Raw genomic sequence first — 144,179 nt, 5'->3', positions numbered from 1 at the left:
GTGCTATTGCAGATAACAGTCTTGGGCAGGCTTCATAGTGAATTGAATCCGAATTCTTAATGTGTCTTGCCCCCGAGTTAATTCATGGTTGTGATAAAATTCCATTCAATGTGTCTCCATGGTATCTAGAAAAAGTCCCTGAGGCAGCTGGCAGTTATTGTCTGATTGATGAACACTGATTAAAGATTTGGAAAGGGAACAAAACATGTTTGTGGCAAGTCTGTGTATGGGGTGGAAAAACATTTGTCTATTGTGTCTTTGGGTCTGTGTGTGTGTATGGTTGTGCCTACCCACAATTCAACTGTAACAAAATTTCCCATGCACATACACAAGCAAACAGACATACAGACACAGACAGACAAACACACACACACACACAGAGAGAGAGAGAGAGAGAGAGACAAAACACCACCAACAAAAACAACCCTGGTGAATAGATCCAGAGACGTCTGGTTAATTAAACTGACATGTGGCAGCCCTGCAACATCCTAGGCAAAATATGTCTCCAATTAGCACAGCTGACCTGCCAGCTGCAAGAAGCAGCAGCTTGAGAGGAGACCCCCAGCAGCTCCCTCAGCCACCGCACCTCGGAAGCACCCCTCTCACATCCCCTCTCTCACGCTGAGCGGGCCACGCCCTAAGTGCGCCCATCCATATAGTTTCAAGGTCATCAGGGGAGGGTGCAAGACTGAGGTTCAGGCTTGTTTTTTTTTTTAGTCCTTTGTCAGGGTTGTGAGGGTTAGTCATCCTTCGATATTTTGGTTCATCACAGTTCCGAACCTAGTTTCGGTCATCACAGTCAGAGGAAAACGCTCTAACGTCTGCTGCTAGATCCCAAAGCCTAGACAGCCTGGACAGCCAGTGATGGACTATGGAGCCAGGACTCATTCCGGTGCATTAGGTAGAGAAGCTGGACGCTCCTAACTTTACCAGTCTGGAGCCATTAACCACTTTTTGCTTAATCTTTGCTTCAACAAAATTCTTTTGTGACAGAGTTTCTAAATCTCTGCTATTTCATTACAGAATTAGAGGGTTTATGACTGGACAGGTTGTTCTTTGTAATGGTCAGAGATTATTTTGTCCCTTGCTATTCAGTCTGTGCACCATAACAGAATGAGCCATATGACAGGAAAGAAACCTTGTCCAACAGGTGTATCCTAATAACTGGGTCCTGCTCATTTGCAACAGTTTTTTCAGCAGTTTGTGAACACAGTACAGTTTAATCATGTAAATAAGTTAAATCATGTGTTGTGAAATGTATTAAGGTATTATGGTAAATCCAGGTTCAAACAGCCCCCCTGTAGGCAAGGCCACTGAAAGCATGGCAATGGAATCTAACAGGAGCTCACCCAACAGCCAATTCTCCTGATTTATGAGTCTGTTAATAATCTATTAAAGCACAATTAAAAGACCATTTGCAAAGGAAAGAGGCTACAGGCAAAAATTAGGCCCTCGAGCACTGGGGCAGTGACTGAAGGCATGACATCCATGGGTGGAGAGGGACTCATTTATCTCCTATGAGACAAAGTGTACTGGCAATCGCATCAAAGGGGTGTGCGCTCTCGCTACCTCTTCTTGCTATTCGAGAGTGATTCATTCCTCTGACTCCAGTCTCATTAACAGCTGTTAGTCGTACTAACTAAGAAGAACCATTGCAATGGACATTTGACCACAAAGTTTCCTTTGAAAAGATGGCACCCCTTTTTTTTCCCCGCACACGCTCTATCACACTAGATGAAAAAGGCTCCTTTTATGTCTCAGAGTCGTCTGATCTTGACAGAACAATGGCACCGTTTGGCATGTGCCGGGCTGGTCATGTAAATCAGTCATCACAGAGATATTTCACACAGGAAATATTTCTCTTTGTTGAATATGCAGGCAGGTACCAAAGCACAGCAAGCCGCTGAATTTATTTACCAGCACAGGGGAGACAGGGCCAGTTATGCCAGCCCTGATCATGAGGCCTGCGGAGGCTTACACATGATATCATTTCATATTTATGTTGCTGTCTTCTTCTAAGGGGCCTTAAGGGGTCCCAGGAGCCTATGTGCACAAGCGTCCAATCATCCTAACTCCGCACTACAGGAATTTCTTGATTAGTGCACTCTCTGTCCGATAAATATTTAAAGACATATATGCCTAATGGCAGGAAAGGATATTTTATTTTGAAGAAGAAAAAAAGAGAACAGTCATAAAAATTAACTTTGGAATGGATTTTATTGATTACCTCCACCCAACTGTGCAGATTAACGTCAGCAATTAACATAAATCTCGGAGGGCCTAACTAGCTCGGTGGCTTGTAGAGTGTTGAGAGGCTGCCCTGCTGCCCGCTCTGGTAGATGCCTCTGCTGCCTGCTTCCTCTCATCTCTAAAGTCTTGGTAAGCAGCTTTGTAAAATGACTAAGGTTGTACAGTCAATTAAGGACTTCTGCTAAGCTCTCAGTACTTTTCCCAGTTTCCCTGTAATATGGTAGAATCATCTTGCTGTTTTTTTTGTTTTGTTGTTGCCCTAAATTCTTTATTTCTTTTGGTTTCCCATGGATGCAGTGATATGGTGAAATTATGATAAAAATATGCCGAAAGCTGTATGTCTTCTCAGCTACATCATTTTTTTTCACCGGGTGCACAGGCACATTATCTGCGGCGACAGCTCATCCACATAGTGAGCCTACTGCGGCAAATGTCACACGCTGACAGGGGTGACAGAACATTCTGGATCCAGCAGAGCCTGATTATGCTGATATTTTCCCTTTCCAATCGCCAACCAAATATCCAATCTCTGACTGCACCGAAAAAACCTAATGATAGACAAACCATCATCCAGCTGTGTGTGCCTGCAATAAGTTTGCCTGAAAAGTGTTCCACCATCCAAGCCTGGCACAGCGCACCTTCAGAATCACTTGCCAAAGCCCAGGGGGGCTGCCATCCCTGCCGGTTGAGGTGCCACTCTTTGCACTTGCCAGGAGCCTGAGAGAGACTGAGGGGGACAGAGACAGACACAGCTGTGGGATGTTCAGGCACCTTTGAAGGACTGTCAGAATAAGAATGCAGGTGTACATGCTGCCACAGGCCAAAATGGCCATCAGTAACGCCGCAGGTATAGATATTACATACTGTATGCATTTGGACACAAACATGGGTGAACTGAAGCATAAGAGTAGGATGGAACAATGTGTTAATGTATGTTAAATGGTTAGGAAATGTCCTGACTTATACAGCATTATGTGGAAACAGAACTCAAAGTGACATGAATTCAGGACAGATTCTGTAGGACACAGCTCTCTTAATGATCCATTTGTGCCTCGCTCAAGGGTTGGGTGGCTGCTTAATACCCATGTGTCCCTTTGTTTCAAAGTGATGACACCTTGTGAAACAAAGCCACCAATTTCCCAAACTAATATCATGTCATCTCATTTATTCTGTTGGTACAGTTGGAAATAACCTTCTATTAGTTTGTGTAGAGGGATACTGGATAACAAAACAATATTTGTGTGCTATATGTGACATTGATTTTCCTCTAAATATATGTTGTCATTTTTCATACGTAATAACCTATTAAATACGTAAACCTATTACATCATGGGACACTTGATGTTCTATGGTCATTTATCAAATGCTTCACAGAGCAATATTGAAACTGAAAATATCTTGAGATATAAGGTAAAAAAATACAGGCAAAATGTCCCATAATGACCTAACTATGGGGAATGGCATGCTGTATTTTTTTGTAGATTACCGGTAAACATTGCACTCAGGGTTGGTTGCAGCCTCAACCACTTAGGGGTGAAATGGATTGCTTTCAGCAGTCAGAGCTAATATCCCCGTATATCCTAAAAGAGAAGTCTTGCACCGTATCTAAGGGTTCATATAAATATCAAAGGTGCTCTCTAGGATCATTGGGTTGGACATGGGGTCAAACTGAAAAACCCCAGGGCTTTAAATACTACCTTGCAAGGGTGACAGGAGGATGAGCCCAAAAGCCTACAATGGGCCATGTTTTTCTTTAAAGGAGAATTCCGGTGTGATATTGACCTAAAGTGTGTTGAAACATGATACCGAGTGTGAACGTATGTCTCATAGCTCACCTCGGCTTGTCCCCTGCACTCAGAAATCTGGCGCTAGTTAGCCAATGCTACCAACACAGTGTTTCGTTGTGGTGCCTCGGGCATCGGCCTAGCCTATGTCTCGTTTTAAATGTCAAGGCCTCCGGAAGTCTACCAATGAAGTATGGAGCTACTTTGAGCCTCGTAAATGGTGTAAAACAGTGATTTATTTGCATGGCTAGGCCGATGCCCGAGGCACCACAACGAAACACTGTGTTGGTAGCAGTGTTGTGCGTGAACGAGTTTAAAAGAACGCGTTCATTGAACACGCTCATTTTTACGTGAACATTGAACTGAACGCAACACATTTTTTAATAAAGAACTTGAACGTGAATTAGTTCACATTATGTGTCATGAACGGCAGACATCACTGTGAATGAACGTTGGAATTGGTTTTCCATTTAAAACTGAGTGACATCAGTTTTCTCTTTTGAAACGCAACGAGAGAAAGTTCCTCCCTCCTGTATTCTCGCTGGTACCGCTTAAATCATGTATCACCAGACAGAAATGGTTTTGACATTGTGTGCGCAATGCATTGCGGGCAACGTAGTGTCCGGCTGAGAATAGTTGAATACTGGCTTCCGCACAACGTTACCCGTGATGAATTGCAGCAGAGCGGGGTAGGCATAGCAACGCCGCGTAGCAGGCAACGACAAGAGCGCGGAGGGCTGGATTTCATTGCACTAAGTATAGAACTGGTCTACCTTGTCTGTACTGCTGCAAGTTTCATCACCTGGTAAGAAACCCACAATTGCAGTGTCTTGAGCAAATGTCTACAATGAGCAGCTTCAAAGAACGTATAGTGATTTCTAGCTCGTAGTGTGAAAAAATATTTGAATATCTCACGAAAAAAGTAAAATGAACTGAACTTTGAACTAGTTCAGAATTAAAATTGTGAACTTTGAACGTGAACTGTTAACTTTGAGCATGTATGAACTGAACTTGAACTAGTTCAGAAAAGCTGTGAACTGGCACAACACTGGTTGGTAGCATTGGCTAACTAGCGCCAGATTTCTGAGTGCAGGGGACAAGCCGAGGTGAGCTATGAGACATATGTTCACACTTTGGTTTCATGTTTCAACACACTTTAGGTCAAAATCACACCAGAATGATCCTTTAAGAATGGTGATTAAATATTTGAGACATACAGGGATATATAAGTAATGTGTAATTATGCCACCAAATCAGTTTAATAGGTGGATAGATAGATTTCAGAGGAATTTGTACTGTAGAACATCAAGTGCTGGGGAATATTGGCACTGTGAGTGGACCACACCTCATTCCTGGTAACAGAATGTTCTCATGCTGGCATTTCGCAAAGCAAAGCTCAGAAGTTTTGGGAAGTATTTTTCCAGAATGTTAAGACAACCGTTGTTTTGAAAAAGGTTATCTGTATTTCACAGTGGTGGGAGGACATGTTTAATGGCTGTCTTAATGGTTGTTGAAAGGCTGACTTACACATACCTGTGACTTTGATTACCTGACCTCTTAGATCATCCTTCCTTTTTCTCCATTTGTTTCAACCTGAAGTTGCCTGGTAGCAGCAACCTCTCCCAGGAAAAGATTAATCATTTTGTCACAAAGTAATGTAAAAGGGGATTTATTTATTCATTGCCTAATTTCTATGTTTTTTTTTTTCAGAACTCTGTTGAAATACAAATACAAAAAGGCAACTAGGACAAACGGAGAAACAAACTATGTTTGCAAATTCTGGAGCATTTTTGAATGACCCCACTGACAGAACAGAGATGCTGAAATATGTGTAGGATACTGTTTTGGTCATTATGAATGTTACCTTCTCTGCAGTGGGCATGAGTTTGTTGTGGCCGTGGAGTCCTGAGGTGCACAGTTTGACTGAAAATGTTATGCGGGATATCTGCTGAGTATGAACAATGCCATCATTCCCTCTGATAGACTGCAAAATGAAGAGTCTAACCCCATAATGCCCCCAAAGTCATCTTTCACTTTTAATTCAAAGTAAAAAAATGAAATGCCAGAGCTGTTATTTTCCCTGTGCCATCATTTGCCAGGCTGTAGAAGTGAGGCAACCTTGTGGAAATCAGTTCTTTTTTTTTTTTTTTCCGAATATCTATTTTTCTGAGGACTGAATTTGCTGTGGAACCTATCCTTCTTCCCTCTCACTGGATTCCTTTTAATGATGACATTTTGTACCAATGTGCTGCCTGTGACAAAAAGAACCTGACATAAAAATGTGTAAAAGGATATACTCAAGCAAATAGTGTTAAGATGAATGGATGGGAATGTAAGCAAGCACAAGAAGGTTTTTTCCGAGAAAATGGTTATGATGAATGACTGCAATTATGGTGTACTGAAGATGCACCCATTTTGGAGAAAAACGCAGTTTCTTCTTTGTCTTAATGCTCTCCATCCTCTCTGAGTGTAATGTCGAAGGCCTTCGAACGTAAAGTGCAGCAGTTACACTATCATCTGACTTCAGTTTAGTGTTAATGCTTTCACTCATGTTTGTGTATTGTTAGTTAAAATGAAATGACAATACTTTATTCTATTGCTTAGGTTGTGCTGAAAAAAAGGATATAAGATATAAGATAGTCAGTCTTGCACTTTCCCAAGACCTCTATAAAGTCATTAAAACATAGTAATGCAAAAACCTGCAAAAAATGACAGTTGTTCTAAAAGTTTATCAGTCATGAGTGTGTTTTGGGTGTAATATGAATATAAAATTGCAAATAAGTGCAAGTGCCTTGATTGTAGCCAGCCACTGCCGGGATTTGGTGATTTTTCAGAAAACATGTTTTTTTCCTCCTTCATGTGTGAATCTCAGACTTTGAAATTGCTACTAAAAATGGGCGAATCTGAACAAAAACAGACTGTGACGCAAATACAGACTGTGATGCAAGTCATTCTTCTGAACACCCACGTCACACGTTACATTGTTGGAGATTTAGGAAGAACTTGCTGGAACCTATTGTGAACCATGGAAATTAGAAAGCTAGATACGCTCCAGAACGTACGTAAATAGCGCCGCCATCACGGTGGGGGCAACAATCACTGGAGGCCAGTGGAGAAACAGGTGTCTCTGATTGCCGTCAAGTGTTGCCCATAGACAGTAAGGTGTTTTCCCCCAGCAATATGGTGGCCACGTTCATGTGTATGCCACCATAATAGAACTCGACGGACGATGCGGTATCTAGCTATCTAATATTGTGAATGGTCTTTGGCTGCAAGGCAGCCAATCAGCATGAAGCTCACGTAATTATTAATGTGAGTGCTAGATAACCAAGATCCTGGGCCCTATGCATAGGCAGTCCTGATGGTCCCCCATAAGAAATATAATAAAATATATTCCAGACTGTTCAAGGGCCCTCCCTCCCCTTGGGGCCCTAGTAATCAGTACTGGATTTACCCCCAGTCTGACGCCCCTGGGGGGTGCTAGATAACCATGAGGGGGTGCTGCTAGATATCTGCTGAAATGGCCCGTTTTATTCTCCCGCCTAAAAATAGTGTGGTAGATGGACTTAGTAAAATAGTATCTGAGCATGTTTTTGACAGTTGCATCTATGATAACATCAGAGAACAAAGTAAAATACGTTCATCCATTCTATGTCAGAATAGTGTGTACAAACTTGTTTGCAAGGAATTAAAATACTGTTTTTTGCTTGTGCGTAACTTTCATCAAGGCAATGCCACAGAATATAGCTTAACTCAGAACATGATGCAAGTGACCTCATATCTGTTTGAATGACTGAATATATACATCTAATTTGATTCATCATTGTTATTGTAGACAATCTTTATTGTTGTTTTATTGTTGTTAATGGAGATATCTGTTGATTAGAACAAGTAACAACAACGGTTGAAGGTACTTCGGGTAGTTGATTGGTTTATTACATATATTTCAAAGTTTATTTCAAAATATTTGGTTCAATGGCACACTTGTCTGCAGGATAACAATGTGCATCAATTTTAAAACAAAAATAAGTATCCTTATACTAACCTTATCAGTGTCCTTGGACAAATGTGGAAGATTATTTTAGTTCTGTGACAAAGCACTTTTGTTAATTTTGTCCAAATAGCAGAATGCTTGCTAGTCATGGATGGAATGTCAGCAGGGAATGATATCTGACCCCAGCTAGGAATGTGAGCACATTCGACAATACTAAATCCTGTTTTGTTTGACAATCAGCCTTAGGGCTTACGAGGTCCATTAAATGGCCAAGTCTAGATCTCAATCAGATCTCTAGAAACACAGTGTGCCTCTTGTCACTACAGATAAAGACATCCACAGAGCCATGGCTTAAGCAGAACAACAAACTAACACACACAGAGACACACAGGCGCGCACACACACACACACACACACACACACACACACACACACACACACACACAAGCACACACACACAAGCACACACACACACACACACACACACACACACAAGCACACATATGTCATATACTACAAAGACAATTTTGTAGTGAGACTGTTATAATTCAATTGATTCAGAATGCTGCAGCACGCCTGGTCTTTTATCAGCCGAAGAGGACACATGTAACTCCTCTCGTTACTCTTCATTTACTTTCTATAGTGGCCAGAATTAAATTTAAATCTCTCACTTGGGCCTATAGGACAATTGCTGGAGCTGCTCCCTGCTATTTCAATTCTATGTTCTAGTTTTACATCCCAAATCGTCTTCTGATGAGCGTCTGCTGTGTCGACCAGCCATATACACTCTCTCTCTAGTTTCTTGCGATAATTAGGTGAATGACCGGTGTCTGATACCCTTTTCCATATGCAATCCAAATGAATGAATCCAAAGTAAGTTGCCCAACTAATTACTAGTTACAAAACACACCCAAGGAATGGTAAAAAAAACGATGTGTGTAACATTTCAATCTATACATTTATCTATACAATCTATCAAATCTATCTATTCAAACATCAATGTAAAGACAGAGTTGATGGCAATATTAAAGATGAGAACTACTGACTAAATGTATGAAATGTCTCAATGACATTTGTGGCCTTTGTTTTTGCATCTTAACCTTGAAAAAGAAAGCTCTGCTGAGGCTGAGGCTGAATACTATCCGCTATAACACTACACTATCCACTACGACACTACACTATCATATCCACTATAACACTACACTATCCACCACAATACTACACTGTCCACTACAACACTATACTATCCACCACAATACTACACTATCCACTATAACACTACACTATCCACTATAACACTACACTATCCACTACAACACTACACTATCCTATCCACTATAACACTACACTATCCACCACAATACTACACTATCCACTATAACACTATCTTATTCACTACAGCACTATCCACTACAACACTACACTATCCACTACAACACTACTATCCTATCCACTATAACACTACACTATAGTGCTGTAGTGCCTTTCACTTCTTCATTCAATAGATAATCACAACAGAGAATGAAATATGGTGAGGGCGATCTCCGAACAGCATTTAGCCTGACATGCTGACAGCAGTGATGATGTCAGTGAAATCCTCTCCAAAAAATCCTTTCAAATATCTCATACTTCAGTTTTGAAAAGAACGGGAGTGACTTTCATTTTTCAGCCCTCGGCACCTTTGTGGGTGGAGGAGTGTCCTCCCACCGCATACCAGCTCCTGATGCTCCATTATGTGGCGTTGCTCACTGTGAAATGCTGGGGAAATCATCACAGCAGGGGGTGGATTCACCGCAGGGGCAGCATGCATTGGCTTGAGTCAAGATGTAATGACCCTTAAAGATATGCACAGACCTTCATTTCTTATAGTGGGTCTCCGCAATGCTACTCAATGGAGTGAATGGGATGGCATAACAATCCCATGACCAGAGTGTCAGAACCTCAGAGGTTTTTCACATTCCTGACATTCTAATAGCTACGTCTCCCTGCAGCACACGGACCTTTTGGACTATGCCAGTGAGCCACAGGTGCAACCATGGATGTCTACAACAGTCCCAGCAAAATCTGTGAATTCATACAGTGATCACCCTTACCTTGCAATATACACATGATATACTGTATCTGTTCTAAAGAGCTTGCATATACATTTCAAACTAAAATGATATTCCTAAAACATAATTCATAAATGTGCACATTTAGATAAATAGCCTACATAAATGCAATAACCCTTGTGAAAAATATTGAGTTGTAATCCAATACACTTTTTGTCAAATTCAACAAATTTATCATCATGGTCCTCTGTCCAATCTGTGTACTCTAAACATAAAGGCTTGGACCAAAACATAAACATTTTGAGCCAATCAACATTAGACCTTGAAATAGTGGAGTATTTCATTGGCTGTTGAGCAGGAATATCAACCTTTTCCTAGAATCACTGGCTCTACCTTTCAAACGTGTCACATCCCTACAAAGCTGTTCAGAGAATAACTTTTGCCAAACAACAACTACTCCAAAGCCTACCTGAAATGGATTTCTCCATCATCATCTAACATGTCCATCTGACAGCTGGTCAGCCTACTCTCAGACAGTTTGGCTGGAAGTGGTTTGCATTGTGGGGCCCAGAATTATTGTCTGTCATAGGGCCCAAATTATCTAGCAGTGCCCCTGGTTCTGCTCATAGCAAAATGCTAATTTAATTCAATGGCTTACATTTCTACTTGAAAACTGAACCCAGGTTACCTCATTATCTTTTGGAGACGAACACCATTCAATCCATCAAAGGAAGCCTTGCAAAGGCTGGCTATCTGTAGTCTGATAGTTTGATAATAAGGTGATATTTGTGATCAGTGAAGGAGAGGAGGGAGAAGTGGCTGCATCATTAATCAACAGGAGAGGTGGAGACACACACACACACACACACACACACACACACTTTTCAGAGTTTGACCCTGACAGGTTTTTGTTTGTTACTTTGATGATGTTACTGAAGAATGATTTTTGAGGGCTTGAGTATTTCGAAAATGAATATGACTGTACATTTTGTAAATGTACTAGATTAAGTAGCAAGATTTAATTTCAGAAAAATAAATTGCCTCCTGAACCTTGGAGAATTCAATTATTTTAATTGCACTAAGGCAATCAGGCAGGTAAGAACCATGGTTCATCCAGGATATCCTTTCTAATAAAGGGAATCTTGGAGAGCAAATATGAGTTACAAATTATGCATCAAGCATTATGCACTATGCTTGAATATCAGCTTCACACCGACAATGTTTCCTTCAGGGAATATGAAACTAAGGTTAGGTCAACATGTGTTTTTACCAGGTAAGTAATGTGACAGTGTGTATTTATCTGAAACGATATTTGGTCAACAACTACTGGGATACTGGTGCACATGTGCATGTGGCATTCTTGTATCCCCACATGACTCATAAGGAATAGAAGGTTTTTGTCTCTTTGTGCTCGCCCCCCAGAAGTTGGGTAGGCCGGTTTTGTCAATAACTCGTTCATCGCTGTACCAAAAATGACCATTTTTATGATGGTAAGAGCCCTAGCTCATTACAACTCCTTAGATAGATAGATAGATAGATACTTTATTGATCTCCAAGGGGAAATTCAAGAGTAATCCTTTGCGAGCATCACCAGGTAAATCTCCTCCAAAACCCAATGGGTTCTCTGCTCATGCTACAAATAATACCCATGTTTCAAGAAAATTGGGCCAGTACTTTTTACATAATCCTGCTAACTAAAACCAGAACTAAAACTTCTAGAATTGACATTTGAAAACTGGAGTGAAGTAGGCATATGTTGCCTTCACACACCCCAGTGCTGAAAACAGAAAGTACAATATTAAATAAAACAAAACAATGTGCTTGGGAACCTCAGTGGATAGTCACAAGCCCATGCTTTAAGGATTGCAGGTTTGGTTTACCCGTCCCATGGACATGCCTGTAGGTATTCAACAATGTGAAGTTGAAACAATAGCTAATCTTTATGATGGTTATTGTGACAGCCGGACCAGCCGCCACACAGAGCAACAAAGAGTTACCGTGACCGGTGGTGAGAGGCCGGCAGCGAATACGTCTGGCTGGACTTCCGGATTCTGCTTCTGCGCAAAGGGCTTCCTGTGGCAACCATGTCGCGTTAAGAGTCCTCCGGAAGGGACTATCTCAAGGAAACGTCATGGGGAAAGAGGAAGATTAATTTGGTCTTCTAAATTAAGTTTATCTGTTAACTTTATTGTTTAAGATTATTTCCATTCAAGAAATATTATTTACTTACCTTTATGATTATGTTGAACTGGCCATAGTTGTTATGTTTGTTGTTTTCTAAATATCAATTAGTTGTAGTCATCCCTTCTGTGTCTTGTTAGTCTAGCCGGCCGGCATATATGTTCCCCTGTCATCCCATTTAGTTAGGTCAGTCTTTTGTGTTCAGTTTGCTCACATGCTCTGAGTTATGTTCTGTTTGTCTGACCTCATAGGCCTATTATGTTATGTTATGTTATGTTAAGTTATCATTTTGGTTATGATTTATCATATCTGTTTTGTTTTGAAAAAAAAGGACAAAAAAAAATAAATGTTTCATTTTTTGAAACTGAAAAACCTGCGTCTCCTTAAGCCAGCCTGCTCGATCCCTCACAGTTATCAAGAAACACTTTCTGTGCCATGGCTTCCTGTGGAGATGAGACCATGTCTGGACAGAAGAGGCCATCAACAGGACACAGCACACAGTAGTCTCCAACCCTCATAAACCGATTTCCGTCTGATGGAAATGTTCCATACCCAGGTAATAAAAATGCCAGAAAAAATGTTGCTCTATCTAAATACAATAGATTACGATACCCTGAGCAGTCAGAGTACAAGGACACCCAAATATGTTTTTGTAACAGTGACAAACAAGGAAACCCTTTATGACTAATTCAAAGCAAACTGCAAAGAACCATCACGAAACATGACATGCAATGATCTTGTGCATCCATCAGCAGACTTCTACTAAAGAGGGAGACTAAGGGAAAATAGTCTGCAGGCTGCAACAGCAAACAAACCCTGAAGAAGGCTGATGTATTGTACAATTTACTGACAAAATGCACCTACAGAATACCTGTGAAAATACCCATGACCTTGCTATGACCATGAAAACATAGTGGAGTCCTTTTGGCCATTCATAACTCTCAGAACACAGCTGTGCCTTTTTACTGCTATGTGGTATGGTACATCTAGTTTTATACTGTATAACACATATATAAGCTTCCATATCATACATTGCACTAAAATGAAATGGTCAAGAGAAAGCATGTATTCTTAAGCCACAGATTGGGACACATTTTACCTCATCGTAGTGTAATTGTGTCCCGATGTCTCCAACAAGGGGACTTCTTTTGGCAGGGATGTAAGCTGTTAACAGCTGTGTCTCAAGATGCATTTTAAAACCAAAGTTACCAAAGCCACAGACTACCCATTTCATTATCTTCTGTTGATTCAGGAGTACTTCTCTTTGATGTTATAGGGACATAGTCAGTGATTGTCCAGATGCTTTTTTGATGCTCACATTTGTACTTCTTCCCAATTTGAAATATTTTATGATATTTTAGCGTTTAAATGCACTGCAAACACTAGAGCAAAGTAAGACACTGCTGCTGTTAACATCTATGTGATGAGAAAAACAAATGTTTCAGCTGGAAGAGTGAGACAACTTGTCCTTGTCACCTCGGCTGTGAGCGATGAGACTCCCTCCATTTGCATAAGCGAAAACAGGAACAATACCTCTGCCAGCGCTAAGGCTGCATCAATCAGCACATGAGCTGTTGTCCCACCTATTGTCACCGCACTGTCAGAATGGCAAGGATAGAGCTCCATGTGCGAAGCCTCTTTGCATGCTGTATTAGCATACAGGTCATTATCATTCTGTCTCGGAAAGCAGATTATAAATAATTCTACCCAAGCTAAGGGCATCTGGATAGGAAGATGCTCCTTGGGAAAGTGTCTCAAAGCCTCACTCATTATGGAAATTAAAGGTTAAAGTTGATCTGAGAAAGGCTAATGAAGTAACCTAGACCCCCTTGCGACATGACTTTTAAAACAAGTCAGCTTTAGTGTTTAGGTTTTAAGTGGACAGACAATGAGGAATAGCATAATTCACCTTAATACAATTCAACTTTGAAGTAGACAAACATGTGTTGTGCCTGACAGGAAGGCTGAAAGATTGATTGCTGCGTGATTTTGCTTTTTTCTGAACAAATCCATACTTTACTCCCACAAGCTCAGACACGCAGAGGTAAGTCTGTCAGGGACTTTCTCTTCCCCTGTATGTTTGCGCTTCTATTTCCATGACAGGGGGAAGGAAGATCGGCACTGAAAAAATTCAATAGGCGCATAATTATTTCTCACAGCAGCTGTTAAAGGTTGGCAGGTAATAACTGTGGCAGGGAAGCAGTTCTCTTGCAGGTTTTTAAAGGAAGGAATTCTGTGCCAGTCACAGATTCAAGCGGGCTAGAGCTCCTCAGTTCTGCAGTAAAAGAAATTGGGCTTACTGCGATCATATCCAAAAATTCATGAAGGACCAAATGATAATAGACATGATTGCTATTATTATTATGACTTGAGTGGATGAGTCTAAGGTGGCAGAAGATAAGGAGTGGCAAAGCAGACTGTTCAGCTGGCTAAGACCTTTTTCTACTGTTTTGTCCTTATCATGACTAGTGCAGCGTGATCACATATAGGTGGTTTTTGGTGGACGATTCTTGAAACTTGGGAATAGAAGATATTGTCCCTGGAGGCCAAATAAGCCAGGGGAAACCGAATCCAGTTTTCGCAGAAGATTCAAAATTAATATCACCACATTCTTTTGAAATTTGTTCATACCATCCATATCACTGCAATTGGCATATTATATTCTCAAGACATGCATGTGCCATTATCTTGTGATGTAAAGGTTCAAAGTTTATGACATTTGACATGCTCTTTCACACACAGACACATACATCACTTACTCTCTCTCTCTCACACACACACACACACACACACACACACACACTTTGACCTTGTAGAGAATATGAGGATGAGTTTGGCTTTAGAACACATATTTTTGTATGTTTAAAGACTGTGAAATTAACATGCATGAGCAAAAATGTAAGTTTCAAGAATTATTGAACAACTTTGCAGGATGTAAGGGATGGAGAGAAGCTGAGAAGTGTGATTTACTTTCTTCAAGTCAAATCAACTTTATTTATATAGCACATTTACAGTAACACAATTTAGCTCTTCATAATGCTGCAGAATGCTCTCAGAATTCACTTGATAAGAATGCCGATAATGACCGGCGTTCTATACATTTTCCCTTACAGAATTGATCCAAAGAGCTTTTGGATATATGCATTGGCTCCACTCATGGTTCAGATATTTAACATTTGTATGCACCCCCCCCCCAAAAGCCATAAACAACTACTCCACGTTATTATAGCCTACTTATTTTCTGGGAATAACTGAAGAAGCTGTAAAGCTGCTGCTGCTGTACATATTTAGACTTTTCTGCAGTGCTGTCTGTCAAACATTTCGAGCTTGATACTCCCTCTTTTACTAACAGCATGGCATCATCCTGTCAGATGTCAGTCTCTGGCTGACGTCTTTGGCTGGGACGATGGCTTAAGGATATCTCACTCTGTTTCAAAGGTTAGGCAGAGATGTGTGCAGAGAGGGAGTGCACTAAGGAGTCAGGCTCATCAAATTTAGAGTTTTAGGTGAAATGCATACATTAGTGCATACAACATGGCACATTCTGTCTGCTGTTTTGACAGAAATCTTTTCATGTTATAAATATAATATTTGCATACCTGTTTAAGAGAAGGTCTAAAATATGTTATGAAATGGATATAGTTGTGAGTCTTTAATGAGAAGTCTGGTCCAACACAGACAAACCTGAATCCAAATTTAAGCTCTCAGACATTGCACAAAAAAAGTCATTATGAAACTTCCTCTCCCTCTGTGGCACAACCGACGTAATCAGACAAAAACAAAACAAAAAAACAAAACACATCAATAATGTTACAACTATTGAAAAACACCTACAAATATACACCAGTAAAAAAAATAGTTCACAACCCTAGCTTTTGCAGGCATGCTTCATCTCATTCTCTGAAGGATGAGCTTTAATGACTGTTGCATCTGTCTTTGGATTAATGGGAGCTCCCTGGGCATGAGCAGTGTCCAATCATCCCTAATTAACCAGCAGGTCGATGTATTCCTCCCAATAGCGGCTGTTGCTCGCAAACAATGGAGGAGCTGGAGGGGTGCAGAGGCCATCAAAAAAAGCTTGAGATTGACTGTGGTGGGCAGAGGAGAGGAGCGTCCACTTTGTCTGTCTGTCTGGCTCGTCCTCGGGGCTGCTGCAGAGAGGGAGAGGGCAGAGGGAGGGTCAGCTTTAAAACGAAGGCGTAAAAGACAAGAAGGTCACAGTGAGGGAATAAATGAGTTTATTATCTCTAGTTTCCGGCAAATCTCCACAGCTTATACAAGTGAAGTTGCTAAACTTACTTCAAGACCATTTTAGAAAGTGGCTGGAAGATGGTCATCATTTTTCTTGGTCAGTTTAATTATTTGTGTTACTCTCCATCCCACGACTACCATTGTTAGATCTGATAAAAGCTCAACAAAATACAAATGTCAATGTTTTGATTAAAACACAAGAAAAGTCTTCCAAATTACTCACATTTCCAATGGCACAGTCTAGGGCAAGGTATTAAAAGATTTGCTTCAAGACAAAAAAATCGGATGAGCATTCGGGTACTGTGTGAAATTAATTTTATACTATGAATATCTTTGAAATACACTGCTAAAGTTTCTTGAAAAGTTATCTCTAAAAGATCCTTATCCGTCTGATAACCCTCTGTAATTTAATCTTCTCAACTCTGATGACATTTTGGAGAGGTTTCTGTTCTCTATTTCTATCTTTGAGCTCCTCTGAACTATTTTCTGCTATTTATTTCCTTAAGCGTGAGTTCAACGTTTCTGCCCTTTGCATTTTTCATGACATGCTACAGGACCAATTTCACACCCAGTGCACTATTATCAACATAAAAAGCTCAATAAATATAGAGGTGGTACACTGATTACGCACTTGACAGATATTATTTTGTCTGGTGAAAGTGATTTAAGGTTTCGGTTTCTACCACAAATAGAAAATAATAGCACAGAATTGTCAATTCAACATCCAGAACTGCACTGCTTTCTCACTCAAACATATGTCTCATGTCTAATACAGATACTCTTGAGGAACTATCACATTGATCTAGGAATAAATCCATTATCTCAGTGATATTGAAATTAAATGTTTGCCTGTCTTTAGCTGTAAAGACTGATCCTGTGTTGAGCTATGGGACATATATAGTCACTTTCATTCAGATATCCTCACATCATTCATCATGTGATAATGTGAATCAGTTGCCAAGACACTGTTTACTTGTCCCTGTTCTCTCTCCCTCACCTAAGAAGCCACATCAGTTCAGTTAATGGAATTCTCTGTCTACAGAAATAAATTCCTTCAGTTCAGCAGATATTAATGCCTGGAAAGTGGAAAGATTAAAAAATATCAACTTTCTATCCAAATAAATAATGGAGAGTCCCTGGCACATTGCATTTGGGGTATCAGCCTTACATTGTATTCAGACACATACATTAGCAGGAAATGTGCTGGCCGAAGCAGATCTCCAGAGAGTCTGAGCAATGCTAAATCTGTTCACTCTAAATCCAGTGTGGTTCTTGGAACCCCTCTGTCCCACCCTCCATCTGCCCCTGCTCCAGACACACCTCAGAGAAATAAATGTGAAAAAAAAAATGTCTTTACTTTTAGTCAGATGTGTTCAGTGAATCAAGATCAACTAATGAGTTCAATCAGATGGAAAACCTGCAAAATTGTGGTGTCCCAGGAGCAGGATCAATAACCTTTGTGTGTGTGTGTGTGTACCAGGGTGGGGTTGGATCACCTTCTGTGTAGGATCTTGGCAGTACTCAACAAGTATAAGTATATATACTCTTTTGATCCCATGAGGGAAATTTGGTCTCTGCATTTATCCCAATCCGTGAATTAGTGGAACACACTCAGCACACAGTGAACACAGTAAGGTGAAGCACACACTAATCCCGGCGCAGTGAGCTGCCTGCAACAGCGGCGCTCAGGGAGCAGTGAGGGGTTAGGTGCCTTGCTCAAGGGCACCAGCCGTGGCCTACTGGTTGAGGTTCAAACCAGCAACCCTCCAGTTACAAGTCCGAAGCGCTAACCAGTAGGCCACAGCTGCCCCTGGATGGATACAAACAACATGGATAAAAAAAGAAAAGAAGAAAGAAAAAGCCTATAACAATTGCAGTTGGGAGAGGTCAAAACAATAGCCTACAATGATGCAAAATTTCAACCAAGAAGACTACGAAATACTGTACTACTACAGTAATAAAGTCTTATTGGAGTCTTTCAGAATCTGTTTTTTTGGTTCTACAGTTTAACAGAGAGGGTTTAGGAATATATCACAACCATAAAATCCAGATGATATACTTACAAGATAAACTGGAACTATCCTGTTCAGGGAGTGAAAATGTTATACACATATTAACAGTAATGAATATTACACATCCAACAGTAATGAATATTACAGAATATTATTTCTGATCATCACTTGTTGAGCTGGATTGGCCATGAAAAACATGGACATGACCGAATGGTCTAAGCCAGTTTTTTCATAATTCTAGACTTGAGAGGGTATCAAAATGGTGCTAAAAAAAGTCTGTCATGTGTAGTCACAAGAGTAATAACATTTCTGATTATCTCATTTGAAAAGCTTCAGTGACTGAATAGGTCATTATTTGATAACAAGTAAATTACAAAGTAACAATACAACCATTTCAGAGAGGATAGGGCTGTACTAAATTAGATTTTTATCTTTTATTCAAGTGAGTGAAACATTGGACTGCACCTGGATCGTGCTCCTGTCAGTCTCGCCGACTGCTCACCACCTTTGAGAGACTCAGCCGTCTTGGCGAGTCATAGGAGAAATTGCCACATACATGGCAGTAGAGAGCATGTGTGACAGCACTCGCTGCTTCCTGTTCGGTCTCATTTCACAGAAGCTGTTAGCGCGGCTTGGCTCTCCGGGGACTTCACGCCCCCCTGCCCAGTCACATATGATGGATAACAACAGCCTATTTCTAGTCTCAGCACGGCCAGGAAGTATTCTCTCATTGGGTTACTTTCATGGAGGAGAGAAACATTTGATTATTAGCATTCAGTGCGGTTAGCTTATTCCAGTCAAGAGAGTTTCCCAGATTAAATAAAAACTAAAATATCTCCTTTTCTTTGATGGCATCAGCACCAGTATCAGCTCCCCACTGGCTTCAATGGACTTGACTTAGAAACTAACAGGTTGACACAATTTATCTCATTTAATTTCTACTGACACTGAAAGTGACATCAGCAATCATTGTGTAACATCATATCCACCCTTCCTCCACAGCATTATTAAATTATGAACAAAGGGGGAGAAAGAAAGCCTTCAATGACTACTGATCATATCATCATATCATACCAATGTTGTCTCATGTCAAGAGATGATTACTCTGTCTGATTAAATCTATTTAAGTCTAACATCATTATTACCCCAAGAGGAAAGAATAAAGTTCACCTGGAAATCCATCAGTATACACCTCAATAATATTTCATTTAAAGCCTGTCACCAGCCTGGCTGGTTTGTGCACCAGTTGTCATGCATAACAGGATGGAAGAGTCATAAAGATGAACCTATTAGTTTCACACAACTTATCAATCATCATATAGGCTATTAATGATAAGCAATTGCTTCTCCAAACTCTGCTTTGTATATCAGGAATCAAAATCATTGCTTTTGTCACTATTTTGAGTAGGACATACATGCCATTTAATTAATGAAGACTCATGAGATTGATAAAGTACATTTGTAATTATTCCAACGTCTGGACAGAAATTGTTTTGTGAAATGCAGTTATCTTTCCGAAAATGGTTAATTAATTTCAGGAAATGTGTCAAATAAATTGAAAAACACCCTATCAAAAATCAAACCCTGACTGTCTCTTTTCACTCTTCTACAGATCACTGGATGGTTTTGTATAAAAAAAAGCCAGGAGGTTGACATTAGACACAGGCCTCCCTTTCCACACCCAGCACACTGATTAATGAGAGAATCCTCTGGACAAGTATTATTGGTATTCACCATGACATCTGACATTGCCTTGGGATGAAAATTCAGAGCAGGAGCTTTATGTAAAAGTGCCACTGACATGATCAGGAATAACATGCAATTAATTAAATCTACATTGTGTAATTTTTTGGGTTGATTCTTAGCAAAAACCCTTTTTTTCTTTCAAAAATATGTGCTTATTCATCTATAATTACTTCCACCCAACAAATCGAAGTATTCTCGTAAACGTAGAATCTGCCATTCAGAATGCATATGACCGAGTCGCCATGTTTCGGCCTCCATCTTTAGAATACATTAGCCAAGGAGGGACATACCTGAAATTTTAGTTCTGCCTTTTGCGACATTACCAGACATTAGTATTTACTCAGGTAATCCACACATATAAAAAATCCATACATTAAAAGTCCATAAGTAGAGTTATGTGCAAGTGGAAGATACATCACTTTATCATCACTCGCAAGATTTCTGATCAGGGAGTCAGAGAGTAGCCCAAGGTCCAAGGACCACTCAGAGAAAGCTCCAGAAAGACTTGGAGGCAGCAGGTAAAATAGGTAATGCACTCCACTGCCACGGCCTCTATGTATGCTCAACCCAGATGACTCCGTTACTGAAGAAAAACATATTGACGTTTGTATAAAGTTTGCTACACAACATTTGGACAAGCCTATGAAATATTGAGAGAATGTAGTCTGGTCAGGCGAGATCAAAATGTAACTTTTTAGATGTCATACTACACACCATGTTTGGAGGAGAAATGGAACTGTACATCACCCTAAAAATACCATACCAACAATGAGGTTTGGAGGTGGAGGCATCATGGTGTGGGGCTGTTTTCCATCTCATGTTACTGGCAGACTTCAGTTGAAGATAGATAGATAGATAGAGTGCCCAAGAGAGTGAGTGTCATGGTGAAGGTGCAAAAAGCAGTCCAACAGTTTTTCTGAGAGAATCTTGCCATCCACCATAATGATGAGGATGAGACATGGCCAGACCTTCCAGCAGGACAATGATCCAAAGCATATAGCAAAGGAAACTCTCAATGGGTTTCAGAGAAAGGAAATCAAGGACCTGACTTAAATCTAATTGAACAGTTCTGGAAGTTAACTAAAGATCAAGATTCACATCTATCTATCTATCTATCTATCTATCTAGGAAATGTCTTGAAGCTGTCATTACAAATAAAGGCTTTTCCACAAAGTATTTGAAAAATGTAAGTATGCGCGTTCAATACTTTTCCCCTGTGTAATTCCACTATTACACATACCACTTTAATGTTTGCACATTTTTAAATGGGTGGATGACCTGAGTTAATACTAATGTCTGATGAAAATGTCATGCAAATGACCTCACTGGAAGTATACTTCCTGGAAAAAATGTTGATGCGTTAAATACTTATTTCCCTACTGTATACCAAGTTAAACTATACTGGTAGTGGACAGGGCTCTCATTCAGCATTTACAGTGTAAGTGGGGGCAAAGTTGCTGCTGCATGTACTATAAGCTGTTTCTGATCAACATGCAGAAATATTATATTTATGTTCATATCTTTACATTTCTTCTTCAAATGAATTAATGATATTTACTTGCATTTCCTTGTGGTGCCATTATATCCTCCATAGAAAATAAAAGAGACGGGCTGTGTACTGTAATTTTAGAGTTTGTGCAGCTTGCTTTATATATTTCTGAATGCTGAATGCTTTTGAAGAGTGAGCCCAGCTGAAGAGCTGCCTGAGTGTGCTGGCATTGTAATGTTCTCAGACAGCCCTTGAGACTGGGCTCTGGTCTGGACATATCAGTATGATCGGAAGCTGGGCTCATGGGCATCTGGATTAGATGGAGGATGACTGGCATGAACAGACAAGTCAGGTGAACACACATCTGTGTACAAAACTGTTTAATGAATGATGGGGAAACTATTTGTAAACATTACAAAATCAAATCTGAGACTGAACATTATGAACAGATAGTTTCCTTCTCACATGTAAAACTTCAAAATCCAAAACTCATATTGACTGAAGCCTCCCTCTCATCCTTTATTTCACCCACAGTTTGTACTGATCCTAATAATAGACAGACAGATGGGTGGAAGGAGAAGGAAATCAATGATAATTCATTCCAGATCATCAAGAGATCCAGGCTTCGAACAAGATACAAAATTGATGTTGAGCTTTTCCTTCCTCTTGTGTTATGTAAACATTTGAATATTTGATACTGTCTCTTTGTGAAGAATGTGCTTCAGTATGAGCACTACTTCAGCAATCAACCGCTGAATTACCTGGAACCTGAGCGTTCTGCTTGGCTAAAAATACTTGAAATTTGTACATTCTCAATGTCTTCAGATTCCAGTTTGTTTCTTATAGTAGAACTCAGTCAACAAAACATATTGTATTGCCTCATTGACTGAATAGAAATGTCAAAATTAATGTAAAATGTGTCTAGGGAAATATCAGGTAAGGTTTGATAAGTTTTAAAGGTTAGTATCATTCCTGAGATAAAAGCATACTGTACAGTTTTAGAGAGATGTAGACAGTGTGAAAAAATAAGCAACCTTGGAAGGCCAGCTTATCCTAAAAGAATGTATCTAATGTAGTTTTGATACAAGCCTGCTTTGTTCACAGCAAGAGTACTTTATTTATTGTTATTATCATTTTAGACATTTTGACTTTAGTAGAACCTCTTTGGTATTCTGTTTGACTGCACACTATTCTGCCAGTTTTCAAATATGTCACTGTGCAAACTTTAGATATGAAGACCGGTTATAGTTAGAAGACAGGGTCAGCTCATGTCCAGAATGAGGCTGAAGTGTGTCTGCATAGTTGTTTTTCACATGCTGTTGCTATTCCTAGGTCATTTTTGAATGGTTTAAACTGAAAAACAAAACCCTCTGAATTGCTCCTTTGAAGTTGCAGGCTTCAGATAGGTGTGCAGATTCAGATACAGTTATAGATATGGATTCAGAGGTATGAGGGGTATTGCCTGATTGATGCCAGTTAGTGGTGAATACCAACCAAGGCCTCTGAGGACATGCTCTAGAGAGAAGCTCATTTAGCCATGCCTCAGGAAAGGCAATCTGGAGACCATGTCCTTTGGGTAAGCAGCAGTAAGACCTATAACAAAGATTAGCCATTTCGTGTTATGCCAAACAATGTCCCTTAGCTGTCCTAAAATCACTGGAACCTATGGCCCCTTGATTAAATAAGGAAAGTCTTTCAGGGGAATATCACAAAAGGTAGCCTACACACTGAGCTATAGAGGAGTATCTACAAAGATCCTTGATTACTAGCTGCACTTTAACCCTCTCTGGTATCTATATTTCATCCATACCCTTGACTTCTGCTCACTTGTGACAAGGAACATTCTGTGTGGATGAGAAAAAGGACATTTCCAATATAGGACAGTAAATACTGTAATCCATGGACTGGAGCTATAACTGGCAGAATGATGATGTTAATTTTTCCTGTACTCAAATTGGTTAGATTAAAATATCTGCTGAGAAAACATGAATGTGAATTCAATCAAAACTAGTCCGGAAAAATGCAGTTTGGCAATTCACATCATGGGTTCTTTCAGGCAGTTCTGGTCGACAGTAATCAAAACCATAACTGCAACCACCATGAGCCACAGATAATTCTCAGTGACATACAGAAAAATGTCTGAAGAAGTGGCCAAGTCAGCAAGCTCACTCACGAGAAGGCTTATCACCAACAGTGCTGTCAGAGACAGTGCCGCTGCACTTACCTGTCAGCATTTGTGACACTTCAGTAACAGATCTTGGAACTACAGTCTCTTTTCCTGGCCTCAGCCTAATTGTTTTTTATTACTAACCCGGAAACTAATGATCCTACAAAGAACACCCGCGCCTCTTTAAGTTGAGGTCACTGGATATTTATGTCTGTGAACAATCACATCAGTCTGCAATAACAATATATATATATATATCCCATTCGGTATTGCTCATCACACTATAATTTTTTTAAAGGCTAATTATTATTATATTGTAATTATACAGCAATAGCGAGAATGTTTTTAAAAGCCGCCAAGTTTAACAACATACACTATTCTATTCTTTATTTATTTTTCATGACACTTAAATCAAAGCAACTTAGAAACATCAGGTGGCTTCCCATTTTTATCAGTTATGTATGCACCCTACAGATCAAAGATATAACCTTGGCACCTTGATCTTCCTGCTGAGCTACTGAACTATTTTAGAGAGGGTGGTTATTGCCATTTCTTTTTTATTCCTTACAGTAAAAGCAAAAGTAACCATAGAAGGTACCATTTCACAATCAACAAAGTGCTTATTTTCCTGAGGTCCAGGGTTTTAAAGATGCTAATGTTCACCAGCACCACTGTGTACAGGACAAAGTTCTGTCAGTTTCTGATCTCAGTATCATGCTGGCTGCATCTTTATGGATGATGTATTTTTACCGGAGAGCGAAACCGAATTACCATCTAATATGTAGGTGTGAAGATATTCACACATGCATATGCAGACATGTATACAATACACAGCTGAACACTGCATTGCAAAGCACTTTAGTTCACAATCAATAATTAAATGATAGATGTGACCAGATAAAGCACTTATATTTTCTGTGGAATCCAATCCTGTATCCTGGCATTGACTAGATAAGCAGATTGCGAACATTTTGAGAACTATTTTCTGTTCCATAGAGTACTGGGGATTCATGACTGTATTTTGCATATACTTTGTCTTGAAACCCACACACTTATCCCCTGTTTCACAACAAGAGTTTCAACTCTTTTCACAGCACTGTGTATATTCTCCCACTCACTGAATCATGGATATTAAAATAGTTATCTTAATTAAGAATAAATAAAAAAGTATAATAGACCGGGGATATACAATTAAACTATACAGTATATTATACTATGTGGTATGGGAACTCTACTGCCGTCAACCAAAGGATTGTATGTGGACAGCCCAGAGCATCAGTGGATGTGAGCTTCCCTCCATCCTGGGCTTAAAAATGACGGTGTGCCAGTAAAGCCTATAGGATTAAAAAGCCTCAGCCACCCCAACTGTAGTTGAGCCTGGAGGCCTAGACCTGCAGGCTCCATGACATTTTTTTCCATCTTAGACACTTGGCTTAGACACACACACACACACACACACACACATCTGCGCATACACAAACAATGGAATTATTTAATTACTGCAATGTCAACCAACCAGAACACAATACATTTACTCTGTGGCCTGCATCATGAAGGTGTGACAATACAGGAATTTGGAATCATAATGTTTTGTGCAGCAAAATAGCAGTGTTGCAGTGCTGGTCTTATTCAAACTGGAGGGCCATTGTTGGTGCACTTGTAGATTTATGTAATAATAGCTTAATCAAGCATGATTACACTTGTCTTGGTGAAGTACTCTGTAAAGAATTAGACATTTTGCAGAGAGTGTGGTGACTTTCAAATGCAACGAAAGTTATAAAGTCTGGCATTAATTAACCAAATCTGAATGCTTACCGCATCAGCATGTAAAGTAGGGTAGGTCAAATGGCCATAGAACAGGCTCCCTCACACTGGAAAATCTAAATTAAAATGACATTGCAGACCTCATGAGGATATGTTTCTTTCTTAAGTGCTTACCCACTGCCATGGATTTGCAATACAAATTTACTCCATATTTGTCCTGTCATGGAATTGGAGTTGTGCATGAAAGAATGTAGACTGAGCCTGACACAGGCTGAGAGCCACATTAAGAATTCTGTCATGAGGCTCCAGGCTGCACCACTCTGTGATACACATGCTGAAAAAAACTCAGGGAGGACTGAGCTCATTTCAGTGAGGGACACTAGGTACGTAAATGTATTTGGATAAATCATTCATAAATCATTTGAATATTATTTCTAATAGTTGTAACCCCAGCAGACTGAGGAGAAAAAAAGAGAGTATTCCTGTTGAATATGTTTCCTGATTATGTTTACTGGAATGTACAACATTCTGCAGTGTGTCGATCCAACTGGATAATAACCTGTCGTATATATTAGAGATTAGGTCACAAAATATACAAATATAAAAATGACAAATATAAAAATGTTTCATTGCAATGTTTCGACAACAAAAGGAATTTAATTTGACATCCAACTTCTGAACCTCATTCCAAAGCCTCATTCCAAAGCTCTTCTGAGAACATGTCTACTGAGTCAGGTCATTTGTTGTGTGAGGATCCGTATGTTATATTGACCATGGAGCTGACCATTAAAGGAATTCACACTCCCCAGAGCTCCACTCAGCATCCCTTCCTCACAGTGTCTCATCCGGGCTTTCTAAGGCGTGCGGGTATTTAGATGGCGGTTGTGGTGGTGGGCAGTAATCCCTGTGCTACTTTCTCAAAGACGGAGCTGAAGCCATGACCACTCATCCATTCTCTGTGATCGGTAATTTAATGTCCTTTCAAGCTCAGCAGAAGGGAGTTTGCTCGGTGTCATGCAGGTTTCTTATCCGCATTGAGTTTCCAGGCAGGATTAGTGTAATAGGAAGGCTTACTCGTAGCACCCTCTGCCCTTCTGGGATGAAACTTGATTTAATTGCTTTCCCCCTTCTTTTTTCGGTAAGTTGAGACCCGCGGCTTGTGGGGTAGGGGCTTTTTAACACGCCTTGGAGAGTTCGTCAACAATCACGGATATTTGTTTCTGGTTTAGAAAGCATCAATTTACAAGCTTTTACAACTCATACATTTGAAAGACTTGCAGAGGCACATGATGCCTCGGGCCTATTTGTCCCATCAACAGTATTTTGACAAAGGCTTCAAAATATGGAAAAAATAAAGACTAATTGCAAAGGAACCATGTGGTCGAAAAAGTGCTAAATTAAAAATTAACGGAAAGAAATGTGGGGGTATTCCCTGAATTATGAAAATATGTTAATATCAAAAAACAGCTGCTTGTTCAATAATTCATCTCCTGCTTCTCCCAGAGATTAAGTCAATGACTAGCGGTATAATCAGGCCTCTGAGGACAAAATATGTGACACTATATACAATCCAAATCCTATGACTGTGTGTGTATGTGTGTGTATGTGTGTGTGTGTGTGTGTGTGTGTGTGTGTGTGCTCTTATGTTACCGGGCATCAGGTACTTTTGTGTTTGTGTTGTTCATGTTCTTTATCTCCGCAGACTGCGTACCAGTTATCGAATTACAGCAGAGGATATTATATGAGATTTGATCTCCGACATGGGTGGGTGTGATGGGTCAGAGAGCACACACTTGGCCTGTCCTTTGTGAGGTCAGTTTTTCTTGAAAAAGAATATTCCACACCACCATCCTGTGATGTCCATAGAGAGCAGCTCCCAGCATTTATAATGATATATATAGCGGTTGTATATGTGTATATAGTATTGTGTATTTTGTATAAAGTATTTGATTGTGCCAATCTTTATCAACATCCATACAACAATTAAATGTGTTATTTTGTTGTGACACAAACATAATCTGTTGTTTCAAAGCTAATGCTCTTGATATTTTTGTTTCTGCAATAGTTCTTTACAAGGTATAATATCTTCCATGTCACTGTAATGGTAATATTCCTCACTTTTTTAATTTGTTCCTTTGGTAGAACATATACACAGGCCTCCATAGTAATGACAACAGTGTCATGTTTTCTTTCTTAGCTCTATTATGCACAGTTCATTGCATTGGAGCAACCAAAACACAAAGTGTTGAGTCTAAGAATGCTATGACATTATCCACTGATGCACATTCACAGTAACCAAAGGCTGAGAATATTGACCAGTGGAGCCATGAAAAATCACGCCTCCAGATCCCTCTGGCCCTAGGTCACCTAGACTGACAAGCTGCTCCAACTTTTATGCTCATTGCCTTTACTTCAAACTGTTCTACCTTAATTAAGTATCGATTCACTAACTGTTAAGAGAGTTCCCAATAAAAGCTAAAAACAGCCATAATATATATATCCAGTGATAAAACTTTTATGTGTGTATAAAGTTTATAAAGGGGTAATGATGAATGTTATTGTAATGTCATTTAATTAGGATAAAGAATACAAATTCAGTGACACCTAAAATCTTAATCTTACTATTGTTAATCTTATAGTGTTTAACAAATACATAATACAATGAAATAAATTAACCCTTGGAATTGAAGATGATCTGTATTCGTACTATTGGCGTACAGCTGGCACACTCAGTTTACTGACTGAATTTGTGTGTCATCATCATAATGTACAATGGCCTGCTTTGAATCAAGTGCAGAGTCCCCAAATATTAATCTTTCCCAAACTTGTAAAGGTTCTGTACTCTATATCTGTTTAGAAAAATCTCATATTGGGAAACCCAATGATTTATAAAGAAGGGCACATAATGATACAAGCAAGATTGAACAGAGGAGAATAATAGAAGAAAACACAAAGGCAAATGTATTTGGAATTAATTTCAGATATGTGGTTGGAAGACAAACAGTGTATAAAATTAAAGAACAACACTTTACCCAGAAGAAATGGCTCACAGATATAGCCTTTCCTTCATTTCACTTATATGAATGGTCACTCGCTTGCTAAAAAAAGAATGGGAATGTGAAACTAGCATTTATTTGTGGCTGTGCTGAACAGCATTCTACCTCTGTGCTTACAATTTCCACACAAGTTACAATTTAATAGACAACATTGTTTAGTTTCAGAAACCAATAATTTAGTGGGATAACTACCTTTTCTACAATTCATAGCCTACATAGAGGTTCTTTTTCCAAGGTTATTCAACAAGCCATATTTTGCAGACTCAATGATAGGTCACAGGTTCTGTTCCATTCCTGTTATTAGCATGTTGAACCCTTACAGGCTCAAACTCAATTACTTATTATTAATGGATGCCAGGTATGTCTCTGATGGTTCAAGGCTTACGGTGCTGATCCACTAGCACTTCACGACATTCTGTCGTGTCGCACACCACTCTATTCCTATGGGTGACGTCAAGCGACTTTAACGCGCCCGCAAAGCATTCCAAGAAGGCAGCGCTGCATTTGAAAAAATGTCTCGTGTCAAAAAGCTGGGCGATGCCGATCTTTATGCAAATTAATCCTTTGAACGCGAGGCGACTATCCAATGAAAGGACGAAGTTATAAGTTCTTTGTTTTACCACAACGGTGCCTGTGAAACTTTGGTTCCGCTTACAAGACAAATTCATGTTTTAACGATCTCTTCCCGACCACCTAGTAGTCCATAAAACAAACAAAACTAGGATTTGGATGAATATATTGACTGTTGGTAGCCTGGGTGCCATTATAATAATAATAATAATACAATTTATTTATATAGCACTTTTCAAGCACAAAGCACAAAGTGCTCTACAGACAAACAAACAAACGAAACAAAGCAAAAAACAAAACAATAGTAATGATAACAACAATAATAATAATAATAGTAATAATAATAATAAAAATGATAAAATAGTAAACTACCAAACTACAAACACAAACTTAACTAAATATATATAAAAAAGAAAATAGAAAAGGTATACAGTATAGTACCCAAGACAAAATAAACAAACAGAAATGATAATAATGATAATAAATTAGCAGACATGAGTGGAATCATTCACTATTTAAGGAAAGCAATTTTATATAAGTGGGTCTTCAGACTAGATTTGAAAACAGCCACAGATGGTGCAGATTTGATGTTATAAGGGAGGCTGTTCCAAAGCTTGGGTGCTCTAACTGCAAATGATCGGTCACCCCTATTTGACAGTTTACTTTCTGGAACAACTAAAAGTCCCAGGCTGGAGGATCTGAGGGGCCGAGCTGGACAGTAGGGGGTTAATAAATCTGTTAAATAGTCAGGTGCCAAACCATGTAATGCTTTATAGGTAATAAGGAGGATTTTAAAATCAATCCTAAAACTCACTGGCAACCAGTGAAGATTGGTCAGAACTGGGGTGATGTGTTCCCTAAATTTAGACTTTGTCAAAAGTCTGGCTGCTGAATTCTGAACAGTTTGTAAACGAGAGATGGAATGACGATTTAAACAGGTGAATAAGACGTTGCAGTAATCAAGTCCAGATGAGACAAATGCATGTATAATTCTCTCTGTGTCCTTTAAAGAAAGCATTGATCTGATTTTGGAAATGTTTCTCAGTTGATAATAACAGGACTGCACAAGGAGTTTTACATGTTGGTCAAATTTTAAATCTGTATCAAATAAAACCCCTAAGTTTCTAGAAGTAGTCTTGTTATTTGAGGCTAAATTTCCAAGAAAAGTCTTAGCTTGATTATAGACTTTGTCAGGGCCAATGAAAAGGACTTCTGTTTTGTCAGAGTTAAGCTGTAGGAAATTCTGAGACATCCAGTCTTTCACATCAGCTATGCAATCCTGCAGTACAGTTAGCTTGTTAAGCATGTTTGGTTTGACTGAGAGGTACAGCTGTGTGTCATCAGCATAGCAGTGAAATTATATGTTATGGCGGCGAATTATGTGGCCTAGAGGTAACATATACAGGGAAAACAATATTGGTCCTAAAATTGAACCTTGGGGAACACCGCAAGTAATAGCTGAGGTAGAGGAAGTAAAATTACCTATTGAAACAAAAAATGTCCTGTTGGATAAATAGTAGGACCCGTTATGCCAACCCATTCTCTCTTCAATGGTATCAAAAGCAGCGGTGAGATCCAGCAACACCAAAACAGAGTGCTCACCAGAATCAGCTGCCATTAGTAGATCATTGGTTACCCTGATAAGAGCAGTTTCAGTGCTATGCATAGGACAAAAACCTGACTGAAATTTCTCCAGGATGCTATTGCCCTTTAACACTTCAGAAAGTTGCATCAAGACCACCTTTTCCAGAACTTTGGAGATAAAGAGCAATTTAGAGATTGGACAAAAGTTTTTTAGAATGGAAGGATCAAGGCCAGGTTTTTTTAGGAGGGGCTGGACACTGACTGTCTTGAAAAGGTCAGGGACACACCCTGAGGAAAGATAATTATTTAAGATTGATAGCAGACTAGGGCCTATAGCACTAAACACTTTTTTGAGAAGAGTGGCTGGTAAAATGTCTAAAGGACTAGATGAAGGATTCATTGCTGCAACAATGTCAGTGAGAGTCTGTATAGAGATAGGTCTAAAATAGCTCAGGTTATTAGGGCAAGAAGGGGGGCATGGAACATTAGCAAGAGACATCGGAGATGGGATATTTGACCTAATATTAGCAATCTTATCAATAAAAAATTATAAATTTCACACTCATCAGCAGAGGATGCCAATACAGTGGCGGGAGTAGGATTCAGGAGGCGATTAATAGTATTGAACAGGAATCTAGAATTGTTTCGATTGTTAGCATAGTCCCGCCCCACGGGAAGTTCGGTCTGGCATTGCTCCATTGTGGGGCAGGTACGCTCGCCCTAAATCGGGCGGACCAATCAAATTAGGCTTTACGATGATGGACAGGTGAGCAACAGCGCCTGGTCTATCACGTCATCTGAGCACGCTTAGATTAGGCTTATGTTTGAAACAAAAACGCTGTGGCTAGAAGGATACATGGCTTCTATGGAAAACATAGACCCCATATGGAAAATTCATATCATTTAATGAGTTTGTATCACTGAAAACGATTATTTCTGAAAACTTAGGCCAAAGTTGAGATGTGGGAAAACTGGTGGTTTCACTTTCATCAAGGGAAAACAGCGCTGTTGCATTGCGACATGTTCCCTCGTTCGTTTGAAATCTCTGATTGACCACCTGTTCGAGGGATTTGCGACAGCCTTTCCCAGCTGTTTAACATGTTTGTAGCATATCACTGTTCAACAGAATTATTTTTAAAAACAGAGGGGATATAGGAGCAGAAGGATGATTCGTGTGTTTTCTTCCTACACCTCACGGTAAGCTATTTTGTTGCTCTGATTGGTTAGGTCTATCCAATTGAGTGCAGAGGCATTCCCCCCCTGTTGAAACACGCGCCATAATTACGTCCCAATGGAGCAGTATCAGACTCATATTCTGACTAGAATTTGAGTATGACAATTAGTCTAGTCATTAGAGGGGGTCCACGCGCACCCCCCGTAATTGTTGTTGACACCCATTTTTTTAGACTCCTTAATATTAATATGTCTAGTTAACAATAAAAGATGTTAGCATTGCTGCAAATTGTCCCATGACTGTTTTTCAGAGCTGTTTTTAGAACCTGTGCAATAGCGAGTTTTACAATTAAGAAATTTCAATTCATATAACTTTTCAACCAGACATGATATAAAGACAAATGAGACCACTTTTTCATATAAATACAACATGGTTTAGACATTGATTAGAGGGGTTAATTTATTGATAGAAACACTTTTTGACTATGTTAAGGCCTAAATGATCTAAAAATTATCTAATATTCGGCAAATCCGAACAGGAAACTGTGCATAAATGTTGTAAAGTTGAATGCAAATGCATCTATTTGTAACTGAATTCATTCATTAACATCAGGTGATCACTAAACATATTGCCATTAAACCTAGTCTACCAATGAAATATCCCTAAGCCTTAATAATGCCATGATTCATGCTCACTGCAAATGCTTTAGTTGAATTGTGTTGGAGCCATACCATGGAACCATACAGCATACAGTCAGATCTTGAAATCATACACATTCAAAACATTTTGCCAGACAACTAACGCACACACACACACGCACGCACACACACACACACGCACACACACACACACACACACACACACACACACAACCTAGTTAACCTCTCCAGTAAGACAATGGACATTACTACACTTGAACTGGAGGGTAAAGTGAAAGCTTAAAAGCTTGAAATAATAGTGAAGATGTTCACAATAGATGTTTCCACAATGTCCCAGCAAACAATAATGCAAACACTCCACAAAATCTCCACAGTTCAGTGTGGAGTTTCAGCCTGTGGTTGTTGAGTTGTATTAATACTGTAGGAGCTACTATGTCTTTTTGGCAGTTACAGTCTAGAACATTCTATACATGGATTTCTATGCAACGTCACGAAAACATGCGTGCGCAACCAAGAGGCAGAAAGCACCATAGAACAGCATAGAGCAATGCAAAAGAGCAAAAGAATAAAATGAGTTTTTGTGCTGAAAACTGCACCAATTCGAAATCACGATGGTTAGAGAATGTTAAATCTGTTCAATATCCCTAACGGAATGTATGTCTTCGCCAAAAATGACAAAATACGATGTTATATTAATAATGCAAATGAACGTCAAACTTTGAAATATAGTCTGAAATGAGATGTTATTATCATTGAGACAACAGGGGTATACAATAAAATCCGATTGTAGCTTACAGCAGCTGACTATTTAGGTTAAGTTTATAACGTTGTGGACGGCCACCAAGCGTCTTGTGCCTCACGGCTGCGCACGCATCTAGTTTTGTTGGTAAATGGGAAACCCGTGTATTGGTAACTGTCATAACTGACAACTTAGAATGTTGGGGGTTATGTGTGGTGGATCACTGAAGTAACCAACTAACTGAAATAGAGATGCTTGATTTTCTCGTGCACACATTGAGCGTGGTGTGTAGCTGGATGGCACCAAAACTATGCCTACTGTAAGTCAAAGGCAAAAACTAGTTCTTCTCAACAAGGAGTTCAGATATGTATCTTACACATAGTTGGGATTGCCCATGGAAACTTCACATCATTCAAGACAATTAAAGGAGCTCCACATGAAAAGCTGTCACAGCTCCTCACAGTCCGAGACAAACGACTTGCTCACAGTGGCGGAGCTAGGGGGTGGCTTAGGGGGCTTAAGCCCCGAATCTTTTTTCAAAAGCCCCGAATCTTTTTTTAGTGTTTTAAATTCCCGGCAATTCTTATTTCCAATATAACTTCCCCTCGGTTTCTCTATAAATGTCACAAAATGCTCTATTACTGAGGAAATATATCCCTTATTTTCAAAGCCCAATATTGAAAAATAATTTGACTTGCTACACGATCTATGCCAGGTCTCTGGGCTATCCGCTATGGTGATTTCAATGGTTAGATTGATTTGTTTAGATCCAGTGAAAATGCTGCCTTGACAACGCATGGCTTCGGTGTTCCAAAAAGCCTCTGTCAGAAGTCAGTCACTTTTACAGTCTGTGATAAAACACTTTGTGTACATGTTGTTGAAACGTAATGGATATTAGAAAGTTTTTCAAAAGACCACCCAGCTCCGTTCAAGCAACAGCATCGCCCAGTGAACTAACGGATAGTGTTGTTTCAGGCAGGGGCGTAGATTTGCGTGGGGACCGAAGGACGTGTCCACACCAATGTCAAATTACGACTGAAATGTCCCCACCAATATTCAGGTTGATCTTGTAATGTGCAGTAGCCTATAAGGGTAAATCGCGCTGATTTGAAGTTACCTATAATAAATACCAGTGAGCCGCAGTCTCCTGCGCAGCATGCAGCGCTTCAGCTTTACTTCACTACAAGCATGAAGTGCGTCCAAATTCACCCATTCTTCTCTGTTGAACTCCTCGAGAAGTAAGCTACTCATCACACATGTATAACATGAAAGAGCCTTTTCTCAGCATTTAAACGGTGCTAGCTAGCCACTGTTTGCTGTGATAAACAGTTCGCGAGAAAAATAACTTCAAGAGATTTAATCATTATTCTCTGCGCCCATCTCCACATCCATTCGTCTCGGTTGAAATATATTAGGCCTACACACTCTTCACACAACACATGACAAACCATATATCAGAATAAACAGCAGACCTTACCGAACACAAAGGTGTAATGCATTCCCGTGTATAGTTAGCCGTTCCAGAGTAATCCGATTTTGAAATAAATTATAGCAAAATTCAACATGGTCTTTTGGCTGCATTTCTTAAAACTGAGCTGTGCTTACATCGCCTATATATCTGTAAATATTAGAATCACAGAATATACAGGCAGCTCACAGTGAAGAGTTTGTCAATGTAGCCTTAATGATTTCTTTTCACAAAATGCTAAGCATGCATGTATTTAAGTTTCTTAAAACTGAGCTGTGCTTAAATGGGCATGATTTCATAACAGACCAAATAGAAAATAAATGTTAAATATAGCCTACATATCTGTAGCCTACATATTAAAATCAGATTATGTAGGCTACACAGTGTAGTTAGATCAAGTTGGACAGTAGCACATTTCAATCATGGATAGTAGTTGGACAGTAGCACAATTTTATATATCTATAATGGCTGGTGAAAGAGTTGAGTGTTTTTTTGTTTTGTTTTTTCCGGGGGGGGGGGGGGGGGGGGAATTCCAGCTCCCAAAACAAAGTGATCCTCGTCTTGTAGCTAATAAATTAGGCTACACTGTTTTGAAATGTCAGAAAAACCCATTAACAGTTATCTGCCCATGTCAACTTTTCAGTGTCATATGTTGCACAAAAGAATGTTAACTGTTAGCCTACCTTAAAACCTTGTTGATATCCTATCCACCACCACAGATCTTATAATCCAAGAGTCCACAAAATATAAAAGTCATGTTATGTTGTTTTGGCTGCCTAACTAATTATTAACTAAAAAAAAAAAACATTACAATGATATATTGAGAGGAAAGGGCCCTTTCCATAAGTGTGTTAATCAAGCACCATGCAGTCTGTATTCATAATCTAGGTGCTTGATTTTATGCACCTGTGTAAAGGGACCTGATGAAACCTATGAATAATCTTGCTAAATTACATTTAGAAACGCCTATGTCAAGATGATAATGCATTCCTTCTAAAATACCCTTGTATCATGATGACTGGCCATACTGTAAAATATATCATAATATTATGTATATTATAGTATAATATATTCTATATATTTGTCACACAGATGAGATCAGGGAAGAGGAAGAAGGAGAATAGCAATAATAAACAATAATGTCATATCAAACAATAGCCTAATGAAAATAAACAAATACTATAATATACAAACCATAAGAAACGCTTAATTAACTAAGTACATGCTAAACAGATATGAACAGATATTGCCTCTTGAAAGACCTAAAACTATAATTTTACACAGTGTAGTGCCAGTCAGATACCTTGAATCTGTTGAATGTTAGTTTCACATTTTTTAAGTCTCAATGTGTTCACTAGAAGTCATTATTTAAGGGGTTATTTAAAAAAATGTTTTAAATGGGCTAAGCCCCGAATGTTTACAATGTCTGGCTCCGCCCCTGCTTGCTCAGCCAACAGGATCAGTTCATCGAATGGAAACGGTATGTAACCTTATTCCTACCACACTGGAAGGTTTGGATCTTGATACATACGGCTATCACCGACAATGTTACCAACGCTTTCACTTGAGTTTAAATCGTTTGAAAGACTCTTCAGCTCTTACATCAAATGAACCATCAACATCTGGGACCCGGCACCATTCTCCACGGAAAAAGATCAGGCCAACTGAAGGTGAATCACCATTATTTCCCCCTGAGTGTATATTCTGTGAAAAGCTTGAAATAAAGGTGCATGGAAAAACTGAAAGGCCGGTGAAGTTTGCCTCATGGAAGCATAAAGATTCGGCATGGCAGAAGATTGAATTGCAAGCACAAGGACTAGGACAAATGCGCCTATATCGACAGGTTCATGGAAAGGATCTACATGCTGCTGAGGCTCAGTGCCATCCTTCATGTCGTGACAGATTTTGTATCACTTACAGAAACCATTTGCAACAGAAACGAAGAAAGACTCAAGAAACAGAGCAAGCCCACCTGACCTGACTGCAGCACACAAGGATGCTTTTGATTTTGTATTGCATGATTTTTTAATGAGGGCACGTATATGGAGAGCCACTTTTGCATCCTTGTCAACAGAACCAAGCTTGTAGGAATATGCCTCAGCTACTGTAATGTCCTTCGAGTAAATAAGATTGGAAGACACACAGCCTTTATCACTTACTTTGGTGAAACCAATTTGATCACTGATTCAATGTTTTTGCAGGCGCCGCATTCGTTTTTCACTTCTGTAATTTGGATTTGGATAGTTGCTTCTCTCCAGTTGTTCAATGTAAAGAAGTCGTAGTGATGAAAGCTGCATGATGTTTTTTTGGTCAATTACATTCTCACAGAGGACCTGCTATACAAAATCAAAAGCATCCTTGTGTGCTGCAGTCAGGTCAGGTGGGCTTGCTCTGTTTCTTGAGTCTTTCTTCGTTTCTGTTGCAAATGGTTTCTGTAAGTGATACAAAATCTGTCACGACATGAAGGATGGCACTGAGCCTCAGCAGCATGTAGATCCTTTCCATGAACCTGTCGATATAGGCGCATGTCCTAGTTCTTGTGCTTGCAATTCAATCTTCTGCCATGCCGAATCTTTATGCTTCCATGAGGCAAACTTCACCGGCCTTTCAGTTTTTCCATGCACCTTTATTTCAAGCTTTTCACAGAATATACACTCAGGGGGAAATAATGGTGATTCACCTTCAGTTGGCCTGATCTTTTTCCGTGGAGAATGGTGCCGGGTCCCAGATGTTGATGGTTCATTTGATGTAAGCGCTGAAGAGTTTTTCAAACGATTTAAACTCAAGTGAAAGCGTTGGTAACATTGTCGGTGATAGCCGTATGTATCAAGATCCAAACCTTCCAGTGTGGTAGGAATAAGGTTACATACCGTTTCCATTCGATGAACTGATCCTGTTGGCTGAGCAAGTCGTTTGTCTCGGATTGTGAGGAGCTGTGACAGCTTTTCATGTGGAGCTCCTTTAATTGTCTTGAATGATGTGAAGTTTCCATGGGCAATCCCAACTATGTGTAAGATACATATCTGAACTCCTTGTTGAGAAGAACTAGTTTTTGCCTTTGACTTACAGTAGGCATAGTTTTGGTGCCATCCAGCTACACACCACGCTCAATGTGTGCACGAGAAAATCAAGCATCTCTATTTCAGTTAGTTGGTTACTTCAATGACCCACCACACATAACCCCCAACATTCTAAGTTGTCAGTTATGACAGTTACCAATACACGGGTTTCCCATTTACCAACAAAACTAGATGCGTGCGCAGCCGTGAGGCACAAGACGCTTGGTGGCTGTCCACAACGTTATAAACTTAACCTAAATAGTCAGCTGCTGTAAGCTACAATCGGATTTTATTGTATACCCCTGTTGTCTCAATGATAATAACATCTCATTTCAGACTATATTTCAAAGTTTGACGTTCATTTGCATTATTAATATAACATCATATTTTGTCATTTTTGGCGAAGACATACATTCCGTTAGGGATATTGAACAGATTTAACATTCTCTAACCATCGTGATTTCGAATTGGTGCAGTTTTCAGCACAAAAACTCATTTTATTCTTTTGCTCTTTTGCATTGCTCTATGCTGTTCTATGGTGCTTTCTGCCTCTTGGTTGCGCACGCATGTTTTCGTGACGTTGCATAGAAATCCATGTATAGAATGTTCTAGACTGTAAATGCCAAAAAGACATAGTAGCTCCTACAGTATTAATACAACTCAACAACCACAGGCTGAAACTCCACACTGAACTGTGGAGATTTTGTGGAGTGTTTGCATTATTGTTTGCTGGGACATTGTGGAAACATCTATTGTGAACATCTTCACTATTATTTCAAGCTTTTAAGCTTTCACTTTACCCTCCAGTTCAAGTGTAGTAATGTCCATTGTCTTACTGGAGAGGTTAACTAGGTTGTGTGTGTGTGTGTGTGTGTGTGTGTGTGTGTGTGTGTGTGTGCGTGTGTGTGTGTGTGCGTGCGTGTTTGTGTGTGCGTTAGTTGTCTGGCAAAATGTTTTGAATGTGTATGATTTCAAGATCTGACTGTATGCTGTATGGTTCCATGGTATGGCTCCAACACAATTGAACTAAAGCATTTGCAGTGAGCATGAATCATGGCATTATTAAGGCTTAGGGATATTTCATTGGTAGACTAGGTTTAATGGCAATATGTTTAGTGATCACCTGATGTTAATGAATGAATTCAGTTACAAATAGATGCATTTGCATTCAACTTTACAACATTTATGCACAGTTTCCTGTTCGGATTTGCCGAATATTAGATAATTTTTAGATCATTTAGGCCTTAACATAGTCAAAAAGTGTTTCTATCAATAAATTAACCCCTCTAATCAATGTCTAAACCATGTTGTATTTATATGAAAAAGTGGTCTCATTTGTCTTTATATCATGTCTGGTTGAAAAGTTATATGAATTGAAATTTCTTAATTGTAAAACTCGCTATTGCACAGGTTCTAAAAACAGCTCTGAAAAACAGTCATGGGACAATTTGCAGCAATGCTAACATCTTTTATTGTTAACTAGACATATTAATATTAAGGAGTCTAAAAAAATGGGTGTCAACAACAATTACAGGGGGTGCGCGTGGACCCCCTCTAATGACTAGACTAAATGTCAGGCTAAACTGTTGGTGTTTCTGGTGAGGATTTGAGATTGCATTGAGTAGTTTAAATAAAACAAAATTTCGAAATGGCTTGCATAGTTTGTATAGGCTATTAATGTGTTGTATACTGTTAAGTACCTGCCTAAAATTGTGGTCCATTTGTGGAAAAACAATTAAGATACGTTAAAACGTTAAAATATATGCTGCTAACTGACATTTTAAACGAAACGCCCACACACGACTGAACGAGGGGAGGCAGCGCGACCCCATGCGTATGTCGTGTCATGCTAGTGGATCAGTACCGTTAGACCTTTTAGCCACTGTCTAACTCAGTACTAGTCACAGGCAGGGGCGATTCTAGACCTAGAGCTTTGCTGGGGCACAGGCCCCCAACTCCCAATACAAAAAAAAAATGTGCGCGCAATATGAAATAAATGGCTAGCCTACAGGTACCCTGCCTGTGCTCTTTCTCCCCTCTCTTCTCCTTCTCTTCGACCTTCTTCTCCTCCTCCGCCTCCTCCTCCTCCTCCAGCACTCTCTCCCTCAATTGTTGTAGCAGCCACTATCCAGCAACATCCAAACACATAGGCATAAGTAGGCCTATACTCACTGCATGAATTTAATAGGCTTTCCTGACTTTTTTAGTCAAAATTGAGATAAACTTCCCTCCCAGGCAAGGGTCCTATAGTCATCCTGGCAATAGTTCTTTGTAGCTTAAATAGCCTACTAAAGCCTTCATACTGACTTTTGGTGATCATTTGCAAATATCTGTGTAGATTATTATAGGCTACATTTGCAAATGCAGCAAATTTATTTAAGTTTGCCATTAAACCATTGATCAAAATCACAGCACTGGCTATTACCAGCATAAATGTTAATGTTACCGTTAATGTGGGCAATTATCATACCTCCCTCGTCCTCCTCATCTCCTCACTGTTCCTCTACCTCTGCCTCTGTTCAGGAAGAATTTTATGATGTCCATCTCTGAATAGTTTATCAGAAGGCTATGTTTAGTTTTACAGTAGGACAGCTTCACAAACAGTATAGGCTACTTTTACAGGACTTTCTCTACAGTATACGTATCATTATTAATTGTCCGCATGTGTGCATGCAGTCTACGCATGGTGTGTGTGTGAGGGAGAGAGCACAAGCTGGTAAACTGTTGCTAAATTTAGGCTACAATGACGCTAAGCATTGAAAAACAGATGCTAATTATGTGGGAAACATTCTCTAACAGCGATCAACTTGTCATTTTTTCTGTCAAACAAGTTGTGAATTTGCAGCAGTTTCCACTGTGTATGTGTGTGTACAACGAAACACTCGAAAGAATCATGTGAACGATTTTCATTGGTTGTTGCTTTCAATCTTACCCAGCTACAGAGGTGCTATTTCCTGATTGGCTATTATGGCCCCTTTCTTTTTTCCTTTTTTTTTTTTATTGGCTGGTAAGTGACAGGCTCGAGTCATGACTAAAGCAGGCATGGAGATGCGCTCATGAATGCCGTTTCCAGCTAGAGCAGCGCTAGAATTTTACTGGGGCACTGGAGACTTTTACTAAGGCACGTGCCCCAGTGAATAAGGTCTAGTGACGCCCCTGGTCACAGGCAACACACTAGGTGGGTCAATATAGGGTTCAACGTCAAAACATTTTTATGGATTCTGGTACTGTTGGGCATGCTAAATAACATACAAAATCCATCCTAGTAAAATCTGACCTTGGGAAAAGGGTCATTTTAAAGATGGCCGCCAAAATGGCTGCCAAAAGGTGAGAATAAGCTATATCTCAATTACTATTCAGCCTACAGGGGTGAATTTGAGGTCAAATGATGGTTAAAATGTATCAGCTGTTCACTTGATTCACGTATAGAGGAGTATGTATTATGCATGGTGTGGAGGAAGATGGGACATAAGTTGATTGATGCTATATTTCATGTACAGGGTATATGCTTTTAGAATATTATTAATCTTATTAATTATTAATCTTAAACTACATTTATTAGTATAGCATGCACCTTTGAGCCAGATGTCACAACAATAGAGTCACCTCTTTGGAGGCTAGCTGCATTAATCCCATCTGAAACCTTTTGTCGAATTTGGACATAATCATTTCCATCTTCAACTTTGCCATGACAGATGGTACAGATATTGTCACTAAAGGACGCACTCATTATCAAATGAGCTCTTTCAATTGGGAAGGTGTGGAAATCATAGACTATTAGGGTGATAATTAGAAGAATAAAAATCTCTCTCTCTTTCCTTTGAGTAGAATAGGTGACTGAAAAGGCAGCATGGTTGGATATTTAAGAAAAATAATGGAGTGATAACAATTCAGCAGATAGTATATTTGATTTCATGATCTCTGAATAAGATCAATCACCCACCCATCTTTTTAGGATGAACATTTGTAGAATGTCTCTCCCTATGATTCAAGTACAGTATGCGACTGAACTGACAGCACAGTTAGAATGTTGTGGGGGAAAAATATAGGTTGAAAACTCTCTATGCTTTGAGTAGACTGAATTGGCAGCATGGTCGGGAAGTTGTGGAAAGAAGGATTGATTAAAATTCAACCCCTTTGTACACCAAAAACCATCTTTTTAGGGTGGCATTATTTAATGAAGGATGTACTTCTTGTATACTTGTACTGCTGTTGTACTATAATTGTAACAGCGGCGAACTAAGCTACAGTAGCATGCTAGTTGCCTGTGTAAATCCTCACACCCCTCTAACCTTAAGAGCGCTTCTAACCGCTGAGTTGGAAGCCTGGGCTTTTAGCTCAGTGGTTAGAGCGTTCGACTCCCATGGCAGTGTGTGTTCGAGGGCCGTGAGCAGCGGACGAATTGCGACCTCTGTTACACTATCAACTGGTGAAGGAGAGTAATTTGACTATTTCATGGAAAATATAAGCACATTTTGAATTTCATGCCAGCAACACGTCTCAAAAAAGTTGGGACGGGGGCAACAAAAGGAAATGAGGTTGATATGTTATACTCAAATAAATATAGGGTTGACATGGTTTGTAAATCATAGCATTCTTTTTGTTATTCTCATTTTACAAAGCATCCCAATGGATCCATTTAGATTGAAAAATACGTAGGCCTCTTGTTGAATATGAATTGGTGCACAATGGTTTGAGAAGATAGTTTATGATTACCAATCTGAAGAGTACTTTTAGGGATTGCTTCTGCATTCATTATATACCAAAATGTATGACAATTGTGATCACTTTTGGACAGTGGCTTGATGCTTATTTAATATAATTTATAATACTCTCTTTTCTCTTTCTAGCAGATGCCATTGCTAGGGAGTCAAGGCCCAGCACCCAGCTTGCACCAAGTCTAGGGAATGTATGTGTTGCTCAGAGTCCCTAACCTAGGTGTGTGCAATAATGTGGAAGTCAGAGTGTACACATTAATGGTGGATGAAATGCAAGAGGGCAGCTTACCTCCAAGTCCTGGGCCAGCCCACGCATTGTCTTCTCAGGATGATCAGCCCGTTTGCAACGCTTATATCTCCCAACTCCGGCAATGTTAACAGAATATTGTGAACAGGGAAAAGCCTGAAACAAAGACAAAAAAAGATAATAATGAAAACGGACCAAAACACACAGTAAATCCAAACAGAGACAGGTCAAATCCAACTAAAAGTCCAGACTAAAGCATAGAAGCACTAGGCCCACGAGCAGGCCAGTCCTACCATGCCAAACCAATTCCCCATTAAAGCCAGGGATATGATGCTCGAAACTGACATTTCGAATCAGTGTGGACGCATTTATTGCTATAGTTATAGTAGTTATAGTTATAGTAGTCTTTAGATTTATCATTCCTGATGAGAACAGCCCTTAACACCAGTGGAATGAGCTTGGGCCTTTTTCCATTAGACATGGCTTTTACATCTATGCCTATTTGCATATATGTTGCATGTTTCTTGTTGCTGTAGGGACAGCAATAATCTTCAGGGCAAACAGCACATATTACCTTAATACACCTACGAGCTTGATGAGAGGTTGGTACGTGCTACCCCTCACCAAAGGGCAGATGAAGGCATTAAATGACATGAACATAAGGATGGGAAATGACATGTTCAGGGAAAAAATTGTCAATCTGGAGCTGAGAAAATATGCATATCAGCACAAAAATAGCCTTGTTGTCTGAGGGATATCTGCCCATGCTGGCCTGTTGAAGGCATCAAAAACGTTGATACTTTCATATTTTTACTCATTATACTTCCTCTACACAGCCAAGTGCATGTTTGAAACATTTATTTCCATGGAGTATTAGCAGCAGGCTTGGGCTAATTCTATATGTTTCTTGCCCAAGGCTACATTAAATATGATAGCAGCAGCACTGAATTTAAATTCCCATGGCCTCCCTTAGCTCCTATATGGAATTTACATAACTGTATGATGACTTCTTGGTCCTCAATTTCTTCAAGAGAAGGTGCTGTACAAAGCACCCAGCAGTTGAACTTATTTTAAATGCAAACTTTATTTTATTAGAAAATATTTATTTTGTACACATGCATTTGTTAACCAGGTCAACTGAATGTATAAATAGACTAACATTATGGATTTCTATTGCATGAACACACAGTGTCATAAAATAAATAATTCTGTATTCCGGACAATTAGTGGCTTACAAATTGGTAGCAGAAAAAGAATTCTAGGAGTGCAGACTCTGGGGCAGACCTTGACTCAAGTTTTTCCTCAGGAATGTTTGAATCCTATAAGTCCTGAATGGTGTTTGCTTATTCTCTGAATCTTTGTGCCTGATGTGGTCTGTTCTTGCTGCTCTCCTCCTGATTGTTGAGCACCACCTGCGTATGAGTGTAGTCGTATACACTCTCAGGTCTTAAGGTCAGTTCCTGCAGTGGTGAGTTGTTGTTTCAGCTGTTTTTTGAAGCAGTTGAATGGGCCTGCTTCTGTTTTATATTCCACTATACAGGCTACTATAGTCACTCTAGGCATCTTTGTAAGGAAAATAATGGATGAAAACATGAGACAAAAGGATCAGCCTGAAAGGCATTTCGGTAACACTTTATTTTAATGTGTCGCTGTTACAGTGTACCTAATTAGGTACAGTGGTACAACCTGTGTAACAGGTACTATCATTGTACTTGCATTATGTATTTGTGGGTACCTACATATAGTTGTTACATTGTAATACTGAGTGCTTTTACAAAACTTTGCCAATTTGCCTACATTTTCATCAGAGGCAAAGAGCTGACCTGAGACCTGCTGGATGGGGTAAATCTGGTCATGATAGATTTGATATACAAACCATTCTTAGCTCCAGTCAAGGCCTCATTGTCTTCAGTGTACATGTATCAGCTGTGCTGCTACAACCTTGTTACTCTTTGATACAGTGGAATAAACCTATTAAGTATACCAGTTAATTACTTACATGTACATATGACATGTATGTTGTGTCTTCAATGTCTTGGAACAGGTCTACTAATTCACTACATAGTACACATATCAACTGTGTACACACTTATTGAACCTGTTGTTCAGGGCTGGGGTGTTCTGGAAAGACTCTGTCGTCTTTTGGTCTGAAACCACCGTTAGTAAAAGCATACCTGTCAACACTCCCGTTTTTCCCGGGTTTCTCCCGTATTTCAAGGTCATCTCCCAGCCCCCTCCCGTTTTGTTATTTCTCCCGGAAAACTCCCGTAATTTGCATGGCCATCAAACTTCATTTTAAAATCATTGATCCATTCAGGTTGCCAGATTGTGTATGAAATACACCCTACACATACACGATCACTTAGTTTCTAAATTTGGTTAGTAGCTAAAACCTGGCAACCCAAAACTCAAATAAGGAAGCGGGTGCCGACTGCGCAGCCTAAGTCTCGTCGTAAGCAAGCAGGCTAGTTGAATGGCCTACTCCAGAACTAGCTGTTGTGAAATTGTTGGGAATTTAATTGATTAACACATCACATAAACTGTTATTGAGTGTTGTTGATACACTGAACTTGTTCCCTCTGAACCAAATCTGACAGCAAGCAGCTTTGGAGTTTTGGAAGTAGGCTGCAGGCAGGCAGCTGGTGGATAACTGGCATGCGTAAGGTAATGGTAAGGTAAAAGCCAGTGTTGTAGAAAGTACTAGAAAGCAATACTTGAGTAAAAGTACAAGTATCGTACTAGAAAAAGACTTTGGTAGAAGTGAAAGTTACCTTTTAGAATATTACGTATTAAGTAAAAGTCTTAAAGTATCTGATATATACTGTACTTAAGTATCAAAAGTAATTTTCTGATATTTAATGTACTTAAGTATTTGAAGTAAAAGTAAAAAGTAAAAAGCAAGCGGTTTTATTTTTAACTTTTATTGTGAACTTTATTTTGGCTTTCTTATAGTAAAGCATAAAGCATCAGGGTTCCCATATCTTCTTAATCTCACTCATCAAATCAAAATCACATTCTTTTCAGGCACAATTCTCTTAAGTTCAAAGAACAAACAGCATTTTAGAGCTGACATCAAAGAAAAAAACAGAAACAGAAATGTCACTTTTGTATGAACTTCAGGTAAAAATGAAAAATAAATCACTTATTTCTTAAAAAAAAAAAAGACCTGCACAAATATTTCACTATTCCACAAGTTAACAAAAACAGAAAGAAAGAAAGAAAGCCTTTGAAATGTAGCCTATCCCACACTTCCACTAAGAGGCATATTGAACTAATGTTTAGGCTACATGTTTTTTTGCATGGGTAGGCTATATTGTTGTTTGGTGATTTAGCCTACTCCTTTACTACACCCTCTTCCGAGCAAACAAGGCATATATGTTTAGCCTATCATGTAGGGTAATTGATCTTTCTTACATTAAATAACTTTAATGTATCCTCTCTGCTTGTCCCTGTAGTCATGGCCTCCTCATCACTAATTTCGGGCTCATCATTTTCAGTGGTCGACTGGTTGATCTGCTGCTCAGTCTCTCCTGGCCTCTTTCTACCATCCATCCTTCCTGACGCTTGTGTCTACTGTAGGGCCGGCTCGGCTATCCGTATCTGAAAACTTTTGGAAAAAACGGGCTATATGGACCCTACCAACTCTTTTTGGGAGGGGAGAACTCCCTCACGTAGGCTACTTACTTTAAGAAAAGATAGACTAATGATAGACTAACGTGACAAATGTCAATATTTTTTTTCTCGACCGGCCCAAAAGTGAAGAGGCCCACCGTGAATTCTCCCGATTACCCACCCCGGGCCTGATTCAGTCTTACTCCTGCCATGCTAAATAGCCTTTCATAGGCCGGTGCTGAGGCAGGTAAAAGCTGCCAATGTACAGAAACATTTCTTGCAAATACGGCCACGGGTGTATGACGCTATTTTCACCACTACCCTGTTCACCGAGTTCACCACTATCGTCGGGGTGGTCGTCTATGATAACGGGAGGTCCTCCAGTAGGTGCTCGTGCAGTGCTTCCATGGCGGTTTCAGTTGTGCGTCCTCCTCCTTTAGCAACAAACAAGCGCTCGCGCAGCGTGCGGAGCGTGCGTAATGCAATCTAGGAGCGGAGATTCGCCAAACCTCCCTTATTGCAGTCGCACACATTTCTTCTAATTTTATGTTTTAGTAACGAGTAACTAAGATGCTTAGTGGAAATATAACGGAGTAAAAGTATACATTTTATCTAGGAAATGTAGTGGAGTAAAAGTGAAAGTTGACATAAATATAGCGAAGTAAAGTACAGATACGTGAAATTTCTACTTAAGTACAGTAACGAAGTATTTGTACTCCGTACACGTGTATGAAACGTATTAAATATGCAAACACAGATCCGGTATAAACACTGACATTCTTCTATCAACATTGACGCTGCAATATTAATTGAAACATGTACATGCCCACTCTCAGTATATGCTTCAATCTCTTGAACTATAGTGGGGTTTGCAGGCTGAACAGTTCTATGCTGCAGGCCACCATTACAAAAGCAACATAACAAATGGAAATGGCAATGGCCACTGACAGAACTGACCGAGAGGCCTTATATCACAGCAACAACTTGATATCTTTCTAAATTTAAATGATGAATCAACCCCACAGCCTCAAGTGAACCAATTAAATTTACTGAGCCATCCCAGTAATGTGGGGTCTCTCCTGCCAGAAACAGAACTAGGCACAGACTCAGGTATCAGCCTCATCCAATGTCTTGAGTTTCATCAAAACACTAGTCTCACAATGGATCTGTTTACACTTGGCTTTTAAATGCATCTTGGCAGTGGTTAAAGTGGGATTTGGCAGGTGGGGGAATGCTAAAATCCAGTGTCGGTGCAACAGGGGAAAATTACTCACCGTTGGACAACATATTAAGTATCGTATTGTAGCAATACTTTTTGGACAAGAATTGCTAGCTTCTTGGTCACCTCTGTACACACGAAAACTCCACTGTAACCCCTCCATCTTGGGTGATTTGATCTCAAGTGGACAACGGAGGACACATCAGGATTCTTTAGCATTTTACTAGAAAAAAAAATATGCAAGTAGTTTGAATATCAAAACAAATGTAATCAGTCAGTCAGAATGTACCTTATGCAGCACTCCCAACTGTATCTATCTACAGCACACCTGTTACAGCATCAGCAATATAAATGCCAACTGTAATGCATAGTGTGAATACACAGGCATATGTAGTAGCTCTTAACATAGATTCACTGGAGAATGATGAAATGATCCACTATTTGATGTACAAATGATCTGCATGCATATCACTGCTTACTTTGCTCATTTGTGTCAGAAGTTATGCTCCTTTATATAGGAATGACAGTATAGAGGGAAAAGAACCTCTGGTGAGGAATCTAGATCTGACAAAAAATTTCAAAGTAACCACTTTTCAGCATACTTCAAAGAGATGTTTGCGTTTGATCCTTTAACTGCTAATATAAATGAATAAGTTCTATATGTCTTGAATATAGCCATTCTTTTTTTCCATTCTGACGATTGGGGGGGGGGGGGGTCAGAACAGTGTCATTATGCCGAAAGCATATCACAGTCAATTTAGACATACAGTAAACAGAGTTAATGCCTGGGAAATACTTTAAAGGGACAGCTAACTACAACTGCACACACACCACTCATATCCACTTGAAATCAACTTGAATCAGACAAAACACACATGGGCAATTTTACAGACAGCATAATCTGAAATGGAAAGTTGATGTACTACTAAAGGGAATGTTGTGATCTGCATTGCACATTTTTAAGCATCCTGTAGATCTGCATTATGTATACAAAATACAACCAAATATATAACCAAAATATGTTTTTTTTTCTCTGTTTCAACCATCAAAGCTGAAACAGATATGCTATGAATTAAAGATGGTGGGTGGAAAACGATTTTTTTAGATGTAAATCAGCCAAAAACAAAAACAAATTAAAAAATATATATACTGCTATATACATTTCAGACAGTGTTCGACAATCTGTTATTAAACCTTGTAATTGCTGATAATGATATTGGCTTTCCAGTCTAGAAGAGAGAGTAAATCCTGTTATTCAATGGTATGCTTTTCCTTTATTTAATGGCTAATATAACACCTACCACACTGATGTGATGCAATGTTGCATTAGTGTTTGTTTAGTGCCACTATCTGAATACATTTGTTTTTTCCACTGAGGAAAAAAACTGGTAAATAACCAACTCATAGTACTACTTAATACCCATCTTCCTCCTTAATATGGGCTTCCGTAGGAACCCTATGTCACCAAGTTTTTTTTTTTATTCGGTTAAGAAGTTCAATGAAAAATTAAAGGGTTATTAAATTCAGAACATTTCTGTACTGGCACTGCAGAATATGGCTTTGGAATAAATGTCATACACTGAACAACATGGCTGCTCGTTGAGTTTCTGCTGTCTGAAACTGATACGCATCGTCATATTTAAAGAAGGAAACTTAGTGAGATGTTGGCTACTTCACCAATAGTCAGTGGGCCAATTCTGAAAAGGGCTTCCGTTAAGGCTTTTCCGGACATGTTTTGGTACAAGCTGTCACCCTATTTTTTTAAGTAGAAGACACCCATAGGTAAGATATTAGGGTGGTTGTCAAGCTGACATTTTTTGTGTGTGACTTGTACAAGCAATTTCAGGCCAATTTTTTGGTTTCCTGCTCAACACGACATGCCAGCAATAAATGTTGAATATCTCCACAACCACAAGGACCATATACATAAAAAAGGTATCAAATGAAAGCTAACACTCATGGGCTGTCTGCAGAAGTGTCATTTATTGTACAGTGTAAGAGACAACAGAACTAGAACATGAAAAAAACTATCTCCGCCTAAAGAGAACCAGTTTTCAAAGTGAATATCACCTTGGAAACATAACATAGCATCCCAAAACCTATCAATCAGTACCCCTATCTATGGGAATGAGTCAAGCCAAGTTTAAAGCTTGTAGGGAGAGACAGTGCAATGCTGCACAAGTTGTAATTCTTTAATGTCAAGGCAGCAATGTAGAACTGTAGATGGTGGTCTATGGTGCTATTTTACTTCATTAATGTACCAGGTTGTAACACAAATTATATTTAATTAACATATCACTATAGTTATTAATTCCATCCTAACATTAATGCTCTCTCACTTCTTTAGGGTTAGGGGTAAGTAACTAGTTAGTAGTAATAACTATATAATAGTCGTATGGCAAAGGTATGTTTTTCCCCATCCAAGCAGTGACTCTCAGGTAGGCAGCCAACAGAAGGCACCCAGGGACCATGTCCATGTGCTCAGTCTGAGTCCTGGTCAGGGACACAAAAGAAGAGTTTACTGTTTTGATAATGAATACCTTCCCAATACAAAACATGCATGCATGCATCCAAGGGCATAATATAAATGTAATCTACAAAACAGGAAAAACAATATCATGCCAAATAATCTGAAACAATATAGTTGCTAGCCTAAAAATCTAGACGCACCCTAGTGGCAACAAATTACATTTGCTGCCAGGGCTAGTCTAGCAACTCTCCGTTGGCTTGTGAGCTGGAAAAATTAAACTTCTATCAGGCCAATCCAATCGATAGGCGGGCTTAACATAATGATTGATGGCAGAGTTGCAGCGGTTTGGCTTGAATTCCCTGCTACTTGAAAACAAAGAAGATGGATCTTGCTGTTGGCGAACAGCTTGACACGAGTTAAGCTTTTTTTTAAGTTGGCAAAAGTTTAAACTAGCCAACTAGCTCCACTGGTGGGAAAATGCATGGGACTCGTTCTAGCGCTGCCCTATTGCGTGCAGAGAGAATTTGAAAGACAACCGATTATCCCGCCCCTCGGACTGATCACTGCGAACGGTGAGTGCCCAGACCCTACATTTTAATGTGGGTCTGGCTCGTCTGGCTATATAGTTGCATATAATGTGGCAAAACTCAATAATAATGATGTGAGTACCTGAGTATTCTTGCACCGAGCTGCACAGGCACATCCACATGCCCCACTAAAAAATTATTCCACTTTTTTGACATTGCCTGGTACTGCACTGACTTCCACTTTCCTTGCATCCACATATCGTCAGCTATAAGCACCTGGCCTGTACAGGTTCTTTGGTTAAAAGCTGGGAGACAAGCATTCCATGCTTCATGTGCCAACCACAACTGGTTGGTAAGGGCAACTGTGGATGGGTCACTTGTGACTGTTTCCAAACCTTGGTTTGATAGTGGGCCCTCATTAGGTGCAGAGACAAGGCATCCTGAGTTGGTGGTAAAAGTATCCAAATTGGCTTTCACTTTCAAAAACAGGGCACAGCAAACATTATGGATTGAAGTGCTGGTCGTTTTTGGATCATACAGTTTACAGTTCTGTTGAGGTTTGGGGCAGCCGTGGCCTACTGGTTAGCACTTCGGACTTGTGACCGGAGTGTTGCCAGTTCGAACCCCGACCAGTAGGCACGGCTGAAGTGCCCTTGAGCAAGGCACTTAAACCCCTCACTGCTCCCTGAGCGCCGCTGTTGTTGCAGGCAGCTCACTGCGCCAGGATTAGTGTGTGGTTCACTGTGTGCTGAGTGTGTTTCACTAATTCACGGATTGGGATAAATGCAGAGACCAAATTTCCCTCACGGGATCAAAAGAGTATATATACTTATACTTATAGAATAGCTGGACTTGGTACTTCATCCTCACCAAAGTTGTGGAGAAGATGAAGGCACAACCTCATGATGCCACAACCAAAGGTTATGAGAGGCTCATCATTCAGTGCAGTGACACAGATGTACTGTTGTTGCATCTTGTGTTTGCAACCTGCTGAGCCCAGAAATTTGGATGAAAGCAGGAACTGCCAAGAAACCACGCTACACTAAAGTGCATGATATTAAAATGTCAAATGAGATTCTGGATGGTCTGTTGGCATTTCATGCCATCACTGGATGTGACACTACCAGTCAGTTCACTGGAATAGGAAAAAGGATGGCGTGGAAAGTGTTCCAGCAGTGCCCTCATCTTCTCCACAACTTTGGTGAAGTCCAGCTATTATATCCTCAGCTGAACAGTTTGTCTGAAAACTGTATGATCCAAAAGCAAACAGTACTTCAATCCATGATTTTCGCTGTGCCCTGTTTTTGAAAGTGAAAGCCAATGTGGATACTTTACCACCAACTCAGTGGAAACAGTCACCAGTGACCCATCCCTTACCAACCAGTTGTGATTGGCACATGAAGGATGGAATGCTTGTCCCCCAGCTTTTAACCAAAGAACCTGTACAGGCCAGGTGCTTGGAGCTGACGATATGTGGATGCAAGGAAAGTGGAAGTCAGTGCAGTACCAGGCAATGTCAAAAAAGTGGAATATTTTGTGGTGGGGCATGTGGATGTGCCTGTGCAGCTCGGTGCAAGAATACTCAGGTACTCGCATCATTATTATTGAGTTTTGCCACATTATATGCAACTACATTGTTTCAGATTATTTGGCATGATATTGTTTTTCCTGTTTTGTAGATTATATTTATATTATGTCCTTGGATGCATGCATGCATGTTTTGTATTGGGAAGGTATTCATTTTCAAAACTGTAAACTCTTCTTTTGTGTCCCTGACCAGGACTCAGATTGAGCACATAGACATGGTCCCTGGGTGCCTTCTGTTGGCTGCCTTCCTGAGTGTCATTGCTTGAATGGGGAAAAACATACCTTTGCCATACAACTATTAGTTATTACATTACATTACATTTGGCTGACACATTTTTAACCAAAGCAACTAACAACATGGTTAACAGTTTAAGCTTTATAAAGCAATTCTCTCAACAACACTTATAGGACCATTTTAAAAAGCTCTAGTACAATAAGAATAAGTGCATCAGTGAGTGCTGTTTTTTAAACAACCGAGAGTCAGTTCTAGTCAGGTGGTAAGTGCTAGTAACTAATAACTAAAGACTAGTTATTACTACTAACTTGTTACTAACCCCTTACCCTAAAGAAGTGAGAGAGCAGTTATGTTAGGATAGAATTAATAACTATAGTGATATGTAAATTAAATATAATTTGTGTTACAACCTGGTACATTAATGAAGTCAAATAGCACCATAGACCACCATCTACAGTTCTACATTGCTGCCTTGACATTAAAGAATTACAACTTGTGCAGCATTGCACTGTCTCTCCCTACAAGCTTTAAACTTGGCTTGACTCATTCCCATAGATAGGGGTACTGATTGATAGAGGATTTGAGATGCTATGTTACGTTTCCAAGCTGATATTCACTTTGAAAACTGGTTCTCTTTAGGTGAAGATTGTTTTTTTCATGTTCTAGTTCTGTTCTCTTACACTGTAGAATACATGTTCATTCTGACACTTCTGCAGACAGCCCATGATTGTTGGCTTTCATTTGATACCATTTCTATGTATATGGTCCTTGTGGTTGTTGAGATATTCAACATTTAGTGTTGGTATGTCATGTTGAGCAGGAAACCAACAAATCGGCCTGAAATTGCTTAAAGTCATACACACACAAAAAAAAATCAGCTTGACAACCACCCTAATGATCATGCTTGCACATAAATTGGATTATATTGCACATTTGCCCAAAATTACAGTAGGTAATGAAAGCACTTTGGGGGAAAATATCCGCTTTTACCACTTATAAGAATGTAGTGTTAAAATGGACAAAAAAACATTTTCTAAGCTGACAACCTGGCTAGAACACATGTTGAGGGGTTAAATATTAATACTGGATAGGTTGTATGCTTGTACCAAAAAGTGTCCGACAGAGTTTTAATATCAGTTTTGGCCCCTTCTCCAAAAGGCATATAACTTTTTTGGACTTTCTCATGTGGTAATTTACCTGCAGCAAATTTGCTTTACCCGCCCAGATGAGGGCTGGACTATGGGCGGAGAATTTGTACAATACCCTCGAGGTTGGTTTTTATGTTCAGTCTGGTTTCACCTGCTCACGCTGTCACTTGTTCACAGTGCGTAGCCTACGTGGACACTGGACACACGTTAGTCGATACTCTATAAATAGCTTAATATTTCAGATCGAAATATCAAATATCACATCTAAACCGAAGAACACTTACGATAGCCTATCAGTTAGACTACTCTCTGCATAAAGAAGAACGTTAATTTCAGAAGGATGGGTTCATCTTCGTACCTCCTGCGTGTCTTCATCACTGCCGTAATGTTTCTGCAAGGTATGTTGGTAATCTGTTTTAATATGTTTTCCGCCTTTTGGATACTCTTCGGGAAGCTACGTGGGATATTTGGTTGGTTTCGCTGATTCCTTTAGCCAAGTTGTAGGCTATTGAAGACAACTCTAGTTTTGGTTTGGTTTCTACGCTATCCGGCTATATTTAAAATCAACAAGTGCCCAACAGATAAAATATACACTAGACTTCGGCTAAAAAAGGTGCTGTGGAGTTCTTCTCTCAATGTGTTGAATGACTTTACAATTGCGGTTCAACTTTTAATTTTCTGAAACAAAGTTTACAGTTTATGGATGTGATGGTCTATCGCTTACTTTAAAGGATTCTAATTGACATCGCCACTATATCTTGTTGACAAGTCAGCCTGAAAACATGATTATAATGGAGTAATAGGCTACAGTTAGCCACGGAACTAAAGGTAGGGAGTGGAAAGGGAGCTGACAACGCTGTCGCGGAGTTATTTCCCTGTTCGCCTATCCCAATGATATGCGTCTTTGGACTACTGAAGCCTATTGTCGGAGACAGGTTTTCGCCAGTTGAGGTTTTTCTGGGCAGTGTAATAGCCTAGGCTATCTAACAGTGTAATGCTGTAAAGTTCATCCAGATGATTCACGTGATCTGTTTTAGGCAGTAAAAGAAATTACTTAGCGAGGCTTAACAAGAAATGCTACCGACCTCGAGCTGAATACCCTTGTCTGTGTGTGAATATCTGTGGTAGCCTACATTTTGAGCCGACTTAACACCAACTGGGCTTAGAAATGATGAGGCCAGTTCATGTATGGATCCCAATTCGTCAATGTAGAAAATAGATGCATTTCCATGAAAAGGTATAGTGCATTGCTTAATTACCTCCATAGCGTCAGTTTGGGATAGATTCTGCTGGCGCGACCGCGATGTTTTGTATACTGGAACCGTGCGCATAGGGGATTAATGAAAACCGCCATAATTACTTTTTGCATGGGGGGGGGGGGGGGGGGGGGGTGAGTATCGGTCCAAAAACCGAAACAAACCGATCCTGCTGTGGACACTGCCATATTTCAGAACAGTCTTGATTACTTCCATGATTAGTATGAGAACAAGGACGTTGAAATAGAATTTCACAATATATTTTGTATTGTCGCTGGTTATAAAACAGAGTGTATCTGAGAGTATCTGTTTGTCAGATTTGTTTGCTTCTCATGGTTAGAAGGTATGTGCCCTAATCATTAGTCGCTAATAAGGAGTCAACTTGACAAGACAATCTGTGTGCGTGGTTACACAAAGAAATAACCCAAAATAATGTAGTGACCTCCTTTGAAATGACTTCAGAATGGAGCAGTGCATCATCTTGTAAACATATCTTGAAGAGAAGATAAGTGAGTTTAGTCTTAATCTTGAAGTCCCTACGGATGTGGGAACAGTCAGAGAAAGGTCAGTTAAACCTTTAAAGCACTACTGTAGGAGGATATGATTGATCTTCCCGGACAATAAGCTTTATTTTGGGGAAAGTTGGATTAGGTGCTCTTCTTGTTTTCCACATCAGAACCTGAATATAGCACAGAAAACCTCCCTTGCAGTATTCATCAATCCTATGTTGTACAACTGATGTTTGTCAGCCTGTGTTTGATAATATCTTGTCTACTCTTATCTGTCTGACTGACAGTGAGGTTTCTTTATTTATTGTTAGTCTTTAAAGAAGATACTGCCCTATGATTAAAAAAATAACAACAGCAGAGGAGTCTCAACCCAGCCTGGTCCATTTTATAGTCATGTTCTATTTTCACTTTAATAAATGATGCATATGTGTGAATCATGTGGTGCAATGAATGACATTCCTTATGACTGTTGAGTAATAAGTATCAAACAAGGAACTGAAACACCATGCTGGGGGGTTCCTTAGAAGCTTACTTTCCAGAGAAATATAAATATGCAGACTCATTATCTCTATACGGAATTTCCAACTCAAACACGTCATTCAAATGACATCAGCAGACCACAGCAAACTGTTCCCATAACTTGTTACAGTTTTGTCATACAACATAAAGTTACATATCTAGTGTATTAGATATGGCAATGCTTAGAATAAAATATTGGACTATCATGTTTTGGACTATTGCGTAACTTACACCATGCAAATTTGAATATATCCAGAAAATATCCCTCAAGGCATCAACTTAGATATAACTAAACCCAGACCTGTGATTAAACAACAAAATATACTGGTGAGGAGAGGCCTCACCCCTATCAGGTCAGTCTTGAGTCTATTATCTATGCAAACACCACCAGGGACCAGGCTGCACTGTGAAAAGGGGGGAAAGTCGTCACAAAAAGCTTTTATGGCAGATTGCTTTAGTCCTGTGACAGGCAAGGCATCTGCTTTTTACCGCTGGGTGCCCCACCCCCTTTCCAAACCCCTCATCAGGTCTCACCCCTGTTGTTGCTCATCTCGTGAGTAGAACCAGACACTCATCTGCTAATGGGCTAATCTTTGCTATGCTGAAGGGGGACCTTCCATCTGAATTACCAGAATGACTGTTCAGAGACCAAACCAATCATATCCATCATAAACATGGGGCTCTCCTTTGTCTGATTGAAAACAGTTTATAAAAGGAATTTATCCATTTTTTTATCAGGCTCATAGTCATACAATTGATTAATACATGGTTTAGGTTAGAATTGATAAAATCATTGCCTAGTGGGCTTCAAATTTCCATTTACAATATCAGTCATCTGTCATACTGATGTAATATAAATAGTCAAATGTACTAACAGTATAATAAGAATGAAATATTAAGTAATTGAAGGACTTATGTAAATGTAAGTTTGACTGCAGTACACAAATGAGATTATGTATGGTTTTGAATTAGAAACAGCAAAGATTTCCTGTCTACTCCCCAACAAAACCAAGTCAGGAAGTTTATAAAAATGCTCCCTAATTCCTGCTGTCACCAAACACTCTGTGAACAGTCTGCTTTCCATTGAGTTGTGGAAACCCCAAGGCGTGTTGTCAAGACGCACTTAAGGAAAATCAATAGCCATCAAAGAAATCTTAACTGACCATATAGACTCACAGACTCCCAGTCTGTCACCAGGAGAAAGTTCCCTTGGCTTTCTGAAGTGCCTATCAACAGAGGGCTGAGCCTTGCTGCTGTGAAAATGCCAGACATTAACTGGATAGCTCCCCATACTCCATCATAAATGCCCTATATGGCAGGCTCGGACATGATATGACTTTGATCAGTCCCACACATACAGCCCCTTCTCGTTTTCCCCATTGTGGACTTTGTTCTTAAATCATACCCAATTGTTTTGGTGTGTTTGCACTGTAAAAGCTAGTACCCTGATGGTTCTCATTATTGGCCTGGTACTGAATTTGTATCAATGTCCACATCAGTATCAAGGTCAGGAGATTAACAGCTATTGACAGCACAGCCAATTACTTTCTTCAATGAGGTCTGTAGGTATCAATTAGTGAACAATATACTCTTCACCTTCAAAGGGTGTGCTTTTCACTCTGTAGCCAATCTCAGTTAGAAGCTCAACAGCTACTGGTAACCTTTTGGTTCGTGAGTACACAAAAGCAGCCTATTAGACCAAGAATTACAGTTGGGTTACTGATCCTAATTAATTCAACGAGGCTAATGCTCATTAAAGACACCAATTCCATGGGGACAGTGAAGGTCACTTTTTACAGACATGTGTTGCCATTTTTGTCTATTAGAACAAATATTTTGAATTGCAGTGTGCATTTTTTCAAACTTTTACTGAGTGCCTTATTTTATTTAAACTTATGCTTTCGACATGACATTCCAAACCACACAACTTTTGTGCTCACCATGCAAACCATACGATAACTTGATTCACCAGTTTGAATCCTTTCCTTTGATGCTCTCTCTGATGTGCAGATTACATTTCCTCATGTCTGTGGGATCACCTCAGCCTGCCTCTCTCCTCTCCTTAAATGACGCTTTGAAGCCTAGAGGGCATGACAGAGGGAGGCTTTTTTTCTTTCATAAATCCTTAACGGATGTGTGTCTGTGGACAGGCAGAGAGGGGGGCCTCCCAGAGTTCTCTGTGCTTAGGCTGGCACAGCATTGCAGGATAAATTCATCACACGTGAGGTGGCACAAAGCTGTGGCTTTATAGGGATGGCCCTGTTGAGAGCGAGTGATTACAATTACAGGCTGAAGTGGGTCATGAAAGGGTTTGGGTGCTTTAATGACCCTCTCTCAGGATCCACACAATGCAGGCATTCATAGGAGCTGCTTTATGTTTCAAGGCTAACACAACAAATCTGGATGTGCATATGCTAAAGAAATCATCATAGACTGGTATACTATGTTTTTTGTGCAATGCTAGAGTGTAGAACAATTACAAAGTAGTTGGACATTATTGTTATTTAGAAGAACTTCTATACCCATACTGGGGGCACAGATGACAACAAATGACAGGGTGTAAAAAGGAGATGCAGCTTACTAGAGACAAATGTCCTTGAAGGATCCTTGAGGGGGAGATGGATCTTTGTCATTAATCTATCCGATGTGGCTGATCACGACGCATCACACAAATGAAAAGGGTCAAATGTGTGTCTGGACTCTATTCATGGTCTGCCTTCCTCGGGTATTTAGTGTTACTTCACCAGCGGTGTTTAAATCACAGTTTGAACAGCGGAATTGTTGTCTTAGCAAGACGCTGCTATAAATAAGCCATGTGGATTGATTTAAAGCTATGTTGGGTCAGTGGGGAGGATAGGCCATTTGGTTTGCTAATGGTATAACATGACACTGGAACCACATTCAATCAAAGAAGTACGACATTTGCATAGTATTGGGAATTACATTAACATGAAAAGAGGCCATGATAGATTAAGCAAAGCACTTGCTGATTGGTCTCAGTTTCCTTGGCAATATCATTTTAACTAGCTATATCAATTAACAATTAATAATTAATCTTAATTCTTCAAGTCACACTACCTTTGCAGTCATTAAATTAGTCAGTTCTTGAATTCTTGTCCTTGTTAACACCTTCTTGTGTGAGGACTGTGGAAATCTTTGCAATGGATGTATTTGTCTGCTATTTTACTTATTCATTTATTTGCAGCCATCTCTATCTGTAGTTGTTCAGTTCAGCGCCATTATAGTCAATGTAACACTGTCAGTATTATTTATAGACAGTTGCATAAGTATGTAGTTGATGGGGACTGAGCTAGTATACTTATCCAGATAGGGACTTAAGATTACTCTCATAGGGCAATAAACTTCACACCTTCAGTCTGAAAACAGATGAAAGCTAATGGTGTGAGTTCATGTGTATGTTGACAGCCGGTGGCTGATAAAGTGCTGCCTATACGCTAATTTGAGCTCAACCAGGTATACAGCTCTCTTGGCTTCAGGAAATGCCTGTGTTCTTGTCAGAGAGCAGAACTTGTCTGGAAGGTGTGGGGGCGAAATTGCCTAAGGGTGAGGTATAAAGAAAATGGGTGTGCATAAAAATATCTTTGATCTCAGGAGACCACAATTTTGAAATAAAGGTTATATTAAGTCAAAGATAGATAAGAGGTGTTAAATACAGTATCAACTCTTGATCAGTCAAATTATATATATATTTTTTTATTTCTCACCATATCTACTTCATGCTGCACCACTATGTATTTTCCTAATGGGCTTGATGCTTCATTTGTGTAAATTTATTTGGAGACTGTGTGGCTGCATTGGTCTCTCTGTAGTGCACAAAGTGATCCTTTGGCAGTACTTAAGCTTGTGAGATAATTCAGTTTACTGTGAAGACAAAGGCATCTTTGAGAGAGAACGTTCAAGTACATTTTGCACAATGTAAGCAAAGAATGCTCAGCCATTGTTTTCCCACTGTTGTTGAGGTCTCAGTGTAGATAGCTACCTTAGTGTTTGTTATTTAGTTTTTTTATTTAGCCACAGTTCAACTCATTGCAGTCAGCTGGTGATTATGCTATAATAGACATGTGGGGTTCATAATTTCCCTGAAATATAAGAAATCATCTGTTCATGAATTCTTCTGTTTGTATAATATTAATATATTAATATATTATGTTTCTTCACACATCATGTGAGGCTCAGACAGTTGCAGCTAATTGCAGAATATCCATATTTTTGCAATTATTGTGGCCAAGCCTGACATTCTCATACCGGCTTGTGGAAATAAATCATAATGTAGAAACCCCCATTCATCAAATTAATCCCAGAGCAGGCGACCCTGGCCCTTCACGTTGTCTTCGGAATACTGTGTAAAACCATTGGCTCATCATCCCAGGCTAAGCAGCTGTTGTTTTTGACAGTGAAATGGCTATTGTTCTCCTGGCTCATCTAACAGCTGAGGCAAGCTCCCTGACCCCATGCCTTTCATGTCCCAAGCACCTGTGAGGGGTCATTAAGTATGTATGGCCAATGGACTTGGTGCATTCCACCCCGTGGTTGGCTGATCTTTCTTTGTAGAGTAAGTAGAGATGTTGACAGCTGATGTCCAGACAAAATTGTGCAAAGTCCCTCAATCTGGGCTGTCATATACTCATCTGCAATTCTGAGGTGAAGCCAGAAGACAAAGAACATATGAACAATAAAAACCTTAGCCATTGTTGTTGAGATGCAGTATCTGAAATATTAAGCCACACGCTCTGAGATTGTACAGGGAATCACTGTGAGGATCATAGCATCTCCCCAAGAGGGTTAGGGGCATGCTTTACTTAATGCTTTGTTGTGCAGAAAACCTTTTGATTTCATGTTGGGGATTTAACCTTACCAGAAACATTCAAAAGGCCTTAAACATCTTTGAGGTAAAGCTGTATTGAAGTGTCCCCTGCATTGATGTGGTTCAGCTACAGGCTGTATTGCGTAGTTCAACTTGATTAAAACAACAAAGAAAAGCTGGGTTTATCTTTTCATTCAGTTCAGAAGATGTCTTGGCTTTATGTCTGCTCTTTAAAATGCAATTTCAAACAGACAAGAAAGAGGTCTAAAATGAGACCAAGCCTCAAGCAATGTTTAAAGTGAATTTTAGTTGTGTTTGCATGCTTTTCCTAGGTTCTGTGGTGCTATGAATCTAGTCATAAGAAAGATGAGTCACACATGGCTTGAAAACATGCAGTTTTACCATTTAGGTGTTTGTTTATTGCTCTAAAGATTAGAACGATGTTGTTGATGCACTTTTTTATTGAGATTGTTTCAACAAGGGATTGTTTGTTTTAGAGGTTTTGTTTCCCTGACAAAATTGCACGATTATTTTCAAGTAGTTCTGAGATGAGAACCAATGAAGACACTTCATTCAAGTGAACAACATAGAGCAGCCTATAACAGCAAGATAACCTTGGAGTAAATGGAATCTGCAGTGCAGGAGGACTTTAACTGGAATTATAATGTGCTTAATATACATTTCTGTTAGGGGGATAGAATATCTCAACTAATTTTCAACTTTTCTCATTTGTTATTAGATCTAGTTTAGGCTTGTGGAATATTTAAGGGGTATAACTTCAAAGTCATGAAAAGACAGCTCCTGGGCTAATTTATATCTCAGTTGTATCAACTGCTGTAGGAATGGGATTTTAATAAAAAGTTTTATCTGATGCTTCTACACTCAGCAATTTCTTAAAAAGCAGTTTTATTCAGGTGAATAAAATTTATGATCATAACTAATTGTGAACGAATTGTGAGTGACTTTGTAATGCATGCACAGTTATTATGCCTTTTCTTGTAAACCACATTAGGCGAATGTGTCTGCTGATATTGCTTATAAAGCATGCAGTATTCTAACTTATTTCACATGTTCATGCATGTTTCACATACACCTCCATGGTGATGCTTGATGACTAGGTATTTTGAAAAGAAACATCCAATGGAGAGTCAGTCGTCTTTGGTGTGGAATTTTATTTGAAACTCAAAGTTATTGGCATTGAACAGTTTTTTTTTTTTTTTCATTTTCAAATATATTGTGGAAAAACTGTCTTGTATGCTGTGCTAGTAGCTTATTAAAATATGGCTAATTAAGTGGAGTTAAGCATAGATAGTCTTTGTCTCTGTCTGTGGATGGATATTTTTTCTTATGCAGAACCCAACTCAGTACTGGGGGAGTGTTTAGCAGGCAGCACATCAATAAGAGGAATTTTTGTGTTGCAGCAGAATCAGATGTGCTCATGTTTTAATAATCAAGGCTGTCACGAAGGGTTGGGAAGGTTGACTGTCCATGAAATTCAGAAATTATGTCAAACCTCTACATGTTTACTGTGCCTGGACACTCATTTTTGAATTGGTATGCTCATTATTTTTTGTATAACCAACCAGTCACCCTATTAAAATACTGCAACATGATTGCATGTTGATGTTCTGAGGCTCCAGTGTAGTCCAAATTCATCTTTTAACTGTATGCCTTTGCTGAAATGAAACAATTCCCCCCCCAGTACATTGCAAAATAATCTTCTAATGCAATATAATCAAAGAAGTGTTTTGCTGCATGCAGTATGCTGGGAAGGCGATTTTTCATTGTCTTTCTGTTCAAATTATTCATGAGGTTTTTCTACATACAGTGGGGGTAACCCCCTCAGATGTATTGAGCGGGCACTAGAGGCTTTGATTAGTCAAATTTACACCATAATTAAAAGCACATGGAGTCCTTCTGAAACACCATGCCAATCACTCAGTGCTTTAGCAATTATACCACAATGATGTTCTTCACTGTACATATTCTGATTAATCACCCACTGAACAACCTGGTCACACTTTCCTCGGACATGGTTTGAATCCTGCATTTGTGAAATCAGTACAGTCACCCTTTTTGGATCCATTGTTTAGCTTGATGAGTTTTGCTCTATGTGAACATGTGACTAGTCCAGAAATACATGCTCTGTTGCATTCCTTTCCTGTTTGCCATCTCTCAGCTTCAGTGTCATGTCTCATGTTTTACTTGTTGAGCGAGCTGGTAATCAGGTTATAGCACATTTATACAGTTGTCTTACTCTGTGTGTGTCTGTGTTTGTCTGTATAAAGGTGTGTGGTATTTTTCCATGTATCTATTTGTGTGTTTTGGAACAGAGTCTGGAAGGATATGCTATATTCTATCTGAAAATATTCCAGATGTGCTCAACGGAGTTCAAATCAGACAAAGTTTGTGTTGACTGGATATGATCACTCAATTCTGCACCACTGTGGTCCCTGGAACTGTCTGTATTGGTTCATTCTGTGTGGGCTCTCTGGGTCTAAACACAGAGAACAGATATGCAGCATGGTAGCACATGTAGGGAGGCTAACGTGGTTGGTCTTTGTTTGCTCGCATCATCCAGTTTGAGCGCGCTGTGATAAATTGGCTGGAACATTCTCCAGCACTCTCTCTACTCTCCACTGAATCAATTTAGTAGTGTCTGAAATGGCAGGTCGATATGACAGATAGCACACTGCAAAATAAATGTTTGGGACATTTTATATGGATATGTCATGAGCCATTACAAACGCATTCCCTTTCCTGTCCTCCTGCTGTCAAAGGCAAAATAAGGGGCTTGGAAGCAAATATGCGATACAGTAGTGTATTTGCTTTTGATTCCAGGTCACTTGTACATGTACCTTATATACAGTCAATGTACAGTACATGTACAACAAGTATGACTAGCGCATACAAGTGAAGCAAGAGCAAGTGAAAAGAGCAGTCTATTTTCCTGTGTGTTCGACTGTGCCACTGGACCAAGCTGTGAATCATTTAACTCTCCCTTAAGACTTGTGTCACTCAAAAATTGTCTATTTCAAGGCTGTGTAGCCATTGACTGAATTTGTGGATTTTTAATCAAGATTTGCATTTTGTTTGCATTGTGTGGTTAACTGCAAGGGGAAATACAATTGCGCTGGTGTCAAGCAATTGTGTTAGGAATCCGTACCCTCAGGAGCTTCATTGGGCTTAGAAGCACATTTTTTACTTTTGTCTTTCTCTCACTTTTTAAATATACCCCTAAGAGAGAGATTTGTGTGTCAGTGAATGTCATTTAAATCATCTAATTTGAATGGCTCCCATTTTAAGTTAACATTGTGGTTTAACTCTAGCAAAAACATTCCTCCAGTTAAATTATTGTGGCTAGTAAATCACATTAGCATATTTTAATTATGTTGAGAAACTCCCTTTTGCATAGACCAGGGGTAATGGTGGAGTTTCCTGACGGCTTTCCTAACTGCTTTTACAAGGTAAGGTGGAACAATCTTGTGATTTTCTTTTTTGCTCTCACAAGTTGCTGTGGTTGGTGTTTTGAGGCTTGGCGTGCTGAGGTTTGCTGCTTGACTGGATGTTTTCCCAGGGCCGTGGCCTCCCACAGGCTTGGCCGGCTCACACAGGCATCAGGTGCCCAAGTCCCACAGGGCTTATCAGTGTCGTTGTGAGCAGATGGACGATTCCGGCACACCTCCTCGTGATAAGCCATCAGCAGGGCCCTGCAGGTTGAGGCTGCAGCGTAGTGGCCCTGGAGCGAGGCCTTTAATCAGTTACACAGTGAGAGGAGATGACCTTGGGCTCCGGCTCCAGCTCCAGCTCCGGTGCCCGACCCACAGCCGTACCAACCCGACCCCTGGCTGACAGAGTGCCCAACACTGGGGCCTCTGTGGCCAGCGTCACTCACACCTGCCCAACCTCTAGAGCTCGGACGTCAAAGCCCAGCAGAAGAATGTGCTGCTATCAGTGTGACCTAGCCTTGGTCATTTCATTTATTCATGCAAGGGCAGTGCTATTGACACTCCTCAGTGTCTTCTTGGCTACTGAGGGCCTCTCAGTAGTCCTTTATTGAGCCTCAAAGCACACATTGTGTCCCTGCACAGGTCGTTGTCTATGCTGCACAGATCAGAATTTCCTCCAAAATCAAAGCCCTGATCTCCGATGGTACAGGAAAAAGTAATATATAGTTTCATGACCTTTCCTCTGAGTGCTTGGATATGCTTTTATAGCTACATTAGTGATCAAGTAATAGTAAATAGACTGAGTAATGCCTCACATTCACCCATTCATTTATACAATGATGACAGAAGGTGAAATGTCAGGTGACAACCTGTACATACAGAGTAGTTTGGAGTTTTGAGCCAAGCTCGAACCAGCGACCTTCCAGTCTATAAACAACACCTCTACCTCCTGAGCAACTTCCACCTCAAGTGAAAACATATTGATGTACTGGACTTCTGCACACCATGGGACTGGACTTGACTACTGAACTAGAATTCTTGGGTAGTCCTGTAGGGTATGCAGTCCCCGGGTCCATAATGTCGATGCACAAACAAGTTTTTTTTTTAAACAACCAGCCACTTGTGTGGAAGAGTAACTTGTAATCCTCATTTTTATAGCCTGAGGTCATTACTGAAGGTGAGGTTCCTGTTCTGCAATCCATTTAGCATCATCTTGCCATCATGCACACAGGACTACTTTTTAAAGTAATATCCTTGTTAGTATCAGATATTGACTTGCCTTTTGGAACATGAAAAAAAATGTGTATTTTGAGTGTATTCTGCTTTCAGTCTGGAATGTAGCTCCATTGTACATGGAAGAGCCTTTCTAGAGTAAACAGGAGTTGTGGGGGAGAGACTTCTATCTGCAGAACTGCTCTTAAAGACAAATGCTAATTCTCTAAGTGCTGTGGTCTCTGTTTAGGCTCCATAACAGGGGCATGGCTCACATGCAAAGTCAAACATGGCTCATGGATGTGCTCTCCCCGAGGACAGCCGAGTGGAAGTGCCTGCTGACGAAGACCATTTTAGCAGGACAACTGAAGCCAGGCCAGGAAGTGCTTTCACCTCAGGCCAACCCTGGGCTGCTGGGTAGCATCACTTAGTGGTCAGCCTCCATTAACGTCCCTGATAAACACTGAGATTGGTGTGAGCGTTTGACAGACACCCTTTTCCTGGAGCTGATTTGGAGGCTCTGCTTATGTTGATTGCTCCATGGGGGTTAAGTGTCCAGCAGGGGCTCAGGGTTGGGGTGCGGCGGGGGGGTTGAGGGCCACCACTCTTAACAAAGAGAAAGGAATCTAGCTTGTTTCTTCGTTGCTGTTGGTGAGGAATTGTTTGCTACGTCTGGGGCAGTAAGGGGCCATGGCACCTTTTGGCGTCCCTTAATCTCAGACTGATAAGAGTTCCAGGCTCTGTGGAACGTCTGTGGATAATACATGTTTTTATGTCTTGGCTTAAGTAATGTGTCTCAGAGAGCGCCTGTAAATAACCAGGAGATATCCTGCTTTTTTGTCTGTCTCTCCCAAATATCTCGTTCTCAACATTGAAAAACACAGGAATAAAAAAACGTTCCTGAAGTATAATTAGAGATCATTTAAGTGGTTTATATTTATTGACTTACAGTGCATTGGCTGGCACAGTTCCTGCTGTGCATATCTGACGCCAGACATACTGGAGCCAAAACACTCAAAGGTTACCAACTTCACTATGTATGAATTACCACGCTTTAATTTGAGTAGTACTTCTGAAGAGTTCATGCCCGATGCCAGGCATAGGCGTGTGTGTCTGTGTGTGTGCGTGTGTGCGTGCATGTGTGTGTGTGCCTTTGTAAAGAGAAAAATCTTTTTCTGTATGGCTGCAAAAGATGTCTGTGTTAGGTTGGGACTGTGAGGAAATAGAGGCCATGGAGGAATGGGAGAGGGTGACCCTCTGCTGAGCGTGAAATGGGCCGTTACCCCAGGCTCAATCTGAATAATGGTGTCTGAACATGGGAATCGGGGAACAGAGCGTCTTGCTCCTTTTAAGGGCCTTTATCCACCAGCTGGGATTTCTTTGAAAGCCTGACCTGTCCAGGTTCAATGGGAAGAACACAATTTGTCTGATTGGGGAATGGGTGGCTTTGCCCCCATAGTAACTATCCTAAGCTGTAGTAGATTGAAGTGAAATCACCCAAGCAGCTTACTACAATAAGTGCAGATGGACGTCTGTTGGCATTTTCAGACCAGTCAGTCTAATTGCAACTGTATTGCTTGTGACTTTGAACCTTAAGGAAGGGTGTGTTGATTTCATTGTGAGGGCGTCATGTGTTTTGCATTTCATGTCACCTCGTGCTTTTACAAAGCTTTCATGTCAGAGTCCATTTCGGGGTTCTATGAAAATAGCATTTAATAGAATTCACATTTTTGTACCAACCAAAAGGCACCATGCCCTTGAAAGGCCAGCCAATCAAATGTCCCTATTAATACTTGTGTTCTTTCCCATCACGATGGAAAAAATAAGAATAGCTGACCTCTTCAAGTGGTCAAAGGAAACTACTGCATTCCAGGGCATGCAGGCAAAGCCTATGGTCAAACGCTGTTGTAAATCAGCTGAATGCGTTTCGGACCCAACACCAGCCTTCACCTTGATGACAAAAGCAGCTGCTGTGACGAGAACCTCTGACAGCCTCTGCTTTGGCTCTCACCAGCTGCCCGGTCCGTCGTGTGATAGCTGATACTATCACCCCCCGCGGTGGGCGATGTTTGTTTGGCCCTTTATGACCCCTAACCCCAGGGGGCTCACAAGGTGTCTCAGGCAGGCTGCAGGAGAATGTTCTTGTCACAGGTCAGGTTTTTTGCCTTGTCCACCTGTTCGGCATAAATCAGATTTCATACATTTGCTTGTACACAAGCTCTGGTCATTGTGCAAAGCATTGTAGTGAATCGCCTTTTTTAGGAGTTTAATGAGAAGACTCTGGAGAATGTTTTCTCCACCCCCTGAACAGGTGCTTAGAAAAAATAAATAGTACTGTGAGGAATGAAACAATACTGCCTGAGATAAAGTCCACCAACAAAATATGAAAGGCAGAGGAATGCACCCAACTGTTAGAGATGTGAGGGATCTATTTGTCTTCGAAGGTGCAGCACCAGCTGTTGAACGGTCTGTATTGTTCTGTTTTTGGAATTCAAGAAGTTTCAGTAGCAGCTGTTTTTTGGAATGAGACAACCTAATCTAAGATATGACAAAGAACATTTTTTAAATGCACCTCCTGAATGATTTTCCTCATACCATCCAGAGTTCATAAAGTAGTAAGCTATTGTTGGTGTGTCTCTCTCATGCTCTAACTTTAGCCAGTGAGGTCAAGGCCAGGAGTGCCCACTCCCCAGAGTTTTCTTTGTTGGCTTCAGGCCCAGCACCATGGCTAAAGTTTTAGAAAGCCACTTCTGGCATGGGCCACTACCAAAGCTAGATGAGTCATCTCCTCAGTTTCGCCTCTTATCTGTGGAGGAACATGCTGTGTTTCTGGGAGAGGTACGATGGAGCATGGTTGCCCTGTGATTCAGTACCAGTTGGCGACCCCTCCAACAGTGGAACCTCTTATCTCCTCGCTAGCCTACCTCTGGCATTAGCTCACAGCAAAGCCTGCCAGCCATGCAGGGTGGAGAGAGGCTGTGCCACAGGCACACTGATTAATGGTGCTGAAATCCATGCAGTGAGCCAGCCCAGGAGTGTTAAAATATGAGAGCGGGAAGGGGGGGTTATGTCCCTCTCCTGGAAAGGGAAAAATACAGGAAGAGCTGCTGCTTACTCGATAGTGCAGATATGCTTCCTCTGATTACTCTACATTAATGCTTTTAGCGGTAACTCCCCCAGGAGGAATGCTAATGACAGGGCTCTGAAGTCACATGCTGTTGCCATATCTGAGATCCTCAAATGAGAGTCTGTGGTTGTGTGAATCAGTCTTTAATTAAGTCATGAGTGAATCATTATTTTAACCCTGGTTTCTCATGGTGAGAATCTTTCTGAATACTGTATGTGCCTCTCTCGTGTTTCAGTTTCAGAATGGGTTATGTGTGCTTACTCACAAGACAGTCATGAACAATCATTCCTGTTTTTAACTGTGGTCAATGTGTTACTAAAGTGTGAAAGTGTACTAGTTGAGAATAATGTAAGAATAATGTCAGACCATCTGCCATTAATTCTTGGCCTATACTTGGCTCTAAGCTGAGAAGACGCCTGTTTACATGTTCCTTTGCCATCACTATTGTTCATTGTTGCTGTAGGGTAGGAAGTCAAAGCCTGCTTGGGTTCACATGGTTGTGTGTCACCATGGCCTCATTCACGTCAAATGCTCCTTCCTTGGTGATGTGGTTTGGTTTTTACATGTGGTCAGAGCTGCCATGTTCCTTTTTTCAGCAGTAATCTGTGACGAGTGGAAAGTGTATGGTTTTGGTGACTATACCAACGCTGTCCGCTGTGTATTGGGGGTTGTGACTGTTAAGGACTTCAGCATAGAATGCTCTGTAACAGAAATGAAGATGCATGTGATGCATTAGAGGGTGTTTGGCAGCCACTCCTACAGTATGTTAGCTTGATGAATGCACACCTAATGGGCACAAGATGTAGCTCTGAAGCTAATTTCAAAGGATGATTTAAAAAGTTTTTCTTTTGAATACAGGCTAAAATATATATTTTTTAAACTATCCTGCTGTGAATTTTGTAAAATAAGATACCCTTGTCACAGGAGGGGTGTGTTGTCCATTCCAAGCACATTGCTGGCCTTTCACCGATAAGGTAGAGGGTGAAGAAAAATAGCCTCCAGCGTGGAGACCTTGAAACCCTAGTAAAACAAACATACATGCTTGTGAGGGGTGAATCATCTCTCATGTTACCCAGCGTTTCATGTGAACTTGTGAAATGGCGTACTACTGGGATGTAACTCCCCTAAGATCACTGGCTTTACGCATGTGGACAGTACAAGTTTAAAACCATCGTGGCTGGTACAAGTGGTTTCCCTTGTTGATATGAACATACTGAAAATTCCTTTCAGAGTGCAGTGTAGGTATGAGTTGCGCTGTGTATCATGAGGTCTCCACAAGAGACCATGGGCTTACCACTGATAACATTGTAATCCATACTCTGTGAACAATCATATTACTGTTTCAGTTCTTACTGACTCATACTTAACCAAGCATAACCCCCCTCCCCCCACCACCACCACCCCGCGAGCTCCCACCAGCACAAACATGATGGCTTACAGGCTTTTCTATTTTGTAAGCACTAAAATGGCAATCGCCAAAATGGTTTTTCATGATAGACAAAAATGATAAGGATTGAAATGCGCTATATAGGCCACTTTGCTGGTTTATGTTCGGGATCACATTGCAAAATGCCCTAATCTCTTTAGCATGGAAAACAGAAAAACAGACAGCGAAATGAAGCCATTGTTCTACCTGCTCCCTGCAAATTAGATTGAAGCCTAATGGTCCCCTGGAGCAGGGCTTCTCTCTCTCTCTCTCTCTCTCTCTCTCTCTCTCTCTCTCTCTCTCTCTCTCTCTCTCTCTCTCTTTCTCTTTCTCTCTTTCTCTCTGTGATTCTTTCTCTTTCTTTCTTGGCTGTTGTTAAATGGCCTTGCACTGTGCTGAGCATCAGTTCATTAAGGACAGGTGATGAATGCATATGTTTTGTTGGAGGAGATGAGCGTGTGCAACTCCTGACGTCTTATCGTGCTCAGACTTCCTGCAACCTCTCAGAGGCCCCAGGGACCTCTTCACATCCATAATGCACAGTCATTGCCCAGTCCACTTACCTGCCCGCTCTTGCAAGATGATGCCTTCTGTGGTTTATTTTGTATTCCTTTTTTTTAAAAGGAGGAATTTTAAAAATTCATTCGGAGACAGGGGGAACAGGGTTGAGCCAGGCCATTGTGAACACCTCCACGTAAGATAATGGTCTGAAATGGTTGCTGTGCTTTAGAATTATGGGCTTTTTTGTTGTTGTGCAATATCCCAGCTCTACCAGAGAGGTACACTGTCTGACAAACACATTAAATGTATGACAAAATGTATCTCGCAGACACTGACATCTTACATATGCATCTATAACAGCTGCTACATCAAATGTGTAATATTCAGTTCATCCTCATCAGCATCAGCTTAGTTGGTGTTTGATTTGAGCAGCACTTTCTCTTATTTGCTGCATTTTATTGGGATGTAAAATCACCTCTTCTTCACTATATACACAAGACATTAATCAAATCTTGAGGCTGCTGACAAGGCACCAAAGGTCACATCGCTTATCCTTATGCTGTGGGTTATCTGCTTAGCTTTTGTCAGCCTGCTTTCTTCCCCAAATTTGGTAAAGGCTGTGCAGCGGGCATAACACACTAAACAAAACCAGTCTGGCCTTGATGCAGCAAGAGCTGATATTTGTTGATCAAAAATAAGGCATCTATTGGCAAATAAAGGCTAGGGCTCTTTGTTTAAAGAAGATAATTCCCACCATAACATCATAAACTTGGTCCAAGGGCTCTGGTGGTGAACTGATTTCAGTATATTCTCCGGAGATGTATTGCACAGTATGTATTTTATGCTCAGCTATTTCATATCCCCATATCAGACCTAATTTATTTGTAATATATTTTGGATTTCATGTGTGTGGGAAAACAGCTCGAATGCATCTAATATTTATTTCTGAGGAGAAACCTTCAGCTGGCAAGAAAACTGGAATGAATAGTACCCTTGAGACTTTTTTGGCAAGGTCTTGGAGCCCCGTTTGAAATGCCACCCCATGCCTCAATGCAGGGGCAGAACTCGCCTATCAATGAGAGCAAAATCTCTCAATTCAGTCTGCCACGTTTGTGCTGAGCTGTGACTGCCAACATTGATCCACAGTGCTCAGGGGGCGAATCAGAGAGAATAGGTGGCGTACCGTGGGCCAGGCATGTGCCATGGGTGAGCCTCTGTCCCCTGTCAACTCCCACCGCTTAAGATCACTCTCTCTCACGTCCACTCCATCTCCCCGACTGGGCTCTGGGATCACCAACACCCCTCAACATCACAGGCAGTTGGCCACTTACACCTCGCTACTCTTTAGTAATCTGCCTCTCAAATACAATCAGCTCATTCAAATGCAGGGCTTGTCTCTTGACCCTAAAATAGAGACAGGTGACCGCTTTACATTGCCCTGATTTCAATCACTCAGCTATACTTTAGATGAGTATAAGCACTAAGTCTTGGCATGCTGTTGTGCTTGTACCCTGTGGATATTGTGGATGATGGTCATATACAGACATCAGGCAAAAGCTGGTCTAAGCTGGTTTGTTTTCTGCCTGTATGTGTTTTTCTGAAGGAGTGGCATAGTCAGTCTGCTTGGTCTTGCACCATATAGCTAAACAATAGACATCCTGCCAAAGGTTTCCCTGCAGGCAATTGTCCCTGGCAGTTGTATGTAACAGGCTTAAACACAGCCAGGGCAGTAACTCAACATTTGTTCCTTTTATGTCAGTGTCCATGTTGCCACAGAATTCTGTTTTGGATTCTTTAAGCCACTAGAAGCGAACAGGCTGAATTCCAGAAACATCTGATGGACATTTTATGCTCTCCTTGACATGTCAGGACGGGTACCTTGACATATCTGTGCTACGTTAGTGTCCCTGCTCAGGAATCTGAGGAACTTGCATAGAGACACTGGGAAGACAGAACGTCTGCAAGGACTTGGCTCAGATATTCACTTCAATACCTATCTTTCAATATGCGTTTTCTACTAACCAAACTTGCATATAGCACATGAGTGATTTCACATGTAATTGTACTGTATATTTCTTATCAACTCAACATTTTAATTGTCAAGAAATATTACCTTGCCGACTGAAGCGTTTCATCTGTAGTTCAAATATAGACAAAGATTGAATGAATTTCTGTGCCCTCTCAGTTACAACATATCCCATTGTTATAACCACTTTCAGTTTTATGTATTAATCTAAAGAGCACTCATGAGATGACTGTTTTGGGCCTCACCAGTTCTCCTTCTCTTAACTGTTTGAAGTGCTGCATATGATGTGGAAAACTGTTTTGAGCTCTTTTTCCTTCCCTGGTCACCTGATGGCTGTGCTCTGCTTGCCTTTGATCTAGTCTCACTCAACTGCTAAGAGTCTGCTGTCGCCAGAGTCTTTTCATCGGCTCAGTTTGCGGAGAGAAAGTGTGCCCATTTGTGTGGTGGAAGCCAGGGAGATGGCGGACACCTTAGCTCTCAGTGTGTGCAGACACGAGCTAATCAGCCAGCTGATCAGTCCGCAGGGTGGCGAGCCGAACAGAGCTGAGCCCGCCAGGGGATGTGAGATGTGTTCATGTGCCATGGGGACTGGTGGAGACGAGCTGCACCTCATTTCATCAAGTCAATTATTTCAGCACTCTAGGCTCTCGCTGGCCCTCCTCTTGAAAGCTTGAGCCCTGGATGGGTCAATTATGCTCGGTGCTCTAGCAAATGTATGCCTGGAAGGAAGTGGAGGGGTGGAGGTAAAAACTGTTTTTTTTTCTTTCTCACTCAAATTTTAATGAAGACCTCCTTAGCAAGAACAGTGCCCTTAACGGTGTTTGAGTCTGCCTCTGCCGTTTTCTCGGATTTGTGAACAAATATGCCACCCTCCACGCAGAGCCAGTGGAGGGTGGAGAGGATGTGGTGGCTTTGATGTGACTGATGCCTTTTTGCATTATCTGCTTCTTGTTATCAGTGGGGAAGACTAGATCGAGCGAATTGATTTTCCGTTCATTTACATGGCAAGGGAAGTGTGAACCCCCCCCCCCCCCCCCCCTTTAGCGCAGATAAGTCTGCCCTTTATATGGTCCCTTTGGTTCCAGATGAGCATGTGAAGGAATAACTCATTTTCAAATCCCGACAGTGACAGGTCCATCCAGATGGAGAGCTTTCTGTTTCGCTACCGCAGCTTTGAGCATGATGAACACATTAGTGCTGCCCAGTGTCCACAGGGAGCTCATCATTCATCTGATTTATGTTTCCAGTATTCTGTTGTATGATTTGATGTTTTGTTTGAGTTGGCTCATTGCTAAGGTGGAAACAGAGTTGCGGTAATGAGGAAAGTGGTCGAGAGGATAATGGTGCTCGGCAGTACTCACACCGGAAATGGCCTGTGCTTTGTTTTGAAGTATGGTTGCTGATGCTTTGTATAAATCATAAAATAACTGTGGTTGCGATATAACCTTTGTTGCCATGTGGCCACGTATGAATGATGGTAATTATGAGAGCAATACAGTCTGTAATTGTTTTTAAAATGGTGGTTGATAATGCACTGTAGTTATTTCACTGAGATCCATGCTGAGATAACACCATATGTCTCTGTAAAAACAACTCTGCACAGCAGTCACTCACTTGAACCCTCATGAGCCATTAAATTCACTGGATCAAATTCAAATAAACAGGAATCTTATCAGTGTCAGGTTGTTGGACAAGTTCCATTGCTCTGTTGACGAAAGCGCGATAGTACAAATATTTGCTCATTTTTCAGAACAGTCTTAAAGCAAATGTCAGCCATTTTCATTGGATTTGGCCTCGCCAAGACCTCATCCTCAGCAGACTCTTGCTACATCAGGCAACTCTGTTGTAAATTTGGCTCAGTTAAGTCATGTTGGCCCAACCAAATGCCTCTATCTGGGAAGTCAGAGATTATAACATTAACACCCTCTGTGGATTCTCCAAAGTCATACTTTCATGTAGCGAATTGGCTCTTGTCCCTGTTTTAGCACATAACAGAACTCAACTCTTCCTCTGCCCAGTCCTCATTTTTCTAATCTTGTGCACATCTTTATAATAGACTCACTCAGTAAGCAAAAGCATAGCAAAGCACTTGACACCCTATTCAATGAATTAAAAAATGTTTGGCTGTAAGCAACGAGAGGTACCGGTTAAGTGACAGAGCCATCAGTCCAGCAAAAGCTCTTTTGACAACACACAGAGCTATGTAAGCCGCCAAACAAGATGCTTACACATAGGCTACATCACAGTGATGCTCACATTTTCTTAACACTGCTGCTGATTTGAAAAAAAACCCTGGACAAACCATACTGAAAAATATATCTTGATAAACCTTAGTGAAAGATAAACCTGGATAAACCTTAGGGAAAGATGAAACAGCATTCAAGCACATAATGAACATAGATCTGATTTTTACCATGGGTCAGGTCACTGTTTGAAAATGGTATGTTCAACGCTTGTGTTATGAGGAGAAATTATTAGTAACGCTGCTATTGCACACAGTAGCCCCAGTGTGTTACTACTCATTGTTCACAGCATTCAAATAATTTTCTCTGTCCTCAAGATTATCATAGTGTCTCTGACATAATATCAGGTCCTCTTATTCTTAGAAGAGCCATACAATATAATATATTAAAAAACATGAAACCATAAGGTCTCCTCAATACGTATGGCAGCATCAGGAACCATATAGCTATCTTGTTTCAGCTATGAGTGTAAACATATACAGATATTTTAGTTGATGTACATATGGTGCCTGGATTTATTTCACTATGCGTTAATTGCAACATGATAGCATTTGACCTTTAGAACCTTTCATGAAATGTTGATACCGTATTCTCTGAGAAAGGTGTTGGATGTTGCAGATGGTACAACTGTCCCCATTAAAGTCCTGACACTGGATAGTTCTCTAGGGAATAATGCAAGCCTTTGGGCTGGCTTTTACGCCAGAATCCTACCCAAAGAGAGACGCTGAAAAGCAAAAGGTGAAAATATTGCATGCAGTTTTATATCCATTTCAGTGGAGCAATTCATCAGATTTCCCCTCAACGTTCATCTCTATTTTAACCCAGTTCATTTGCAGTTAGAAAGTCACAAGATGAAGTTAAGAAATATCATACAAATATTGATGCAATGCAGTCAACTCTCCAGGTTCTCTCATCACCCACACTGTGATTGATTTTACCATGATAGAGTGCCGGTGGATGTAGTCCCATCCGCTGTACGTGCTGATGTGTAACCACTTGTAATGTGACTCATGGATCACACTGATGCTAATTACCATCTGCTCACTTACACTACAGCAGTGTTGCATGCCAAGTTGTTTTCAATTATCCGCCTCTCTCTTTTTTTTAAATTACAGCTTTTATTTTGGGAGAAATGGGTGTTGCAATCATGCCAACTAGGCAAGGTCCTTTCTGGGTCTTGAATGGTGCAAGTGACCATAATTGTCTTCTCTCCTTCTATGGCCATAATTGCAACCTTTACATTTGCTTTGAAAATGAACGTTTTAAAAAATCACTTTCAGCACAGCCCTCTCTGAATACTAAAACTGTGTCCTTTAAGTAGAGTTTGTTCCTTATCTTGTATAAAATGGATTTCTGCAGTATTTGTAAATGTGTCTCCCATGTCTTTATTAGTCTCTCGGGTTCTATAGCAGCACTCCTAATTGTTTTGTTTCAGTAATTATGTAACTACACATTATGTAGTATCTTCTTGTCACATTGTGCTGTGTGATTTTGTTATCTGTTTTGGATCTGTTATCTGGATTTCATAAAAACCTAAGAGTAAGAAATATATAAAATAAAGGAGTGCCTAATTCAATTTAATTCACATATGCAAAGTATACAGTATTGTACTGATGTCTGAGAGTGATGGGCTAAGACTCAACAATATGAAAAGGATCCTCTTTTTCTTTTTACAGTGAGCTCAGGGTCCCTTGCACAGGAATACTGCTAACAGCACTGACAACGAAAGAATAAAACAAAGAACATGTGGCAAATCTCTAGTCATTTCAAACCTTTATGGAACCAACACCATGTTTTAATCTCTTTGCTTGGGAGATGCAAAATGTTATATGCACAATAGCAAAACAGAAATAGTGATTGAGATTATTACCATCCTATCTCCAAAGTACTGCAAAGCCACTGAATTCACAGGCACTGTTGGGGCTTCCCACACCACACACCTGTGTGAGTGATTAATCAGGTTGCGATTGTCAGACCACCATGTCTTGCCCTGTGGGCGGGTGATTTGATTGCTGGATCGAGACTAAACCAAGGAGCTGGTATTGTTGCCGTCCCTCATGTGTTTTGAAGCGTGAAGACAAAAGGCAGCCAAACGACAGATCGCTAGGCAGAGCTCAATTCCGCTGCCTGCTTTTTTTCTTTTCTTTCTAAGATAGCAATAAGTTAGAGTTTGATCACGACCATGCCAGTTGTCTTTTGATGAGTCATGGGCCCATGGAGCGTGCAGTTGGTCCACATTGATTTCCCAAGTGCCTGCACACTTTAACTCGCTCCTACATGGGGAGCAGGATCGGATTTGTTTAGAGCAAATGGACCTACATCTTTCTTTCCACTTCATAAATTTCTTTTGCTCTCTGAGACTGTGTGGCCAATGTTTGTGGCATCCCTCATGCAGACTGTTGAGAAAAATGAATGCATTGTATTTGGACTGAGGTGCCTGAGATTGTGTGGTTCTGTAGCATCTTTATCATAAGAATCAGAGCTGTCAGAAATCTACCTCAGGGCTTCAGCAAGGCAAGAACATGGAGACAGCCACTGCAGTGGCACAAGCAGGGCATTGCTTTTTTCTCCAAAAACATACAGAAATCAGCAGACAGGAAACAGTCCCTGTCACCAGTGAAACAAAATGCAGCAGAATCTAATGCATTTCTGTAATGAAATGACCCTGATGTCAAGACCATGTGTTATGAGTCGGTCTATGGTGTTAAAATGGAAAATGGAAGTTATTTTATTATTCTTTCAAAAGAATAATTTATTTTTCTTATATTTCTGCAAAGAACATTTTGGGGGCGTTTCACTGTGAAGAATTCCAGGCAGCACATCAGAGCAAAACTGCACTTGTCCAGATTTCCAGTCCAGACACACATCAAATCTCTGAAGGCATTGTTGTCACTCTGACATCCTCAGTCTCAGTAGAGGTTTTGCAGCATTTTTTCTCTGTATATCTCTTGGGGCACCTTTTTGCTCCAGTTGTATATCTCTTGGGGCAGCTAAAGGGAATATTATTTTCCTCTGCCAATAATTTTCTGTAGGCAGTCTGCCACAGAATAAAGAGGCAGAAAAGAATTATATTATCAACGCATTAAATGACATTTGTAAGGATGAGCGGCTCATGTGAATCATAATGCCGATTGTTATCCCCTGCTAAGAAGTGTTAATGAATTTGCCATGCTCAATCCTTGTGCTGTTGTATCCCTGTGGCTGTGTGATGGGGAGACGAGGAGTTAAGTGTATGGCCATCATTGTTCTCCCCTGTCAGAGTGCTCAGATAAGAGCTGGACCCCCGCTGACAGAGTGCAAACATGCCTGCCACATGAGAGGAGCCGTTGCTCAGGGTTATTTCGAAAGGGCGGCGACCAGTCAACAGGCATTTTTCAAATTCAAAAGAGATTCCATTTTGGCACGCGGAGGTTGCCTGTGCATTCTTTCTGTCACACTCAGCCTTTGAGATAGTCATAGTTATCAGAATAGCTTCTTCAACATTCTTGAATTATTTAATTGAACAGTTAAACTGACAAAAACTTGAGAATGGATTTTATTGAATATGAAGGATATTGTTGGATATGAAGTGTAGTATGAAGTGTAGTATCTTCTGCAACTGTTTTTGTACTGACTGAAGGAATGTATTGCATTTTGTGCTAAACATGGATTGTTCTGTAAGGGATCATTTGACAAATAGCCTATAGTGTCAAAATACAGAAATAAATTTCATGAAATCTTGTTTTAAAGGCTTTTGAGCAATACTGCTGGGTAGTGTTGCGGATCTAGTTGATGTGTAGAATGAACTTCAACTTTGAAAGGAGAGCATGCATGTGTTTTAGGTTTCATTAATGTTTTTAAAAGTCTTTGGAACATTTGTAAAGTGTATTGATTGTTGCGGAGTGAGGCTTAAGCTGTTTAAGCAGCAGCAGGCCTCCTTAATGGCTCCAGCCTGGCGAGGAAAGATGAGGAGCCATAAAGGAGCATTTGTTTTACCACCTCACTGCTCAGCTTGAGACGTTCTCCAGCAAAGTGCGTTTGCTTTTGCCCTCGACCTACCAAAGAAACCTGCCTATATACCCCGCTTCAATTTCAGAAACAAAATACACTCTCCTGGCTGATTAGCTGTTGTCATGGTGCATCTCGCCTGCTAAGGTTGAAAGCAGGAGGTTGCACCCAGGCCCTGTTGTTTACCCTGTGCAGCCTGTCTCCTGTGCAAACAGGGTCACAATGGACTTAATCAAGACTACTATGTACACAGGGCAGATCACACTTGGACAGAGGTCTGACTGCAGCACTATCGTGTATTGATTAAATCTTTAGAATTTAATTGGCCCTCATGAGTGAATGTACGTCATGTAAAAGTTATGACCATCTCTGACTGCAGAGTGCAAGCTCTGCTGTATCACACAGTATACTTGACTTTATTGCCAGGAGTTCTCTTCCTCTCCAACTCTTTGTCTGCTAGAAATACTAAGACCATACAAATCAAACCAGCAGATTCATGGCATACTGTACAGTAGGCCCATGGCCTTATGGATGGGCCCCTCACTGGGTGTCAATTCTCTAGTGTGTTGTTGTTGCCCCCAGGCCCACAACTTAAATCTGACCAGAATCTGAACCCCAATAGTGTGTGGCCCTTTGACTGAGAACTCATTGAGAAGCAGAGGAGAACTATGGAAGTGATTGGAGCATGAAGACCCTGCAACCTCTCTCCTTTGACCTATCCCATTCATCTGCCTGAAACCATGCACGGCTTCTGTTTGGGCCCCATCACCATGGCAACCTCTCTATAGGGTTCTGCGCCTTATTCTGGTAGATGGTTGTAGTTGACGCCCCTGTGTCACCCTCTGTGGTTTGCTTTGTGTGTGACTGAGCACACATATCCAGGGAGAAAGTCTAGATGTGTTGTCTACTGCTGTTGTTTTGGGAAAAAATGTGTATACTACTTGATGATTGCTTGAACAATGCAGAGTTATTTAAAAAAAAAACTCACTGAATATGTATTGAAAATGTTTACTCGTATTACTGTTTGCCTATTTATGTACACCATATACACATTTATTTATTTAAATAGGTTATGCAGATTCGTACATACATCTACTCTACACACATTTTTGCATTCCTTAGTTCAGGTAATGAGTATATGCGTCCTTCTGTTTGTTTCTCAGCTCACAGCAGTATACCAACAATTGTTGGCTTGTATGGAGAGACTATTGCAGTTCCCTGCATCAATGGAGGAGCCCAACCCGATGGCCTTATGTTCACTAAGTGGAAATATGTGAGTTATTTTGTTGCTTTTACCTCCACTGCTAAACTAGAAATATATGGCGAATGTTATAGAGCTGAATGCTACACGTAAGCTGTACAAACAGGTATGCATTATTCTGTCAGTCCGTAATTAAACATAATTATAGCATCACACCCTGCAATTCAGGGCTGAGGGCCTTAAGCATGAGCTCTGCTCTCCGTGCTCTCTCCATCAGATGAAAGATGATAACACGGCGGGAGACCTCCTGGTAAAGCAAGCACACAAGGAGGAGGCCACCATCCAGGCCTCAGATGGCTATAGAGACAGGGTGAGCATCGCCCCCAACTCCAGCCTGCTCATCGCCAAGGGAACGCTGGAGGACCAGAGGCTCTTCACCTGCATGCAAGTATGGGGAGGCAACGTGAAGGAGTACCCAGTGCAAGTTTCTGTCCACAGTAAGTCATTTCCACATTGCCCTGCGTTAGATTACAAAGCGATGACTGGTTGCTGGTTATATGGACTTAAATATAGGCTTTGAAATGAAAAAGGCCACACAGCATCAACACTTAACCAGAGGGGTGTAGCTCCTGTAATTAAGAGCTCTCTGGAGTGGGGTGGTTTCGACTGAACAGATATTTACATCAGAATAGCTAATCCAGTCATTACTCATGAGCTTTTTGTATGTTTACAGAGAGGCCTTCGCCACCCCAGATCAAAGATAAAGCCAAAGAACTGGAAAATGGAAAGCTTACCACCGTAAGTAAAATGGTTTATTCATTTGCCAATCTAGTGAGATCAAGCACCACTGACTTTTTATGTCTTTTTAGCCTCAGTTCATGCACTGAGGCAATGAACAAAATCCATGAAAGAGAATGAAGAATAAATGAAAAGAAATCAATGATGATGTTACAAATATTAGGGTGATGAGGGTAATACCCTTGTTGTGCTCTCAAGTACGATAAAGTGTTTGACTTCCTATCACTGCAACACAGTTTTTGGATGACATTTTATGGGTACTTCACCAAAAATAACCATCTGTAACTGCATAACTGAAGGAACCTAAAACCAAACACAGGGGCTTTTGAGGATGAGTAATTCATCCCAGATGAGCCTTTCAGCGCTGAAACATGATTTTCACATTTGATATGTATATATGTATATCTTGGTCGAAGTGCTTGTCATTTCTTTTTCCCTTTTTCCTCAAGTTTCTGGCTGCTGGCTGCTCTCTTTGCCTTTAATGTCACACAGAGCTTTTTCTGATGTTTGCTGGAGACCGAGGGGGTGGATAGCGAGGGGGGTGGGGTTTGAGGGGGTGGTGGGGTGTTGTTTTGGGAGACCGCCTCCCGAGCTCTGTCAAGTTCAAAGTGCCGCCTCGGTCGCACCCGCTGCGGCGGAAGAACGCTCCTCCTCAGAGCGCCCGCTTTGAGGCGCAATTCACTCCAACATGAAAACATTATGGCTGGTGAAAGGTCAGGGCTCGGCGCAGCGCTGGGGTTGAGGGATGGGAGGGAACGGGAGGTGGGAAAGCTGCAGCGGAACGGCGAGAGAAAAAAAAAAAAAAAAAAATGGCCTGTGGTCACGACCAACCCAAGAGCCAGCCTCACACAGCACATTGCCCTCGGAGGGCTCTCATTATAGCCCAAACACTGGAGGCGCCAGGCAGAGAAACGGCTGTGTGTAAAAGCAGGGGAGAGGAAGGAAGGGAGGGTGGAGGGTGGGGAGGGGGGTGCGGGGTTCTTATCTGATGGTTGTGCGGCTGCGGCTGCTGCTGCAGCTTCCCTGCATGGCGAACGGTGGTTTGGGTGCCATTCTGCCAGCCTGAGCCCCTGCATCATCCCCCAGCCAGCTCCCGGGCAGAGTAGCGATTACTCTGAGCTCTCTATCCCGCCCCACAGCCCTCCGCACACACAGCGGCTCCAGCAGCCGCCGCCGCCCCTCAGGGCCAAGAATTGCTCAAAAGCCGGAGCGACTCCTCACCTAATCCTGTCACATCCTTATTAATGCGTCCCCAGCTTTTTCCTGTAATGGAGTTTTTGCACATCCATTTTTCTTGCGGCAGGAGAAGCCGGGGGAAAAAAGGCAGCAGCAGTGGTTTGTCAGTGCTACACCGCTGGAAGAAAAGTCTTCTCAGCCAAGCAGCGCTGTCAGGCAGGGGAAGCTCTCAGATCAGTCATAGTTAGGAGGCAGGGTGCAGGCAGCCAGACCAACAGGCACCACGGGACTTTCCTTTAGGGCATATTCAATGACAGGCCCAACTCCCCCTGCATGGCTTTCAAAAGATAGTATTCTGACTCAATGAGAAGCACATGACACACGAATATTCATCTTAAAATATCTGACAATAGGATATGAGCCAAGTCACCTAAATGATAGATAATGAAAGTAACAGTAGCAAGGACATGATGCAGGAAAGTCCCTAAAGCCCCCGGAACGTGAGTCAGGTGTGAGCTCACCATAAGCTATTTATTCTGGGTAAATTCCAGTAGCATGTGTAAACTGTGTCACCAAAATGGAATTTGTCCACCTATTAATCTTCAGTAGTGACCTTTGTTCACATTTTCACATTGAGCCATTAGAGGAAGTAGTAGGGAAAACGGTCACACTAGATTGCGTCAACTTCCCATCTCAGTGAATAGAATAGATCATATGTTAGTTTTGGATGAAACATGTGGTTAATGGTCAAGTGTAATATCTTTTTCAGCTTGGCACATGCATTGCCAGTGATGCCAACCCTGTTGCTATCTTAACATGGACCAAAGATGGCCGGCCACTGGTCCCTGATGACAAAAGTAAGTTACATTCACACACATAAATCATTTAAATTTTTGTGATTTTAATGATATCCCTAATTACAAAAACCTCTTCTCGGTTTGTGTGTGTGTGTGTGTGTGTGTGTGTGTGTGTGTGTGTGTGTGTGTGTGTGTGTGTGTTTGTCTGTCTGTATAGCAATTAAGATCACTGGACAGGTCACAAAGGACCCAAGCACTGGCCTGTCCAAAGCCTCCTCTCTTCTGCAGTACACGGCGGGCAAAGAGGACGTGGGCTCCCAGTTCACCTGCGTGGCCACCCACCCGTTAGCGGACCAGGAGTCGGCTCCAGAGACTTTCACCGTCCACTGTGAGTAGACAGCGCCTCCCAGGGGAGAGCCTCGGCTTGCTCCGGCAGCCTGCTGACCTCCCACAAATTGGGAGCTGAAGGCACATATTGATTTAGTGCTCTCTAAGGTGCCCGGGGACTGGAGTTGACATGCAGATGGATGACTGTTTGGGTTCTTGAGTGTTGGAGACATCTGTGCTCGCATTCAAATCTGTTCCCTGTGGTGAAATGAGTGTGTAGAACACCATTTCCATACACATACACATGATGGTGTGTGTGTGTGTGTGTGAGTTTGTGAGTGAGTGAGTGAGTGAGTGAGTGAGTGAGTGAGAGAGTGTGATGGGAGGATGAGATGTTCACAGCCATGCTCTGCACTGACCATGATAAATGTTATGATGAAATGGTCATGCTTTGTAGTATATGGGTACCATTTGAAGTTTGCTTTCAGACAGGCAACATCAGTGAAGTGGGCATTTTTTGCCCAGTCTGTTCGGACACAATGGTTCTAATTTAGTCTGTCAGTGGTGGCACTCTGTGACTGCTGAGAGCTGATTTGTGCTGCTCCTCGGGGTGCAGATGCAATAGCACTCGCTCCACCACTGTGTTCAACAGAGAGAGAGAAAAAAAAGAGAGAGGGAGAAAGAGAAGGGAAGAGAGGGCGATAGAAAATCACCACAGCAAATGGCTCGAGAAATGAAGAAGGCTGGGTCTTGGGGGTGCCTTGCACTGCATGAGGAGAGTGCCAGACATCCCCTCTCTGCTGTGGGCAGTGCTTGGAACGTATGCTTGATTTCATCTTCTCTCTTTATCTTCTCTCGTTCTCTTCTCTCTCTCTCTCCCTCTCTCTCTATCACCTCCACTTAACTAGATCCCACAGAGAAGGTGAACCTGCAGGTAATCAATAAGGGTGCCATTAAAGAAGGAGATGATGTCACCCTGAAGTGCCAAGCAGATGGCAATCCTCCCCCCACTAGTTTTAACTTCTACCTGAAGGCAAGTGTTCTGCTCCACCAGTGCTCTAGCCCACTCTCCTGTCTATGGCTTGACCCCTCACCCTAATGCATTCACACACACACACACACACACACACACACACACACACACACACACACACACACACACACACACACACACACACACACACACACACACAGCACACCTGTAGCATGCTCACAGTGTGTGCCCTTTCTTTTGACAGGACCAGAAAGTGCCTGTGATGAACAACACGTACACCCTGCGCGGTGTCACACGAGAGAGCAGTGGGAAGTACAAGTGCTCTCTGCTTGATGACGAGAACAAACAGGACACGCAGGAAATCATTGTACACTGTGAGTTTTCAATCAGTTTTGAGTACGGTACATTCTTTTTCCCATGAAAAGACATACCGTTTTTTGCCAATTTAACTTTTATGCTCTCTAAATTAAACCAAAAGACATTAAGATAATCAAATTTCACTTCAGGACAACTGAGAGGAAGTTAAACATTCTTGTGGGCAGAGAACTAATTAGAAAATTCTGACATCCAATGGCCAGACAGCTAATATCAGGGAGGCGCATTATGCAAACAGAGATAAGCACAGACTCTGGCCACATTTAATTACTCCACTCTTAGGTGTGTTTTCTTTCGGCCAATTATGTTCAAAGGCCGTGACAAAGCCCTATAATGTGAATGTAGTGGTGCCGCCTATGGCAATTCAAATGTATTTCACGCTTCTCCATGGGCAGACTGAAGTTGCTGACGTCTAAATCTTGAGTGCGAGCGAGCTGGAAACAAAGGCTTTTGTGGGACTGGGGAGGAGGGTTGTCTCCAGAGAGCTTGTCCTCCCTAAATCACAAAGTCACCCACGCTGTGAGGTGAATTGGGCTCCTCTGAGGGCTGTAACGTTCTAAAGCGCTTGATAAGCAGGACAGATGAGCGTGTGGGAGCCGCCTGCAGCGAGCTGATAGGAGCCGTCTCACCATGTTGGAACAATCCCTCTCTTTCCTTCCCTCCTCCCAGACCTGGATCTCAGCGTCAGCCCCTCGGGGAGGGTCCTGAAAAACTTTGGGGACACCTTGGTGGTGATGGTGGATCAGAATGCCTCTGTTGACGCCCAGATTTCATGGACCAAGGTAAGACGAATGGGACAGGTGGAAGTAAAGATCTGTCTGTCATTCCTTATGTCTGAGCTGCTGTTCTGCTCCAGTCCCGGTCAAAGGAGGGGTCAACGGACTGTCATCAGAGGCGGACATCTCGGTTCCAGAAAGTAAAAGTCCTGCCATATATAGGCTATATGCACTTAACACAGGTGATATCACTAATTATCTGATCTACCTGGCTGCTAATTAGGATGAGCTGGTTTACTAAACGGTGGGATCAAATACTTGGCAGGACTTTCACTTTCTGAACCCTGGATGTCCGCCTCTGACTGTCATCAGCAACATCTCAAAACAATAATTTGTCCCTCTCTCTCTTCCAGGACAACGAGAAGCTCGAGAAGGAGCCGGTTTTCGGAGAGCTGACCTATGCAGACGCTGGGCTGTATGTGCTGAAGGTGTCTGTGGCCGGAATTAAGAAAAGTCATTCCTTTGAGCTGGATGTCCAGGGTATGATAATCTGATTAGCTCCTCTGAAGGCAAATTGCGCAGACATGCATGGGAAAGCCCGAATGAGAAGAGACCTTTTGGTCGGTCACTGTGATGGTTTAATCGGTGAACAATACGAATAGTGCCTGTCTTGCTTGCCAGTGTCAGTGACACTGTCACTCCTTACATTCAGTCATCTGTACTTCTAAGTAAGACAATGAGTGTATTCTACTGCACAAGGTTAGGAATGTATTGGTTTGGCATCAGACATACACATCAGTCATACCTATATTTGTAAATAACCTTTATCCACTGCATTCTTCCCATAGACACTATGACATCTGTTTTGACTGCTATAGAATGTTAATAGAAATGTTTTGATAACTACTGAGTATTCAGAGTGCAGTAACCTGGATAATGCTGTAATCTTTGTGGAATATTAGCATGTGCTTGTCTTGGTAGAGGTAGTAAAGATGCTTGAAGTTTGACATGATGTACATGAGTGGTGAGATCATTAATATATTTTTAAAAACATTGTAGATGTCGTATGTCTTTGTGTTGACCATTTTTGATTTTCTAGATATTCAAAATGCAAAACAAACACCCCAATCCAATAATGTCAGACTTTTTGGGAGAAAGTTCATGTCACATCAATACTGACTGCATTATCCAATACCAGTACATGACGTGTTTATGAATTGGCTATGCCTACACTCATACTAAATTGCTATCCTTCTCTCTCCAGGCAAGCCGTCGATCAAGGTTCTGACTGAGAAGCTCAGCTCAGATGGAAACTCCAAAGTCCTGATCTGTGTGGCCGAAGGCTCACCTGAGCCCAATGTCCAGTGGAGTGTCAATGGCACCAATGTAAGTTTGTCAGCTTCTTAGACTGTAACATGTGGAAGCCTGCTACTCCTGACAAGGTGTCATGATGTGAGGCTCACTTAAGGTTAAGCTCTTCTGCCTCAAAGCTGACTTCTTCCTCTGATGTCTGGGTAATACCTTGATTTCCAGAAAACTGTAGTTTCTGTTAGCGGGAAGCCTTTGTAGTTTCTGTTAGTGAGAAGGCTTTGTAGTTTCTGTTAGCGGGAAGGCTTTCTGTACAAATATAAAGAGCATAATGGATCAAATGAAGATACAATTGTCTTCTTGACTCATCCTTAGAATGCAGTTTGGCAATCTTTCAGAAAGGTTATGCTATTTGCTAGGCAAGTTCCTGACGTTTTTCCCGTTGGTCCAGTGTCGTATATTTGAGTCTCTGTTCCCATGTGTTGTGCCTTAGAAATGATGGGAAGTGTAAAGGTGAATTAATATACCAAACTTAAAACACACCAGCTGTTCCTACTGGCTTTTAGGGTTGTAATGCTGGTTATGCTGACACAAAATGGAGATAAGATGATCGGGTGTCCCCAATGATAAGGGATTTTGTTTCATGTAGTAGAAGAGATGGCAACAGAATTAGGTTCAGATTTTTTGTTGTGCTTCCTGTAATGAATGCAATTACAGGAGAATTGAGTTTCTGGATAGTGAGGTGCCTTGGGTGTGTGTGTTGTAATAGTTGAGTGATTATTTCCACTTGGCTCATCAAGCTCAGTGAGTGTTTTGCCTGGGGGAGCATTTTCCATTACCACTAGGTGTGGTAGGCTGACTAAGCTCCAGTCATGACAACAGCAAAGAGCATATTGAATGGATACAGCACCCCCTAATGGAAAGATTTACTTATTAATGTTTTTTTTTTTTAAATGTATGTTATACACATATATTATTATTATTAATAACAATAATAATAACAATAATATTTTAGTGCTGATGCTCAGGTTAACTATGATCTGACTGTTTGTCTGTTTGTTCACAGGAAAAAACTTCTTACAGCAATGGAAAGGTTACTCACGAGATCACAGTGGTGCCTAGCAAGAATCTCACTGTTCTCTGTACTGTGACAAATAGCCTGGGAGACGACTCCAGGGCTATCTTCCTGCAGTCCGGTAAGTACCGTGAGCCCGCCCCCATGGCATGGGTGTGACCGCCAGCTCTCAGCACTAACCTGCTTCCTATCCTTCAATGCTCTCAACTCACCTCAGTGGAAGAGCATCCTCCATCTTGACTGAACTTAAGGGTTTTGTGGAAGATGTATTTTCAAGACCATTCCTTCAAGCACGTTTTCCTCTCAGACTAATCACTGGACTTTGCTTAAGACTGTTTTGTATTTTCTAATATTGGCAAAAGTGCTATGACTTTTGTCTTTAAGGTGTGTGTGCGTGCGTGTGAGAGTGAGGGTCTGGCCAAACAGCTCACGAGTCTGTGATTTGACATGACAAGTGTTTTCCTCCTCTGTCTTTCTCCTGCTGCAGTTTTTGTTGTGGTTGTCAGTGTCGGGTGCTGGGCTGCTTCCCTGATCTCATCTAATTGCATGCTGCAATTTTCTCCTCACTATTTCAAATCTTACACCTGTCAAAACGAATGACTTCCCCTTTTGGTGGCATTTAACACAGCACTAACCCATCTCCCTCTTAATCACGGCTGGGATGCGGGGCCTGTAAACACAGTGAATGGGACATGTTTATGACGGCATGTCAACACAAGTTGTGTTTCTATTTTCTGGTCCCAAGAAGTTAATTTCATTTTATATCTAATTTCAGTAATTGTGGAGAAAAAAGAGCCAGAAGGAGGTAAGAAATGCCATTTTATAATTTCAACTTTTATATGGAATAACACTGAAGAAAATACAGTGTGTCAGTTTTAAAAAGCTTTGAAAGCTGTCATAAGCTGGAGGAGCAGATGGTATATTACTGCCATGTGTGGAAGTGAAATCTGTGGGTGTGTAGGAAGCCCACGCAGAGCCCAGGTGTCAAGCAGCCCAACATCATGACAAGGCTTTCTCATCAAAGCCCATATTTGATCTCCGTCCTCATTCTCCATCTGTCTGCTGTCTGCAGACGCCGGTTATTTGATGAAGTATTTATTCCTTTTGTGTTCAGGGGGCTGAGCAGCATGGGGCACAGGACCTCAGATCATTATCAATGCATACTGTGTGTGGGAAAGGCTTCTTGCCCATAGTAACTTTTCTTAATATCAATGTGATTCTTTGGTTACATCTTGGATGTTTTGCTTGTCTCTTAGCACAAAGAAAACCTGATCCTTGGCCCATTTTATTTTATTGTTTTACTTTTTTGTACCTTTAGTCTCATTCTTGGAACAACACGTTAAGCTGTTTTGACAGAGAGAAATCAATACTTCCTTGTTTCTCTTGGTGTTCCAGACAGGTCCACTGGTAATGACCAGGCTAAGCTCATTGTGGGCATTGTGGTTGGCCTTATTCTGGCTGCTGCTATTGTGGGCCTCATCTATTGGCTGTACATGAAGAACTCCAGGTGAGTCCAACAGCGGATTCTATCAGACTGTATTCTGTCTGATTCTGTCTGTTGTTGTTGTGTAATTTCATTTTGGAAACGGTGGAACAGTTTATAATGTTCAAGAGAAAATGTTATGGCATCGTGCTGTCTTGGCAGAGTATATTTAGTAATATCATACCGGGCTTTGTTGTTCCTTATCAGATGTTCTTTTCACATGACCGAACGTAAAAATAACGCTGCCTCATGTTTGCCCAGGCAAGGGAGCTGGAAAACCAGAGAGAAGGAGATGGGCACCTCTGAGGAGGAGAAGAAGCTGGAGGAGAACAACCATAAGCCTGATGTGTAGAGTCCTCAGATGCACACGGGAAGGTATACAGCTCCTGCCATCCAGAGTCTGCTCTGCAGAATGTCAATTACAGGCACATTTACATGACATTTTATTTATTAAGCAGATGCTTTTAGCAAAAAAAAAACTTTCAAAAGTGTGAATGAACATTCAAGCAAGATGGCAAAGGAGACCTTAGAGTAACAATAAATACTACTTTACAGACACTGCGAGACAACCAGGGGATGAGAGTGCAGAAGTTTAATGACTAGTCAAAGTGTAATCAGAGGAGAGTGGTAGGAGGAGAAAGAGGTAGGAGGAAGTAGAGGAGAGGAAGAGCATGTTAGGTGTGTTGGGTGCTCAGATGTGTTAGGAGAGGTACTCTTGGAAGAGTTGAGTCTTCAAGAGCGTTTTGAAGAAAGAGGGACACCCTGTTCTGGTAGCACCTGGTAGCTCGTTCCACCATCTGGGAACTACACATGAAAATAGTCTGGATTGCCATGCGTGTAGGGGCGGCAGTGCTAGACGACGTTCCTTAGAGGAACGCAGCGATCAAGGAGTAACATAAGCATTTATGAGAGCATTTAAGTAAGTGAGAGCAGAGCCAGCCATCACTTTGGCTGGGAAGACTAGCATCTGTATGAGACACATACAAGTAATATATGTGCGTATGTGTGTGTGTGTGTGTGTGTCTATACAGTTTACATGCTTAAGTGTTATTTATCACAGTACCTGTCAGTCATAATTGTTTACCTCTTTTTCTGTCTATAGGGAAGGAGCAGTAGCAAGGCCTTGTCACACTGAACATGTTGTAATGTCATCTGAATGATGTCGTCTGAAAGCCATCCGATCTGACCCCTCATCAGACCTCTCATACGCAGCACGAATTGCAAAATACTCGCCCTCGTCCAAAAGAATGAAAACCTACAATAATCTCCCACAGACACGTTTGACTGAAATCATTTGTGTTTATGTATGTCACCTGCACTGAGGACTGCTCTTTACATTTCCCCTGTGTTCCTGCGGAAAGATAGTTCATCAGCAACTCACTGCTGGTTGGGTGGGCTCTGCAATTGCTTCTCTTGATAGAAAATGTTAAAATCCTGGTACATATTTTCAGGCCTTTGTAAATAGCTGCAGCTCGTGAGCATATGCCATCATGCTTGAGATTCGGAATGTTGCATCATCTGGGACAACCTTTTTGGTCACTGTAGGGGTTATTATGGGGATGGATTGGTCCCGAGGGCCTGAAGTCTTCACTGCTGTTACACTTTGTTTCTGGGAGTTACATTTCCATTGTTTTTATTTTACTTGAGGGCTTTTTCACAGCACCTTCATTGTTTTTTTTTTAACTATGCTATAGAAAATCACATAAAAAAAAGCAAAATAATAATAAGCACTAGACTTACAAAATTACTTTAATAGATCTGAGTTCCAGCATTCTCTGTTTCTAGGCTACCAATATCCTTAGCCACAAAGTTTAGTTATACAAAGGTGATTTCCCCCCAAATCAAACAGTAGTTCTAAAGCCACTAAATATGGCTGCATATAATTAATACAGCAGATTTGGCAATTGGCCTGTCAAATGTTTGACTACCTTACAGCCTCCTTTTATTTTATTAAGATGTCAGTCAGTCCTATTTACATATGCCTTAAGTGAGAACTACTTGTGTTGTGTGCTAGGATAATAGAGTGTAAATGTCAGTAGCTAATGCTTTATACATATTTATAGAGAAATATTGGACACTTAATGTGAAACCTATTGAATGTGCAAAATCTGTTGCCCTCATATGCTCTTGGGGAAGATGTACAAAGCCTTTCCTCATAACACCAGTGTTTCTTTTGTTTTGTCACAACACTTACTCATCACTTAGACATGTTAATATCCCCCATTCTCTGGCAACTGTTTTTGTGTGTCATACTGTAGTTAAACATAACTGTTGCAGAGACATTGCATTGTTTTTGTGTTTTTGAGAACTTTGTAAATATGTTATTTTGTCAATCCAAGTTGTTGTTTTTTTTTTTGTTGTTGCTATTTATATGGTGTGAGATGCAGAGTTAGCTTTACTTTGGCTCTTTTGGATAGGCATATTGAATTGAATTTCACAACAGAATGTAAGATGTACTGCAATGTCAAAATATAAGTCATCAGTGACCGAATGTAACTGCTGGATTGAAGACACTAGACTGATGAGTCCTGATGAGTGAGATATTGCTATTTCTGCCACCTTTTGTTTGTTTGTATGTATGAAGCCCTTAAAGAATAATTTGTGTTTAGGTACTGCGGTTTAAGATTTACATTACTTCAAATCCATCAGGTCAGCAGTGAAACCAAAGAGGGTGAAGAGAAGGCCATACAAGTATTGTAAATACAGTTTTGTTTTTGTACTTTTGTTGAGAATAAAGTGTACATTTTGAAGAAAATGACACCAACTCATGTTAGTTTCAGTGACTACTTTGTTACCTTCAGCAAGAACCATAAATAAATGCTACCCCCATGAAATCTGTAAAGAACTTCACAACATTACAAAAAACAAACAATGTTAATACTGGCTTTTATAAAACATTTTCACATGAACAAATTACTGGTTACTTTAAACAATGGAAATAATCTCAAGAGAATCCTTAAACAAAGTATAAATTAATTGCACACATCACTATGTTTACATGATCCACAAGGCATTTTTTGACAAACAAAATTTCTGTAAAAGAATGAAAGTAGAGAAAATAACCCCCTGCAAATCTGAACAAGGCCACTTACTCTTAAATGTAGGCCAAAGAGTTACCACGCAGTTCTAGACTTTCAAGTTTAAGATTAAAGAGAGAGACCAGTGCAAAGTAAAGCTTCAAGTTAAGATTACAAAAAAACAAAAACCTGATCAGAGAAGTAGAACAGCGGGTAAAAGGATCAAAGCAGTCTGTTGTTGGTATAATCGTTCAAAGGCCTCATAGAGATGGTCTAATAAGAATCATCTGGAATTCTCCTGATATAACCCTCAAGCACTTTATTAATGCTACTATGCTCTGTGGGAGACAACCAGCATCTTGTAACAGCAACTACAATTAGTTTCTGAGTCATAAGCCTGTTGATCAGAGCAGACCACAAAAGTCTGCTGGTACCAGAGGTGGAATATTTGCACGCATTGGAAGCTTAAAGGGGCTGGTTACATGTTTGAGATATCCAATCCTAACAGACGAGTAAGTATTTATTACAAGATCTTATGCTCTGTTATCCACAAGACTAGATGTTAGCAGATGGATAGCCTATTCCCTTTTGGTGCTGAATGCAAAGCCCATCCAAACTAAGCACTTTTTTTGAACAACACATAACATAAATACAATAATTCTGAATTCATCCCATAATTATCGTTGCACCAGCATTATTGGTGTACTCCTGATATAATGGCATTTTTTACAGGTTCCTTGTGTTGTGTTGTACTGTCCAGCCGAACCCCTTTCTGCATTCTCCCAAGCTGAATGAATACATTCTCTGCTTTATTAGCCTTTGAGGGCTCCTCTGGAGATGGAGGGGTGGGTGGGTGTGTCCACCCGTGAGGCTGCTCCTCTGTGTTCCACAGTACATTCACTACACTTAGCTCTCCACAGGGGGGAGCCACTCATGGAGCCCCTGCTCCTATACTAATATGGGCTGTCCTTTCCTCAGGCTAGATGCTACCAACAGAAACCTGCAATGCAGAGGGCTGGGACCTGCTGGAGTGATCCACAGAGCGCTTGAGCATCAGTGCCCAAAATTAGGTGATGATCCAAGATCTTAACAGGTTAAAATAAAGAGGTTAAAACAAATAAACAAAAATAAATGTAACAGAATGTTCAGGTAGGTGTAGATACAGCAGGGTGTTCTGCATTAGTATCTACCAAAAAAGATAAAAAATACTCAACCTTGTGCCAGACTGAAGAATGCACTTTACATTCAGGGCCGAGCATGTTAAAGGAGGCTTTTTTCCTCTTTTTTTTCAAGACAAAGAACTGCTCTGAGAAGAATCAGTAGTGAAGGCCACATGCGACAGGGAACCATTATACTGTAGACTGGGGGTGTTGCGTTAGCCTGGTCAAACAGTACAATACTGATTACACAATAGCTAGAAACCGCGAAAGAATAACATTTATATTAAAAACAGTACAAAAATAACAGAGTCAGCCTGGAGAACAGGGTCCAGCTGGAGTCGGATCTGGGCACGCAGGGCAGGCTAGGGCAGGGCAGAGTGGGGGTGCAGGGCGGCTGGCAGCAGCAGCAGTTGCAGGAGCGGTGAGAGACAGCCTGCACAGACTGGCATCACAGACAGGCACCAGCACCAGCAAGCCCACCACACAGCTGTTCTCTGTAAACACACTTTTTTTTTCTTTTTTTCTTTCTTTTTTTTTTTTCACAGGTTTCATGTTTCAACAGGTAAATGCTTCTCCCCTGTTCGACCTTTGCTATGGCTAAAAACAACAGAGCTGTGTACAGCTCCCCTATTCACAGACCAAGATCTGTCGTTGCCCCCAACCCACGTGCCACCACACCTGACTGACACAGGTGAACTGGGCATCCACCTGTGTCGCCACAGTCACCAATCCGGAGTTTTGCGCTGTGGGCTACAGGTTCAGTCTTGGTGCTACCAATGCAAACTCTCTCAAAATGTTCCGTGCCACGTCCACTTTATTCTGAGCAATCATCAGTGCTCTTTTGACATCCTCAAACGAATAGCCTTCTCCCATCAATTTGGCAATTTTTGCGTCCACATTCTCTCGTGATGACTCATGACTGTGAGTCTTTCTGTGGTGTATGTCTGGAGGCGTCTTTCTGGGAAGGGGCTTAGGTGGCCTGGCAGGTGCCTGTAAGCAGCAATCTCCAGCTACTGCAAGAGAGAGACAGGACCAGGCTGAGTGAAAGAGACAGGGACAGATGGTTAACCCTTAAAGGTGTGTGTTATTTAATATTCTAACATAAGATTCCGTTCCGCAACAATTCAAGGTTCTAAAATTCTATGTTGAATTTAATGAACCCAGATATTCTTTAGAACGTTCATTTTCCCGTCACACCGGTGTGTATGAGAAGCTAATCCGGACAAAGTCCACAGGCTATTACAAAGTAAATCATTAATATTTAATGTGGCATTGGGCCATTAAAACTTCTGGTCTTTAAGTGGGAGTCATTGAGTGCAAGGTCTAAGTGCTTCAGTGGGAGGGTACCTGACGTCGGGGGCAGTTGGTCGTACTCTTGAGAGTTCCTCGCTAGAGACTTCATATTATCCTCCGTCTGCCTGCGTGGGGGCACAGGGGCCGATCCACTCAGCACGCCAAGGAAGGAGTCTACTGACGCATGAGCAGACATCAGGAGTGTAAGTGGATTCAGGACAAAAAAAGACAGCACAAAGGAACACAAATCCTAACACACAATTTCAAACCACAGCCGAGCATACACAGCCGCATAACATATATGTGCACACAATCAAGAGGACACACACACACATACAAACAATGAGATGACCCTCAATCACACAAAGGCACAAAGACACATACACACCAACAAATGGACACACAATCACACAATGAAGTACACACACACACACAAATGAATAGACACAATGAAAAATTCTCACAAGCACTTGAAAGATATAATAGTAGAGTGCATTTCTCTTGGGAACGCGTCATGGAACAGGAAGGGAGGGCAGGGAACGGGCAGCTCACCAGGGTTGAGCAGGAAATGGTCGTGTCCAGAGGCGGGCCGTGCCGCACGGGAGGAGGACGGGGACGAGGACGAGGAAGTGGGGAGCTCTGGGAAACTGTGCCTGATGGGAGGAGGGGGAGGAGGCTGGGAGGGCGGGGTGCTGTTGAAGGGGTCGTCTGCAGGGGAGGCTTCACGGAGAGAGAGGAGAAGAAGAAGACTTGAGTGCTATGAGGCGGCTACACCCGGACTACTCAGCACTACTCATGAGCCACCTCACATTCAGGGACGCCTGATGGAAATCATGCAGAGTAAGGGGTTCCTAGGCAGAGATTTATCAGAACCTGCATGCTAGACTATCATGCACTATCACTGCTTGCCACTAGATGGCGGAACAATGCCACATGCAGCTGTGCGAACTAGGAGGACAAATCCCAGACAACCTCCATGATTATGATTTTAACTGTACAAGATTGAATACATTTTAAAAATGAACATGCACTTTTTAAACATCCTTCAAATGTTATTCAAAGTCATTAGTTAACATACCGACAATGGAAGTGAGTGTGGAAGGGAAATAATCAGCATTCAATTAGCTAATTATTTCCAACTCTTGAGTCATTTGACAAGTGTACATTGGCACACACTCTAGGTCACCCACACACACTCACACTTACTTACTTACTTACTCACATACCAAGTACAATAAAACCTGCTATTAATTTGTAATTTATGTCCTTCAGAATTATGTTTGCAAAACTGCAGCTACATAAATAGAATAGTGTTCAAAGTAAGTTGGAGAATTCAACACCACAAAAAGACTTTACAGCAACCCATAAGAACTATGTCCACATGTAGGGTCATGGGCTACCTTGTGGCGGGAGAAGAATGTCGTAGTCTGACGGAGTCCTGTTGTGGAGAGGACAGAGTGGGGAAGGGGCTACGGCTGCTAGCAATGAGCCCGAGTCAAACTGACCACCTGAGAAGCACAAGAAGAGGTTCAACTAACCTAGCTACCACAGTCAGCGCTCACCAGCCACCTACACGCTGGCTTCCCTGCACTTCTGTGCAATTGACAAAGCGCTCATAAAGCTCTTTCACATCCTTGTGCTAAGCACCAACTCACACACACACACACACATTTATACAACCACCCACACACACACACACACACACACACACACACACACACACACACACACACACACACACACACACACACACACACACACACACACACACACACACACACACACACACACACACACACACACACACACACACACACACACACACACACACACACACACACACACACACACAGACACATAATGACAGGGAGACATGCTGGTGATGGTGATGGCTGATGAAAGGAAAGGCCTCAGGAGCCGTCCAGAGATCTTACCATGCTCAGGGGCTTTGGGTCTCTTTCCCTCTGAAGAAGACTGATCTAAGATGCCATTCTCCAAGGCCCTACACGAGGGGAAAGGGGGTGGGGGGTGGCCAGAGGAAGTAGAGGGGGAGAGAAATAGTTGGAGGCAAAAATTAGGGACTTCAAAACTTCCTCTCTCATGTTCTCACTTTTTCTTGTAAGCAGACCGGAATTTCTGATTCCAGTGTTTTAAGTAAAATATTCCCATATCTGTAACTAGTTTGAATGCTCAAAGACAGTATTTTAATCCTACTTTAAACTAACCCTAGTCATTACCTCACATAAACCACAGCTACGGACCTGTACAGAAAGCTGAAAAGCCTCCTAAAGGTTATTTGTAACTTGTTCAAAACCTTTAGGTCTTGGACAGCACCTATCTCTGCATAGAACATTTTCCTGGAAAAGAGGATTCTTCGAAGCTAAAATCACTTTCCTGCGTTAAAAGCCCAAAGGTTCTCACAAGGGGGGGACCTCATAGAGAGAGAGAGAGAAAGAGAGAGAGCGAGAAAAAGAGAGAGAAAGAGAGAAAGAAAGAAAAAGAGAGAGAAAGAGAGAGAGCCAGCGCTGCCTCCAGAGAGGTCCATGGCGTCACCGTACCTGTCGGGGACGCGCACGGAGATGCAGATGGGAGGCTGGGAAAGGCACACCGGGTGGGAGGAAGGGACCTGGTACTCATCCTCCAGCCGCTCCATTAGTCGCGCCTTCTCCACACACGGACTGGTGAAGGGATTAGGATATCTGCACAGAGCAGATAAGATTACTTAACGCTATCAGCATCATCAGTATTCACCCCTATCAGCATTACCATCTTCAAATGGCTCAGATTCAGCAGACTTTGGTGAATGGCCTTTGTTTTTTTTATTGAAGTAATACCATAAAAATATATTTTCAATGTTAATATATTAAGGCATGTTTTGAAACAGAGGAAGCAGATCAAAGAGCAGCCTATTTTAATTAGTCTTTTTCCTAGTGGCATATGAACACACCAGGACAAACCTGCACATCTAAATTAAACAACCTCAAACATTTTTAATTCCCAAATGTCAGACTCTGGTGGTTAATATCCAGTGGTTTAAGAGATTTTCACGGATATTATGTCTCCAGAGGAGCCGTCCCCAATCCTGAGGCAAGTTGAGGAAAGTCAGAGACACAAGTAACTCCAACCCGAGCTAACAGGTTCCATGTTCCTTTTCTACTTAGGTGGAAAATGACCTCAACAATTCCACAACTGTGTGTGTGTGTGTGTGTGTGTGTGTGTGTGTGTGTGTGTGTGTGTGTGTGTGTGTGTGTGTGTGTGTGTGTGTGTGTGTGTGTGTGTGTGAGTGTGTGTGTGAGTCCCATCACAAAGAGCCCAGTGTGCCCCTGAGCTGGCGGTCCAGTGTGCACAGCTGCAGAGAGGGCACCACCTCACCCAGTGGCCTTCCACTAGCCTTTAAACACATACTGCAGCAAGCAGATATGCTCCTCGTGCCAGCAGCCAGGCATCCCAACACTACAGCCTGTGGATGCTGCCCACCCCCCCCCCCACACACACACACACACACACACACACACACTCACACACAACATGGCACTAAAGACTCCTATTCAGTTATTTCAGAGAAAGAAGTGCACAAATGCACATTCATCCTTTACAAGGATTACAATTACGACAAAGTTACTTTTTTTGTAACTCTCCCCGCACATGATAAAATATATACATAAAGCCATTAACAATATATAATGATCCAACACTGACCCAAAAAGACAGTCTTTTGAAGTTGATATCTGATAATATGTGTTATTTTGCCCCTCAAGGCAGTTGACCAGTTGAACAGTCATTATAACAAGAGCAGCTGTAGACATTGTGTGTATGAGTAGTGGCTGCGGAGTCCCCCCCCCCTCCCTCCCCCACCCCCTGCTCACAGGCTTTGATGGGCTTCCCTTATTCCTGCACTGCTGGGACAGGAAGGCCATCACGGCGGGGCCAGTGAGAGGAGCGCTTTGTGTTTGTCGAGAGACGATAGCTGGAGAGATCCTGTTGCTTTTGCATAATCAGTGGACATGTGTCCAAACAGTGGTGCTGTTTTCCTGGCAGACGGGGACTGGACCGCTTGGCCACCAGGAGCATGGGACAGAGTGTCCAGCGAGGAACAATCCTCTCTGTCAGGCCGCTCCACCGGCCTCCCCCCACCACCACCACCACCCAGGGTCCTGCCAATGACCTCACACGTACGGAACTAAGGGCTTAGGTTACTGTAGAGAATGGAATGCCACGTCACAGTTGGTCATTTTGAGGGACTAATCTCAATCTTTTTCCCTGAACATTTCCCTCCTTTTTTGTCTGTGACAAGAACATATTCCATGTCACACAATAACTATTCCTTTCCTAGTTGCCGTCCATTAGAGGTGAACCATTACATCTACTTCCTGTTTTTCACAGTGAAATATGCTTCAAATGGAAGTGTTACGCCTGTTTTCACTGCACAAGGAGCTAAACTCACACACACACAGTATGCAATATACAATGGGCTAGTATACAATATAGAATTTCATCCAGTGCACCTTTAATAAGTTAGCTGTAACCACACGGATGTGACCCTAACGACCTTGACTCGGCTCTGCTCTCTCGGAGCCCTGGTGGGACGGCGGGTGCCTGTGACGGGCCTGCGAGAGGATGTTTGGTTAGATGTGCGATAGTGAGGCGTTGTTGGATGAGCTGGTTCAGCATTGTTCATTAGGGCCGCTATTTGTTTTCTGGGGCTCACTTCCTCTGCTGGAGCAGCAGCGAGCAGATGGAGCTGGTTAGAGCTGATTGGGACAGAGGAAGGACTGGACAGAGAGGCACAACTCTGCCAGGCTGCAAGAACATTAGTGTGTGTGTGTGCGCGTGTGTGTGTGTGTGTGTGAAACAGATATGGACCCTAATATTAGTGTATATATTAGTATTAGTGTATATAAGTTTATATTAATGTTTGTGTATGTGTGTGTGTGTGTGTGTGTGTGTGTGTGTGTGTGTGTGTGTGTGTGTGTGTGTGTGTGAGAGAGAGAGAGAGAGAGAGAGAGAGAGAGAGAGCGAGAGAGAGACTGTGTGTGTGTGTGTGTGTGTGTGTGTGTGTTGGAGGAGTAGAGAGCATATGAGGGATACTCACCTCTGCTGGCTGCTGGTAAGAGCAGGAGGCGGAGGGGAGTGGCGAGGGGGAATATCATATTCATCACTGAGCATGAGGCCATTAGAGAAAGCCTGCGAAATGCACCCAGACACAAACACACACACAAACACACACACACACACACACACACACACACACAGAGAGAGAGAGAGAGACAGAGAGAGAGTTTGAACTATACAGTAATAAATATGCCATTATATACAAGGAAAAGCAAGTAAATATATTATATAACATTTTTGTTTAACCAAGGTTAGAGATGCTATTGTGAGTGCACCAAGGATTTATTTTGTGTCCATATGAAAAGGTCTGGAATGAATAATTTCATGTAACATTTCAACATTTCATTTGGCTGAAGAATTTCGGCCACATATGAGAATTCTTCCATTGCTAAGCATCAGCTGGGAGTGAGTTGAAATCATACTGTTATCACACCTTCCCACCAGGATGTTTGTGCTTGAGGAGACTCTTGCGAAAACTCGAAGCTCGAGCGTTGGGACTATCTAAACTGACAAGCAGTATTCGGCTGCTGCGGCTGGGGCCCAGTGCATTATCTGCCAGCTCCCGTTCACAAGGTCATGCAATTAATCCAGAGGATGGAACTGGAGAAGCGGGAGGGCAGTGATGCGGTGCGAATGGGGGCAATGAGCTGTTGAAGGTGGCTGAGCTCTCAGCGCGCTGCTAAGGCCGGGAGGCGAGGAGGCCTGGGGATGGGGGCAGCGGGGGGCCGCAACAGAGCACACAGTGTGAGAGTGTGTGGCGTTAGTCCATGGCAATCTGGCTGAAGCCCAGACAAGAGGATTGGCATCTAGCGACAGAGTCCTGCTTATATCCAGATGTGCCAGCAGTGAGTGTCAGTAAAACACTGGCACCGTGTCCGCTCTCCCACGCGGAGCCTCAACCGTCCACCAAGAGAGGTCATTGAGTGAACTATCTTCAGACTGGCCGCGACCTAAGACTAGAGCTCACCGAATAGGGAAGGAGGAGACACGAGAGAGAGAGGGGGTCTGGAGCTGCCTGTCCAGTCCCTCTGGCCACTCCCAGCTCCACCATCAGGTATTTCACAGTCTGATGTTTTGCCAGCAACGATTAGGGGAAAATCCCTGAGAGAAAATAATCCATAATTACTGCAGAGAGCTGCGGAATTAAAGCAGCTCCTCCACTAGTCCCAGATTAGCTCCAGTCCAGTTCACCCAGGCCAGCACTGGCAGGGCAGGCCAGTACGGAGTCAGAGCCAGTGGCCCTCAAGAGGCATCGCCACACTGCACTAACCAAGGGCCTGGTGAACACTTACTGTGGAGGATAAGCTGCCTTCCTCTGTACACACGCACACGCACACGCACACGCACACGCACACACACACACACAGTTTAAATACCTCAGACACTCTCTTGTCCCCTGTGAACACTGTTGCATAATTCAAAATCCCACTGAGCTACTATGTGTGTGTGTGTGTGTGTGTGTGTGTGTGTGTGTGTGTGAGAGAGAGAGAGAGAGAGAGAGAGAGAGGGAGGGAGGGAAGGATTGACAGAGAGGTCAGAGACATGTAGAGAGAGGTCATTGACAGATTAACTATGAAGTGAGCAGTATGATCATAGTTTTGGTTTTCATAAATGTGTAAATGCTGTTAATTTGATTTAGTTACAGAGTTACTACACAAAGCTTAGACCACACACACACGCAGATTACACCTCCCACCTCTCCACACACACATATATACACACGCGCACAGACACACACAGAAGAAAACAAGGTGAAAATACTGTTCCTTGCCAAAATTCACAACTAAGCTAGCAAACCACGGCTGTTGCTAAGTAACAGATGAGCAAAAGGCTAAATTGTTGCACTTGCATTGAAAACAGGACAGTACAAACAACAGACTGGAAAGGAGTGATGTGTGTGCTGCAAACATATTTTCAAACAAACAAATGTTAAATATCCCCAGCATCAGTTGACACTGGCGTCAACAGCCATCATCAAAGACAGTGTGATATCCCAAAAGCCTGCTGCCTGCTGCTCCTCACCTTAGGGCCATCTGCCAGGCCGTCCAGTCTGTGCTGTGGCCGCACCGCCCCACTCTCCACCAGCGGACAGCTCAGTGGCCGGCCATTCACGTGCGAGGGCGCCGAACGGCCCAGTTTGGGGGAGCGGTCGGCTCCTGGCCGACCGTCTATGAGAGGGCTGTCTTTGGGGCACCAGGCCTCGGGTGGCAGCTGTGGGTCCCGGGGCAGGCCGGACGAAGGGGACGGGAGCCAGGCGGCACGACCATCCGGCGGGATAGGGGGTGGTCTCTCAGGGGGAGGCGGCGGGGGAGGGTCCCTCTGTGGGGGCGGCGGGGCAGGAAGTGGCTTGTCCTGCTTCCTGGGCATCCCTGGAGAGGACTGGGGGAGGAGAGAACAGAAGGCAGTCAGCATGGAGGACTGGACTCTGAGCAGACTGCAGCTACTGGCACACACTGGCAAACTGACCAAGACCGATTCACTTTACTGACCAATGCTGTGTGAACACAAGTCATCTTTGCTGGTATTTCATTTCACTGCAATATCCCCCATTAGACATCCCCAAGCCCCAAGCCTTTCCAGTAAACTACAAGCACAAAGGCAGACAGACACACACACACAGACACACACACACACACACAGACAGACAGACACACACACACACACAGACACACAGACACACAGACACACAGACACACACACACACACACACACACACACACACACAGACACACAGACACACAGACACACAGACACACAGACACACAGACACACAGACACACAGACACACAGACACACAGACACACAGACACACACACACACACAGACACACAGACACACACACACACAGACACACACACACACACACACACACACACACACACACACACACACAGACACACACACACACACACACACACAGACACACACACACACAGACACACACACACACAGACACACACACACAACAATTACAAACACACCTTTGGAGAGCCAGTGGGGCTGGCTGAGGGGGAGCGGATGATGCCCTTCTGGATGAGGTCCAGTCTGGGTGGCACTGGAGGTAGGCTGAGGTGCTGGATGCCCCCTGAGGGGTCAGGCAGGGGTTTCCTACGCTGGGCAACAGGGGAGGAGTTGGGGGACATGATGGGCGAATTCTGCCTCTCAGTGCACTGCAAAGAATGAGCAGAACGTCATTACAACACTCCTGACATGTCCTCATACCGAAGTCCCACCAGATTAACACGATCATCATCAGTCATTGCAACACTGCACTAAGACATTGTAAAGACATAGATACTATGGCTAAGCATTTCCCATGCATTCTGCAGTTGGGGGTTTAAGTGTCCAGAGGTTTTCAACAAGAAAACAAATAAGGCGGTCAATACTGTCAGGGTTCAGACCCTAAAACGGCCCACCTAAGTATGTCTGCCAGACAAAAACAAAACAGCCTTTGTGTAAAGTAAAATTTAGAAAATCGTTGTATTTGGCATCAACGCAGAAAGATTTACATTAAGTGCCCACCTGGAGGTCAGTGTCTTGAACCATAACAACTGGTCATAAATCTCAGAGTTTAGATTGACTTCGACTTTACTGTCTGTTGCTATATCAAAACAACAACTACATCAGCCATACAGCCAAAACTCAGAGGAACTCATTCATGGCTTCATCATCAGCACGCTGGACTACCAAGTCTACAGAGGACTACAGAGAACTACAGAGCTGCGGCTCTTTCAGCATGCTGTTACCAGAAATCTTATGACCACCATGCAAACTGAACACAATACGCCTATTCTAAAATGCCTACACTGGCTTCCATTTAGTTTTGAAGTTGATTGCAAGTTCTGTTAATCGTTTATCATTCAGCCTGGTCTAGGAAAAAGCCTTTGCCGTTCTAGTTTGATTGTTACGCAATGCAATACAACGCAATGCAATTTTTTCAAATCAAATCACTCTAGTAGCTCATAATGCTTCACATAATCATCATAGGGGATGAAGTTTGGGAACATTTAAAGGAGATGATGATGGTGGGCTACCAATAAGACTCCGAGGAACTGGCTTCCTCATATACGTGTTGACTGCAGAAACTCAAATATGTTCGGATGTCCTGTTTGTTAGATACAAAATAAAGTATATGAAGTCATCAAGATCCTTGAAAACCCCTGCATGTGAGAATGTGTGTACAGTTGTTGCCTGTTGTCCTGCAGTTGTCGCCTTAGTTTCTGTGGTATGACAAGATGCATTTACCTTCCTAATGGAGGCCAGTCCATTCATGACCAGTGTCTCTTCACGATCATCATCATCATCCAGGTCTAGCATTGGACAGCTGAAATTGTCCAAGAAGAAGCACTTGCTCCCATCATTGCGGGGGTCAAATGGATCCACTATGATAGGTTCCGTACCCTTAATCTCACACCGACAGAATGGACATCCCTGTCCATCAGATTCCTGCGATGAAATAAAACAAGGCACGTGCATGCCCATTTTCTGTGTAAGTGCAGTGTAAAACATACACAAGAAAGAATCCAACAGCTGTTCATCACAGTTATACCAATAACTCCTGCTTGGTTATTTGCATGATTGAGTAAACATGGGGGTGCTGTGAGCTTTTGGGGAGCATACGGAAACGTTTTTGTAGGGGATCTAAAGCAAGATCTCGGAGATTACAAACAGCTGTAAGACACATGCTTCCACTCACTGGACCCTTCAGGCTCTGCCTACAACATCCATCCTACTTCTATTTTAGTACCAAAATTTGGAGACAAAATTGGACACAGGCAATATAAACATACACACACACACACACACACACACACACACACACACACACACACAGTACACACACAGATATATGCATGCACACTTACACATGCATAGACACAAGTGCACGCACACAAGCACACACACACCTGCACACACCTGCACACACACACACACACACACACACACACACACCCAGACATTAAGAGGGAAGCCATTCCTCTCTCTAATAAGCTGCAGTATCAGCAAACAGATTACACATGGCATATTAGTCATATTACAGTGGGATTGGGTGTGGGTGGGGGGTGTAGTTCAACTCTCATTTCCTCTGCTTCAGCCCTCCGAAACAAAGTGTGTAAGTATTTACAAGAACAAAAGATGATCATGGCCACCATCTGGTTGGGGATTCATGATAGACATCAAAAAACTGTTTGAAACTTAATCCACATGGGTTGCTCCACCAGACAGAGTTTGTTGTGCTGCACTGAGACTTCATAAACAATGCAAATGCAATGCTTGGCTGTCATGAGGCACAGAAAGCGGTTCGTCCTGAAATCAACATTCATGCGCTAAAAATAAACATTCATAACTGAAACTTTTCTCGTTCACAAGAGATCCTGTCAGGCACTCCAGGGCAACGAGGGTTTATGATGTGGTAGATGCATCACCACAGAATATTATTTGATGGCTCAGTACAGAGAGTAGAATAATTAATTCGAATAAATGTAATATTCTTACGTAACAGATTGTCTTTCTACAAAATGATCTATGCACAAAGGATAATTCACAAGCTGCTTTAGTGAACTCCTCACGTTCACCCTAAACAGAGACAAAGTTGTGCAAGCATGTCTGTCTTGAGGACCAGTAAGTTACATTGTACCACCTCAGCCAATCGTGACACCAGGAGAGTGAACCTAGCGATGACAACACCGTGACCTCTGAGTCACCCCTGTGAGTCACATGGAGAACATTGTTCTCAGCAAACAGACGGCAAGGCGAGGCAAGGCACAGAGGGGCCCAGCACTGGGTACACTGGAATCTCCTGCACATCCACATACAACACCCATGTGCGCAATAAGCAGAAAAAAGTGTGCCTGTCTGTGTACGTGTGTGTGTGTGTGTGTGTGTGTGTGTGTGTGTGCGTGTGTGTGTGTGAGAGGAAACAGTGACACTCTGGTCCAACCACAGCACTCTGACAAGCAGTGTCACTCGCTCTGCTGATTACCTCAGAGGCCACTGATCTGTCTGTTTACTCCAGAAAGCGGCAAGATGCCCCGCAACATGACAAGGGTTATGAGAATCTCTGGCCATGGGGCTAATGAGTCATTAGTAGGCAGACACACACACACACACACACACACACACACACACACACACACAGTTTGTACATACACTTTACCCTCTCTCTCCACTCTCTCTCTCTCACTGTGTCGCTATCACTGAATAGCTATAGTGCTCACATGTTTGCTCACAACACGAGGAGGAGAAACAGAATGGAATAGGTGGAGCACCTCACGGTCTTTATGTCATTAGTCTGCCTATGCTGAGGATGCCATTCAAGAAACAATATGATGAATGACGAATGATGCCACACCTTAATATGATGAATGAAACCACATATTTACTTGAGTTGGAAACATGACAGTTTAAGAGTTAATCTCTAAATTACTGCCTCATCTTATCCTTCTGGAGTGAATCCATCACGGTACTGCACTGCAGTCTCTAAGAGGCCTACGAATGAAGTTGCGGAGGAAGTACCCACCTGCCAGGCCGACAGACAGGAAGTGCACATCAGGTGTCCGCAGGGCTCGATCTTCACGTCTTTGTCGTTCTCTGCGCAGATCTTGCACAGCTGGAAGGTGGAGCCCATCTCGCAATACAGCTCATATTGCTCCTAATTTCACACAAAGACAAAAAGCCCAGACCGCAGGCCAAGTCAGCACACAGGTCAGCTGAGGGCACCCCCGGCCTACGCCACCAAAGCAACAACACCGCAGCTGCCTGCAGTGGAGTGCACGCGCGCGCCCCACGAACCTGTGTCACTTTGATGTGGTCATGGTGGGTTGGTTCGCACAAGCCCGTCAGGTCAGGGTTGTAGCTGCGTCCATCTGGGAACAGGTAACTGAGGGAGAGAGGGGGCACAAATGTCAAGAGGGGTGAGTGTCCTATAAGGTGGCATACAGGGCAAGTACCAGCAGGAGGATGGGGAGTAAGAGAGGAGACGGCAGCCAGTGCTACACACCCATGTCATGTCCCCGTGAACTGACACTCTCCTCCAAGCACTCAGACAGGCAGTCGGGCTAATGTGCTTTCATGCATAATTGCATTCCTGGCATTTCCATTAGAGACTACAGGAAAGTGGGCCACCTTTGGCTGCCTCTCCACACAGACCCAAACCGAAACCAGTCAAGTGTGAGGAGGGAAGTCAAACTGCATTTACAGCGATCATCTACCCACACTGCCTGAGCAAGCAAGGTAATTGGACAATAAAAAACCATTTGATCACAATATCAAAGAATGTCCTCAGTTGAGACTTGCAAAAAAAAAACCTCAAATCAGATTCAGTTAGTGAAAATGCATTATCCAGAGAACTCTTTTTGGAAAAAAAAAAAAAAAAAAAAACGAGGGCAAGTGTAATAGATGTATGAATGCCTTACAATCCTAGACAATGTTCTACTGCATCAAAAGGTGAGGTGATATTATTAGAACAGAGGCAAAAGTTCAACCAAATTATTGTTTATAATGAGACTCAAAATGGAAACATACCTAGCAAAGTCTCTAACCAATTTTGAGACTTCATCAGCATCAAATTACTGACAGTTGTCTATGAAGCAACTTCAGTTTAGGCACACTAATAATCCCCAAACACATACGAGTGATGGATGCTTAACTGTACTTCCCTATCCAGCTGAACACATTAAAATGGCAGTCATGTAATAAGTGGTCAGTGTCCTTTTGTAACGAGCAGGGAGGGGGATGCGAAAGCGGCCAGAGTTCCTGAGAGGGGCCCACACCTCCTCCCCACAGAGACAATCAATTCCTGCTCTCTGAGGTCACTGCTGAAGAATGGGGCCTGTGAGAGGCGACACTTACAAGCCCTCCCTGCAGCCGTCGATGAGGGCCTGGAACAGCGGCTTGTTGTGGGGGATGGTCTGCAGGATGTTCCCATCGCTGGTGACGTAGCCGATGGCCCACTGGCCCAGCCGGGTGCAGCTCAGCCTAAAGATGTAGCTGTGGGGACAGGCAAGAGGAGGAGAGAGAGGAGGGGAGTGAGACATGATACGATCGCAATACCAGGGGTTGAGGCTGCATCAGTGAACTCTTCTCACTGTGAAAAACATTTAAAAATAATAATCATCAGCATTCCTGACATGGTCCTTCGCTAAAGTAAGCTGCATTCTATCTTCCTTTTTTTATTGAACACCATCCCACCTAGACCAAAGAAAGCACAGGGCTCTTCAGAGCACCTTCAGACACCCTTGCCAACGGGATACAGCTCAGCAACATGTAGACCAGAGGCTTGTTCATGTCATTCTGTGTGCACATATCCATCTTCTCTACAGTACAGACACTCAGCACTCAGAGCTCAGAGCTCTGTAGGAGGATGCTATTTAAAGGCCTCGCTCCAGCCCTGCGTCGGCCTCTTAAGAAACGCCACCAGGTTGGACAGAAGAGACTCAGCCCTGTGCGTGGGCCGCTAGCCTGAATGAAACAGCAGGTGGCACCACGGGGCGGCCTGGATAAGGGAACAGAGAGGCATGGCTGCAACAGGTCAAGCTGCTTTAATACATCGCACAGCATGTCACAACCAATTCACCAAGAGAAAGAAAACATGATTTGCTAGGGCCCCAAAATCTACAGAGAGGATTGAAAAGAAATCAAGCATGTTGGATCAAGCTCAGTCCTCAGTGTGCCTAAATACAACAGAAAAAATCAGAGTCTGATTAAAGCTGACAAAAAAAAACAAGGAAAAGAAAGACCCAGCAAGCCTAACATGGTTATTATCCCATAGTAAGTAAAAATAGCTGTGTGCTACTGTTTGCCATTAGGAATCAGGGTTGGGCAGGAAACACTACACTTCTGTTGCCACCAAACGAGACCCTGTGGCCTGCCAGTCAGGGATTGTCACTGGGATTACTTTATTATATTAGTGCTATTTTTACTGCCGTCAGTGAATGGGCGCCTGTGTTAAATGTGATTAAATGCACAAGACGCCAACTGTGCTTTGCCTCTCGTAGGGTATAGCTTCTCTAAGCTGAACGTTTGTATGTGATTCTTGCCAAATCTGCATCAGCTCTGCTTTGAATAACCTCTCTGCCTCGCTGGTTTCCAGCAGCACCTCTTCGCACTGCGCCTACTGTTGTTGTTTAGCTGGTGACGAACCAGCACCGCACATCAGAAAAAAAAAGCACACTTCCTGTCATGGTCTTAACGATCACACACACACAGGCACAAACACTGCACTCAGTATTTATTTGCATATTGTTTTTCCTCCTCTCTGAATGCAGCTGTGGTTTCTCTATGGGAGGAGTGACATCTCAAATCATCTTGATTTCTGTATCTACATTTCCTGTCAAGTCAATTCTACAGTCATTAGTATGGTCAAAAAAATACTGATTCTAAACTTCATCTAAATGAATCACTGATTTCAGTATCGGAGTCATAAATCTATAATGTGTAATGAGAAACAAAATGCACTTTATTACACTTTCACGGTCTATTCCAGTGTCATCAGAGAAAGAGCAATTCAGTCACTGGGACTTGAAAGGGAAACACAACCTCACAAACATGATATCATGAAGCTGTTCATATATGCTAAGTCGCCCATGTCCTGATCCCAGCACAGCTTTAACAAAGGCCTTTCATCTTAATCTATAATGTATTTATTTTGGGCTCTGCTATTCATTTGGTCGTTAGCGAAGCAAACAACGGTCTCTCGAGAGAGAGAGACTGATTTGAAAAGGGAAGCTGGCTGTCAGTCGCGCTGCTAATACCGTCTCAGCGTAATTAAAATCGCCACAGCTCATTATATTTCCACTCCATGGCGCAGCTTGGGCTGAGAAGAAGGCGGCATGCTTCCCCCTCCGCAGAGGATGTGCGTGTGATGGCGAGCGCTAATAAGCAGAGCACATGGTAGCCACGGGGCGCTGCTGCCTCCCGGGGAGCCTCTCTCCACTTTAGCGAGCGCTGACACTAAAACCACATGCACATGTGACGAGCCCATAATGACTGGGACAGCAGCAGCTAGCCTGCGCACAGAGCTCTCCTGACAACGCCTTCTGACGGTTGTCCGTGTGTCTGTGTGTGTGTGTGTGTGTGAGTGAGTGTGTGTGAGTGAAAGTGTGTGTGTGTGCGTGTGTGTGTGTGTGTGTGTGTGTGTGTGTGTGTGTGTGGAAATAGGGAGTGAGAGACAGGAGTGAAAGAGAAAGTGATGGTACGAGACAGAGACCTGGACAGACGGGGAGACAGCAGACAGCCCCGCAGATGCAGGCGGAGCAGAGACAGGCAGACAGACATGCTGTGCTTCACCTCACCCCCCGAGTGCTCCACAGCTGCCTTCTCCCCTGTTCAGGAGATTGGTATTTGCATGCAATGATTCAGAGGAGGAACTGGGCCGACCACCCACTGTCCTTCTGTTTCCTCTTGTTTGTTTTAGTCACATCGCCTTCTGACGCTGAGCAAAGCTAATCACTGCTTCAAGAAAAAAAAAAAAAAAAAAAAGCAAATCGCCTGGAGACACATCCTTTGGAGAAATACCAGCTCCTGCTACAATCAGACAAGGAGAACATTTTTCAATTCCAGCTGACTCTCTCATTGCCCTCCAATTTCCCAGCACTATTACACAACACTAAATTGCATCCGACTGTGAAAGCAGCTCTATCTCTGGGGCTGAACAGTGACTGTGTCCAGCAGTCCTCTTGTGAGTGTAACCAACTTATCTTGAGATGCTGAATTTATTTCCCCATAGTGCCTGCGTTGCCGTTGGCTCCTCTGGAAAAAAGGCAACACTGTCTCAGGAAGAGCCTCGGTTTCACCCCACCAGGATGTCTGCACACCTCTGACCTCCCTCTAATTAGCTGGCCGGGCGGCTCCACCCACGCGTGGCAACAGCAGCCCGAGGAACCCAGCTGCCACGCGGAGATGGCAGATGGCACGTCTCTTACCTCGGCCTTATTAAACGCACCAGGCCGTGCACGCGCCAACACGACGCCGCCCCTAAGGTGGCAAGACGACATACCTGCCAGGCTTGTTGATGTACTTCTGCAGACGGGCCTTCACCTCGTCGTAGGTCAGGAAGGCCATGTAGCCCGGGTGCGTCACAGCCAGGAAGTTCCAGTTCCTCAAGATAGAGCCCCACGGCTGCAAGACAAAAGGATGATTTGTAAAAACGAGTGAATGTCTGACTTACTGTGCTAAAGCAAAGCACTTTTAACTCCACTAAAGCAAACAAAACGCAAACGCTCTCTCTGAACATGGCAGAACAATAGTGAGAATGTTGCAGACAAAGAGGTTGAGTTTCACTTTCTATTCTCGTCCACCAGATGGGATGCTGCAGGTATTTTGATACTCTCCATGAGTCTGCCAAGGCCAAAGGGCTGCACCAGTGGCACTACTACAGAGGCAACTGCTTTACCGTGGACGTCCTCCACTACAGTGAAGGGTACTGAGGCATGTCTGCTTATGATCCTGTTAGACTTATGTGGAATGGTGATGAGGCAGCAGCAGCTTCCGTAGGGAATGCCCACAGCATGTGACTCATCTGGGGTCCGCTGGGATTAAGCACGGCTTACCACCCATACCAAATGAGTGAGCGGTGACGAGGGTGAGGGTGAGGTGCTGACTGGAGAGGGGCTTGTCCGTTTAAGGAGCAGGAGCTGGATTAGTTCATGAGCACCGTTGTGTGGGAGCCAGTGAGAGAGATTCCCTGCCTGAAGCCACAACCACCACCCCCCCCACCAGCCCCACTCCCTCACTAATTCCACAGCAACGACGATGGACTGTGGGCTGCAGAGCAGAGGATCCGTGCTGGTGCATGCATGGTGAATTAACCACACTCATCCAGAGCATGGTGGCCCGCCACACACGTCACACTGGAGTTATGACATTACTAACAGGGCCTTTGAAGCTGCGTGGTGGCAGGGCTTTGCAGCGTGCGTGACACATACAGACTGTGTTCACTAGAAGCCACTAGAAGTTGTTGTTCACTGAGTGGGGGACCTCTGTGAGTGACAACAGCCACCCACACTGGAAGGGAAAAAAGGTAATCCCCAGTTTCCCCAGTTTCACTTTTCATGCCACTAAATGACTGTTGATTTGTCTCTTGACATTTTAGAAACAGCCCTGCTGTCTCTCTAGCTGTGTGCGTGGATAGACTCACGGAAACCACACAAAGAGAAAATATGCCGAAGCTCATTGGTTGAGCTGTGAGCTGTTACTCTACCTGAAACAGCCTGGTGAAGATGTCAAACTCAAAGACAGAGATATAGTCATTGCAGGTCAAGTCGATGGTGGATTTCAGGGCCATGGCTTCTAGTCCCGAGCTGATTGGATGTACTTCATGAAGGCACTGTCGAAACACTTTCCATGGCACAATTGTCCTGAAAAAGACAGAGGAAATTATTGAATAAGACAACTACCACAAGTGTTTGTTAGGAAGTGATCTCAGACACAAAGCGTTACATTCAGACACAAAGCTGGAAATAAGATTCCTTCTAACCATTGGTTTAGATTAGATTATTTCAGTCATACTATGTTGAAGAAGTTCCTTTTATAGGTGCTATCATATGTATCAGACAATATGAGATTACAAAGTGAAATGAATCATATGTCCTCCAGGAGGCACATGACATATCATATCAGAACAATTGTAGTCTGTTTTGCCACAAGTGCCATGTAAGAATGGACGGGAAACGTACAGGACATTGTTGGTGGAAAAGGTAAATAATATACATTTGTACATGTTGTAAGAATACATACATTGATGTGATGTACATTGATGTGATGTACATCATGTACATTGTGCGAGTCCATATTTCACTTCTAATTGTTAATACCACTGCAAAAATGTTTAAGAGATGTAACTTCTGGGAAGAGTATAGTTTGCCTGCATACTGTGATTAGTGAAACATAAATGGAATTCAGTAAAAGAGCATTGTAAAGACACAACTCAAAGAAAAGCTTCAGGACATACACTGATATATGTCTGTTACATTTACAGGAAACACTTGACTGTCTGATGAATCGAGGCATCACAAAATGGAAGATATGACATCTTCCTGAAAAAACAAGACTCGAAGAAGGTTCCACCCTCATGGTGAACTATGAGTGTCTCTTCATATAACCACATGCCTCAGCAGATGGAAAAACGACACCAACACTGACCTTCAAAAATCTGCCAGCAAAAACAGACTAATCAAAACTGTGAAAAAGAGAGAACGTCTGGAGGGTGGTGTGAAACCTTGACAGAAATGAGCAAAATCCTGGCTTCTGAGTGAGAAGGAAAGTGTGGAGGTGTTTCAAACAATATTGACTATTTAAAGCATTTTAGGAGGATTGCAAGACAATCTGATGTTTGGCCCTAAATGATCCAGTCCTGCTCAGCTGAGCAGAACAACCCAGCAGAATCAGGTCAGACTGCTGTGTGCACTGACATCATGGCCAACAGCACAAAACATTCTGTTTTAATATCACTGTATGATCACAGATTATCTCCCTTTCACAGGAAAGACACCATCTAGCACCTGGTAGCACCTAGCGGGCAGCTGGCATAGAAGAAGTAGTAGTGGTATGGCAGTAGTAGTGATTGATAGTCAACAAACTGGCATCCCTGTTTTAATTTCCTCTGTTGTACTAAGACTTCTGGTGTATAACAGATGTAAAGAGGAAAATAATGTAGATGTTTGGGAGAAAATGTAATGGAGAAAAAGTAGTACTGAGAAGTTTCAAACTATCAAGTAGCACTGCCAAAAACTTCTTTAGAAAATAAATGAAATGTTATGCTATTTAAAAAAGTAAATAAATAAATAATAATTCTTGTTAATACTACTCTTGTGTGAAATCAAGCCTCCATTCCATTAACACTCAAATATCAGGATTTACTGTATGATTAACACCCATTAAATGTTTAAGCACGGGCCTGAAAGCTGCAGCCATCATCTGCCGTAGGTGCCTTATCAACACATGCATTTCATTAAGGGTGGCAAATGGCACAGTGCGGCGCCTGAGAGGGACGGCCACATTCATTAGCACAGTGACCCTCTCCGTTCTGAATCTACGTTCCTTCACATCCATTTACTAAAGCACCGGTCCTGTAGCCACTCTTCTCTGAGGCCATTCGAAAAAGTCATACACCCCGACAACCCTGGTGCATGCAAGAGCCATATGCTAATATTTATGACATTAGTAGCAATCTAGCATTTTGTGTTCCAATGTTGTGAGTTGAGTTAGAGTGAACGGACAGTTTCCTGTTTCTTGTACAATGTTCCTGTTGAAAAAACGACTTTTGTATAATGTATAATGTATATGTAAGTGTATGATGCTAATACTACTGGATTAAAGTGTGATTGAGAGCTCAACTACAACAGCATAGACAGAAGACATACGTTATGGACATTTCCTGAAAAGTCAACTCTGATCGTGTCATTCCTAAGGGTGTCCAACGCAGACTGCTGATGAAGAATAGCTTCACCCTGGTGGGTGTGGGTCTCTGATGAGGTATGGAGGGGATAGGCAGGGGAAGAGGAGATGAGATTTAATTAGGCCGATTAAAATATTGAAGGCCTTAATGAGTGGAGGACTGCTTAATGGGCAGACAGTGTCTCTCACCACATACACAAACAGACAGCCTACAGGGCCTCCTGTCACAGCCAATTACAACATACCAGGAGCTCCCCACGGCCTTAGGAGGCGGCACTCAGAGCCACAGTCAGCAGTGTGCGACTGGTTGAGATAGAGGGAGGGAGAGAGAGAGAGAGAGAGAGAGAGAGAAAGCGTGTCTAAATGAGCTGGGGTTTAGAGCCAGGACTGAGCAGACAACAGGAGCCCCCCCCCCACACACACACACACACACACACACACACACACAGACACACACACACAAACACTACTGTTCTTTCCACTTACCCTCCAAATGTTGCTTATTGCAATTCATGGTACAAAGCATTCTAACCATGTTTCTGTCATCCCCCGGCAAATGAGAAAGGTTCCAGCCACACATACACACACACACACAAACACAGAGAGAGAGCGAGAAAGAGAAAGAGAGAGAGAGAGAGAGAGAGAGAGAGAGAGAGAGAGAGAGAGAGAGAGAGAGAGAGAGAGAGAGAGAGAGAGTAATGTACTACATAATGTACTACATAAGCTGCAGAGAAGAGTAGATACAAGGGGAGCATTGTAGATAGCAAGTAAATGCTTAAAATAGCCTTTTTAGACGGCTTTATCAACCCCTTGCTCTCGCTGTGATAAGACACAGCTCACCACTGGACATATGAGTCTGACTAGAGCACTCTGCCCTGGAATAACACTCCTCTCTTTAAGGAAGAAGAACAAATCTGACAGCTCAAGCTAGTAGCCTTCGGTGTTGCCGTTGGAAACTGCACTTACATTGGCTGATGATCATGAGCAGCATTTCAATGAGCATTTTTTTTTAAACAGAACTGTGTGTGTGCAGAGCTATTTAACTAAGAAAATTCTGTTCTGAGCGAGCGGCTTTTTTTAAAACACCACTTTATAAAATTGCGACTCCACTGAATGCTCTGTAATAATGTGAGAAGAAAGAACATCTCCATCTTTCATTTAACAAGTCCCCCTCCTCCAGTTAGAGAGCCGACCATTTATTTTATTTCTTCCTTTGGGTTTCACGGCTTGTTAGGCCTGACTGATAAACCATATGGCAATGAAAAACAGCACTACGTTTGAGGTCTAAAAGGTCAGCAATGCTGCTTGTGAGGCACAATGACAACAACTACAACATCAAACCACACACACAAACACACACAGACACGTGCTCACATACACAGACACACACACACACACACACACACACAAACAGCCATCCTCCCATGTTGCAGCCGATGGATGTGAAGTGGATGAGGCCACACCCATGGCCGTGGGCTGCAGCCCAGCAGGGAGTGTGGCTGGCTGTGATGAGAGAGGAGGACAAAGCACCGCTGCTCTAGTACTGTACCTGCACTCCAATGCACCAACACAAGAGTCATGGTGGAACAGCCAGTTGAACTAGGAGATTTTTGTGAAAAATTGTGAAATTTTTGTGAACTAGGAGATTTTTGTGAGATTTTGTGATTTTTGTGAATGCTAAATTAATGCTAAATTGTGATATTGTTCCTTTTCTCCATGAGAATCATACCATATTAGGTTGTTATTGCTCAAATTGCATCATCCCTTCCAGACACTAATGTCAATGTTAGTGCAGCAACAGTGACACTGAGTAAAACTCAAGTCTATATCAAAGCCAATTCAATTAGGTGCCGCCTCTCACTTCTCATAGTCTTCTTTAAACGTGGGAGTCAGTCTTCCCTGCTGACAGCGCATCAGCCCAAGAGGTCATGTCTCACAGTGGCACTGCATGTGCTGAGCAGCACATCATCTTCCTTGCCATGTCTGTGTCTAGAGGACAACCCCGGGGCCGGCGTTTGAGCTTTCTGATGTCAAAAGGAAAAAGCTGCTCTCCATCCAGGGTATCAGTGGCAGACACTTCCTCTCTGCAGAGCGGGAAGCTGGGCTTCATAATAATCTATAATATATCACTGCAGTAACCGGATATATGCAGGAGACTGGCGCTCTGCTCTTTGTGCTCTCTTCCCCTCAGAAAGCCAGTCTATTGGGGGCTGTCCCGTTTCCAGCCTCGACAGAGCCCACTTGAAAGGTCTGGTAATGGGTGAGCGGCACAGCCGAACACACAGCAGTCAATGGTACTGTTAATCAGATTACGATTACGATTACGATTGATCCACGCTCAGACCCCGGAGAAGGGCCATGTTCGCATTGTGTTTAAAGTGAATGTGAACATCATGTAAAGTGACTGCTTTTGGTTAAGTCAGAGCCCTCAAGTAAATTTCCCTCCAGGGCACACAGAGGTAAGCCTTCATCATCATCCAATCACATCCATGGACCAGAATGTGTCTCATGCATTCTTTGTTATGTGGTTGGCTGTAGGTGTGAGGGAGGGAGACTGTGGGGAGGCAAACTATGGGCCCTAAGGGCAGCTGAACAGAGAGAGAGAGAGAGAGAGAGAGAGAGAGAGAGAGAGAGAGCAGCATACATGTTGAGACCAGTCTGCAAGCTAAGGAGGGAGGGGGAGAGGGTTAGCAGCCTGATGCAGGCCTTCAGCATAACACTTATCAGCCAGCCTGCAGCAGTCAGGGCCTTGGCTTACCTTATCCACGCCTCACACGCATCGCAAACAACACGCTCGCTTAGCAGGAGTTCCTCACAGCAAACTAACTGGACAGCTGTATGCAAAGCAGCCAGATAACCTTTACTCTTTACAAACACAACTCTGCAGCCATGCATGACTGACTCAGCTGTGGCTAAAAGAGGCCAACTGCTGCTGACTAAAAGAAGGTACAGTATATTAACAGAACGCATAAATGGAACAAGCGATTCAGTGAAACGTCTCAAAGAGCTCCAAGAACTAACTGCTCGGTTGCATATTCCATAACCTCGATTAGTCAACAAACATACTCAGATTATTAAACAGGTTTGTTTGATTGGTTTGTTTAAGAATTATACATTTATATCACAACATTTACATTTACTCATTTAGTAGATGCTTTTATCCAAGGTCACATTCAAGCTTTATTGCATAGGAGACCCTAGGTAACAACAGATACTGTGTTACACGAGACCACCAGAGGATGACAGTGCCAAAATGTACGTACCAGTCAAAGTGTAGTCGAAGGAGATAGTAGTAGAAATATTAATCAGAAAGATATATGAATGGAGATTTCACTTACTTTTCTCCAAAAAACCTCTTCCAGAATTCTGCAGCATCTGCCTTGGTGATGCGGAAGGTGTCACCCTGGAACTGGCCACCGGGAAAGATGGCCTTGATCTCAGCCAACATGTGGCTGAAGATCAGAGACAGTTTAGTGAGGTTTCTCCTGCAAGAGACAGGGGGAGAAAGAGGCAAGGTCACTGCACTGATCCAAACCTGCTATCTTTATTAACAATACTACAGTACATGGTCACTTGATATTCAGTACACACAAGCAGCACACACACACATATATTCATCAAATGCACGCACTGATAAACCTATTCAGGGAGGAAACAGATACATATCTGCATTCTCAATTCAGCTCAGAGTTCTGTGTCCTTGAGCATTTTTGGAAGTTAATGTGGTTCCCTTGATTCCCATTAAAACAGCCTGTAGATTATGTTCACAATCTGACACACATTCTGGAGGGGACTGTGTAAAAACATTATAAATGTTCTTCACAGTGTGAGTGGGAGTTTGATAATAAATGGCAGTGTCTCTGAGCATCTGTTGCACAATAATACACACACACACACACACACAGATTGGATAGAATATTAATACAAATGGGAGTTTGAGAATACATATGGGACTCTCAGAACACAACACAAGTGTTTCAGTTCAATAAGGCCTTTGGTGATCTCACCACAGGCTGTTGGGCCACAAAAGTCCAGGGGAATCTTGGAGGAGAACTTCACAATGAGCCGCTAGGGGAAACGGGTAAGCAGGACACGAGAGACTCCTGCCGTACGCTAAAGACTTCAGCACAAAAGCCTTTGGACAGCAGTATCCTGGTGGCACACAATTGGAGCTGGCGCGCCTCTCCCTCCCTCAGGTGTGCTCCAGAGAGGGGGCAGCGAGAGAAGGCCGTCTGCTTTGCGCTGATAAAACGCTTCCTCACAAGGGTTCACAGCTCAAGCACACTCACCACACTAACAACGCTCGACACCCCGCTCTCATAACTCTAATTTCCGACAAGCAATCAAACCACAGAAGCCTCGGTGACATTTCCAGAGCAAATACCGAATAACATCTCAAGGATTGAGGAGAGATTTGGGCTGGCGATGAAATGATAAAGTTCAGCAAAAGAAAACTACTTCAGTTGGAATTCATCAACACATTTAATCTAAATTTGAACAAAAGATAAGAGAACATGACCGAGATGTGACTGTCTCAAGGACCAAACAAGCAGCAAGCCAAGCAGTGAAGCTGTGAGACTTTCACAGAGGTGGTTTTAAAAACAGCAGATGCAACACACAAATCCACACAATATGCAAATTCAGTGGCACTTCTAGGTATTAAATGTTCTATGAGAACGTACTGAACAACACCACTGAACACTACAGTCACCAACATAGTCTTTGTGGTAAACAAACTTATCTCTGAGATTATAGTGCAAGCTGCTCAGTCCTGAACTACGGTGGAACACAAATGCTAAGCGTTCAGTCTCTTCATGTTTTCAGGACATTAAGTACCATTGCGCCTGCATTGCAACATTTCTTCTGAGATTTCAGTGCCGCAGTGAAGCATCAAAGTTCTTTTGGATCTCACTGTTCTGAGGGGAGGGAAGTGTCAGAGGTCAGAAATTAAAACTGCTACTCTGTTCACATTTCAATGCCAAAATCAAAACGCAGACACATTTTCCCACAGCACATTCCTGTGGAGGTTCTACAAGACAAGCCAAGTCAGCTTATGGAATGTCTTCTGGCCTTCTTTTTACCAAACGACTGGTTGATTACAACATGAAAAATGAATCCAATACAGAAACAAGATGTGAGTTTGTTGGCAAGAAGGAGGGGGGTGGGGGGGGGGGGCAAATACACCAGCAAAGCATTCATGAAATAAACACAATCACTTAGTCACAGTCACACTTTTCATGAGCAATATCACAAGTACACTGAAAACACCGTTCGAGAGGGAACAAAGTCGTTAAGCTAAGAAGGATTTGCAAAGAATTAAAACATGTTTGTTCTGGAATCTAAGCATGCATATAGAAGTCTGGGAGAATGCAAGGCTTTCCCAGAGACGCTGGTTTTGAGCCCTCACCTGTGACACTGACAAGCACGCTCTAATATCTGGAAATGTTCACGACTATGAGCCTCGTAAACAAGGTTCAAGAGGAAGAGGGCAATAAAGTGCTCAGTCAGAGAAAACACAGAGTGGGTGAAAGCTTTGAAGACTGAGAATGAGAGTTAATCTCACTACAGAGGTTTGTCCTCAGGTATAAAAACTGAATTTTATTCCCAAGCATTTAGCCCAACAGGCATATAACTTATGTAAATTCCCAGGCTGCTTAGCATCTGTGTGTGGTTGGGCTCTCTGTTTATCCACTCCTCTAGTAAATCAGCTTACTGTTCCACAGGTAGGATTCCATGGATCCTGTAGAGGTGGGCAAACTACGGCCCGCGGGCTGGATCCGGCCCGCCACACACTTTGATCCGGCCCGCCGAGCATTCAATTAGGTTATCATAGGCTGCTCGCTATTTTTTTCCTGCGAAAATGTCTTTGTGGTTAGCTTTACTGCAAACTGCTTTTCACTCTTAGAACATTTACAATGTCAACGTCAAAACAGCATGTTAAGGATGATACTTTTTGTGTCCTTTCTCTATCTCCATTGCAGCAGATCTAACTTGAACATTATGCTAATTTAATTGGGAACGCGTCTGAGCGCGCACAAGAGGGAGAGAGAGAGCGGCAGGTTTCAGCTGGCTTGTTGATAATTGATATCTCCTTTTTAATATACTGTAAGAAACTTTTAAAAGGAAATCATGAAGGCAACAGTAGTTCCCAATAGTTCCAATTTATAAACTGTGAGAGGGCACAGCCGGCACAGCACTAGCCATAGGCTATATTTGAATGGACATTTTCAACATGCATCCCCCAGCACACTTTGTAAAACCTTTTCAAGCACATAATGATGAGGTTAGGTGATTTGCCCCGATCTACACTCATGCCCCAAAAGGCTTGTAGATAAGAATGTCTAGGCAAAGCATGAGATGCAACATACTGTTCTGCACACGTGGGGGAAAAGTTGTTAGCCAAAGTGGTCGGTGTTATCAAAGGTCACTGATCTTTGGTTACTCTTCCTGTCTCTAATGCAACCTACACAAAGCCCACGACGACCTTCAAAAAGCTCACACCGTTTTCTAAGGCCACTTGGGCCACAAGAAGTGCTGCTGAGACAGTGGAGCGTGGACCAAGCAGGGCTGCAGAACTTCTCTATTCTTGTTCGGCTTAGCACTGCTATTCTGACTGGTCAGACCAGGTGAAAAGGGGAAGGAATACTGGCGACTTAGTCAGTCACAAGGGGGTTGCAGCCCTGAGGTCAGCACACAACTCACACAGGGTCACTTCCATGCAAACCAGCATGAGGAAGGCAAAGGTCAAGTGTGCACAGCAAAAGGTCAGCTCTTACAAAGCTTGCACTTCATGGTCGGTCATGTGCTCAAGTGAGGCAAGAGCTCCACAATAATCTTGTGAAAGGCTCACAGCAACCTAACCAAACAAACTCACACTTCTGATAAGTCTCTCTATTACCCTGTGTTGTGCATTTATCAACCACTATTTACATGAGACTGACACACACTGTAAAGCCTTCCCATACATTCCTCACAGCTAGCAGCATAAGCAGCTTCTTCTCGGAGAGAGCCATATTTGCAGTGTGGGAGTCAGAACAACGACCATCTGAGGCAAAAGCCACCCCAACATGATGAAATTAAATGAAGGATGGGGGGGAATAGGTGTTTTGAGGGGATATACCAAACAATTACCCCCAACCATACAGACATTTACCAACCACTACAAGCCTGAAGCATGAAGCCTACAAGCCAGAATGTACCTATTGTGCTGCATAGGAAGCTCTTGACTCATACCAGATTAAACTGCAGGCTGATAAGGTTTTCAAAGTCTCATAGAAAATGGAGTGGACACTGTTATGTTGCAAGAAGAAAGGAACTGCCTTTCTCTTCACCATCTCCAACATTCAACTAACTAGCTTTTAGTTTCCTCGTGACGTTCCAAGATAGCAAACTAATGTTTACATGCAGAAACACTGAAACATACATACATAAACATACATGCTCATACATGCTCAGCTCACACCCACACAAACTGACTAGCACGTTGCCTAGCACATTGCTGCCCTTGCCCGTGCTGCTGTGAGGCGACAGGCTGCCTGAGGTGGGGTGGACTCTGGTGCTCTGATGCTGTCCTGTTTGTCCGGAAATGAGGGCAGTGTGTGTGTGTGTGTGTGTGTGTGTGTGTGTGTTAGTACCACATACATGAAACCATAAATAGCACCCCCGCCTCACCCTGCCTCTCTCTCTCATCCCAGATGCCATTGATCTCTGTGAGAAAAAAGGATCAATATGCTAGCATGCTATTGGTGGCTTTACAAATGGATCAATATGCTAGCATGCTATTGGTGGCTTTACAAATGAAGTGGCACTTTCACAGCTGTGCTCCATAAAGGAAAGAGAAGAAAACAAAACAACTTTAATCTTATGCAACAATCTCATGCAAGAATCACTGAGAAACTAAAATGAATTTCACAACACAATACACATTTGCAACTACATAGATAAATAAAGCATAATAGGGTATTGAATTGGATAATATAACCACGGATGACAACAGATTGTTATTTTGAATGACTTAATATATAGTTGCCAAAAAGGGAGATCTTGGTGGCAGTGCCCATCAGCCAAAGCTAGTTTAGAGGGTGCAATATTGATCAAATTGGCAGCCTGGCTCTTTAGTGCACAGCCTGAAGGGACGACCAGAACGTGGCCGTAAACACTGATGCACAACATTACTAGTTATCTGACCAAGTATTTCATGCATTAAGGATGTCAAAAGAGGAAGGAAAATGAGTATGCACTTCTAATCTTTAGGCGATGTTGTGTGAAAAGTGTGTGCATCATAAACTGGTTGCCTTTACCCCTTTGAGGAAGAAAACAGCCTCACACCTGTGGTTCTGGGACTAGAATAACTGTTGTGTGTCTGTTTTAAGGCTGTCTGAATAGCTCTTTACGACTGCAACCAGGCAACCAACGAAACGCAGTCCTCTACCTGATTAAATTTCAGTAACTACTGATGTGAGCTAATTATGTTCATATTAGCTCCAGTCATGGTTAGCTAACGAGTCATTTAAATCTGAATAAAAAATATACACTTCATTACAGACAATTCTCTTGCAAAAATCTTTGCAGCTAGGTCAAAAATAAGAGTCACGCTAATTATATCCTTATGATGTTTTCCAACTTATGAAAAGGCTACTCAAACAACAGTCACCTTCAGAAACATGAGTCTCCAACTTTCAAATTTTGAAAATGTCAGCTGAAGACACTGACATACTTGGACTAGGTTTTCCACTGGTTCCGGCGATCACACTGGATTTGATACTCCCCAAGCAGCAACATTTAATCACAACAGCATCATTCCAACCTTTACTAGATCTGATGAAGGTCAGTGATCTGGAACGTTTTTGTGCTTTTCTTTTTCTTCCCTTGTGCGTTAGGGTGAAAGGGTATAGGAGGGAGAGTATTACTCTGTGAGAACACAAACGAAAGGATGTCCAAAAGCTGGCGCAGATGTCAAAAGTGTACTGGCACCACTTTCAGAGACTGCAGGGGTGTATATGTCAGCTCCACTCTGTACGGCTGTCTGATACAGTACACCAGACACTGATCCCCTGTGAATGGACAGCAGGGCTGAGCAGAAGCCTGAGTGACTGTCAGACGGTGACCTACTCTACTCTGATGAAGCATTTAGCACTATGTTGCAGATGATGGGAGATCAAGGTTTGCTTCCCATAGGTACATGAATGAACATATGTGGGGTGGTAGTAGCGTAGTGGTTAAGGAGCTAGGCTAGCATGCAGTAGCCTGAAAAGTTGTGGGTTCAATTCCCGGCTTCCACCGTTGTACCCTTGAGCAAGGCCTTGTAATTGAATAGACATAAGTCTTTTTGGATGAAAAGTGTCTGCTAAATGAATACATAAGCTCTGGCCAAAACTCTTCTGCCCATCATTTGGTCCAACAGTCTCAATGGACAGATATCTGGTCAAATTAGGGTTTGTTCTTCATACCATCTTGTTCTGCACACTGTGTAAATTACGTGGTTTGATATTCATGCAACAGCCGTGTGAAATTCTGTGGCTGCTGGGAGTCTTTATCTGAACAGTTTGATGGAATTGTCCCCTCCCTCATAAAGATGATTTGATTAGATACAGAGGAGGATGCAAATGAAATGTGCTGTGTCAACTTGTCAGAGGAGTTGGTCTGATGCTCAAGAATTTGCAAAAATACATTCATGCATAAAGAAAATGTAAATGTTAAACATGCGCACAACATTTAAATATGCTTACATAAAATGTACACTTAATCACACAAAAACATCACCAGTACACATGTAAAATGTAGAAATATCTTCTCAATCCAAATTCCATTTTGCACCAACAACATGGATCTCGATGTAGCAGAATTTAATTAATTTCCAACAAATTAGAAATTAAAGTTTTTAAAAGAAGTTCTCCATTACAAATATAAATACAGTCTGACATGAGAGATATATGTATGTGGATAGATTTAATTCCACTATCTTTTCTCCAGCATGCTTTTTTAGGAATATACAATCTGAGGAATAAATCATCTTTGATATGTATTAGTGTAAGGCCCAAAAGCACATCATCATTTTAAATTATACACAAATTGTATAAATGTTTCCACTATTTGCAAAGCTGTAAATTCATTAAGCAGACTGCAAAACATTAAGATATGGTATGATTATTTTTCTCTCACATTTTCACTACTGTAGGCCTATTCTGTCTCTTTCGCTCAGGCTCATTGTCATGCAGGCATGAAGAAGGGCACCAGAGAGATTGAGGCGTGACACCTGTGTGGATCAACGGCCTACAGTGACATTCTGCTGCACCTGTGGCGCCTGGCCTCGCCACACACTGCCTGGCTCGTGCATTATTCTCTTTCAGTTCACACTGGCCTACATTCACTTTCAAAGTGTCACTCAAAAACATAACTTAGTTAAATGTGCTACATGCTGTCTTGCGTGGCTCAGCTGTCATTTTCGATTAAATACCACCCACATAAAAAAAAGAAGAATTATAGCAGATCAAAAGAAAACAAGATGGAACCCTGAACCCTCATTTGAACACACAGTATCCCTCACGGTGGAAAAGAAAAGGACAAGAATGTGAAGAAGACATCTGATCTGGACGACAACAAAGAGGAGAAGGAGACAGAGGTAATCAGCCCTGTGGCCACAGCCCTCCTCGTGCTATCTCTGGAGTATCAGGACGCATTATCCCAAAGGGACAGCTGGATGACTCATCATTAAAACACCTGCCAGACTCCATCTCGACAGGACCGAGCCGAGGCATTAGCCAGGCTGATGCTGCCAATGTTAAGAGTGACCGCGGGATGCTAATGGTTTGCAGGGACCTGGTCAGGGCCATCACTCTAGATGAGATATCTATCTGGACCCCCCGTTGTGAACGAAGCCGCTAACGCGGCTGTTGCTGCCACCGCCAGCCACATGCCACAAACACACAGACCCACAGATACCCCCCGACTCCATACCAGCATTGCCATGAATTATTCAATCAATTGAAAATAATTTGCAGAAGGTTGAAAAACAACCCTATCCATTAGTGAAAGAGAGAGCGAGAGAGAGGGAGAGAGAGAGAGAGAAAGAGAGAAGGAGAGAGGGAGAGTGAACATGTTATTCAGCAGTTCATCTCTAGCAGCTCCTTGATGTGTTTGAGACTTTAATGAGGGGAGGAGCTTTGGTGGGAAATCACAGTACATGAGTTTATGCTTAAATCAATGTGGCCACATCCCTGTACACTTACTGAGATGCAGTCCAAAGCTGAAATTCAATGATATCAAATGAGCTCACTGCAAAACTAAAATAATATTAGTATTTGGAATATTACACCCAAAAGGCCAGGTAATGACAAAGGGGTCTGCCTTCAAAGTAACATCCTATAGTGAGGACATTCTAGATTAAATTCAGGATTGGACCAATTTGCTGCAGCATCCTCTAGTCACACTAACAATAAGCAAGACTCACGATCGAAATGCAAAATTGTCACATTTCAATCTGCCTCCTTCACAAAATGTACCCTCCAAATCAAGCGAGGTAAAGATGCTCTTAACACATTCAACACAATTAAGATAAGGTTTACACAGAAAAATACTAAAGTATCATAAACTACCCTGGAGCACTCCTTCTCTGAAAGAAATGTGTTGTGCTGGTAACACATAGAGTGTGAGCTTGGCGTTCACAGGAAAGGCTAATTGTGGAATCAGCACTCTGTTCCAGACTTGGGTAGAACTGAGAACCCATCTGTCACACAGGGCTTTGTTCTGCTCTTGGTAGCCTGCCTCACAACAACCCCTACACTTAAGAGCACCGCAAGGCTGCCTCCCACTCAACACAAGCAACCTAAACACGATCGTATCAGAAGTTCTAACAGGATAAGAAAAAAAACATGACTACAAGCTATAAAAAAGAAAAAATCTACTTGTGTGGTGTTGTGGTGTATCTGAGATGCAACACATGTGATGCTTTTTTATAGACAACTTTCAAAGAAAACAGCACAGGCAATGACAAAAAGAATTCAAATGTTGGCCTATAAGTAACCTCACTGACACACAGACCTCACATGCACACAGATCCCTGCACATAGCTCTGCTAAATGTAGTTGGTTTTGCACTGAGGTGAATATGAAGATGAAAAGATGTCTTGAAACTCATGCTTAGGCTACCATTGAAATGCTGTAAATATTCTGCTACTCGAAGAAGTCATTTAACATATTGCATTTGTGTGTGTGTGTGTGTGTGTGTGTGTGTTCAAGCATGTGCATTTAATGAGGCCTCATCTGTGCCAATCTGTGTGGTCACTGCTGTGTCATCAGGCCCCTGCCTGGTTAAATCCCACCTCACTGGAAGAAGGGGGCAGGGACAGGAAGGGGACAGGCAGGGAGTGACACATGTGTCCCCTAGTGTGCACACACACACACACACACACACACACACACACACACACACTCCACCCAACTCCCCCATCTCATCTCAGCTCCCCTGTGACAACTCCCACCCATTGCATTTGGCCTCAAGAGAGCAGCTGGGACAGGGCAGTCTGCGTCCTCATTTAAATGTCCTCTCCAGGAGCGGGCACCGTGCCCTGGCCTCTCTGCAGTGCACACCGCCACACACACACACCGCCACACACACACACACACACACACAACACACACACACACACCACACACACGCAGATTCGGTCACAGAAGATATGCAACGCCCCTGTGTCTGCTGGCTGGAGTCTCCAAGAAGGAGGATTTGTCAATTAATTTGAATACATTTCAGGATGATTTTTTTGGTCAAATGAAATCAAGCTTGTGGACGATTTTAAGCAGCACAAAAAGAAGTGAATGAGGTACTAGAATCCGCTGCCATGTTTAATGAATAGGAGGGCAATTCACAATAATGGTAATTAGCTGTGAAATTAGCTGTTCTGTTCAATTTGTTGATGAAATACACTTCAAAAGGACATACTCAAATGGGAAATGGGGGGTATGTGCACAAACGTGCTAAGTGCGATGGGCAGGCCCCGTCAGCTGATTATAAAGAGAGATGGGGGTCCCTTCAGACAAGGGTGATGGATTCGGGGCCCATTCATTTCTTAATAAGGCTGAGCAGTGGCTAAATGTCATGAGCGCTCAGGATATAAGACAGCTTGATTAATGTAAGGCATAAACCTACAAACCTCCACAGCTATCACAACGACCCCGACAAAACAAACTGTGCGTTGCTTCACAGTTGGATACCTACTGGGGCTTTTAAAGCAGACCATTTCTCATAGTCTCATCTCCTCCTCTCATCCCCTCCCCACTCATGTGATGTTCACTGTTTAAATAACAAGACTCTGGACACAATATTTGGAGATTTATAAGCAAATCAACAGTAGGGAGTTTAATCTAGGGTATGTGCCTCTGTGTGTGGTCTTGTGTCGTGTGAGGCACTAATAAACAAACACACACAAACAACACACACACTCACACACCATCAGGGACAAACACTTTAAGGTCATCTCCCCACACATATCACCTACTGGCATCTACAAACCACCCACCTCTGCTTGCTGCGGCCCTTCACACATCTCCCCTGGCCAAGGCTGTAGCAGTCCCCACACCCCGCTAGACACTGGCTGTCAGTCTCACTCATGTGAGAGAACACTAGAAATACAGGCTCCAGCACTGATGTCACCCTGCATGACACTTATTGGATGATTTGATGAAACAAGCTTAATTCACCAGAGAACCAGCAGAGTGCTCCAAGCAAATGTCCTCATAAAAACTCCTCATGAAGAGAAAAATATCCAGGAGTTCAAAGTCTGAGACACTCAATTGCTTCACTTCAAGACAGCATGCAGTATCTGAGAGGGGAAGAGATGTGATTAATTCATTAAACTGTCCCCCCATGAAAAGCCTTGAACAAACACTGACATTTTAGTCATTCTGTAAAACTCAACTGGCTCGATGGCAACGCACTCCCATGCAGCAGTTCACAACTGAGCCGCTGAACCACAAACGGTCTTCAAAAGGGTCTCCCAGAGCCAGAAGATGAAAACGGAGCTAGCACGAGCACGGGCCCTCTACCTCCTGGGCAGCCTCTGGAGTTCTTGTCTTTGTTCTTCACAGTATGGTGGAGGATTCTCTTTTTATTAATGAAAATGCTGCTGTTTTGCTGCAGGTGTTCTCTACAAAATTCATCAAACAGGAAACACAAACCCCAGCTGCTGATATGATAGCATATGATATGTTGAAGCCAGCACAACGAACAGAAAGCGCTGTGAGCTTGAGGTGGTTGATGTTCTATTTCAGCACCATTTTACGAAACTACAGCCTGGTGTCACCTCAAGCAAACGTGTTCAACATCCCACCTTCTGTGTGAATAATCCACTTTCGGTGCTGATAGAGAATTGGTCATTAAACAGAATCTCCCCATGTTTAACCTCTTATAAATGACTGCAAGACATGCAAATAATAAAAACTAAATAAAAACATGCATGGACAGAGGGACCATTAATGCGTCTGTTTTGTTATGTGTGAACCATTGATCAATGGAGATCATGAAAAGGCTGAATGAGAAAACAGACAGAGCTCTCTAGAGTTGTGGAATGCACCAGACGCTCCTCCTTTGAGCTTAGCAGTAGCTCAGACTGCTTCAGCAATCGACTTCTGGGCTCAGGTGAAGTAAATTCAGCAAGCTGGGCAAATAGCAGTGATCCATCTGAGACAAGGCTGCCCCTCACTTTGTATTATTGTCAAAAAGCCATTGGCACACACACACACACACACACACACAGTGAAATTCAGGCCAAGTCACTGCTCAAGCCGCTACAGAGGCGAAAGAACACTGTGACTCACTCGGTGTGTTTGCTCTCTCATCAGGGCAAACTCAAACAAGGCCAGGACTGTGCAGGCGAGTGTGGCGCACATTAATTACACACTGCCGCTGGACTAACTGCTACTTTTCATTTCCATACCTAGCGGCCAGCAAGCCGCAGCATGGCGCACGGGGGAGGGAGGGATGACTCGGCCCGACTCTGAGGTGCAGCAGCTGCCTGCCTCATTAGGGCACTGGAGGACCAGTCTCACCCCGAGTAGTCATGTGGGGAAATGCATATGACACGCTTTTGTTCACGCCTTGAGATGTTACACATATAGCCTTGTGGTATCAGTCAACAGAGAGTGTATGAGAGCATATGACAGAATTCTTACAGTGGGCTAAAAACGTATCCTTTAGATTACTGAGGCTTGGGAGACTAAGTGGTGGATGCCCAAGTCTGTTTATATCATTAAGGCTCAACTCAACACAAAGTCAAGCTGCACAGTTCAAAGAGAGCACCTGTGCTGTTCAAAAGGAGCAGGAACTGATGCCCTCAATCCATTCTCTGCCTCTTGGCTTCACTTTAAAGCTGGGCAGACCTCACAAAATCAGTATATAGCAGGGCTCCATCAGATGCAGCATAGAAACCATTAAGTGTTAAGCATTAAGTATTAAGAACCTTTATAAAATATTATCTCCATCACAGGCAAATAGTCAAGGAAAACAATCAGTAGCATTTTTACAAGAGTGTGCTATTAATTCCTTCAATAAACTACCAAACAAACCACTGAACTACTTCAACAGTCTTATTGAAAATCAACTTAGCTCAATAGCTTTATACTATCTGACAACAGTTTCTGGTTAAGTATCTCTCTTCATGATCTCTTAAATCCATGTCCACATCTGATTGATATTGAACTGTTGCCATTGGCTGTAAAAGCAGTAATAGCACTGAGATCACTAAGTAAGAACTATGTAGTGGGTCAGGTCAGCTTGGCCACTCCTGTGTTAAAACAGCTGTGCCCAGCAGCACTGGACATGACTGCAGGACTCAGTCACATGGACCAGAGACTTCTCACAACTGGCCAACTTAAAAGGATGATGAATGAAAATCAAGACAAAATTATACATACAACAACAATGACGAATACAACATTAGTAATAATATATTTGTAACATAGTTATTTATACTGTACAGATTTCCATTTTTCATACTGCCATTTTATTATTCCTATCAAAACTCTCAGACAGATTAGGATAATGGGCTTAGCATTGAGACATGGACACTATGGGGAACACAGGTAAATCCTTTAAATCATTCAGTGCATCTAGAATATTCATCTGCCTCCCACAGGAGCAACAAAGGGTGCAGGACATAAGCCGGACCTGACAGAGCTGCATTCTTTGCTCTTTGATTATAAATGACATCATGAATATCTGGCAGAATGGCAATATTGGGCTCAAATTACCGGTGCCATTCAGCAAAACTGCACTGTACATATGATATCTGGTGTAATGGACAAGTTAGGCTCTATGGTGAACATGAGAGAACCCTGACGAACCCTGTGAACCTAACACCCCCCCCCCCCATCCACCCACACACACACACACACACACACACACTTGGGGGGGACACCCCTTCATTCCTCTGGACTGTGTCAGTGCTGCCACGCAACCTTACTCAGCCGGCGAGTGACTAACAGCTCCCTCCGTCCCACTCCATGCTTGCTCACTCACTCCCTCGACCAACCGGTGGCTGGCTGCCGTCGCTCCTCAGCACACCCTACCAGCCGGCTAGGGCCTATTTCCTCACCAGATGGCTGCAATTAGCGACACCTTTCATGTGAAATTGTTCACAAGAAAGACCAACATCTCAAGAGAGGCAAAACACACAGAGAACATCCAAAATTAACATTAACTTTGGGCTAATGTTAATTAAAATAGTCTTGCTGCCAATTATATTCATTCCCCTCCACTGCCCAGATATGGCTCTGTGTTTAATAAATACTGCAGCAAATACAATACTCAACATGAACTACACTCCAAATTTAGATGCAGTGACACATTAAGTTCATTACAAAATGTTCAGTTGAAGGAAAGGCACCTTTCTGTGCTTTCAATGGCTGATTACTGTCTCTAAAACGATTGTCTTTGTGAACCAATGTCGTGTACACCGTCCAATTTGCAATTTAATTTCAAAAGCACTTGAGAGGATATCCTCACAAAGACCTAAAATGGCTATTGACAATCACAATGCACCACTTGAAGAACACACATCACTTCCTGTGACACCTCAGCTTTTCCCAGGCTTTTTTTCAGACCTCTTCTCCTCATTACATTGAGAGAGGCCGTCTCCTGTACGCCTCCACAGTGTCCTGCCCCCTCTGCTTCTGTCTATCACAGTGCGATGAGTCAGCAGCCATGGTGTGTCCAGGGTGATTCCAGCCCTCAGACAGGACTGTATTCACTTTTGGGCAAGGAGGCCAGTGAGTGAGCATGTGAGCATTTGTGGACAGTGGGGGGTTTGGGAGTTCACCATGGGTGACTTATCTTACAGATCCTACAGTTTTTTTTCCCCTTTAATTTACCAATGACCCATCAGTCTTCCAATATACTATCCAGAGAACAGGAAACAGCTCAACCACAGACCAGAGATCCTTCCACACGTCATTCACAGACTATGGAAGCACAATGACCATTTGGCTGAAGGACACGGCCACAAGCATACTTCCTGCCATAAGCAGCAACATCCTCTCTGATAACATCACGGCTACCTCTATTAGACAGCTTAAAGATAACCACAAATGAAGCATGTCACAAAAAAAGGTCATCCTGTAAATTACGCAAAATGGTGCAAGCCAAAATGGTTGACATATTGGAGACAATCTTTGCAGTGGTACAGCTCAAAAATTGCAGACTAGTTGAAACACTTGAAAGAGTTATGGCTCTTGCTACTTTTAGTGGCTGGTCAGTGACAACAAACATCTATCTATCTATAAAGCAAGAAGCGTCTGTGTGTCTGTGTGTGTGTGTGTGTCTGTGGCACGCATATCTCGCTGACCGTTTGTCAGACTGATTACAAACTTGGCAGGCGTCTTGCTACGGGCATGAGTAAGTGCACTGCCAAATTTGACGTTGTTTGAATAAGAAATGCAAAAGATATCGTTAAATTGCCTATATCGGTAAAAGAAGCACGCATTGGCTTTCGCCGCTAGCCACTCCCCCTCCCACACAGCATGTAGGACTGTAAGCTACCAGTGAGGATAGAAGCAGGGCTTTGGCAGAATTGGATCAGTGTAGGTTACACGGGAAAAAAATTAAGCGAGTGCAAGATAACTCCACGGATTTTGCAACAACACGCCAACATGCCAACACACACAGGTAGGCTATGCAGTGGCTCTTCAAAATTACGTAAAAAATGATTTGCAATAAGCGGACACTTCGAATAGCCCAGGCTACTTTGGACTGTCTTTAGACTTTGATTAAGCAAACGACAATTCCAACTGCAAGGTCCTAAATTGAAACGAGCGATAATGGTCCCGAATTAAAGAACGTCTCAAAATGCCACACATGCAAAGCATAACCAGCGACAAGCAACGAGTGGCAGACAGAGTGTGATGTCACTTATAGGCCACCAGAGACTGTTTTTGAGTCACACCGTTGCAAATTCCATATGATGCATCATTCCACAAAATTGTTTGTTTTCTCTATCATCAAGTTATTCAATAGGCTAAGCATATAGCCTTGACTCAAAACAGCTGTTAGGATTATGTCATTTTGAAAATGTCACATGCAGCCATGTTTAAATTCTGCTTACTTCACATGTATTATATTATTATATTATCTGTAGGCCTATTCATTATTGAATGCTTACCTGGAATTATGTTTTCCCCTATCATCCTATTTTTAAAGCAGGCCTACCTGCAGGCATGTAACTGGGCTACAGGAATAGCATGTTTGAACGGGCACTGCACTAGTACTTACTAATGCTAATCTGCTGATGTTTAAATATATCACCATCTGACATCATGACCAAGAAGTTTTCACATTTTCTGCAAAACAAGCGAGAACACATAGCTAGCTATTCAGGAAATCAGGATAATGATGAAAACTGTAGAAAAGGTTTCAAGTTCTCACTATTAGGCTGTTATCTCACCACTGATGATACTGTTACTAAGAAACTGTTATTATTCCAGTTATTTAAACTGGTATTTTCTAGTATACATATGATGTGTGTACTACAGATCAATTCAGCGTCAGCTTTTTCAACTGTTCAGATAAAAAAAAAAAATAACAAAAGATGGAATTAAAATGGTGTTATGTAAAAAATAACATGAACCTTACATACATTTCAGAGTTCAAATCAAATCAGCAAATTCAGTAACACAAGCTGCTATTCCATTTAAAAAAAATGTAAAAAAAACATTCTACTCCATGTCTGTGGTGTTTTACATATGCATTTAGTGTGTCAATCTAAAAGTAGTTATCCCTAGTGTGACTGATTTTTTTTAAATATATATATATATATCAGGAATAAGAACACCTTACGGGTCCACATCCACCTTTCTGGCAAATGCTGCACTTTAAATCCAGCTGATTCTGAACCAATTACTTTAGGAAGCTACTGTGGGCATGGTTGTCAAGGTAGCAGTAAAAATGTTACAGCAGCAGCAGCAGCAGGCAGCTCCCATGGTCCCTGTCCATCTGTAACAGCAGATCCACATATCTGCATGCATGTGCTCTTAAGCTCTCTTAACTAAAGGGAGGGACACATTCAGAAATGATAAGCACCTCTGCGATGATCCTGAAAAACTGGAAAAACAAGTAAAAGACCAACCAGATAATGTTAGGTGTCAGTAAAAAAATGGATGCATGTTTACTGACAGAACAGTTATTTTTGGAAATGCTAGCAAAATCAATAGTTGTGGAAGAGGACACTGAAAGACCTACACACAGACTCATCAAACTTAATGACAGGCAGGGCGTGCTTCCCTTTCAGTCAAGAGTGCATTGAAAGGGACTCCTGCAGGGTGCTTTCATTAAATAAGGTTGTGCTGCACACTGCAAAGGATTAATTAGCTTAATTAAGACCAAACTTATTGATGGAGTACAGCAGGACAGCTTCCCTTGAACACTGAAGGAATTATTTAGCTGGTGACAAGAACAGCCCCACTATCTCAAAAGCATTCGCTCCAACATGCATGTGCAGTTTCACACAGTGAGCCTGAACTCTGGCTTGTACATTATGAAAAAAGCTCAGCGATGATAACGTAGACAGAGGAATGACAGTCAGGCCCGTAAGCCAACAACTTTTCTACCAGCCGCATGCCAAGAATTTGACAGATGGGAACAAACGCGGGGTTGGCTGCCTACTGCTGTGACAGTTTTCCGGGGCCTTCAGACAGTGTTGCCATGTTGCCCTATGATCAGACCACCCAGAGAGGCTGCTATGAGACACTTAGTGGCTGGCTCACATTTTCCTTTCCCCACACATTACTGCCTTGGTGAGGGAGCTTTACAATGATTCACCCGGCGATGAGTTTGCTGTCCTTTCCCATACGCGATTTTAAAAAAAAACGTGATCAAACAATAAATCAAAGCCACACAGGAAATACACTTCACACATTACAGTAAGAATCTCTATCTGTTATATTATGTGGTGGTCATGGCAGGGAGCAAATGGCACATACTCAGTAGTGGACAATAGTGCAGCAGCAGTGATACTGAAGAGCTCTGGAGCCACGCAGTTTGTTCACAGCTTGTCAGATTTGATTTCTGTCTACCAGCAGTAAACGGAGGGGCTGAGATCAGATGGCATGGTGGGCTGGGGAGGGGAATGGCGGGGCGGGGTAGCTCTGAGGAGGAAGCGGTCCTGGTTGGGGAAGGCACACACACACACACACACACACACACACGACAACTAATCAGCCACATTGGCCAGACTCCCTGCAGATCTCCAGCACAAAAGACCCAGCGTGGCACATATGGATGGACACTTGTGCAAGTTCAGCAGACAAAAGCCTCTGCCTTCATTTATGCACCCAAGGTTTGTGTTTAACATCTGTCACATTCAGCTGTAGACCTCACTTCACTGACGAGCAGTATGATGCTGCTTAGCGAGCACAAAGCAAAAAGTGGCCATTCAACCAATGTTTTCCTCAGACACAGCCATGAGCCTCGGTATTGATTGGTCTCATCAAGAACAATCCCCACTGATTCCTATCCTACTTCCCTGTCCACTTCAAGCAGATAACACGGGCATAAAACCCTTTAAGGTGGCTTTAGTGTTCTTTAGCTTCAAAAACGATCACTTGGAGAACACTGTAAAAAAAAAAACTGACATCCACCCACACAGTCTACACAAAGCAGGCCCTCATGACACCTGAAACTGATGAGAGCACGAATGAAAGAGAAGGAAAAAAAGGCGGCATGAGAGAGACAGACAGAAATGAAGAAATGTCAGGAAAGGAAGAAAGAGGCGGCCAGATGTTCTGACATTTAAAACCACCAGAAGGCACAAATAAAACCTCAAAAGCTGGTTATTCATTAAAGAATATTCACGTGGGTGACATGCATTGTGGGGAGTTTGGTCTACATCTTTTCCAGATGACATAAGCTGACAAAGGCCCCCCTTTGGGGAGATGTTGGGAGAGGGGGTGGAGTGCTTGCTGTTGAGTGAGTGATAGAGTGAGTGTGTGTGTGTGTGTGTGTGTGTGTGTGTGTCTGTATGTGTGTGTGTGTGTCTGTGTGTGTGTGTGTGTGTCTGTGTGTGTGTGTGTGTCTGTGTCTGTGTGTGTGTGTGTGTGTGTGTGTGTGTGTGTCTGTGTGTGTGTGTGTGTGTGTCTGTGTGTGTGTGTGTGTGTCTGTGTCTGTGTGCTGAGGCACTAAAGGGAGACACCAGACCATGGTCCCATAAGAGTCGTACATCTGAGGAGTCTTGGTGAGGTGATAATGAAAGGATGAATGCAGGAAAAACACCGGATGTTACTCGTTTCCCCCTACCCGTTCTTTTTTGTCATTCTCAAAACATCCATGACAGCAGACTGAATGCACTGGGTCAGGCTACATGTATTGCTCTATATGTGCAGTCCAGTAAGCAGAGTCCTATTATACCCAGTGACCGCATGTGGCAGTGAACTGCTATCTCTGGAAGTCGTAAAATGTAAACACATTACCATCTCTGCTTGCCACACAAACATCTTCTCATCATGACGCAAAGACATTAGTACTGCCATGACTTTATAAAGACACTGTATGAAGTCTATGATAAAACAAAGACATCAACTGTGAAAGTCTGATTCTTTAAATTAAATGATTTGTAAAATATTTTATCTTTTCCTATTTTGTATATTGCAACCATATGAACTTGACCAACATTTTTTTTACTACTAGAACCGCCTCCTCTCCAAAATTGAATATGCAGCAGTACTAAAAGCAGGCAACTTTCTTGCTTATTTAAACCTATTTAACTCTTCAACAGACAAACTTGACCTTTCAGTTCATGTTCAACAGCCATTTGTAGAACCCAAACTCATGTGACTTACTAAATATATGCATGCTAGCTCATTGAAAAAGTCAACAGGAAACAACAAAAGTGAAGTCAAAAATAGAGAAAAGAGAACACAACATTTGCAAACGGTCATCATTTTGTGCATCATGACAAAGAACGGGAATTTTTTTTTAGATACTGTAACTGATTCTACTGTGGCTTAACTAGATTTTATGAACACAGCCTTTTACGTGCATATGACACGTGGAACAACCACATAACGAAGCAGACAAACCGCATCCTTTACTTAAATGCAAAACAAGAAGAATAAATGTATTGACACAAGCACCTCATTGTTTCAGTTCCTCTGTGTGGCCATATTATTAATCTTCAAGTTTAAACATAACATTATCTGCCATACACTGCATGTAGTGGCACCAATCTCTCCATACAGGCGGTCAAAGGGAATTCAAAAGCCTAGACCTCAGGATGTCTATGATATGATTCTTGAATTTCCCCTTGGGGATCAATAAACTATCTATCTATCTATCTATCTATCAATCTATCAATCTATCTATCGATATTTTGTCAAATTCAGAAAACTGCTCCTTACAGTCCTCTAGCTGTCTGTACAGAACTCTAGTGTCACAATCGGCGTAGGTCTGTTATAGGGAAAAGACATCGTGGCTTGACTGAGCCACAAACAGTCCCAGTCAATGAATATGGTGCTTGGGATGCAGAAGGGAGGGGTGTCATTTGATTGGCTGCTGAGCATCATAAACAGCTTGTGTTGAACTGAATCATGAACTGCATCTTTAAATATTGCAAATTCAATGCATTTAATGCAAATTAAAGACATAGTCAATACAAATCTTGGTTTCATTCTGTGTTGGGCCAAACATGATGCAAATTTCCTACAACTTACTTAATCTGGAATTGGTCTATAAGCTAAGAACAAAAGGTTGCTCCGTTAGTGTTAACATTTGATAGCAAATTAGAAGATTTGCAATGTAGTTTCATCTTTAGATGGTCATAAATCACAGATCAACAAGCACATGTTAACATGATTATTTTAGCTACCTTCAACTCTTCAATCACACAGTTGTCAGTCACTGTGCAATCAACAGAGGAGATACTGACTTTCTAAAGATGAAATTTATAGAGATGACATGCTGGAAAAGCACTGTTTCCTAGTGACAGCCATTTCCCCACAAATACCCATTGCCCTTTTAGACACTGCTCCATTTCCATTCAGAGCGCTCATCCCACCATTCATCTCTCTGTCTGACCCCTTTAAATCTCCTCTTAATGTCAATACTAATTGATGGTAATGCACTTAGAGCACTGGAGTCTGAGGGAAATGCATAGGACCCCTGCACCCTGTCCCATAGTTATCAAAAGTAACAAGGTTGACACGACTTCAGCAGGTACACTATTACCATCATAAGGGTTGACACAAGCACCTCATAGCCCTTCAGTTCCTCTCTGTGGCCATATTATTAATCTTCAAGGTTAAACATAACATCATCTGCCATACACTGCATGTAGTGGCACCAATCTCTCCATACAGGCGGTCAAAGGGAATTCAAACACCTAGACCTCAGGAAATAATTTTACATTTACTGTGAAGAAAAGCTGTCACTAGAGAAAAAAGGGAAAGAGAAAATTGTTGGTACAGTATTTTGTCTGCCAGTCTATTTTAATCCAAATGTAATTACATTAGTCTGGCCTCAAGACCTATACATTTAGCTTAATTAGTTTTGGGTATGATTAATTAAGATCAGATCTCTTGCTGGACTTTTTCCAGTGTGTGCACAAAGTAGATAGGCTATTAGAAGCCAGCACTGTCAATGTGCTACAATGAGCAAAGAAATGCAAAGAGATTCTAGAAAGAGTCTAGAATGAAAAGGCAAGAAATTCTTATATAAAAGGCCATTATATTAAAGACATATTGTTGAATATATGAAAAAGCACTATACATTTTAGATGGATAAACATGATTTAAGACACCAATATAGATCTCCCATTTGGGTGTTCAGCCTACTCAAACTAAGCCGAAGGTAAAGGGGAGCATCCTTTCTATGGACCGCCCTGATTGGAAAAGCACATGTGTGAACTTCTCCCAGAGGCTGGACTACAGACCAGGGACCAGTTTACCAGGATGATCGCTCCCAGCAGTTTCACTGCACTGTGGATGACCTCTCTGTCTCTCATCTTTCGTTTGTCTACAAAATGACAAATTCACTTTCTTCCCTCTCTGTCTTGTGTGCCTTTAAGGGCAACAGAGGGTATCTCTCTCTAGTGATTTAAGGAAAAGTGACATCCCAGACGGTTTGGGGCCATCAACTGATACCTCTGTCCGCTGTGTCACAGTTTCCCGATATGGCAATATGTCACGAAATGTTGCCAACATTTATCCTAAGGCTAATCAGTTCTCTTTACCTCTGCTTCACCCCTGCTCAGTAGCTGTCAATTCATTCAAATAATTAAATATTAATTTATGTTCTTTCAACTGGGGACAACTGACACAACCCTAATGGACAAACATTCACTTTTACTTGTTATACCTAGTTTGTCTCATTTTTGGAGCCTGGATTAGCTATTTGCTTAAACCTTTGTCTCCATTTGTGTTTTCGATACAAATTAAATGCAAACTAATCAATCAAGGCAAATGTCAACCTTGTCTTCTAGTCAATATCTCAACTTAAGTCTTAGTCTTTCTCCATCTGCACGATTTAATGAACACCCAATAAGCTAAGCCGGGCAGATGCTCAGCTAAACAATACCCATCTAACACCAATAGAAAAATAATAATAAGTGGATCATTAATTTCTGAATGCAATACAGTTAATTGATATCAAACAATAAAGATAAGATATACAAAGATATGTTACATTACAGGTATCGAACAGCACAAATTCAGAGCCCCAATCCTTACCTGTCTTGTGACTGCTCCTCATACATCCTCTCCTTGCCCTCCTTGAAGAGGCGAATTGCCCTTTTAGATTTCTTCATCAGACTGTCAATGTAGATCTTAAAGTATTCATTCTCACTGAGCTGAATCAGTCTCTGATTCTCTTCATATTTGCACAATATCAACCGCAAATGCTGGTATGTGTCCGGCAATATATCCAAGATGTATGGAGGACTGTTCTTCAGTTGTAATCTGGGGTTCTGGCAAAGTCTCACCTATAAATGCAGAGCAAACATGCAGGAGAGCATGCAGTAAATTATAGTAAAAAGTTAATTTCATCAGAATGCAATAGGCTATTTATTTTTCGGAAAGTGGAAATTGAGCTATCAGATAGGCCTACAAGAGAAATGAGGGTAGGCTGACGACTTTAAAACTGCAAAAACACTTACAACTTTGTCCATTAGCTTCCATGTCTTTTCTACAGTCCTGCGGTCGGCTGCAGCTTGTTTTGGTGGCCCAACTGCATCCTGAATGGCGTCAATGATGCCTAAAATCCGGCCTTTTCTGGGGTTTGGTCCACGTCCACCCGGATTTCGGCCACTGAGAGCAGCTGCCATTTTCACTCAGTGTACTAAAATGAAGTTATGTTTTCGGCTGATCGTCATGGAGAGACTAAAAAAGTAAGATTGACAAGGTGAAACAGGCTACATTGCACATGAATTTGCCTATACAGTTTTATAACAGGTAGCCCAGATTACAGGCTAGATTTATGTCCCAAACCACAACTTAGTTATAAACATCTGGCTCTGACGTTACCAGTCGTTAGCCTTGGCTACATCCTGAGAAAACATTTCAGTAAGTATAATTGCATAGGCTAACCTTACATGATTACAGTAGACTACAAGGATATTTTACTACACAGTGGCAAAGGGTTGAGGAAGGAAGATGATCAGAAACCAAGCTGTTTAACTGTGTTGTTTATAGTGCACGGGTTGTTTAAGTTCTAAACTACACGGTGGAGTTTGTTATTTGATCTGAGCTGTGTGCGAGGGCAGTTTACCAACAACTGCGTTGGAACACAGATACAGACATTGGCATTAGACAATGGTTGGGATTCGGAAAAGCCTGTTTTCCAACACTAAACACACATAGGTTACGGGTAACATTCTGAAACTCTAGACTTACTGCGGCAAAAAGATACGGTAGCTGCCAAAGCAGGGAATGTCAATGGAGAGTTCCTGAGTTGAAGCAATGAGGTCCCCACCAACAAAATAAAAATGCTACGACAACGTCCAAAGAAATCAAATACACAGGAAACTACTACAGTTCAATCAAACGAACGAGGTTATAGTCTATTCCACTGAATATCCCTCGGCGTGTTGTCTGAAATGTTTACAGTTCCATTTTCGTCACTCGCTGATATGACTGCTTGTTTAAAAATCAGAAGGTTTTACAGCGAAAGGAACAAGAGCATTGCTGAGTCCCGCTCCCTCGCCTGCCTGCCCTCTGAACAGTAGGCTACATTTAGAAGGAGGGGCAGAGTAGGCGGTTACAATGAAGCAATCGCACTCGAAGAACCTATCACAAAACAGCGGGGGCTTGTACCTTGGTGATGGAGACAGTTCATCACCAATTGAAACACCACAACATGTTTAATGTTTGTGCACATTTAGTATCAAATATCGCAGTGCTATTTGTTCTGTGGGTTGTCCTTTTATGAGCACGCAAATCATTTAGTCTTGATAACTTTCTACAGTGAGATGTTTATGGGCCTTAAACCACATTGGACCAAACATGACTTGAAATGGAATTGTAATTGCTGATGAAAAGGCTAGGCTACTCCGTCTTATTGTCCTGGACATTGAGATCTCCACTACATTTCACTAAGCAAAACTGGAATGAAGATTCAGAAATAGGCCTAGTGGCCTAGTTTAGGCTACTTTAGGCTACTGTATGTCAGGAATAACCAGTATGAGTGTCTGTGATGTCGAACAGTTGCTGAAACCCTCATCCACAAATGGCTTGTTTCTTTGGGCAAGAATGGGCTGAATAATTACAGTGGGAATTGTAGGTATTACTTGAGAGATTACATTAATGCCTACTTATAATTTAATATGTTTGGGGTATTGTATGGGTTGTTGATGATATAACAATATAATGATATAATAATATACATAACAATAACATGAAAAGTGTTCATTTTTGAAGTTGCTGTCAATGTGCCAGAAGAATGCAGATGAAAGCCATTGTCACTCATGTTTTTTGCTAAAATGACCGTGCAAGGACTTTCTCAATAAATCAACACATATAACATTTGAGCTGCATTGACCTCATTCCAAAGACTCCTACTGCATGTAACAAGACTTTCAGGGTGCACATGGTTTCGTTTCCCCTCAAGTGACCTAGAGGTCAGGTATGCCATAATGGCTTAGGTCTTTGAGCCTGTCATGTAATAGACCAAAGGAACTCTTTGCCATTTGTGACCTCCCACTCAATGTGATTTATCATCTGGCTCCTGGGGTTGTTTGTTATTTCAAGAATGCATGACCTACTCAATGTGTTTCCAATGCCAATACCTTACTGGTCAAAAATCATTTGACTAATAATGCACAGAGCAGTAATATTAAAACTGATTAAGTAAATACTTCAACAGTATGGCATCCAATACTTCAATGATACTTGTTTTTGTTTATCAAGAAACTAATCATCTGTGGCATGGGAGTAAAAATATGACAGAAGGATACAGGAGAATTTCCTTCCTTTCTCAGGGCATTGATGCATCGACTGTGTATGATCTACTGTGGAAAGCAATAAGAAGAGGCACTTGGGACTAAAAGAATGAGACCCATCAGTCATCACTGCCTTCCAGTAACAAACCCACCTCTACCCTGGATGCTGCCCAACAGCTGCATCATTGCCGTGCCCCATCTTAGTGGATGGTCTCATTTTCTTGTTATATCGAAATCTGTTTCCATATTCAAGTCAGCATACTCTTTGTCCAGTCATAAAGAAAGTGATGCCCTTCATCCTAATGCTCCATACTCTTTGTCCAGTCATAAGGGAAGTGATGCCCTTCATCCAATTGCAGGAGTGCAGCACAGGTTGCAAAACCAAATATGCTTATAATACACAAAAGTTAAAGAAAACAAACAGAAGCACCAGGACACAGGGCTATCATAGTTGATATCTATGAGCCTAACATTAAAGTTGCATTCCCTCAAGCCAAACACTAGTTATACATTCCCTCAAAATCTGTTAATTACCTGTTAGAATACAGAATATAGTACATTTATTGGGTTAATTACTTATTTAGCATCACTATCAAATGATTGGTCAGAACTGTATAGCCTTTTTACTTTCTTTTATATCTTTTCTGCATTTTATGTCCACTTTGTCTGGTGCCCTACCATCACACATCCTGAATGGTGTCCATGGCAACCAAGCTACATAAAGATTTATGAACGTGTGCATTTCCCAGATAAGACGCAACAGTTCTGTCAGAGAGGAAACGGCTAATGATGAGAAACAATCCGCTCACTCAAAAAACTCTCAGCCAACAATCAGTGCTGCAGCTGGGCTTGAGTCTGGTAAAGTTACTGGTAAAGTAACATTCAGCTATCATCAGGGGTCAGCACCCCATAATCGCCTGGTCACCTGTCCAGTAATGCCATTAACGACCTTATTGATGTTGTCTTGTTTTTTATGACTAAACTGTGAGAGAAGTGTGGTCATAGCTTGTATCTCAATCCTCTGGACAGTTACAATTTGTAACTCAGATGTCATGACCATTGGAAATAGAGAATAATGAAAAAGTCATTGATAACTTTATTCAGCAAAACTTCATTCTGGCAAGTCTCTCTTAAGTCTTTCCTTTCTAGTTGTCCTGGCAACACATGTACAGGAAGTTCTAACATTAGGCTGCCTTTTAATGTGTCTGTAATCACTTACAATAGAGACAGCAGTAATGGCAGTGGTTATCCTTTCAGAAAGTCAACATTATTTGTTCAATGTTCCTCCAAAAGTCCAAAATGTAACATAATATGATATGTTTTAAACATCTTATAACATATCTAAATCTGTTATTTGCATGTTTTCTCTCAGGAAACAATTCTGTACAAAACACTGTCGATATTGAGACTACAGGTGTTTACTGAAAATGAGAAAGGAAATCCAAGTGACGTAGTGGGAATGTGTGGGCCGGGCCTTGCATCACAATTCTCCTGTATTTATATTCCCGTTCCCTCTGATTCACCAAAATGTCCTACTACGAGGAATTTCAACTCAGGAAATGGCATCTGTGCGGAGGAGGTGGGCCTGCGAGTACAATGTCAGCCTTAAAAGGAAGTTCCTCTTTATTCCCACTCACAGCCTTCAGTGTCGCTGTTGTGAAACGTGACACCCAAGGAAGGCGAGAGGCCCTTAGCCATACTCTTGGAAATCAAACCAGATGACTGCCACCAGAACAATGATTCCAAACATGGAGTGACAGCATGCCAGGGGAGATAGCAGGAGGTTGACCCAGCTCAAGGAGGAAAAAGCATGGCTGCAATTAGAAATTCTGAGATTCACTGTGATTAATAATTAACGAGTTGTTGCAGAAGGACAGTTTCTGTCACTGACTTCAATTAAGGGCTTTCAGATTTTTTAGGTAAAAAATTGCCTTGTGTATCATAATCTTAAAGGATTTAATATGCACTATTTCCACTTATTGACAACAAATCTCACATGTGTCACAGAATGTGTTAAAGCTATTACTTGTTCGCAAGACAAAAAAAACGTAAAATTGTGTAGTGGTGGATGTCTAAATGTGATAATGAATTTACCAATATACGGAGTAGGATGATGCACCCCCCTAAGAACTAGCTGACTGTGTGGTCTTCACACAAACACAGCTGTGACCTCACACCCTGACACCAACTGAGAAGTGCAACATT

At 42.0% G+C, this 144,179-nt stretch overlaps 2 protein-coding genes across 4 annotated transcripts; one reads left to right on the top strand and one right to left on the bottom strand.

Moving 5' to 3' along the window:
• The first annotated feature begins 53,916 nt into the window (after window positions 1–53,916).
• alcama (activated leukocyte cell adhesion molecule a) lies at window positions 53,917–91,859 on the top strand. The gene is made up of 16 exons (XM_076274187.1): window positions 53,917–54,159; window positions 80,005–80,114; window positions 80,320–80,539; window positions 80,776–80,840; window positions 82,786–82,873; window positions 83,031–83,201; window positions 84,049–84,173; window positions 84,379–84,508; window positions 85,179–85,291; window positions 85,639–85,765; window positions 86,490–86,611; window positions 87,600–87,729; window positions 88,384–88,413; window positions 89,004–89,115; window positions 89,353–89,466; window positions 90,194–91,859. The coding sequence occupies exons 1-15, from the start codon at window positions 54,102–54,104 to the stop codon at window positions 89,441–89,443; spliced, it is 1,692 nt and encodes a 563-aa protein (XP_076130302.1). The 5' UTR covers window positions 53,917–54,101; the 3' UTR covers window positions 89,444–89,466; window positions 90,194–91,859.
• A 99-nt stretch (window positions 91,860–91,958) lies between these two features.
• Window positions 91,959–140,734, bottom strand: cblb (Cbl proto-oncogene B, E3 ubiquitin protein ligase). Of its 3 annotated transcripts, none has more exons than XM_076274184.1 (19): window positions 140,431–140,734; window positions 139,695–139,917; window positions 139,270–139,520; window positions 117,406–117,552; window positions 111,873–112,029; window positions 110,670–110,791; window positions 107,525–107,662; window positions 106,466–106,553; window positions 106,194–106,325; window positions 103,919–104,119; window positions 102,655–102,843; window positions 101,696–102,052; window positions 99,654–99,745; window positions 97,120–97,260; window positions 96,496–96,563; window positions 95,962–96,069; window positions 95,114–95,281; window positions 94,616–94,735; window positions 91,959–94,305 (listed from the first exon to the last, which is right to left on the bottom strand). In XM_076274184.1, exons 2-19 carry the CDS (start codon window positions 139,860–139,862, stop codon window positions 94,019–94,021), a joined length of 2,934 nt encoding a protein of 977 aa, XP_076130299.1. In that variant the 5' UTR covers window positions 139,863–139,917; window positions 140,431–140,734; the 3' UTR covers window positions 91,959–94,018. The 3 variants fall into 3 exon arrangements, with proteins under 3 accessions (XP_076130299.1, XP_076130300.1, XP_076130301.1); XM_076274185.1 differs by having other exon boundaries at window positions 91,959–94,281; XM_076274186.1 differs by having other exon boundaries at window positions 91,959–94,278.
• Window positions 140,735–144,179: the final 3,445 nt, after the last annotated feature.

This window comes from Alosa pseudoharengus, unplaced genomic scaffold (assembly GCF_046254945.1).
Source record: "Alosa pseudoharengus isolate Yale_2024_CS ecotype anadromous, Long Island Sound unplaced genomic scaffold, YU_APseudo_1.1 YU_APseudo_1.1_scf_8, whole genome shotgun sequence".
In the NCBI taxonomy this organism is placed as follows: Eukaryota; Metazoa; Chordata; class Actinopteri; order Clupeiformes; family Clupeidae; genus Alosa; species Alosa pseudoharengus.
Note: the sequence above shows the minus strand (reverse complement) of the source record. Positions and strands in the feature narration are given on the sequence as shown.

Excerpts from the sequence above, each read along its gene's own strand:
- cblb (XM_076274184.1), bottom strand. The coding sequence starts at position 139,862 with ATGGCAGCTGCTCTCAGTGGCCGAAATCCGGGTGGACGTGGACCAAAC. Across the intron at positions 139,521-139,694 it reads GGAAGCTAATGGACAAAGTT|GTGAGACTTTGCCAGAACCC; the intron begins GTAAGTGTTTTT and ends CTGCATTTATAG. Across the intron at positions 96,564-97,119 it reads TCCGTGCGCGTCCCCGACAG|GGCCTTGGAGAATGGCATCT; the intron begins GTACGGTGACGC and ends CCCCTCGTGTAG.
- alcama (XM_076274187.1), top strand. The coding sequence starts at position 54,102 with ATGGGTTCATCTTCGTACCTCCTGCGTGTCTTCATCACTGCCGTAATG. Across the intron at positions 54,160-80,004 it reads TGCCGTAATGTTTCTGCAAG|CTCACAGCAGTATACCAACA; the intron begins GTATGTTGGTAA and ends TTTGTTTCTCAG. Across the intron at positions 87,730-88,383 it reads GGCTATCTTCCTGCAGTCCG|TAATTGTGGAGAAAAAAGAG; the intron begins GTAAGTACCGTG and ends ATCTAATTTCAG.